At 42.3% G+C, this 135821-nt stretch overlaps 5 protein-coding genes, 2 long non-coding RNA genes and 2 pseudogenes across 24 annotated transcripts; 3 read left to right on the top strand and 6 right to left on the bottom strand.

Annotated features, from left to right (window-relative positions):
- Positions 1–16711: 16711 nt before the first annotated feature.
- On the bottom strand, positions 16712–24117 carry LOC139544165 (NLR family CARD domain-containing protein 3-like; annotated as a pseudogene).
- Positions 24118–33682: 9565 nt separating this feature from the next.
- On the top strand, positions 33683–50780 carry aplf (aprataxin and PNKP like factor). The gene is made up of 11 exons (XM_071388782.1): positions 33683–33789; positions 34570–34662; positions 37659–37730; positions 38632–38795; positions 40290–40494; positions 40726–40861; positions 42933–43135; positions 45342–45631; positions 46399–46530; positions 46953–47002; positions 48188–50780. The coding sequence occupies exons 2-11, from the start codon at positions 34570–34572 to the stop codon at positions 48370–48372; spliced, it is 1530 nt and encodes a 509-aa protein (XP_071244883.1). The 5' UTR covers positions 33683–33789; the 3' UTR covers positions 48373–50780.
- A 2588-nt stretch (positions 50781–53368) lies between these two features.
- Positions 53369–60816, bottom strand: LOC139541192 (prokineticin receptor 2-like; annotated as a pseudogene).
- Positions 60601–68153, bottom strand: LOC139567394 (U2 small nuclear ribonucleoprotein B''-like). 2 transcript variants are annotated; one of them, XM_071388771.1, is made up of 7 exons: positions 68020–68153; positions 67659–67745; positions 67304–67476; positions 66927–67061; positions 64183–64221; positions 61524–61612; positions 60601–60984 (listed from the first exon to the last, which is right to left on the bottom strand). In XM_071388771.1, the coding sequence occupies exons 1-7, from the start codon at positions 68090–68092 to the stop codon at positions 60825–60827; spliced, it is 756 nt and encodes a 251-aa protein (XP_071244872.1). In that variant the 5' UTR covers positions 68093–68153; the 3' UTR covers positions 60601–60824. The 2 variants fall into 2 exon arrangements, with proteins under 2 accessions (XP_071244872.1, XP_071244874.1); XM_071388773.1 differs by having other exon boundaries at positions 67908–68031.
- A 288-nt stretch (positions 68154–68441) lies between these two features.
- On the top strand, positions 68442–104017 carry LOC139567256 (kinesin-like protein KIF16B). 16 transcript variants are annotated; one of them, XM_071388733.1, is made up of 28 exons: positions 68442–68536; positions 69851–69920; positions 70387–70500; positions 71577–71693; positions 73703–73800; positions 74371–74480; positions 76008–76150; positions 76479–76647; positions 77025–77156; positions 78549–78724; positions 79135–79200; positions 79392–79451; positions 79630–79749; positions 79902–79953; positions 80092–80229; positions 81296–81378; positions 83390–83475; positions 84574–84606; positions 84941–84994; positions 86670–88034; positions 88620–88793; positions 94648–94753; positions 94976–95023; positions 95332–95382; positions 99391–99513; positions 99689–99778; positions 99884–99967; positions 101675–104017. In XM_071388733.1, exons 1-28 carry the CDS (start codon positions 68490–68492, stop codon positions 101843–101845), a joined length of 4080 nt encoding a protein of 1359 aa, XP_071244834.1. In that variant the 5' UTR covers positions 68442–68489; the 3' UTR covers positions 101846–104017. The 16 variants fall into 16 exon arrangements, with proteins under 16 accessions (XP_071244834.1, XP_071244830.1, XP_071244849.1 ...); XM_071388729.1 differs by having other exon boundaries at positions 99388–99513; XM_071388748.1 differs by lacking the exon at positions 94976–95023 and having other exon boundaries at positions 88620–88778.
- Positions 104018–106365: 2348 nt separating this feature from the next.
- Positions 106366–106889, bottom strand: LOC139567415 (uncharacterized). Its single transcript, XR_011673399.1, has 2 exons — positions 106780–106889; positions 106366–106455 (listed from the first exon to the last, which is right to left on the bottom strand). It is a non-coding gene; the product is annotated as an uncharacterized lncRNA (long non-coding RNA).
- A 5641-nt stretch (positions 106890–112530) lies between these two features.
- LOC139551159 (uncharacterized) lies at positions 112531–114823 on the bottom strand. Its single transcript, XR_011670212.1, has 4 exons — positions 114789–114823; positions 114561–114652; positions 114090–114137; positions 112531–113873 (listed from the first exon to the last, which is right to left on the bottom strand). It is a non-coding gene; the product is annotated as an uncharacterized lncRNA (long non-coding RNA).
- A 2244-nt stretch (positions 114824–117067) lies between these two features.
- LOC139544119 (ESF1 homolog) lies at positions 117068–129292 on the top strand. Of its 2 annotated transcripts, XM_071350897.1 has the most exons (15): positions 117130–117193; positions 118416–118449; positions 118560–119023; positions 122304–122635; positions 123922–124035; positions 124148–124257; positions 124422–124574; positions 124947–125061; positions 126661–126823; positions 127042–127206; positions 127443–127570; positions 127655–127745; positions 127865–127950; positions 128125–128271; positions 128626–129292. In XM_071350897.1, exons 3-15 carry the CDS (start codon positions 118585–118587, stop codon positions 128965–128967), a joined length of 2385 nt encoding a protein of 794 aa, XP_071206998.1. In that variant the 5' UTR covers positions 117130–117193; positions 118416–118449; positions 118560–118584; the 3' UTR covers positions 128968–129292. The 2 variants fall into 2 exon arrangements, with proteins under 2 accessions (XP_071207007.1, XP_071206998.1); XM_071350906.1 differs by lacking the exon at positions 118416–118449 and having other exon boundaries at positions 117068–117193.
- Positions 129293–129392: 100 nt separating this feature from the next.
- LOC139544149 (BTB/POZ domain-containing protein 3-like) lies at positions 129393–133148 on the bottom strand. Its single transcript, XM_071350951.1, has 5 exons — positions 133004–133148; positions 132402–132651; positions 132113–132203; positions 131712–131830; positions 129393–131368 (listed from the first exon to the last, which is right to left on the bottom strand). Exons 2-5 carry the CDS (start codon positions 132545–132547, stop codon positions 130336–130338), a joined length of 1389 nt encoding a protein of 462 aa, XP_071207052.1. The 5' UTR covers positions 132548–132651; positions 133004–133148; the 3' UTR covers positions 129393–130335.
- Between the last annotated feature and the right edge of the window lie 2673 nt (positions 133149–135821).

The raw sequence follows: 135821 nt of genomic DNA, 5'->3' as shown, positions 1-135821 counted from the left end.
CACAGTTTTTACTAGTTTAAAAAAAATCTGTACTGTTTTGTCTTTCACTTCTTTTCCTTGGTGCGAATAAATGAAACCTAAAACATGTAGGCTAATCATACGTTACGATGGGCAAGTGAAATGAAATTATAGGCCTATCCAACGGCTGCGGGAGGAATGAACAATGAAGCAGGGGTTTTATGCAAGTGCCTGTAGGAGGAGAGGCAACTCAACTCCATCTATCGGTCTTCAAGGATGGGAGGAATGAAGGATGCATATAGGTTATCCTAAAACAGGGACATCGTCTCCATTATAGACTATTTGTTTCAGCTTTACCACTAACTTAGGCTACCACCTGTTCATTTTATAGAGGCTTGTGGCTAGACCTGTTGGCTGTTAGGTTATAATAATGGAACGTCAAATGACTGTCTTAGATGGGGCTTTACCAAACCCCTGCCCCGTGGCTATGCAAGGTCCATGACAGGGGTTTGGGGGCAGCCCTTGAGCCGGATAGGAACGCGCAATCCTCCATGCAATCTGTGACCTACATTTACAAGATAATAAGCCTATGTTGGCTACTTCATTGGAAATCTTGATCACATGACATGGAAAACAACAACTTTTTGTGCAATATTAATTTACCATCCTTACAAACCACTTAATGTAAATGTACATTACTGTATTGTACATAGGCTGGCCATCTAGGTTTGTACCTGTTGACTTTCCATCCCCATGAAGAAAAACGATGCACAAAACAGTAAGGGAGAGCGAGGTAAGTTGTCACACGGGTAAGTTGTCGAACTGTTCATACCTCCAACACTAGAGGTGCTATCTCAAAAATCAAATAGCTACTTTGTGTGACTACATGTTCTATGGTCAACTTCCTGTTCACATGTAGTCAAGAGTCACTGCCCTCCGCTGAAAGGGGAACCCTCGTCACACTAGCCTGTGCTGTCTCAGCCACAGGGAATAGTATACCTCCATATTTTATATTCCCCCGTGTCAACTTCCGCGATCATTTCCTGATCAACGGGCCACCTCGTAAGCAAAGGAGAGGCAAATCCCTCTGGGTGGATGAAAGATGTGCACTTTGTTGACTTCCTGAAACATTTCGTTGAGCATACGAAGTGCTCAAAGGAGAAGCCCTGTTTACTCCTTTTGGACAAAACCACGAGTCTCATCTGTGCATTGATGGACTCAATTATGCCAAAGAAAATGGCATAATTATGCTGTCATTCCCACCCAATTGCTCTCATCGGCTTCAACTCTTAGACAGGTCTTTCTACGGGCCGCTAAAGAGGCACATCCACACCGCGTGTGATGCCTGGATGAGGAACAATTCTGGGAAGACAATGTCAATTTATGACATTCCTGGGATTGTGGCAGTCGCCTATCCTCTGGCTGCAACCCCCTTGAACATTCAGGTTGGCTTTAGGGTGCCTGGGGTACAACCTTACAACAGGGATGTATTTCTGGAAACCGAGAATGCGCCATCCTACGTTACAGATCGCCCCATTCAGAACCCAACACTACCAGGCCCCAGCACCAACCCTGCCCTGCCAGGCCCCAGCAACCTTCCAGCCCTGCCAGGCCCCAGCACCAACCTGCCAGGCCCCAGCACTATTCCAGCCCTGCCAGGCCCCAGCACCAACCTGCCAGGCTCCAGCACTATTCCAGCCCTGCCAGACCCAGCACCAACCTGCCAGGCTCCAGCACTATTCCAGCCCTGCCAGACCCAGCACCAACCTGCCAGGCTCCAGCAATTTTCCAGCCCTGCCAGACCCAGCACCAACCTGCCAGGCCCCAGCACCATTCCAGCCCTGCCTAGCACGAGCTCAGACACAGACCTGCCCAGTTCTTATGCTAGCACCAGCTCACCCTTGCCCAGCAATGCCATTGCTGACAGTGGACTACCAATTCCAGAGGACATCCGGCCATATCCAAAAGCTGGACCCCGAAAACCAGCTTGCAAAGGAAGAAAACGTCACAAAACTAACGGACACACCAGTGAAGCAGGCACTAGAAATGGAAAAGAATAAGGCACAATCTAGCAAAAAGCTGTTTCCGAAGAAAGAGAAGCAAGGGGGGAGGCAAAATCTGGATCTGCACAGAACAAGAAGGCAGCTGAAAAAATAAAAATTGTAGAAGAGTCATCATCAGATGAAGAGGAGTGCTTCTGCCTCGTCTGTGTGGAGCCATTTTCAAACAGCCTTCCAAAGGAGACTTGGATGAAGTGTGTGAGATGCAACAAATGGGCCCATGATGCTTGCACCTCAGGCCAGACAATTTATGTGTGCCAGAACTGTGACTCTGAAGATGAGTCTGATTAGTCAGATAAGGATGTACGTCGTATAGGCTGTTACAAAACTGTGCATTAGTGCGTTTAAGCACCACGTCTGTTTTGTTAAGACTAAACACTTAAGCAAGTTATCTGCAGCATTGCATTCCATTCCGATTCCAACAATTACCGTGGATCTATGTGCACGCCAGAGAACGTTCGAGTTCAAAGTTCAAAGTAAAGTGGTCGTGCCACTTACTTAATGTGTGCTCTGCCAGCATTATTGTTTTGATTGAAAGGCATGATTTGCAACTCCGTACTGAAATAATATATGAAGATGTAATGATACAAAATATGTGCCCAAGACTTCCTTCTTTCATTAAGTATGACATTTATACCATTGTGACGTATTGTGCCCAGTAAATGTTAGACGTGAAAAGTGTGACAACATACCTCGCTCTCCCCTAATTGTGCACATTGAGACATCAAGTCGTTTGTGATGGTGTGATGTGATGATGGTGGCTCAGTTGGCAGAGCATGGCGCTTGGGTTTGATTCCTACAGGGAAAAAGTGTGAACATGTATGCACTCACTACTGTAAATTGCTCTGGCTTAGCGTCTACTAAAATGGAAAGGGAATTAATAGACCATTTCAGTTTTCACATATAAGTTGCATTTGCAAAGTATTTCAAGAAACTGAAAAACAAATATCAAGCATTTATTTTATATTCCACCAGAATTATCAGACTCAAGTTGCAAATGCTGGTAAACATCCAAATACAGTTAGCACGCAAAAAATCACAAAAGTAGTGCACTAGGCCTTTACTAGTCCTGTATTAGCGGACCGATATGCTGTTGTTGTTGTTGCACCCCCTACTTTAATCTTGAAATATAAGTGCGACTTTCTTCTCCAAATTACATTTCGAGTTTATTCTCGACATATTTTCACTTTTTAAAGTACTACTCAAGTACACCACCTGGTGGTACTCTTCCATACATTAGTTATCACACTTACGTTAAAAAAAGCAGTGTCAAATATTGAATTTTGACTAACGTAGCTCTGCATTCATGGAAAATAACCTTGGCTTTGGCAATACATTTGCCATTCTAAGATTCCTATATAAGCTAATAACATTACTGGGATGGCCCCCTGATTCTCGTGAGGTATGGCTATGAAGATGTTGTGTATGGATTGTAGAAGTGTTATACCCGACTTCTGCATGAAAATCCTTATTTATTATACACAAAGTACCATGTAGTGAACATTACAATACAGTCCTAATAACAGTGTTGTGTACAAGTTTTTTCTGTAGGAGTCCAGTTTTGAAGAGCCGCAAACCGCCCAGCGGCACAGGCAGAGCTGCGGAAAGAATAGGACAGAAAGACCTTGAAAGGGCTGCCCGATTGACTGGACAAACTCGCGGGTGCAGCTGCGTGAATTGGAGGGACTCCTGCTCCTTACGACACACAACTGCTGCCATTTCACCACTGTAATATTCTATTTATTTATTACCAAGTATGTTTACATAACAGGTTAACACTTTGCATGACTACAATGTACTTTATTCTTCATTTGGATCCCAATTAGGAAAAATACTCCATTTGGTCATATCTTTGTAAGTGGTTTTTTTTCTTTTTCTGGGTGATATCAGTTCAGTACTTTATCAGAATGTTTCCCTTACACTGTGCTTTTGAAATTTTGAGGAAGATTACTGTCACGAACCGGCTCAAAGCCCGTAACAACAAAAGGAGACAACGTGGAGATAAGGAATAACAAAAATATAACTATTAACTGAGGTAACCTATATACACTTAACAATGGTGTGTGTAATCAATAGTGTACGTGAGCGGTTGCGTGCATAGATGTGATAATGAGGAGTGTTGAAAGATGCCAAAGCAAGCAAACAAACAAACCGGCCACAAAAATGCCACTACCAAAATCAAACAGTGTCTGCATGGAGAGAGTCCCCTCAATGAACGGGGAAGAGGTGTATTTATCCCGGGACACACCCGGGCCGAGGTGTGTCCCATTTCTCTGACGAACCTCCCGGTTCCGCCCACCGACATCCTAATAAGGAAAACAAAAACAAAGAGAACGAATTCGGCAGACAGAGTGGGAGGGTCGTCACAATTACAGAGACTAAATTATTCTTGATTATCTCCATAATAAAGCTACTCAACCTGATCTGTGTAATCGGACCGACTTGTTTTGTACTGTATTTACACTAGGGTAGTCCATCCGTCATTCTGGATATCTACCCACCTGTAGGTTTGCTAATTTGAAGTGTAAACCGTCAAGATCATAAATATTCAGGAAGAGAGAACAGTTTAGTAAATCACTCTAAAACCATTCCAAAAGTCCAATAATTATGGCTATATGCTAGATAAATGCACAAGTATTATTTCTCACACAAGTTTATTGTTGCCCATACAAACTTCCCTTATTTATACTGAACAAAAATATAAACGCAGCATGCATCAATTTCAAATATTTTACTCAGTAACAGTTCATATAAGGTAATCAGTCAAATGAAACAAACACATTAGGCCCTAATCTATGGATTTTCACATGACTGGTCAGGGGTGGGCATAGTCCCACACACTTGGCAGCCAGGTCCACTCACCGGGGAGCCAGGCCCAGACAATCAGAATTAGTTTTTCCCCACAAAAGGGCTTAATTATCCCCCCATCCCTCTCTTCGGACGATCCCGCAAGTGAAGAAGCCGGATGTGGAGGTCCTGGGGTGGTGTGGTTACACATGGTCTGCTGTTGTGAAGCCGGTTGAACATACTGCCAAATTCTTTAAAATGACATTGGAGGCAGCATATGGTAGAGAAATTTACATTCAATTCTCTGGCAACAGCTCTGGTGGACATGCCTGCAGTCAGCATGCCAATTGCACGCTCCCTCAAAACTTGAGACGTCTGTGGCATCATGTTGTGTGACAAAACTGAACATCTTAAAGTGGCCTTTTATTGTCCTCTGCACAAGGTGCACCTGTGTAATGATTATGCCGTTTAATCAGGTTCTTGATATGCCACACCTGTCAGGTGGATGGATTATCTTGGCAAAGGAGAAATGCTCACTAACAGGGGTGTAAACAAATTTGTGCACAACATTTTTGAAAAATACGCTTTTTGTGCATATGGAAAATTCGGGGATTTTTTATTTGAGCTCATGAAACATGGGACCAAGACTTTACATGTTGCATTTATATTTTTGTTCAGTATATAGTGCCTTCGGAAGGTATTCAGACCCCTTGACTTTTTCCACATTTTGTTAGGTTACAGCCTTATTCTAAAATGTATTAGATTGAAAATAGGTTCTTAGAAATGTTTGCTAATTTATAAAAAAAATATTAAAAATAACTATCATATTTACATAAATATTCAGACCCTTTACTCAGTACTTTATTGAAGCACCTTTGGCAGCTATTACAGCCTTGAGTCTTCTTGTGTATGATCCTACAAGCTTGGCACACCTGTATTTGGGGAGTTTCTCCCATTCTTCAGTGCAGATCCTATCAAGCTCTGTCAAGTAGGATGGGGAGCGTTGCTACACAGCTATTTTCAGGTCTCTCCACAGATGTTCGATCGGGTTCAAGTCTGGACTCTGTCCGGGCCACTAATGGACATTCAGAGACTTGTCCCGAAGCCACTCATGCGTTGTCTTGACTGTGTGCTTAGGGTTGATGTCCTGTTGGAAGGTGAACCTTCGCCCCAGTCTGAGGTCCGCAGTGCTCTGGAGCAGGTTTTCATCAAGGATCTCTCTGTACTTTGCTCCGTTCATCTTTGCCTCGATCCTGACTAGTCTCCCAGTCCCTGCCACTGAAAAATACCCCCACAGTATGATGCTGCCACCACCATGCTTCACCGTAGGGATGGTGCTAGGTTTCCTCCAGACGTGGCGCTTTGCATTCAGATCTTTGCCTCGACACAATCCTGTCTCCAAGCTCTACAGACAATTCCTTCAACCTCATGGCTTGGTTTTTGCTTTGACATGCACTGTCAACTGTGGGATTTTATATTGACAGGTGTGTGCCTTTCCAAATCACATCCAATCAATTGAATTTACCACAGGTGGACTCCAAGTTGTAGAAACATCTCAAGGATGATCAATGGAAACAGGATGCACCTGAGCTCAATTTCGAGTCTCATAGCAAAGGGTCTGAATACTTATACTCTACCCTGTCCTTCCTGAATATAGAATATCCAGGGACATTAAAGGCAGAAATGGAAGATTTCTTCAGCCATGTCCCAGAAAAAACGGAAAAAATCCATGAGGTTGAAGGAATTGTCCATAGAGTTCCGAGACAGGATTGTGTTGAGGCACAGACATAGGGAAGATCATTCATGTTCCACCATTCAGCAATGGTTTTGGTCTAGATGGCTAATTCGGGGGACTTTTCTCCACTTCTCCCAGAATTACATCCTCCATATCAGCCTTCTTTTCTGCATGTGTCCTAACTCCAGTCTGATGGGGAGCTTGGTACCCTGGGCCGCTTGGGTGCTTGTTGATTCCAGATCCTACCAACGGGACATTAAAAACTGTAATATCTTATGTTTCACCGAGTCGTGACTGAACGACGAAATTAAGAACATACAGCTGGCGGGTTATACACTCTATCAGCAGGATAGAACAGCAGCCTCTGGTAAGACACGGGGCAGGGGCCTATGCATATATGTAAACAACAGCTGGTGCACGATATCTAAGGAAGTCTCGAAGCTTTGCTCACCTGAGGTAGAGTATCTCATGATAAGCTGTAGACCACAGTATCTGCCAAGAGAGTGTTCATCTGTATTTTTCGTAGCTGTCTACATACAACCACAGACCAAAGCTGGCACTAAAACCTCACTCAATAAGCTGTATACCCCCGTAAGCAAACAGGGAAATGCTCATCCAGAGGCGGTGCTCCTAGTGGCCGGGGACTTTAATGCAGGGAAACTTACATCAGTTTTACCTAATTTCTATCAGCATGTTAAACGTGCAACCAGAGGGGGGGGAAATCTAGACCACCTTTACTCCACGCACAGAGATGCGTACAAAACTCTCCCTCGCCCTCCATTTAACCTGACCATAATTCTATCCTCCCGATTCCTGCTTACAAGAAAAAATTAAAGTAGGAAGCACCAGTGAGTCGGCTTATAAAAAAGTGGTCAGATGAAGCAGATGCTAAACTACAGGACTGTTTTGCTAGCACAGACTGGAATATGTTCTGCGATTCTTCCGATGGCATTGAGGAGTACACCACATCAGTCACTGGCTTTATCAATAAGTGCATCAAGGACGTCGTCCCCACAGTGACTGTATGTACATACCCCAACCAGAAGCCTTGGATTACAGGCAACATTCGCACTGACCTAAAGGGTAGAGCTGCCACTTTCAAGGAGCGGGACTCTAACCCAGAAGCTTATAAGAATTCCCACTATCCCGCCGAGCATTGGCGGAAATCCCAGGGGGGACGGGGGGACACACGACCCCCCCCCCCATCCTGGGAAAAATATGATTTGTCCCCCCCCAATATATATATTAATAGCGCTTTTTTAAGTTTCAAAAGATTGCGACCTCCCGCCCTTTGCCTCACAATGGTTTGATCCACTGCCCCCCCCCCCCTTTGCTATCGTCAGTTTATTCCAAGATCAGCGTGCAGCTGTAGTGCTTCGAAGTCCCTGTGATAAGGTTAGCGATAAACTGAACTCCAAACTGAACAGAACTACACTCTCTTCTACCATTGTCTTAAATATCTTTAATGGTCTCGTTGCAAAAGCTAAATTGTCGCTACGGGACTTTGAAGCACCTGTGTGCCGATCTTGGAGTAAACTGACGATAGCAAAGATTATAGCAAACACCACAGAAACGGAACTGGTGCTTGCTAGCTCAGCAAATTCAGCTATTGTGGAAAGCCAGCCAATATAAAACGAAAACATAAACTATATTCAAATTACAAAAGGTTGCAGCATACGTTGTGTAAATGGGGAACTCATACAGCTGTCAACCCTTGTCACTGCAATCCGTTTCACATTTGCTAGCTGACTAGCTAGCTACCTCGTCGATCGAAGCCCATTATAGAATGATAATAGATGATAGAAGCCCATCTCCTACTGTAAATAACCTGCACACTGTGTGTGTGTGTAGCCAGCCAGCCAGCCAGGTAGAAAAATGGCAGAAAAAATTAAAAAGATGGACATCAGAGCATTTTTCAATACACCAAAACGCTAAGTAAGAACCTTAGTAGCCTAATATCTCAAATACTAGTTGATAAAAATGTTCATAAGAAAGAAGTGAAATGCTAATGGGAATGTTTCATAATGATGTCATTAGGCAGAGCAGGCAACAGATGGCACACAGACAGCAGAGCTGGGGACAGATAGGCAGGGACAAACTGGCAGAGACAGGGAGTCTCAGGTAAGTTTGTTGAGTCTTTGTTTGGCAACATTATGAAAGGTTCTCTCTTTTTTGGACTTGTAAAATAGGGACATAATTAGACAATGCCATGGATACCCCCACTCTCAACTTAAACTGGTGACTGAACTAAGATTTTTTAAGGCAATGGTATTGCTGTTGTGATTAATTGTGTAGTTTTTGGTACCGGTAGTTAGGAGTATGGAAAACACCTTATTTATTTTCTAGGAGACAGACTGTGAGTCAGTGAGGGTGGTGAAAGGGAAAGAGCCGCGGAGAGAGACTTCAGAGGACAGTGTCACAGCCACGGCAGGACCAGGTGTCAACCTTGTTGCCAGCAGCACCAGTATAGGGGACAGTGGCACAGCATTGTCCAGTTAGCGCAGTGATGGCACAAAACCATATCAGCCACACCCACAATTTATAGAACCGCAAACTCTTGCCAACAGAGTGTTGACATTTCAAGAGAAATGGTTTCGTGATTTCCCCTGGCTACATTATAATCCATCAATAAAAGGAGTGTTGTGTTTTCACTGTAGCCAATGGTTTTCAAGCCAGCCATCTTTTGGCTAAAGAGCGGATGCTGCCTTCATTAGTGCAGGATTAAGGAACTGGAGAAAAGCCATTGAAAAATTCACCGCACATCAAAACTGCCAAACCCACCGCCACTTTGTAACTGTAATAGCACACCAACTAAATCCAATCAGTGCTCAGTTATCCAGCGCGTAAGGTCAACAGCAGGAGGACGCAAGGCATTTCTTGATTAAAATTGTTAGTTCAGTGAGGCATGTAGTAAGACAGGGACAAGCCTTTAGAGGCCACATGGATGACAGTGGGAATTTATACCAGCTTTTGAAACTTAGGGCAAAAGAGGATGATCCCATTTTACTGAAGTGGTTAACAGAGCATACCACAATGTACACAGGCCCCAAAGCAAAGAAAGAAATTCTGAACATCATGGCCAATACAGTCATTCGAGGCATTGCAGCTGAGATTAAGTCTCTTCCGATTGTACAATTTTCAGTAATTGTTGATGGTACTCAAGATGTCTCTGGTGCTGAACAGGAGAGTGTCTGCCTGCGTTATGTTGACCATGACTGCGTCCCTCACGGGGAGTTTATTGGGCTATACAGTGTGTCGGAGACAACAGGCAAAGGCATTGCGAAAGTGGCAACTGATGTGTTGTTGATTTGCCCATGTCTGGCTTACGTAGGCAGAGTTACGATGGTGTCTCGAACATGGCAGGAAAGTACACAGGTGCACAGGCAATTGTGAGGAGGCAGCAGCCATTAGCCTTCTATGTGCATTGTGTAAATCTGATTACACAGGCTGGCTGCTCAGCCTCCCCACTGATCCGGGTTTCCCTTTCTTGGGTCCATCAGTTAGGTGTCCTCTATGGCCAGTCAGGAAAGTTTAAGAGCATGTTTGAATCAATTGCCACGTCCAAAGATACACATCTGACCACCTTGAAACCCCTATGTCCAACAAGGTGGACTGTGCGGAAGAGCTGTGCTAGGGCAGTATGAGCGGGTACTAAGCAGCCTAGAGGAGATGGCAAAAAACTCATCCAAGACAGCTTCAACTGCCAGTGGCTTATTTGAGCACTTCATCAAAGGCAAGATAGTGTTGGGCCTCACACTTGCCTCTGCTGTTCTTGGAGAGCTTTGAATGCCTAAACATTTCACTGCAGAAGACAACTCAGACTGTCTCTGGTATGCAGGCTGCAGTCGAGTGTGTTTGATCATCTCTTAGGGGCAAGAGAAATTACGAAAGCTACCTTGCACTGTATGAGAAAGCAACAACATTGATTGACTCCATTGAGACACACTCAAGACAATTTGTTGGCAAAGCAGTGGATCACTATAGGGCAAAGTGTTGGATGGTGTGGAGGTTCAGTTTGGCGACCGTTTTGACCAGGACAGTCTAAACGTCCTGCAAAAGTTGGAAAAAGCGCTTCTCACGGGGAAGTTGGATTAGTCTCTAAATCAGTACCCTGAGCTGAACATAGATTCTCTTTCAGTGCAGTTGCCTCTCTTTCGCAACAAATACCCCTGTAGTAGCATTGGAGAGGCAGCAGAGGTCCTCAGGAAGCTTCCAGTGGAGGTGCGGGGGTTGACCAAGTTGAGATGCTGATCAGAATTGTGTTTGTGGTGCCAGTGTCTTCATGTGAGGCTGAGAGGAGTTTCAGTGCACTCCGCAGGTTAGAGACTTGGCTACGGGCTAGAATGGGCCAAGAGAGACTGAACGGCGTAGTTGTCTGTAATGTACATAAAGACAGGCTGGACAGTCTCAAGAGGGAAAATATCTGCCAGCAATTTGTTGGATCCATTGAAACCCGCAAACATGTTCGGTTCTTTTGTTCAGTAGTGTGTATAGCAGTGGTTTTCAACCTTTTTCGGGTACTGGAACCCCTGCATATTTTGAGGCAAGGCGGGCAAGGTTTTGTGCGGTCCTCAGGGACCTCCACCCCCTCTATATTATATGTAAAGTTACTGGAATCCTTGTGATACTGAATACGTTCATTACACTTTTTTATTTCACACTTTGCAATTACACCAGGTCCATGGAACCCTGTTTGAGAACCCCTGGTGTATAGTATGATATTTGTTCTTTTGTTTAGTAGTTTTCAGTTTTTAGTACATGACAGTACATTTACTAATTATTTATTTCATTTTATTTTATTTAAAATTGCATACTTTGTGTGACATACTTGTCCATAGCTGTTGTTTGAAGAGTTGAGACACTGACTGAACAATAAATAAGTATTTTAGAAAGATATTTTGGTTGATTTATTCGGGTTATTCATTGAAGTAGTTATTTCACTTTTAGAACTGTACTTATTTTGAGTTTTTTGTTCTTGTAAATCTATTGTATTAGACCCAGGCCAGTGGCACATATTTAATGACTATATAAATGTATCAGAAAAAGTAAAAAAAGGTCAATTCAATACTGAGGCCAACTTTGTGAGGGTTCTCAATGGAGATTCTTTTAGATGAGATCGCACCATGTTCATAATATTTACGAAAACTGCACCGATACACAGTGTACAGTACCATTGCCACCTACTGGCCTTTCTTGGTATTGCTGGTTGTAAATACATACTGGACTGATAAGGAACACTGCTATAAAATTATTATTAGTAGTATTATAACGATTTAAACATTTGAACAAGTTGGGACAACCCTTCAGTTAACTACCTATCAATTATCCAGTCGTAGTAATTATGGTTCCTCAATATACATTTAACATATTACAATGTAGGCTATGTGTTACAGCCCTACTTTTGGTGTCCCCCTCAGGAATTGCTCTTGAGAAAATGTAATGTACTTGTCCCCTCTAAAGTTGATATCAGATTTTCGCCCCTGCTCCGACAAACCATCAAACAGGCAACGCCTCAATACAGGACTAAGATCAAATCGTACTACACCGGCTCTGACGCTTGTCGGTTGTGGTAGGGCTGGCAAACTATTACAGACTACAAAGCGAAGCACAGCCGAGAGCTGCCCAGTGATACGAGCCTACCAGACGAGCTAAATAACTTCTATGCTCGCTTCGAGGCAAGTAACACTGAAACATGCATAAGAGCATCAGCTGTTCTGGACAACTGTGTGATCACTCTATCCGCAGCCGATGTGAGAAAGACCTTTAAACAGGTCAACATTCACAAGGCCACAGGGCCAGATGGATTACCAGGATGTGTACTCAGAGCATGCGCTGACCAACTGGCAAGTGTCTTCACTGACATTTTCAACCTCTCCCTGTCTGAGTCTGTAATACCAACATGTTTCAAGCAGACCACCATAGTCCCTGTGCCAAGAACACTAAGGTAACCTGCCTAAATGACTACCGACCCGTAGCACTCACATCTGTAGCCAAGAAATGTTTTGAAAGGCTCGTCATGGCTCACATCAATACCATTATCCCAGAAACCCTAGACCCACTCCAATTTGCATACCACACCAACAGATCCACAGATGATGCAATCTCTATTGCACTCCACACTGCCCTTTCACACCTGGAAAAAAGGAACACCTATGTGAGAATGCTATTCATTGACTACAGCTCAGCGTTCAACACCATAGTGCCCTCAAAGCTCATCACTAAGCTAAGGAACCTGGGACTAAACACTTCCCTTTTCAAATGGATCCTGGACTTCCTGACGGGCCACCCCCGGGTGGTAAGGGTAGGTAACAACACATCCGCCATGCTGATCCTCAACACGGAGGCCCCTCAGCGGTGCGTGCTCAGACCCTTCCTGTACTCCCTGTTCACTCATGACTGCACGGCCAGGCATGACTCCAACACCATCATTAAGTTTGCTGATGACACAACAGTGGTAGGCCTGATCACTGACAACGATGAGACAGCCTATAGGGAGGAGGTCAGAGAGCACGCCAACATTCTCATCGACGGGGCTGTGGTGGAGCAGGTTGAGAGCTTCAAGTCCCTTGGCGTCCACATCATCAACAAACTAACATGGTCCAAGCACACCAAGACAGTTGTGAAGAGGGCACGACGAAACCTATTCCCCCTCAGGAGACTGAAAAGATTTGGCATGGGTCCTCAGATCCTCATCGAGAGCATCCTGACGGGTTGCATCACTGCCTGGTATGGCAACTGCTCAGCCTCCGACCGCAAGGCACTATACAGAGTAGTGCGTATGGCCCAGTACATCACCGGGGCCAAGCTTCCTGCCATCCAGGACTTCTATACCAAGCAGTGTCAGAGGAAGGCCCTAAAAATTGTCAAAGACTCCAGCCACCCTTGTCATAGACTGTTCTCTTTGCTACTGCACGGCCATCGGTACCGGAGCGCCAAGTCTAGGTCCAAGAGGCTTCTAAACAGCTTCTACCCCCACGCCATAAGACTCCTGAACAGCTAATCAAATGGCTACCCAGACTATTTGCATTCCCCCCTCTATGCTGCTGCTACTCTCTGCCATTTTAATTGTAGTGTTTAAAGTAATTTGTTTAACATTGAAATGTATCAACAAGACTATTCAGCATTGTACAGTGAAGATACTTCTTACTCAAGAACTGATGGATGGTTGATCCTCAAATAGATATTTGCTGGATTCAGTGTTCTCCATCAAACAAAGCTTATTAGTTGTGCTGAACACTAGACAAAAGGAGATAACATAACAAAACAAAATATGGATAAATCTTACAACCTTACAGGCTGTCGGTTGATAAATTCAGACAAGTTACCACATAGATCATACATCCATCCATATAGATAGCATCAGAGTCTTCTTCAGGGAATATGTTTCAAATATATACCAGACATGGCTGCAGTAGTATTATTCTATCACGCATTCCAGTAATCAGTTATCTGGATACTGTGTGAGAGAGAGAGAGATACATTTTGGCCCCTCAGAGGCCGGAAGGGCGTACTGGCCCTTAAATCTTTGTCCTCTGTGTTTTCCTTGTGTTCCTGGGCCATTTGCCATCCAGTCACTGGCCTAGCACAAACCCCCGCAGCTCCCGCAAGGCAGGGGGGCCCACAAGTTTTGGGGCCCCCAACCGTCCAAAAAGGAAAGGGAAACTTTATTTTATAAGGGAAAATATTTGTTTTTTGAAATGTCTAAATACTTTCAATATTATTCATTTCCATGTCGGCTCTATGCCTGTAAATGCCCTTGTCCAGAGCAAAGGATCCAAATTCCAAACTCTCCAAAAAAGTGTTTACAATTCTAAAAATGGTCAATAATGGATATTAACTGAAAAATGATCGTATATAGTTTCATGCAATACCCCTCTGTGACTTAAAAAAAGAATATATTTATCTCAAAACTTTGATTCCTAAAAGATATGTACGGAGATTTGGTGAACTCCATCAGATTTGTCTAATGAGCAGGGTCAGCTATACCATAAGGACCCCTTGTTCATGTCCTCATTACATGTAGTGCAACAAGACAACTCATGGTCTGGAACGTTCTCTACTTTTGGTAGGTTTAAACAAACAATATTGGAGTCACCATGGTCATAACCATAAACGGTCAACTCTATCTGCCTGATAGATTAAAATAGAATATGCATTTTGGTTCAAATATGTCACATTTAATTAGGTTTTAGAGTCATAAAGCAACTGAGGAAAAACGAAATTTCTACTGTGTATACCACTCTGTAAAACACAAACTCAGTCAGATTTCTGTCTAATGTCAACTCCATCAGAGTGCTGAAAGATCTGATAGAATGGTTATGTTTTTAGTGTGATTTTTTAATTAATAATTTTCCATATTTCCATATAGTTTTTCCATATGTTTGTATTGAACTTTTATTTTTAGAAGCAAAAATATGTTTTGTGTATCTGTTATCAACTCCGTCAGCGGCTTGTCAACTCCGTCATCGATTGCTAACCCCCTTAATATCAATTTTTTCAAAAATATTGTAATCACTGTTCTGCAACATACGCTTAAACAATGAAAATATTTTCTGTTCTAGACCTAAGGGATAATGTTTGCTTTATAAATGTTGTTTTATGTTTAAATCTAGAAAAACATGCCAAAATGCTAACGACCAGGGCCGACATTATCAGCGGGCCTTAGGGGGCCTGGCCCACCATTACCATACCTCCTTGCCCGTCCAATAAAATATTGAAATATTGATCATTAAATTTGACTGAGACGCATCAATCTCAGTCATTGTCCCAAAGGCAGGCTACATTGGCAGGAAGGCAGGCTACAAGCTTAGGTCTGCATAATATGCCCATACAAATGCATTGGGCTTATTCTGGACAGATTTTGGCTAGAGTGAGCCTTCTCGCTTTGCCTCTTCCTGTCTGCTGAAACTATCACTGGAGAAAGCATCAGAGCAAGCGAAACAGCACCCCTCTGTCTCAGTATGTGTAGTAGACCATGTATCTGATTCTGCCTGGACAAAAAGAGTATGGCATGTTATACTATTTCTGGACAGACAGGATCAGATACAAAACAATTTGTATTACATATTTTCAGCCTCCTTAGGGGGAATAGGTGTTGTCATGCCCTCTTCACGACTGTCTTGGTGCTTGGACCATGATAGGTCCTTAGTGATGAGGACACCAAGGAACTTGAAGCTCTCGACCCGATCCACTACAGCCCCGTTGATGTGAATGGGGGCGTGCTCGGCCCTCCTTCTCCTGTAGTCCACGTTCAGCTTCTTTGTCTTGCTCACGTTGAGGGAGAGGTTGTTGTCCTGGCACCACACTGCTTGGTCTCTGACCTCCTCCCTATAGGCTGTCTCATCGCCGTTGGTGATCAGGCCTACCACCACCGTAATGATGGTGTTGGAGTCATGCGTGGCAACACAGTCGTGGGTGAACAGGGAGTACAGGAGGGAACTAAGCACGCACACCTGAGTGTCCCCCGTGTTGTTGCCTACCCTCACCACCTGGGGGCGGCCCGTCAAAAAGTACAGGATCCAGTTGCAGAGGAAGGTGTTCAGTCCCAGGATCCTTAGCTAGTGATGAGCTTGGAGGGAACTATGGTGTAGTCAATGAACAGCATTCTCACGCAGGTGTTCCTTTTGTCCAGGTGGGAAAGGGCAGTGTGGAGTGCAATAGAGATTGCGTCATCTGTGGATCTGTGTGCGAATTGGAGTGGGTCCAGGGTTTCTGGGATGATGGTGTTGATGTGAGCCATGACCAGCCTTTCAAAGCATTTCATGGCTCCAGATGTGAGTGCTACAGGGCGATAGTCATTTAGCAGTGGTGGAAAAAGTACTCAATTGTCATAGTTGATCAAAAGTCAAGATACGTTAATAGAAAATGACTCAGTTTCTACCTACAGGCCATAAGACTGTTGAACAGCTAACCCCTGGCTGTCTATCTGCACATACTGTAATTGTCATCTACCTGCACCTTTAGACTATTTGCACAGACAATCAAGTGGTGGAAAAGGTACCCAATTGTCATACTTGAGTAAAAGTATTTGGTTTTAAATAAACTTAAGTATCAAAAGTAAATGTAGTTACCTTGGCGTTTTTGGGCACCAGGACTATGCATCTAATAGGAGTTTGAACCCCTTGAGTTGGAGTTTGAACTCCTTGAAGAAGACTCCACTGGACACAGGAAACTATTTTACCTTACACAGGGACACTGAGGTGTTGCACTCAAGAAGCCAAAACCCTGCATAGAGGGGCTCAGTAAACGTGGTGTGGAATGTGTGGAGGTGGGTCAGTGTGTCAGAGGTGACACTGTAGAAGGACAGAGTGCCGGCCGGCCAGTCCAGATACACTCCTAGTTTGTGGGAGCCGGAGGAGGGGAAAGGTATGTCAGTGGCACTCTTATTGTGGGAGGCAGAGTAACTTTTATCAGAGCAGTGCAGACTCCAGGACTTGTCATTGGATCCAAGCACACCGTCATCATCCCCCTTGTTCCTGTCGATTCCTTTATATGTCATTCCCATGTAAGACCTAAAAGACCACTCTGCTTCCCAGTAACAGTGTCCAGACAGAGCCTCTCTACACAGCACCATTTCCCTTTGTTCAAATCTCTCTGGGTGATCAGGATACGGCTGCTCCTCCAACCATGTCACCTTTCTGTTCTCCTGGGACAGCGTGAGGAGTCTGTGTGCTGTGTTTGGGTCCAGTGTGAGCTCACAAGCATCTGGTGGGGATCAGGACACAATACGTATTTTACAAATCATCAAGAGGTATATTTTTAACTTCACTGTGCACCCTCTTACCTGCCGAGTGAAACTTCAGGGTGTGTCTCATTATTAGCATATGAACAGAAGAAGCATAGGAGAGAATCATACAAAACATTCCCAGTTGTAAACGGCATCAATGTTCATTGAAACTGTCCCTAATTTACATGCAGCACTGTCAAACATGCCACAAACACTGTATTCTGGAATACAGTTGTAATTCACAGCTTAGTGGTTAATTGGGGGAGTTCGCTGCAATGAGCTCACATTTTATTGTTGGGGCTCTTGCAGTGCTCTTGCAGTATGAGAGGTCCTTCGATGTAAGATATGACGACAAACCATAAATAACCAATGAAAATAGCCTCATCAATAAATGATGTAACGAAAGGTATGGGCTATGTGCTGCATGTAGTTTGATAGTTATAGTTATATCATGAACAAAACAAGAAAGATTGCCATGGCTCCTAAGCAATGTGTGTTAGGCTACACTACCGGTCAAAATGCCAAGAGTGATACGATCGTCGATGGAAGGATCGGACCAAGGTGCAGCGTGGTAGGCGTACATTTTTTATTTATTAAATGAACACCAAAAAAAAGAAAAAAAAAAAGAAAAAAGAAACGTAATGTCTAGTAGGGCTAAACAGCACAGTACCAAAAACAAGATCCCACAAACTACAGGTGGAAAAAGGCTGCCTAAGTATGATCCCCAATCAGAGACAATGATAGACAGCTGCCTCTGATTGGGAACCACCCGGCCAACAAAGAAATAGAAAACATAGATTGCCCACCCTAGTCACACCCTGACCTAACCAAATAGAGAATAAAAAGGATCTCTAAGGTCAGGGCGTGACAAAGAGTGTGCAAAGCTGTCATCAAGGCAAAGGGTGACTTTTTGAAGAATCTCAAATATAAAATATATTTAGATTTGTTTAACACTTTTTTGGTTAACCCATATGTGTTATTTCATAGTTTTGATATCTTCACTATTATTCTACAATGTAGAAAATAATCAAAACAAAGAAAAACCATTCAAACTTTTGACCGGTAGTGTACTTTGTAGTTACTGTGCTTCACTGTAAATATAATGTACTGCTTATAACCCATTGAGCTCTGAATTCTGCTTCCATAGAATGAGAGCCAACATTTGAGTCAACATGAAATACACACTTATTCTTCATTGCAGTCAACACTCACATTTTTAGGCCCAGGTTTGATCCTGCACTCTCCACCATTTTCCATACTGTAGAGATAGAATAATTGTTTTGAGTGACGCACATATGCACACGCCTACATAACGCATAACTCAGAACAAAGGTATCCTTTCTTAATATGGATTTATACTGTAGAAAAGGCCCATGGAGTTGGTGGAATAATCCTTTAATTCATGGCCACTTACTCAGCTGGGCCAGGGCGCTTTAATTAGGTCAGGTGGCAATGACCGACAGATCTCATCCACATAAAAGGAGGAAAACGGCATCGCCTGATCTCGCTGCTTTCTCTTCCTTAACTCCGTCTGCTTGAGAAGTTCTGTGCGTCCATGAATCCACGTAAGTCCACCGACTCTGTTACCTTTCATCTGAACTATCTGTTGCGATCGGGAGAGTGGGCCATCAGTTATTGTTTGTAGTTATTATCGCGGAGCGCGGCTTGGAGCGCACGCTTCAAACATATTGTGAATTGTAAATGATCGCGGCCATACGGATCCTCATAGGCCAATTATGCAATCGATATGGTTAATATGTAATTAAATTAATTACATGTACACATGAAGACAATTGAAAGGGTGAAATGAGAAACGTCATTGTTTGCTAACTGATCGACTTTGATATCAAACTAAAGGAGATTATAGATTGAATGACCATTCACTGTTTGTATTTATTTCATGATTTATGATAAATAGTTAAGAGCCTAAATGACTTACAGGTGATTACTATTGACTTCTTAATGAACTGGATTGTTGAATTCCCTAATTATGTTAATAATGAACGATTGTTATGATTTGATCTTTGTGATTATGAATTTGATTGTACTGTATACATGTTATTTTGTTTCCTTTGTTATGCAGCACAGACTACTCAGTAAATATACCACTATGGTTAAAGGAATTCCTGCCTCAGTCTCATCCATTCTTCTGTCACCTGACACGTGACCACCTGTTCACCTTCACTGTCAGTCATCCTACCTGTCCAGCTACCCACACAGATTCCACTAATCTTTCATATACAAACCCTCTACATACTTGAGTTTCTCCAGACTCAAGTGTGGATCCTCCAGTCCAGCAGAAAGCAGTCTCACTCCTGTGTCTCCTAGGTGATTGTAGCTCAGATCCAGCTCTCTCAGGTGTGAGGGGTTTGACCTCAGAGCTGTGTCGAGAGAAACACAGCCCTCATCTGTGATCAGGCAGCCTGACAGCCTGTAGAGTTGATCAATACTTCACACACTGCTACCATTTAGTAATACAGAAAATGGCAGAAGCATATGTTTTTTCACACGATATTCAACAAATACAGGAATACTGACCTTAGTGTTTCCAGTTTACAGTGTGGATTCTCTAGTCCAGCAGAGAGTAGCTTTACTCCTGAATCGTGCAGGTCATTGTCACTCAGGTCCAGCTCTCTCAGGTAAGAGGAGTTGAGAGCTGAGGCCAACACTTCACAGCATCCTTCTGAGAGCTTACAATGGTTCAGCCTAAATTATGTGTAAAAAAGAAAATCATAACAGCTTACAACAAAAACACTAACAAGACTGTTTAGTAGTACAGACTGGGAATTGTTCGGGGATTCATCCGATAGCATTGAGGAGTTTATCATATCAGTCACGGGCTTCATCAATAAGTGCATAGATGACGTCGTCCCCACAGCGACTATACGAACGTATCCAAACCAAAAACCATGTATTACAGGCAATATCTGTTCTGGGCTAAAGGCTAGAGCTACCGCTTACAAGGAATCAGACACGGACATGGACGCATACAAGAAAGCCCGCTACGATGAGACGTCAAACATGCAAAAGGACAATACAGGCTCCAACACTCTTCGAATGTGTCAGGGCTTGCAGACGATAACGGATTACAAACCCAGCCGTGAGATGCCCAGTGACGCAGAACTCCCAAACGAGCTAAATGCGTTTTATTCTCGCTTCAAGGAAAACAACACCCAAGTCTTGCACGAAAGCCCGTTGTTCCGGATGACCGTGTGATCTCTCTCCATGGCCGATGAAAGTAAAACAACAGGTAAACACTCGAAAGGCGGGCCAGATTGAATACCAGGGTGCATTCTCAGAGAATGCACAGACCAGCTGGTAAGTGCCTTCACGGACATTTTCAATCTATCCTTGTCCCAGTCTGTAATTCCAACATGTTTCAAGCTGACAACCATTGCCCCTGTTCCCAATAACTCCAAGGTAACCTTCCTAAATGACTATAAGGCTGGTCATGACACACATCAACACCATCATCCCAGACACCTACTCCAATTCGCATACCGCCCCAACAGATCAACAGATGACGCAATCTCAATTGCACTTCACACTGCCCTCTCCCACCTGGACAAGAGGGGGAATAACTATGTGAGAATGCTGTTCATAGACTACAGCTCAGCGTTCAACACCATTGTCCCCTCCCTGGGACTGAACACCTCCCTTTGCAACAGGATACTGGACTTTCTGACGGGCTGTCCCCAGGTGATGAGGGTAGGCAACAACACCTCGCCCTCGCTGACCCTCAACACTGGGCCCCTCAGGGGTGCGTGCTTAGTCAACTCCTGTACTCCCTGCTTACCCATGACTGCGTGGCCATCCACGACACCAACACAATCATCAAGTTTGCTGACGACACAACGGTGGTAAGCCTTATCACCAATGGCAATAAGACAGGCTACAGGGAGGAGGTCAGAGACTTGGCAGTGTGGTGCCAAGACATAAACCTCTCCCTCAACGTCAGTAAGACAAAGAAGCTGATTGTGGCTACAGGAGAAAAAGGGGAGAGCACGCCCCCCCCCACCCACATTGACAGGGCTGTAGTGGAGCGGGTTGAAAGCTTCAAGTTCCTTGCCATCCACACCACTAAGGAATCAACATGGTCCACAAACCCCCACACAGTCATGAAGAGGGCACTACAGCACCTCTTCCCTTTCAGGAGACTAAAAAGATTTGGACATGGGCCGTCAGATCCTCAAAAAATTATACAACTGCACCATCGAGAGCATCTTGACTAGCTGCATCACCGCTTGGTATGGAAAATGCACCACCCTTGACCACAAAGCGCTACAGAGGGTGTTGCAGATGGCCCAGTACATCACTGAGGCCAAGCTCCCTGCCATCCAGGACCTCTATATCAAGTGGTGTCAGAAGGCCCAAAAAAGACTTCAGCCACCCAAGCTATAGACAGTTCACTCTGTAGACAGTTCACTGCTTTACCCTGCCTTTTATGTACATATCTACCTCAAATACCGCGTACCGCTACACATTGATCTGGTACTGGTACTTCCTGTATATATCTCCACATTGATCTGGTACTGGTACTTCCTGTATATAGCTCCACATTGATCTGGTACTGGTACTCCCTGTACTCCCTGTATATAGCTCCACATTGATCTGGTACTGGTACTTCCTGTATATAGCTCCACATTGATCTGGGACTGGTACTCCCTGTATATAGCTCCACATTGATCTGATACTGGTACTCCCTGTATATAGCTCCACATTGATCTGGTACTGGTACTCCCTGTATATAGCTCCACATTGATCTGGTACTGGTACTCCCTGTATATAGCTTCATTCTTGTGTATTTTATTCCTCTAGTTACTATTTTTTTTTTACTCTGAATTATTGGGAAGGGCTCATGAGCTATCATTTCACAGTAAAGTCTACACCTGTTGTATTCGGTGAATGTGAGAAATAAAATGTTTGTTTGATTTAAATTAATAAAGTCAATTGAGAATAGTAGTGAATAAAACATTTTTTTGTAAAAAATAATATTTCTGTCGGATGATTAGTATTTAATTATCCAGGTACTTACCTCGCAGTTCTAGAAGCTTTGACCAATGGCAGCAGCTTCAGCAGACCTTCCTCTGATCTGGAGTATTTCTTGAGTTCAAACACATCCAAGTCCTCTTCTGACGTCAACAACACAAAGACCAGAGCTGACCACTGGGCAGGTGAGAGTTCTTCTCTGGAGAGTTTCCCTGAGCTCAGGTAGCTTTGGATCTCATCCACAAGAGAATAATCATTCAGTTCATTCAGACAATGGAACAGATTGATGCACCTCTCTGGAGAGGGATTCTCCCTGATCTTCTTCTTAATGTACTTGACTGTTTCGATGTTGCTCTGTGAACTGCTTCTTGTCTGTGTCAGTAGACCACGTAAACGATTCTGATTGGACTCCACTGATAGACCCAGAAGGAAACGGAGAAAAAAGGTCTAGGTGTCCAGTCTCACTCTGTAAGGCCTTATGCACCGCACACTTGTGGAAGGTGATGGCAGGTTTATATCTGAACATGATCTGCATTTTTCTGATGATGGATTGCTGTTTCGCCATGAGATTCACATTGTTGTTGTTGAATATGAGGAACACATATAAAGCAGCAAGAAACTCCTGAATACTCAGATGCACAAAGCAGTACACCTTCTCTTGATACAAACCAAAGTCCTCACAAAATATTTCTGTGCACACTCCTGAGTACACTGAGGCTTCTTTAATATCAATGCCACACTTCTTCAGGTCTGCTGCACAGAAAATAAGATGACCTTTCTCAAGCTGCCAAAAAGCCAATTTTCCTAGTGATAGTATGATCTTTGGATTCCAATGAGCATCTGTCTCACATTTCCCATAATACTTCACATTCATTTGTTTAGCCTGGACAACCACAAACTGTGTGTACATTTGAGTTAGGGTCTTTGGCATCTCTCTAATCTCTTCTTCACCCATTTTCTCTAGAACTGTAGCAGAAATCCAACAGAAGACTGGTATGTGGCACATGATGTAGATGCTCCTTGATGTCTTTATGTGTGAGATGACTCTGCTGGCCAGGTTCTCATCACTGATTCTCTTCCTGAAGTACTCTTCCTTCTGAGGATCATTGAACCCTCGTACCTCTGTCACCAGGTCAACATAGCTAGGAGGAATTTGAATAGATGCAGCAGGTCGAGAGGTTATCCACAGGCGGACAGAGGGAAGCAGATTTCCCTTGATGAGGTTCGTCAGCAGCACTTCAACAGAGGTTGACTCTGTGACATCATACTTACAATTCTTGCTCTGGAAGTCTAGAGTCATGTGAAACTCATCCAGACCATCAATGACAATCAGAACGTTGTACTTGCTCTCACTGTAATTTCCTGATCGTTTCAATGTCATAAAGGTGGTTGAGAAATTATTCTTCAATCGCTTTGGCATCTTCGATACATTCATAAAGAATATCTACCAAACTGTGTTTTTCCCCAGTCATTGAATTCAGCTTCCGAAAAGGGAGGGGAAAGATGAATTGGACATCCTGATTTGCTTCCCCTTCCAGCCAATCCAGAATGAACTTCTGCACAGATACTGTTTTTCCAATTCCAGCAACTCCTTTTGTTAACACAGTTCTGAGTTGGTTGTCTTGTATGGGTAAGGTCTTAAAAATGTTATTACATTTGATAGGCGACTCTGGTCGTTTCCTGGATGCCGTCTCGATCTGTCTCACCTCATGTTCGAGATTGACCTCTCCACTTCCACCCTCCGTGATGTAGAGCCTTGTGTAGATCTCATTGAGAAGTTTTGTAACGCCTTGCTTAGCCACTCCCTCAAATACACGTTGACAGTTCTTCCGCAGATTGGATTGTAGTTTTTGTTGGCACATCATAACATACCCATCTGAGAGACCTAGCAATGAATTCAAAATACGAGTTTCAAATCCAATACAACCAGTTTAAGACAAGAAGAAATACAAAAAAATACAAAATACATATTTACCAAGATTACCAAAACTAAAATTATTCAATTAATTCACTTTTATTTTGTCTCTTATTATTTACCATCTTCTGTAGAGTTTACAGGAGGGTTTGCTGTGGCAATAACAAGGCCTCCAGTCTCATTGCTGTTGGCTGGAGAAGCAGCCTGAGTTGTAGTTGTTTTCTCTGGCGCTTCCTCAACACCAACCTCTCCTAAAACAGAAAGAGTAAGGTTTCTATGCAGCACTCTAACAGAAACATAATCATGATAGATTATCTTCGCTGTCGGATGAAAACATGGTAACTCGTTATTTAAAAAAAAAATGTTTTAATTGAAAGCAGTAACGTTCACATGGATGCTGATGTTAACTGGACCATCAATATGGCAGCCAAGGAGTGCAGGGGAAATAACATGGGCTCCTGTCTGAGCACTGATGGTGGGATGGACAGAAGCTCCCTGATGTGAAATGGTAGATGTTCTCCCAGCATTTTCTTCCTGACCACTGGCATCTCATTAGGACAAAGAGGGGAGGGGATTTGACTGGTTAGCACCCTAACACCCTTTTCCTCTAATACATTAAGTTTGTCAAGAATGTTGTCTGACTATCAGTAAAAGACAGATGAATGTTGGCAAACATTTGTTATGATTAACTTTATGTGCAGAAATAATAGAACAATTCTGAATTACATTTTTTACAGTCTGTCATTAACTTCTCAGCTAGATTGTTGTGTTTCATCTTCCTCAGGATCTTCAGTGAGATATCCAGAGTGGTCACAAAGCTGTAGGTCTCCACCATCTTGTCCACAATGTCCTCTCACCCTCCACCATCTTGTCCACAATGTCCTCTCACCCTCTAACTGGCATTTTGGGATGGGAGAGAAGTCCAACTGGGAAATAAACCCATCAGGTTGCTTAAGGTACCATTTAAATGTCTTCAACACATCCTTATCCAGCTCTCAGTGGCCAGAAGCAGCTCTGCAGTAGATGTGGCCATTGTAGATCATGGAACACTAGGAAGGAGCAGACAAAAAATAGTGAGGCTTGCCTTAAAAGGGATGTGGCGCAGCAGTCTAAGGCACTTCAGACCCTGGTTCAATTCCAGGCTGTATCACAACTGTCCGTGATTCGGAGTCCCATAGGGCAGTGCAAAATTGGCCCAACGTTGTCCGGGATAGGCCGTCATTGTAAATAAGAATTTGTTCTTAACTGACTTGCCTAGTTAAATAAAGGATAAATATATATTTTTTAAATAAATAAAATAAATAGTCAATATATAGTCCGTTGCACAGTGGTGTAGGCACTCTCGGGTGTGGGAGAACTTTATTGTCGATAAAACATTTATTAATTTTTGTATTTTTATTGTCACATACACCGGATAGATCCAGTGAAATGTGTTGTTTTACAGGGTCAGCCACAGTAGTATGGCGCCTTTGGAGCAAATTAGGTTTAAGTGCCTTGCTCAAGGGCACATTAACAGATTTTTCACCTTGTCGGCTCGGGTATTGAACCAGCAACCTTTCGGTTACTGACCCAAAATGAACATTTGTATTTGATTTTGAAAGAAGAGGAGACAATCGGAACTTTTCTTCAACTTCTTTAATAACCTGTAGATTTAGGAGGAGGTCTGACGAGGTCAGATGTAAAAAATAAAAAATATATTATTTGCAGGGGGGTCGTACATTTTCCACATGTGATTATTCTTCGTTAGAACTGTATAAAAAGCAACACACACACACCAATAAAGCACTTTTCTTTCAATTAAATGTTGCTAAAAGTAATTGGGAAAGAAGTGGAGGGCACAGTGTGAGTTGAGGTGCAACCCAACATTTGTATCATCATTGTGTGTGTGTGTGTGTGTGGTCCATCCAACCATGATCCTCTTGGCTGTGTGTGTGTGCGTTTGTGTGAAAGATAAATACCTCTTCATTAGCTTATTAGTATCATTTTGTTACGTTACAGCCTTATTCTAAAATGGATTAAATAAAACATTTTCCTCATCAATCACAATACCCCATAATGACAAAGTACCTTATTTACATTATTCAGACCCTTTGCTATGAGACTCAAAATTGAGCTCAGGTTCATCCTGTTTCCATTGATCATCCTTGATGTTTCTACAACTGGATTGGAGTCCAACTGTGGTAAATTCAATTGATTGGACATGATTTGGAAAGGCACACACTTGTCTATATAAGGTCCCACAGTTGACGTTGCATGTCAGAGAAAACACCAAGCCATGAGGTCGAAGGAATTGTCCGTAGAGCTCCCAAACAGGATTGTGTCGAGGCACAGATCTGGGAAAAGGGTATCAAACAAGTTCTGCACCATTGAAGGTCCCCAAGAACACATTGGCCTCCATCATTCTTAAATGGAAGAAGTTTGGAACCACCAAGACTCTTCTTAGAGCTGGCTGTCCGGCCAAACTGAGAATTCGGGAGAGAAGGGCCTTGGACATGGAAGTGACCAAGAACCTGATGGACACTGACCGAGCTCCAGAGCTTCTCTGTGGAGATAGGAGAACCTTCCAAAAGGAAAATCATCTCTGCAGCACTCCACCAATCAGGCCTTTGTGGTAGAGCGGCCAGACGGAAGCCACTGCTCAGTAAAAGGCACATGACAGCCCGCTTGGAGTTTGCCAAAGGGCACCTAAAGACTTCTTTGGTCTGATGATACCAAGATTGAACTATTTGGCCTGAATGCCAAGCGTCACGTCTGGCGTAAACCTGGCACCATCTCCACGGTGAAGCATGGTGGTGGCAGCATCATGCTGTGAGGATGTTTTTCAGTGGCAGGTACTGTGAGACTAGTCAGGACCGAGGGAAAGATGAACGGAGCAATGTAGAGAGAGATCCTTGATAAAAACCTGCTCCAGAGCGCTCAGGACCTCAGTCTGGGTCGAAGGTTCACCTTCCAAAAGGACAACGACCCTAAGCACATAGCCTAGACAACGCAGGAGTGGCTTTGGGCCAAGTCCCTGAATGTCCTTGAGTGGCCCAGCCAGAGCCCGGACATGAACCCGGTCGAACATCTCTGGAGAGACTTGAAAATAGCTGTGCAGTGATGCTCTCCATCCAAACTGACAGAGTTTGAGAGGATCTACAGAGAAGAATGGGAGAAACTCCCCAAATACAGGTGTGCCAAGCTTGTAGCGTCATACCCAAGAAGACTCGAGGCTGTAATTGCTGCCTGCAAAGTAAAGGGTCTGAATACTTATGTAAATGTGATATTTCCAGTTTTTATATTTAAATTAGCAACAATTTCTAAAAACCTGTTTTTGCTTTGTCATTATGAGGGTATTGTGTGTAGATTGGTGAGGGGAAAAAACAATTTAATCCATTTTAGAATAAGGCTGTAACTTAACAAAATGTGGAAAAAGTCAAGGGGTCTGAGAACTTTCCGAATGCAGTGTACAGTTGAAGTCGGAGGTTTACATACATCTTAGCCAAATACATTTAAACTCAGTTTTTCACAATTCGTGACATTCAATCATAGTAACAATTACCTATCATAGGTCAGTTAGGATCACCACTTTATTTTAAGAATGTGAAATGTCAGAATAATAGTAGCGAATTATTTCTTTCAGCGTTTATTTCTTTCATCACATTCCCAGTGGGTCAGAAGTTTACATACAATCAATTAATATTTGGTAGCATTGCCTTTAAATTGTTTAACTTGGGTCAAATGTTTCGGGTAGCTTCCCACAATAAGTTGGGTGAATTTTGGCCCATTCCTCCTGACAGAGCTGGTGTAACTGAGTCAGGTTTGTAGGCCTCCTTGCTCGCATACGCTTTTTCAGTTCTGCCCACAAATTTTCTATAGGATTGAGGTCAGGGCTTTGTGATGGCCACTCCAATACCTTGACTTTGTTGTCCTTAAGCCATTTTGCCAGAACTTTGGAAGTACTTGGGGTCAATGTCCATTTGGAAGACCCATTTGTGACCAAGCTTTATCTTCCTGACTGATGTCTTGAGATGTTGCTTCAATATATCCACATCATTTTCCTGCTTCAGGATGCTATCTATTTTGTGAAGGGCACCAGCCCTCCTGCAGCAAAGCACCCCCACAACATGTTGCTGCCACCCCCGTACTTCACGGTTGGGATGGTGTTCTTCGGCTTGCAAGCCTCCCCCTTTTTCCTCCAAACATAACGATGGTCATTATGGCCAACCAGTTCTATTTTTGTTTCATCAGACCAGAGGACATTTCTCCAAAAAATACTATCTTTGTGCAGTTGCAAACCGTAGTCTGGCTCTTCTATGGCGGTTTTGGAGCAGTGGCTTCTTCCTTGCTGAGCGGCCTTTCAGGTTATGTCGATATAGGACTTGTTTTACTGTGGATATAGATACTTTTGTACCTGTTTCATCCAGCATCTTCACAAGGTCCTTTGCTGTTGTTCTGGGATTGATTTGCACTTTTCGCACCAAAGTACGTTCATCTCTAGGAGACAGAACGTGTCTCCTTCCTGAGCGGTATGACGGCTGTGTGGTCCCATGATGTTTATACTTGCATACTATTGTTTGTACAGATGAACATGGTACCTTCAGGCATTTGGAAATTGCTACCAAGGATGAACCAGACGTGTGGAGGTCTACAATTTATTTTCTGAGGTCTTGGCTGATTTATTTTGAGTTTCCCATGATGTCAAGCAAAGAGGCACTGAGTTTGAAGGTAAGCCTTGAAATACATCTACAGTAACACCTCCAATTGACTCAAATTATGTCAATTAGCCTATCAGAAGCTTCTAAAGCCATGACATAATTTTCTGGAATTTTCTAATCTGTTTAAAGGCACAGTCAACTTAGTGTATGTAAACTTCTGACCAACTGAAATTGTGATCCAGTGAATTATAAGTGAAATAATCTGTCTGTAAACAATTGTTGGAAAAATTACTTGTGTCATGCACAAAGTAGATGTCCTAACTGACTTGCCAAAACTATAGTTTGTTAACAAGTAATTTGTGGAGTGGTTGAAAAATGAGTTTTAATGACTCCAACCTAAGTGTATGTAAACTTCTGACTTCAACTGTATATAAAAATCAACCTTTAACAGTTTACAGGGTAAAAGGGTAAAGACATACATGAAACATACATATAGCATTACACACATTGAACAATGCACATTATATACAGGTTAGTTAGTTCAGCAGACTCTTGTCCATACATGTAACAATAGGCCTATGCAAAGAAAGCTCCACCTCTTGCATACTTTTGTTACATGTATAGTACCTTAAGAAAGCATTTATACCCGTTGACTTATTGCACATTTTTTCTCACCCATCTACACACCATAATAACGAAGTTAAAATATGTTTTTAGATAATGTTGCACATTTATTGAAAATGAAAAACAGAAATATCTAATTGACATAAGTATTAAACACCCCTGAATCAATACATGTTAGAATCGCTTTTGGCAGCGATTACAGCTTTGAGTCTTTCTGGGTAAGTCTCTAAGAGCTTTGCACATCTGGATTGTAAAATATTTGCACATTAGTCTTTTAAAAATTCTTCAAGCTGTCAAGATCGTTGTTGATCATTGCTAGACATCCATTTTCATGTCTTGCCATAGATTTTCAAGCCAATTTAAGTCAAAACTGTAAATAGGCCACTCAGGAACATTCAATGTTGTCTTGGTAAGGAACTCTAGTTTATTAAATGTTTTAGGTTATTGTCTTGCTGAAAGGTAGGGTAGCGGCAGGGTAGCCTAGTGGTTAGAGCGTTGGACTAGTAACTGAAAGGTTGCAAGTTCTAATCCCCAAGGTACAAATCTGTCGTTCTGAACAGGTAGTTAACCCACTGTTCCTAGGCCATCATTGAAAATAAGAATTTGTTCTTAACTGACTTGCCAAGTTAAATAAATGTCATTTGTCTGTTGGAAATCAGACTGAACCAGGTTTTCCTCAAGGACTTAGCTCTATTCCGTTTCCTTTTATTGTAAAAAAAAAACCTCCCTAGTCCTTGCCGATGATAAGCATACCCATAACATGATTCCACCTTGACATTACGGGGCATTGTGTGTAGGCCAGTGACACAATCTCAATTCAATCAGTTTTAAATTCAGGCTGTAACACAACAAAATGTGGAAAAAGTCAAAGGGTGTGAATACTTTTATATTTTATCATATCATCATATTTGAATATGTTTTATTATACTTTTATTGTGTAGCCTACTACTAGACATACAGTGGGGAGAACAAGTATTTGATACACTGGCAATTTTGCAGGTTTTCCTACTTACAAAACATGTAGAGGTCTGTAATTTTTTATCATAGGTACACTTCAACTGTGAGAGATGGAATCTAAAACGAAAATCCAGAAAATCACATTGTATGATTTTTAAGTAATTAATTTGCATTTTATTGCATGACATAAGTATTTGATCACCTACCAACCAGTAAGAATTCCGGCTCTCACAGACCTGTTAGTTTTTATTTAAGAAGCCCTCCTGTTCTCCACTCATTACCTGTATTAACTGCACCTGTTTGAACTCGTTACCTGTATAAAAGACACCTGTCCACACACTCAATCAAACAGACTCCAACCTCTCCACAATGGCCAAGACCAGAGAGCTGTGTAAGGACATCAGGGATAAATTGTAGACCTGCACAAGGCTGGGATGGGCTACAGGACAATAGGCAAGCAGCTTGGTGAGATAGCAACAACTGTTGGCGCAATTATTAGAAAATGGAAGAAGTTCAAGATGACAGTCAGTCACCCTCGGTCTGGGGCTCCATGCAAGATCTCACCTCGTGGGGCATCAATGATCATGAGGAAGGTGAGGGATCAGCCCAGAACTACACGGCAGGACCTAGTCAATGACCTGAAGAGAGCTGGGACCACAGTCTCAAAGAAAACCATTAGTAACACACTACGCCGTCATGGATTAAAATCCTGCAGCGCACGCGAGCTCCCCCTGCTCAAGCCAGCGCATGTCCATGCCCGTCTGAAGTTTGCCAATGACCATCTGGATGATCCAGAGGAGGAATGGGAGAAGGTCATGTGGTCTGATGAGACAAAAATAGAGCTTTTTGGTCTAAACTCCACTCGCCGTGTTTGGAGGAAGAAGAAGGATGAGTACAACCCCAAGAACACCATCCCAACCGTGAAGCATGGAGGTGGAAACATCATTCTTTGGGGATGCTTTTCTTCAAAGGGGACAGGACGACTGCACCGTATTGAGGGGAGGATGGATGGGGCCATGTATCGCGAGATCTTGGCCAACAACCTCCTTCCCTCAGTAAGAGCATTGAAGATGGGTCGTGGCTGGGTCTTCCAGCATGACAACGACCCGAAACACACAGCCAGGGCAACTAAGGAGTGGGTCCGTAAGAAGCATCTCAAGGTCCTGGAGTGGCCTAGCCAGTCTCCAGACCTGAACCCAATAGAAAATCTTTGAAGGGAGCTGAAAGTCCGTATTGCCCAGCGACAGCCCCGAAACCTGAAGGATCTGGAGAAGGTCTGTATGGAGGAGTGGGCCAAAATCCCTGCTGCAGTGTGTGCAAACCTGGTCAAGAACTACAGGAAACGTATGATCTCTGTAATTGCAAACAAAGGTTTCTGTACCAAATATTAAGTTCTGCTTTTCTGATGTATCAAATACTTATGTCATGCAATAAAATGCAAATTAATTACTTAAATCATACAATGTGATTTTCTGGATTTTTGGTTTAGATTCCGACTGGGAATTTTTTTATTTGAACGGTCATCCAACTCTGGTCTCTTTCTAGAGATTCGACTTTCCGACCTGAAGCTCACTGACGTCATGATTTGACCTCGTATTTTTCAGAGTTCCCAGTTGTTTTGAACGTGGCATAAGAAATTCAGAAATGTCTGAATCTACTACTGACACCACTCCTCTCAGGATCCCTCCCCCTTGACACATCTTCCTCTACTTTCTTCACTGCCTCAGCATATGACAACTTCTGCACTACTCTAACCCTGGAAACCTCAACCTGCCTCTCTCGCACGGGACAAGTATGATCCGCAGCCGCACGGGCACCCCTACAAAAGGCAATGGGCACCCCTACAATTAACATATACCGCTACTTCACCCAATGCTACACATTCCTTGCTCTCATGCATTTCTGCATACTTCTCACACCTAGGAACCTCCCTCCTACACACTGCTGCCACATGCCCATAAGCTTGACATGTGTAACAACATAATATATTCGGCACAAAAGCTCGTACAGGATAACTTATATATTCTAACATCACTTTGTCAGGCAAAGACTCAACATCAAAACTCAAAAGAACAGACAATGACTCTTCTGTTTCTCCACTCACGCCACCCTGTCTGCGTCGCACCAAACGACGAGCATCAAACACCGGGAATCTTCCCCTTCAATTGGTCAGCTTTCACATTTAACACTACCCCAGTAATCACTCCTTTCAATGGCTCCCTTCTTGAGAGCAATACAATTCACATCTCTCGCCCCCATTCATTTAACACGGAGTGCCTGCTCCCTCTGACCAGCAGAAACACAAACAATTATCATAAGACCACTTCTGGTTACCCTCACAGCACCCAACTCTGTTTTCACCCACCCTGAAACCACGAATGGATCAGCCAAAAGGCAAGGGTCCACTTTTTCCAAAAACCTCACTCCTACTGTCACAGACTCATCTTTATCCTGACCCTCGGTGCAAGCCTCGGGCACTTCACCACACCTACCACCTCCGATACTTTGCCCTCATCCGCTTCCATTTCTCCTCCAGTCTTCAACTCACTCTGCTTACACTTTCTACCATTCTTATTTAACAAACCATCTCCCTTTCCCCCGCCCTTTTACCAGACTCAAGCTCACCCTCTTCCTCCCTCGCTCTCTTAGACCTCCTCTGACCCCCTCCATATTCCAAGTAGAAGTCTCCTTATGATAATACTGCACTTCTCCTGATATACATCTTGTTCTTGCCTTGTAAAGGGGCGCCATTTAACCAGCTGTCAAATCTCCGTACAATCAGCACGAACCCCTCGAGATGTAGCGGTAAAACAGTGCATCCCACTTGTAAAGCAGCTACTTCGTCTTGATGTTCTTCTTCATCAATAGCTACCACAAAGCTTTTCCATTTCAAACAAGCACACTATCTTTCTCGCGGATTCCTCTATTCCAGAAAAGTGTGAAAAAACGATTGGGTGGTAGAGATACTATGCTACTAACCTCATGAATATGCATAGACAACTTCAACATATAACACATATGTTTTTTCTAAGTTTGTGGGATGTCAAGTGTCCTTCTTATATCACTACACTCCTAACAACTTAAGCATTACAAAACCTTTATTAGATCAAATAAACCTCACGTAGCAAATAAGTCATACTTTTTTTGTTGCGCAAAGTCGACATTCATTGACCGCCATACAAAAACTCCTTGCTTGCTGGGCGAAAAAACGCCACCTGCTGGAGGGAGAGAGGTTTCTCTTTTCCTCCCTGGTTACACTGGACTCTGGAGAGAGACGATCGTCGCTGAAGAGTGACGCAATCTGACGTGAGACAATGCGCTCTCTACATAACAGCCCGGAAGTTTCTGAAGAAATCCAATAAGTTTTCACGTTTTTCTCAGCACCAAGCTACCTAGAACAGGTAAAATAATGTTTATAAATCATTTCCCACTAAGCATACATATATACTCTAGCTGGTCAGTTAGTTAGCTAATTATCTGAGCTGCTATTCAGTAGAAACAAGCTCCAAGTTGGAAGTCCAGCAGAGAGGAAGAGGCGAAGCGAGAGGGTTTACTCCGCTCAAATTCTGTCCACGAAGTAATGCAGTTTTGTATGGCGGTCAATGAGGGTGTCAAATTTGGTTAACCAAACATGTAATTGCTGATTTGCTACGTGAGACTTATTTGATCGAATATAAGTTGTGTAATGTTTAGGTTGTTACGAATGCACTGGTATAAGTGGACGCGCATTTCGGCAAATTTGAAAAATAAAATATTTTTTGTCGGATGGCTAAAATGGTCTAACCTGATCTCGCCTCTCGTCTGCCTTCCATCTTTGAGGACATGAATTTCCATTGTTATAGCGGTCACGCTACTATCTTGTCAATATAATAGATCATCTTTGAGTCTAGAGTCCGTCAAACGCTTGTCAGTTTAATGAATTGGCTAACTAGCATTATGCTAGAAGAGAACATTTTGGAAAAACAAGTAGTTCAGCCAGCTAACTAAACATACATCCTCATTACAGCTGCCTTGTTTACCATGACAACACTTATTTTCAACTAGCTAACGAAACTAGCCTGTAGTGAACTCCACATTCATTCATAGCTACCAAAGGATGGTTTCCTACCACAGATGAAAGGGGATATTTATCATAGTCTTTGTTTATATCATGTTATTCTGACTGCAACACCCACCCGCAGATGGCGGGGTTCGATCTCGTGCCTGTAGATGGTGGCAGTCCAATACACCTGCCCGAGGGGGAGACACTGCTGGGAAGGGGTCCATTCCTTGGCGTAAGTAGCAGGCTTTAGTTGGAGACTAGTCTAGACTAGTAGTATGGAAAGCCGTTTTAACATAAATTAATAGCATTTTTTTTATCAATTATTGTATTTTTTTTTACATCGATAACTCGAATTTTACATGAATTCAATTATCGATATTCATCAAAAAATATATAAATTAATTTTTTTATATCAATAATTCCCCATAGCATTGCATTTTTGATATCAACACATCGTTTGAAATCAACAATTCAAATGTATATCCATAATTAATTTCTTTAGATAATTGAAATTGTTGATATAAAATTAAATTATTGATATAAAAATGATTTTTTTTATGTCCAAAATTGTTTTCAAATTCAAATAATTGATATCATACATCGATATAAATTATTATTATTTTTGCCTAATTATCATAACTAACACTGAAAACCAGTCGGCTTCGACTGAACACATTTTCCCTGAAATAATATAACATGCAGGTGGCAGAAGCCATAAATGCGCTGCACTGGTATTCTTTTAGGTGACTGTGTTAGATTCCCCCTGCAGACCAACTTGTCACCCCCCCAAACCCCCCCCCCCCTACATCGCTTGTAGGTGGCGGAAGATGCTAATGTGCAAGGCTAATAATCTTTTAGATGCAGTGAGTTTGAGTTCGATTCCCCCCTGCAGACAAACTTTTTTCCTCCACGAAAATACTATCCACTGCTGCTCTTCCAGCAGCAGAAGAGCCATGCTTAGGCCTACATAATGTGCATATTACTGTAGCGTCAGGGTCACAGCGTCCTGCACATCTTTGCTGCAATGCTCCTTCTAACTTGGAGAAATACCCAGTTGCGGTGTCTTCCTGTTGGGAGAAGAGAACCTATGTAGGAGCATGCAAATGTGATCCTGCCCCTATCAAGGTCATTATCATATACTTTTTATGTATTAAAATAAGTATTTATCAATCCAAAAATTCAAATGTATTGATATAAAAATGTAAATTATTGATATTAAAATTAAACAATTATTGATATAAAAAAATTTATGAACGGAGTATATCAAACAATAGGAACACTTTCCTAATATTGAGTTGCACCACCCCTTTTTGCCCTCAGAACACCCTCAATTTGTCAAGGCATGGACTCTACAAGGTGTCGAAAGCGTTCCACAGGGATGCTGGCCCATGTTGACTCCAATGCTTCCCACAGTTGTCAAGTTGGCTGGATGTCCTTTGGGTGGTGGACCATTCTTGATACACACGAGAAACTGTTGAGTGTGAAAAACCCAGCTGCGTTGCAGTTCTTGACACAAACCAGTGTGCCTGGCACCTACTACCATACCCTGTTCAAATGCACTTAAATATTTTGTCTTGCCCATTCACCCTCTGAATGGCACACATACACAATCCACGTGTCAATTGTCTCGAGGTTTAAAAATCATTATTTAACCTGTCTCCTCCCCTTCAACACTGATTTGAAGTGGATTTAACAAGTGACATCAATAAGGGATCATAGCTTTCACCTGGATTCATCTGGTCAGTCAGTCATGGAAAGAGCAGGTGTCCTTTATGTTTTGTACACTCAGTGTATGTTAAAAAAGCATTCCATGCTAGTAGAGTTAGCTACGTCTGTGTTCCCCAACCCTGGACCTGGAGCGCTAAAGATTCTTGGTGTATATTACTGGCCGGTACAGGAAAGCCCCATACAAACCGATGCCATATAATTTTTTTTTCAACTAACCTATTCTTAGCGATATTTTGTTCTCGTTTCGGTGAAAAAAGTAACTTACAAATGACAGTTTCCAGAAAATAACCAGATCATTGGTTATATCACATTATCTGGCATACAATCTGTAACTGGAGAGGTGTCAGGATGGTTCGTATGAGGCTAAAAGCAGGCATCCCCTGGCCTGTACCTCTCCAGAAGTAGAGTTGGTGACAATTGCTCTAGCTAATGCTTCATTGGTTTAATCTGCAATAAATGAATTATGACCTTTCCACTTTATGCAGGTAGACTTCCAAGCATTTAATTGCTCACCAAATGATTATTATTATGTATATTTTTTCATTTAACTAGGCAAGTCAGTTAAGAACACATTCTTATTTACAATGACGGCCTACCCGTCAATTTAGACAAATATCCTAACTAGAAACTTGGAGAAAAAAGAATATACTGAACTGTAACTTGTTATATCTCCTCTGTCTCTTATGGAAAGAAATTGATGTCAGTGGACGTTTAAAATCCCTAGCCATACAACATTACGTTCATGCATAATATACCTACAGTACATACAATTGTCTTTGCCCAGTCTGTACACAATTGACGATGGCAATTCTTGGGAATTTCCTAGTACTGTTTGACTTGGTTTTTATTCCGTTTCTGATTTCCTATTTGATTTCAGACTATAAAAAGCTGTAGAATATATATTTATATTATTTTGTACCTAAATTAAACACAATGGACTTCCATGAAAACAGAACATCTACCATGAGGCAAAGATGCAGCTGATTAGGCTACCTGATTATGAATATTGTGAAGTTAAAATATGCATTTCCTGGCTGATTTTTAGACTGCAATCAGATCAGTCTTGCAGTGTAATATATGTATTGAATTTGTAAAGAAAATGCTTTGATGTGAATTTTAATTAAAGATCAGTACTTAGGATAATCATTTGAATGTGAGTCACATATTATCAACATGCACTTGTAACCTTATTTCAGCAGGCCAAAACTTGTTTTTATTCTCAGGATTCAGGACCCTTTACTATGGAAGTGCCCTTCTTCATTTTGTATTGATTTGTATTGTCCGGACCTACTGCCTGCTGAGTGCCCGTTGTCTCTCAGGTCTGGGGCCGTATCAAGCATCTCAGAGTACGCTGATGTAGGATCTCCCTGTCCATATAATCTTCTTCATTAGGATCTAAAAGGCTAAACTGGTCCTTTTCAGCTCTCCTACTCTGAGATGCTTTAGATATTTTAAATACGGGGCCCTGATCTGTGAGTTTACGCTCTCTGTGTGTTTCAGGTCAGCGACAAAAGAGTCTCCAGACACCACTGCCTCCTTGAGAACCTGAATGGGCAGCTGCTCATCAAACCTGTAGGCTTAAGTAGAATTTATTCTTTATTCCGAGTAGACTATTCTCTCTCATCTAGGGCTCAAGTGCATGCTGACCCTATTAAGACAGCTAAATGACAAGGCGGTCTATTGTGCCAAAAACAACAATTCTTTGAAATCCGACATCAATAGTATGTTCAAGAAGGCCCCTCGGTAATCATCATGTTTTCTTTTTATGTTTTGGAAGGGTTCTTGAACCATTTGAGAACCTGTAGATTCTTACCCCAGGGTGACTGTCTTGTGTGGTCTTACCACACCTTACCTTTATTAGAAATTATTTTATTTAATAGTTTACTGAGTAAGGGAATAGGGCCCAACACTTATGATTTCAATTGTTTATTTTAGTTGTGCAGCAGATTCATTTTCAGTAACGTTTTGGTCTAAAACCCCTCAGGCTGCCTGTAAAAGGATAGAGATTCTCTCCATTTTGTCAAAGGTCACAGCCTGAGGATGTAGTAAGGGCTTTGGACCGCAACATTGCTGCAGATGAATTAAGGTTAAGAAAAAAACACGAGGAACATTTTGAATTCAAGTAGTTGCAACCTTCTCTTTCATCTAGTCAGCTTACTGAGAGTTTGGCAATTACCACTCAAGGGCAACACTTACACTACATTAAAGGGATAGTGACATTTTGGCAACTAACTAACTTTACTACTTAACCAGAGTCAGATGAACTTACCCTGAGTCAGTTTCTGTAGCAATTGCTGACTAGCGTTAGCATGCTAGCCCTTTAAAGTGAAGAGTGGTGTGAGAAAGACACTTATTTTAAAAGACCACTAATTGTTTACAGCCAGCTGTTGTGCGGATATAGCAAGTATATCCAACTGCACCTCATGGCCACCAATAACTCAAAGAATGCCATTCTTATTCTTTCCAATCCCAGACGCATGTGAACCCCTGCTTTTGTCAGTCCTCACTGGATGACCTCCCACAACCCCTGGACAGGAACCAGTGGCATGAACTTGGACAGGGAGACATCATCTCCCTTCTTCCTGGGAAGTACATCTACAAGGTGGTGGCTGTGGGTGGAGAAGATGTAACACCCAGGTATCTCTACTCCTCATCTCAACCACTGAAGTTTCCTCTCAAGGTCTAAATATCGAATTGGCTTAAACTTGAAACCAATAAACAATGAAATCTGAAAAATTATGACTGTTTCACACGTGCACAAAGAAGTAGCTTTTGAATTTGTTTTAAATATTTCTATACATACTTGCTTTTTTTGTACTACAAGCAGTACAATTTCTACAGGGCTAACAACCTCTAATGAATGCCTCTGTCTAATAATTATTGTTTGCAGTTTTGTATTTTACCTTTGTATGCTATAGTTAGCCAGTTCTCTTGGTAACCATGAGCGTTACAGCGCATAAAATGATCCTCAGTCTCCTCCATGCATTTTCACATTTCTAGTTAACCTGCATACAACAAAGTTCTACATATGTAGGATCTTAATTTGATCACCCTTTTGCAAGATAACTTTCCTGCAATCCAGGACATTTTTAACTTGCAGTGTATTTGAGGTTTAAAAGGCTTTAATGCAAAAAAATATTCTCAGAAAACGTATTTTCTCTATGAATTACATACTCACCTTATACGATGGGAGTCGTGATATCAAATCTATAGTCAACAAATATTGGCATATAAGACCATCTGATTCCTTTTTAAATTCAGCTTTTCAACATCACCCTCTTTTTACCTGTAAAGGTCTCATAATGTAGCTAACATCTTTGAAATCAAATCATGTATTACCTAGACTACTTAATATGTTTTTCGGGTCCATGCTTATGTATTCCTACTTACACCTCAGGTTTAAACCTTCTAGAGGTGTTCGCTTTTCCCATTGGGAAAACATGTCACAATTAGTCGCTATGGTGGCATGACATTACGTCTCCAGTAGTAAAATATTTTGTGGAGAATAATTAGTCGCTTAACATTGCTGCAGAAAAGGTCACACTAGTAGAGCAAGTTGTCTCCTGACTCCTTAATGAAGAGTTTTATATCTCCCCGTTTCTATGTTTCCTTTGTATACACGCAAACATTATCTATTTGCCGGTCAATATGCACGTTGTGATTTATGAACGGTTCGCATCCCCGTTGTGCATCCTGACCACCCTTAGACAGATTTGGAAAGATAAGGATTGTTCTCTGGCACTGGCATCAGACAATAGCTTAACTAATTGATTTGCAAATGACTACATTCATTTGTTCCTTTCATCTCCCAAAGACAGGCTAGACTGAGTGGACTGAATTGGAATAAATACCAGTGTCTTTTATCTCTTTCTATGTAAAACCAACACCCAAGCAACATTCAATTATGACATATTTTTGAAATGGTCGTCTTCTGTTTCTGAATTTTTACGTTTCAGTTTTTATTTTCATGTTTCATTTTTGTTTGAAGATTAGATCAAAAGGATCCTAACCAGACACTCGAGTCAATTTAGCTGCTGTCTACTGCCTACACTAAAGAAGGAACATGCATGACTCATGTAACCGGTGCAGAGAAGGTGCTCGTGTTTGCAACAAGTTGTCTCTCCCTTGCAGAAACAGTCAGGCTCTTCAAGATGAAGACGAGGCTGTTATTAAGTCTCCTCCTGCCTCCCCTGAACCAAGCGACGAACCTGCTTACCCCACTCGACAGGGCAAGGGGTGGACACCAAGCTCCCATGAACAACAATCTAGACTGGGAGGTAGTGTGGACCAGAAGGAGCCAGATGAACAGCTACCTAACCCACCTACCTCAAACCAGGTCAGGAAATCTGTAGTGTTAACAAAAGTTTTATCTTGAGATGTATCCTACTGTTGGCAATTTTCCTGGGATCCCACTACTGACACCAATTACGCTTCATATTCTGCTTCGGACACCAATTTCCCAGGGAATCCCACTCGTGACTACAATTAATATGTATATTTATAAATGTTTTCTGTGAATATGGTGGAACCAATAAACCCGGTTTGCGTTGTGGTTGTGTGCTCACAGACAGAAGCTGGGGTAGCTGAAGCAGAAAATGACAAGAACGAGCCGAAACTTGAACCAAAGAAAAGAGTGTTACCTGCTTGGATGACTGTACCCATTGTATCTCCCAAGAACCCCACCACCACCACCACCACCAAAGGTATCACTCCTATTTAGGGCTGTGACATAATGGAATTTTGGATTACAATTAATTGTCATGCATATGACGGCAATTAATGTTATAATTGTTATTATTACAAATTAAGACAAGATTCCTCATCAAATGAAGGATGCCAGGTTGAAGTGGATTGGCACATTTGACTATTGACACAAGGTTAGTGCATGAGAGAGACGGAATTTACCTAGGTTAACTGCTCTTGCTATTTCTGAATAGGTCTAACTAGTCAGAGACTTCCACCATTTTTTAATAGAAGATTGATATGTTTATTGCCCCACTGCGCTGGAAGCAGTAAGCTGTATCCACTGCTTCCGAGGAGCGTTATTGAACTGTAGTTCTATGTCATATGTGAAAAGAAAGCTGCAAAAGCACGAGAAATGGCGGATCTGTGCTCAAATCAATATGTTTGCTTGCAAAAAAAGAAAATCAAATGCATTAAGTTTACGAATAGTTGCTAGCGTTACAAGGCTCCATGTTAGGATTCCTCTGAGATCCAGTTCTTAAGAATCGAATCCTACTTAAATGAATAATAATATAAGGGGCTTACAACCCATTGTCTCAACAGGATGCACTGCATTGGTTTTAAACTTTTACTTATATTCAATAAAACTTGAGGCCAATTGCTTGTTACTTTACATATAGCCACCCTTTAACTACATGGAGTTAGGTGTGTAGGTGTGTGTGTAGGTGTGTAGGTGTGTGTGTGTGTACAAAAGGATGTATCAACACACAACTCTTACAAGGTCTTGTACAACAACATCAGAGGCCAAGCCATAGCCTATTCTATTGGCAATCACTACTCACTACAGTAGTTGATAAATGGAAAACTTGGGAATTTCTAATCTTGAGTCGGGAAGGGATCTTGAGAACTAGGCCTACATTAATTACCTCAACGGTCGCTGTCATGTGTAATTTTGTACGTCGACGAGTGGAACACTTCGAAACAACCTACCACTCTTGAAGATGTCAATATCCTCTTCGGCGTGCTGCCAAACCTTACTCTTTTGGATTAAGCCTTTGTTATTTACTCCTTAAAGTTCCCCTGAAAGTTTCAACTTCCTCATACTGACTCCCTCTGGAGTCTAGTGACCCATTTACCATGGTTGCATCCAAAATGGCACCCTATTCCCCATAGAGTGCACTACTTTTGACCATAGCCGATAGGGCTCTGGTCAAAAGTAGTGCACTCTGTAGGAAATAGGATGCCATTTGGGACGCTGACATGGTTTCCTTATGCTAATTTAGGCTACATAGTGCTGACGTTATAGTCAACAATGTCAAAAAGGTTATCCATTAGGCTTTAGATTTGTAAATGTAGCAGACAGTGGCTTGCTCTGATTATTGATAGCCAATGCCTCTGAGCAAGCCTTTTAACAGGGACCGTAAATCTATATTTTAGGTTACGTCAATCAGCGGTCGACGCCACAACCTTTTTCAGATACCTAATTTCCTATCTTGAACTTGATCTAGGATCAGTTTTCCCTGTTCATTCATAATGAAAAGGATTACATGGACAGGGGGGACCTTATCCTAGATCAGCACTCCTACTCTGAGACGCTTTGAGAATAGGTCTGGGCAATGAATGGCATTAAGTGAATAATTCAACTCCAGGGAGAAACTGAAACCAGGGTGGACACTGCAGCCACTGGGCCCAGTTTTTTATTTTTTATTATCTGAATTTTGCCTATCCGATAGGATTAAATGCATAAAAATAGAAGGAATAGAATGGGAGTCCCCATTCAAGTCAATGATTCGTCCTTTCTATTCATTATATTTCTACGCATTTAATCCTATCCAATAAGCAAAATCCAGATAGACAACTTTTGAAAAACTGGGCCCTGATGATCAGAGCTTCCCCATCTCTGCTGTTTTCATTGTGATTTGCACGTGGCAACTCCACTCATCGGCAGCCTGAATGGTGTCGCACGTTTTCACCTGCCTTTGAGAACATATATTTTCATTGTTATAGCAGTCACTCAACTATCTTGTCAATATAATAGATCATTTTTTACATGACAGTCGACCCGTTCACCCAGAATCGTCCTCGTTTTAGGATTTGGAAATCGAGGCAGAGGAACCGCAACCCCAACGACAAGCACCAACCAGGGCGCGGCCAAACGGGCCAGGTACACAGCGCCCTTGTCAGGGGAGGACGAGTCTGAACACAGCGAGGCAGAGCCAACACCCAGGAAGAGGGTGAGGAGGAAGAAGAGTGACGAGGATGAGGACAATGAGGAAGAGGTCCAGTCTACAACAGTTGAGTGTATACTAACTATTGTGTGTGTGTGTGTGTGTGAACATGTACTAAAGGATGTATCAACACACAACTCTTACAAGGTCTTGTACAACAACATCAGAGGCCAAGCCATAGCCTATTCTATTGGCAATCACTACTCACTACAGTAGTTGATAAATGGAAAACTTGGGAATTTCTAATCTTGAGTCGGGAAGGGATCTTGAGAACTAGGCCTACATTACCTCAACGGTCGCTGTCATGTGTAATTTTGTACGTCGACGAGTGGAACACTTCGAAACAACCTACCACTCTTGAAGATGTCCGTATCCTCTTCGGCGTGCTGCCAAATCTTACTCTTTTGGATTAAGCCTTTGTTATTTACTCCTTAAAGTTCCCCTGAAAGTTTCAACTTCCTCATACTGACTCCCTCTGGAGTCTAGTGACCCATTTACCATGGTTGCATCCAAAATGGCACCCTATTCCCCATAGAGTGCACTACTTTTGACCAGGGCCGATAGGGCTCTGGTCAAAAGTAGTGCACTCTGTAGGAAATAGGATGCCATTTGGGACGCAGACATGGTTTCCTAATGCTAATTTAAACTACATAGTGCTGACGTTATAGTCAACAATGTCAAAAAGGTTATCCATTAGGCTTTTGATTTGTAAATGTTGCAGACAGTGGCTTGCTCTGATTATTGATAGCCAATGCTATCTGTGTATACACACACGGTACCAGTCAAAGGTTTGGACACCTACTCGTTCAAGGGTTTTTCTTTATTTTTACTATTTTCTACATTGTAGAAGGAAAAGCAGCCAACAAGTGCTCAGCATATGTGGGAACTCCTTCAAGACAGTTGGAAAAACATTCCAGGTGAAGCTGGTTAACACTTTTGGTTAATACATGATTCCATATGTGTTATTTCATAGTTTTGATATCTTCACTATTATTCCTCAATGTAGAAAGTTGTATAAAAATAAAGAAAAACCCTTGAATGAGTAGGTGTGTCCAAACTTTTGACTGGTACTGTAGGTGCACAGGTTGAAAGAAATTTGAGTAATCAAGGTGACAGACAATGACACATTCAATACCGCCATGCACAATCTTGCCTGCATCTAGCTGATCTAGGGTGTAATCATTAGTACAACAGTTGCAAACGAGTTTCTTTTGGACAAATTCAGGAATGTTTATCTCCGTTTTGTTCCATTTGCTTCCGTTTAAGAAACGTTTTTCAACAGGATCTGCGCTATGAGTACACCCCTGATCACAATCAAACACAGTTCACTTTCATAGCAACCACATACAAACAGCATGATCCCTTTGATCGTTGGATAATTCCTTCTCGCATCTCTCCTCCTTTCACCTTTTCCCGTCGCTTGTGGACTTCAGTGCACAACACATCAGCTGCCTGTGACCAGCCGAGAGAACTTTTCCCAACCAAACCTTCATGTCATCATAACCGCCAAACGCTACGCACAGCCTACATCGTTGTCACCATATTAGCTAACGTCAAGTCAACATAGCTACTAAACTAACGGGTTAGTTAATCCTCTACAATCATCCAATAAAGTGTACAGTTAGCAAGCAGTTTAGCAGTTATACTGGTGGGCCCCGGTGGCAATAAATGAATGAAACTATAAGCATACCTTGACTTGTAAGAGTTTGTGTTAGATAGCCTCTCTCTTTGAGTCAACTACTCACCACATTTTATTCACTGCAGCACTAGCTAGCTGTAGCTTATACTTTCAGTACTAGATTAATTATCTATTCCGTTGATTGGGTAGACATGTCAGTTCATGTTGAAAGAGCTTTGATAGGTTGGAGGATGTCATCTGGAAGTTGTCATAATTACTGTATAAGTCTATGGAAGGGGGTGAGAACCACGAACCTCCTAGGTTTTGTATTGAAGTCAATGTACCCAGAGGAGGACGCAAACTAACTGTCCTCCGGCTACACGATGGAGCTACCCTACAGAGTGCTGTTGAGGCTACTGTAGACCTTTATTGCAAAACAGTGTGTTAATCAATTATTTGGTGACGTGAATATATTTAGTAGAGTTTTGTCTAAAAATAACTTTTAAAATGTTTAACTATTTACATTTTTCAGAAATATACTGAGGAGGATGGTCCTCCTCTGATGAGCCTCCACTGTTGTCTGTAATGTGCTGTATTGTGTTTGTGTGTTGTTGGTTAATGTACAGTTACAGTATATGGTATATCACTCCGCAGGCATTTAAAGCCAGGCAGCAGGTGAAGCCTAGTAAAGTAGAGGAGAGCGTGGAGTCGGACCACTTTGACGTGGAGGAGGACGATGGAGAGAAGAGAAGCGGAGGAGAAGCTTCCACAGCAAATGTCAGCAGCACTTCTACGAGCAGAGCGGAGGCCAGCGAGTCCGAGGACAGGGGGAGAGAGCCTCAGAAGGTCGGCAAGGGGCCTCAAGGGTCAGGTGACGTTTCAGGCCCCGCCCAGTCCAAAGCTCGGCTCAGGACGACCTGCCCCTATGGAAAGGGCTGTTACAGGTACATCCCCACATAACATTGTCTGAACAATAACTGTTGGAAATGTTTATTTAAGATAGTACTTGAAAAGACCTGCACGTCCGAGAACATGAATTTAGTCCGGCAAATGTTCCAACAAGTAATTTAATTCAAAGACTTGCCATATTTGATGGGTATTTTTATTTTATGTTGCTCCGGGTACTACAGATGAGATAAGTGCACTTGAGCTATTATGCATGTTACAAAACAAATGTATTCTGTTCAAATTGGTTCCACGGCAGCACTTTCTGATACCAAAGAACTGAACATGTGCAGTATGTTTTTCCCCCCAGATAGTTTATCTTATTTAAGGTTTTGTTTATTTTCAAACCACTGATAGTTAACAAACAACTACGTGAAGCATGGGATAAGCTACTGTATTCTCCAAGATGAGGGTGTGTCCCAAATGGCACCCTATTCCTTTTATAGTGCACTCCTTTTGACCAGGGACGATTATGGCTCTGGTCAAAAGTAGTGCACTGCATGTGTGTATATATAGGGAATAGGGTGCCATTTGGGACGTACACAAGGATTAGCTTAGATAGGGCCTCAGGGTCCAAAACTAAATGGCAGAGAGCAGGTTCAAATGTAGATTCTCTTTATTGAGGCAAAGGAAATGAGCAAAGAGAAAGTGCTAGCTCAAAAGCTAAATGTTCTTCAAAGAATACCAATCAAAATGGGATCGACCATAACATTTTAATAGCGAGCTTTCAATGATTTTCTTCTCAAAATTGTTATTTCTATCAAAGGAAAAACCCAGTCCACTTCCAAGAATGCAGTCACCCCGGCGACAGCGACTACGAGGACAGTTCCGCGAAAGACGAGGAGGAAGAGGAGGACACGGACCGACCTGAGTGTCCGTACGGCACAGACTGCTACAGGTAGGATGCACACCTCAATGTAGTCACCATTACAGGATAAAAGAGACTGGTAATCGTGTCTCAAGACCATTATTGGCAGGAAAAAAGTTGCCTAATAGCTTCTACAATTTCAACAGGAAAAGAGAATATAACCTATTTATTATAGCCAGATCTCCCCTGTAAAAGAGGTATTTTGACCTCAATGGAACTTTCTGGATACAGGAAGGTTAAATAAAAGAATAAGCCAGCAATCATAGGACTCGGATGACAGGAGAGTGTCTGACTGGACTCAATTTGTTGGCCTCCATTTTAACCATGAGCGGTTGACATCAGCGACCAAAAGGCTTGAACAAAAGGAGAGTCTGACATTTTAGCCTCATTGGCATTTGACAATACTAGTAGTTCTGGTAGTAAATCAACCATTTTCCCTGTTTTCTTTCCAGGAAAAACCCTCTCCACTGGAAGGAATACAAACACACCAAGAAGACTCGAGGTATGTTCATTTATATCTGAGAGAGAAAGACATGCTAACCTCTCACCACCCCCCCCAAATGTTTTTTTGGTTCCATTTTTGGTTCCTCTTCAATGCAGAATATAATCAGCCGTACATCAAATGAATCCAACTGGTATGCAGAGCAGAGAGGAAGCAGAGACATAAGAGAAACCTTTGATCTGAAGCAATGCTGTAAATGCCATGGATTGTGCAGATGCCCAACAATCTTATCTGGGCTATTGGATTGTTTGTTTTTATCTTTCCAGATTTAGTCAGACAGCGATGTGTATGCATATCAATACACTGTCGCACTAGTGAATCCATTGAACGAACCTATAATCCACATTCCCCTCCAGAGTTTAAAGAAGCAAAAACGATTAAACCAATTGCCCTCCATGTCTCTGATGTGACGTCAGCAGGATCTATAAACTCAATGAATAACATTGACTTTCTGAAAGGGAGGTGTGTAACTCAATTTGTATTGCCTCATCTTACAGACTCATAGTTATGATATTGGACATGACTAGACACTGATCTTGGGTCACTTTTGCGTTTTCCCCACTAATGGTTAAGGATATGGGAAGGGGATGCTAATCCAAGATTGGGTTGGGCAAGCTTTTTGGCTCGAGGGGCACATCGGGATTTCGAAATTCATTGGAGGGCCAAGCAGATTTTTTAAAAACGATTTGTTTGTCAAAATCCATTTCCATTTTTATTTATAATGCCCCACCACCATCAAACCTCATGCGGGCCATAGTTTGCCCACCCCTGTTCTAGATCATTACCAAGGGAAACTTCACTCCAGAGCGTAGGTCACAGGGTTGGGTAGGTTACTTTCTAAATGCAATCCATTCCAGTTACTAGTTACCTGGCAAATTGCTTTCAGTTACTTTTGGATTACTTTCCCCTTAAAAGGCATTAGAAGAAGACTTGTGGTCGGACTCGCTCAGGTGGAACAAACTTAAACTTGCGCCTTTTTTTCCATGCTGAATTGAATGATACCTATTTGAATCATGTTATGAGTGAATGTAATAAAATACCGTTAGCCGTGCTGTTTGTGTGCAACGTACCATAAAATATTGATAAAGACACAACCAATGTCTTGTGCTAGCATCAATGGAATTATACAGCACGTTAATAATACTAGAAATGGCTGTTAATATTGTTATACAATCCTTTCTGCAGCGCAAAAGCCGGTATCATACAACGACGATGATGATGAGTTTGGGGGCGATGACAGCTTCATCAATGATGAGAGCGAGGACATTGGTGAAGACTCTGACTATGAGCCACCTGACTCAGACGACAGTGGCAAGGAGGACCTCAAAACACTCACGAAAGAAGCCAAGGCCTTCACAAGGCCGAAATGAACTAGTGGCCTAAACTGGACTAATCTCCCCTTACCTGTTTTAAACTAAGCGTGCTATTTAAGCGGAGTATACCTTTTTTCCTCTATTCAAACACCCTTGGAATCCAGCAGGTCTACAATCTCGAATAATATTAGTCTCCCTGTGCTGGTAAAATACAGTCAGCAATTTACCCCATCAGTTGGGAAGAATCAATAACGGGATTCTTGACTGATTTGTGTATGAGGATGTCATATTGCTGACTTTACCTTTTTAAAAAGTGATTACATTTATGTGTGATACACAATGACACTTTCTTGGATTGTAATTAATCACAAGCATTTTTGAAGTGTAGGAATTCTTGATTATTGGTTTGTTTGAATAGTATGGACAAGCAGTTTTAAATTGTTTTTACTTCCTTTTAAAAATAATTTATCAGTGCCTTCAGAAAGTATTCACACCCCTTGACCTTTTTTTTCACATTTTGTTGTTACAAAGTGGGATTAAAATGTCATTTTTTAGTCAACAATCTACACAAAATGTTTTGTAATTTCAAAGAAAAATAATCAGTACATGTTAAACACCTTTGGGTGTGAATTGTTTTGGGTAAGTCTCTAAGAGCTTTGCACACCAGGATTGTGCAATATTTGCCTATTATTCTTTAAAAAATGATTCAAGCTCTGTCAAGTTCATTGTTGATCATTGCTAGATAGCCATTTTCAAGTCTTGTGAGATCTTGAAGCAGATTAAAGTAAAAACTGTAATTAGGCCACTCCGGAACATTCAATCGTCGTCTTTCTGAGCAGCTCCAGTGTAGATTTGGCATTGTGTTTTAGGTTATTGTCCTGCTGAAAGGTGAATTAGTCTCCCGGTGTCTGTTGGAAAGACAACTGAACTGTCACGTTCCTGACCTGTTTTCTGTTAGTTTTTGTATGTGTTAGTTGGTCAGGACGTGAGTTTGGGTGGGCAGTCTATGTTTTCTGTTTCTATGTTGGTTAATGGGTACCTAATATGGTTCTCAATTAGAGGCAGGTGGTTTTCATCTCCTCTGATTGAGAATCATATTAAGGTAGGTGTTGTCACATTGTTTGTCGTGGGTGGTTGTCTTCTGTGTTTGTTTGCACCATACGGGACTGTTTCGTTCGTTCATCGTTTTATGTAGTCATTTTTCCTGTTCGTGCGTTCTTCGTGTTATATGTAAGTTCGTATGTTCAGGTTTGTCTACATTCGTTTTGTTGTTTTGTAAGTATTCAAGTGAAGTTCGTGTTTTTCGTCTACACTTAAATAAATTCATTATGTCTAAATACAACGCTGCAGTTTGGTTCAATCTCTGCTCCTCCTCTTCGGATGAAGAGGAGGAGGAACGCCGTTACATGAACCAGGTTTTCCTCTAGGAATTTGCCTGTGCTTAGCTCTATTACGTTTATTTTTATCCTGAAAAACTCCCTAGTCCTTAAGATAATAAGTATATCCATAACATGATGCAGCCACCACCATGCTTGAAAATACGAAGAGTGGTACTCGGTGATGTGTTGAATTTGCCCCAAACATAACACTTTGTATTCAGGACAAAAGTTAGTTTCTTTGCCACATTATTCACAGTTTTACTTTAGTGTCTTTTTGCAAACAAGATGCATGTTTTGGAATAATTGTATTCTGTACAGGCCTTTTCCTTTTCACTCTTGTCATTTAGGTTAGTATTATGGAGTAACTACACTGTTTTAATGACCTCATGGTGAAATCCCTGAGGGGTTTCCTTCCTCTCCAGCAACTGAGTTAGGAAGGATGCCTGTATCTCTGTAATGACTGGGTGTATTGACCTAATGAATAACTTCGCCATGCTCAAAGGAATATTCAGCATCTGCTTTATTTGATTTTACCCATTTACCAATCGGTGGCCTTCTTTGCGAGGAATTGAGAAACTTCCCTAGTCTTTGTGCTTGAATCTGTGCTTGAAATTCACAGCTCAACTGAGGGATGTTACAGATGATTGTATGTGTGGGGTATGGAGATGGGCTAGTCATTCAAACCACTATTATGCAACTTATGTGATTTGCTAAGCAAATGTTTACTCCTGAACTTATTTAGGCTTGTTGTCACAGAGGTTGAATACTTATTGACTCAAACCATTTCAGCCATTTTTGTTTTCATTTGTAAAACATTCAGTAAAAATTAAAAATATATAAAAAAATGTTGACATTATGGGGTATTGTGTGTAGATCAGTGACACAAAATGTAGTTCTTTAATCCATTTAAAATCAGGCTGTAACACAACAAAATGTGGAAGAAGTCCAAGTGATGTGAATACTTTCTGAATGCATTATAAATACTGTATAATACCAGAAGTTGTGTTTAATTGATGAATTCATGATTTTTATACTCAATGCCAGTGTCATGTTTTTCTACAGTAAATATGCTTTTATAGAACAATATTCATTGTCTGTCTCAATGTAGAAAGATTTGTAAAAAATACACAAGATGGTAATGCAGTTTGAACATGTTTGTTGTATGCTGAATATTAGTTTCAATTTTCATGATCCTTCACTTGCTCACTGTAAAGCATTCTAAACCTGACACATTCACTTCCTTATTCATGGTTCCAATTACATTATCACCTCTGGGATCATGAGAACTCAGTGTAATACAGTGTTTAATTCTGTTGTTTTTTTTGTGAACAAATTTAGATTTATTTTGTCATCCAGTTTGACCTCCCATTTTGTAATCCAATCAACATGCATTAATTCATAAACAAAACACTGCCAGACGGCCTCATGTTTTTCACCGGGCAGTAGTTTTAATAACATCTCCCTCACAATTCATCCTCTTTTGTGGACAGCATAACAAAAACAGGTAAACACAGCTCCATACATTGTAAAAAAATATGTTCATAGATGTTCATAAGAAACAGGAAAATAGATAAAAAGTGAAAATACTGAAATTATCCTAATTGGCATGTTCTCTTTTCCCATTTTCTGGAACCTGCTGGAAAAACACAATGTGGAGGAAGGTTGTTTGATACCTATGACTAATTCGAGCCTAGAAGTGTTAAGGGTTCTGACTTGAATTACTGTAAATGTCAAGCGCATGTCTCATAGCAAGTACAAGCTAACTGGAGAAGACTCTCCTGTTGGTCTTGTAGCATAAGAGGCAAGGCAAAAACATTTATTTTTTAAAATACTTTTACAAATGTAAGTGCCCCCATGTATGGCGCTACCATATGACAACGTTAACAGCAATTTTGTAGAAGAGAAAGAAAAATTGGTAGGGTACAACAGTGGCACGTTTTGTATAATTGATTTACTCCTAAAATATGCTTTTGATTCAAGGTAGCAGTCAGAACTCAAAGTAGCCTGAGGATTTTCAACGCCAATATGAACCTGGTGGTTTCAATTTTTATTTCACGCTCTACTTGAACAGATTATAATTAGTGCATTTCTTTCAGCCATTTACTTGACATTACAGATGAAAACTGAGGAACTTTAATTGATAGCGAAAGAAGCAGTGACGATGTCACCAAAAAATCCTCATGTTTTTGAAGCTGATCTGGGACCAGCACCAAATTGCAGCGGTTATTTCCCCCCAATCTCACTCCTCCTGTCACATGCCAGGCTTTACAGTGTGACTCCTCTGATGGCCATTGTCAAATAAAATGTTATTTGTTACATGCAAAGAATACAATGTGAAATGCTTACTTGGGATTGTGCCAATTTGGTAGCTGGCTTGGTAAACTAATACTTTAATTATGGGATTATGTTCTTCGTTAATGGTGCACCACTACACTGTATTCTCCACTTGGTCTCATGATTACCTGCCATAAGAGCACTGTCGTGTAGGTGCTGGTGGGGAATGGCATGTTAGAAAATGTCAAAGTAAAGTAATGTGTCTGGATTTGTGAATGGAATGTTATTCAATCATGTGTTTTGAGAGTATGTATGGTTAAAATAAAGTGTCAAACAAGAAAGCACGTCTTAATTAATTGATTTAACCTAACTCTTAATTGTCTAGCTAGCCCCACGCCACAATTCTATTTTAGATTCTTCGATTCAATAAATCTGCTAATTTCTCTTGGATTATGAATTTTTTAAAGAAGAATTGAGAGCACCCTTGTTATTATTTAAAAACTATGTTGAATATTTCATATACACATGTGTATTAGAAATCACTATAAACTGATCAATTACTTATTGTAAGACATAGAGACTTGAAATAACCACCTAAATTAACCTGTTTAGTAACCTCCAGGATTTCATCAAATCAAGCCTCTTGAATAGAAAAATCCTTTCAAAGTCTAATGCCCTCCTCGTGAGGGATTCCACATTGTGAAGAAATTCTAATTCCATTCAACTTTCACGTTTTTTCAAAATGGCCTCCATGGTAGCAGTGACAATGTGAGGCGTTGTACTAGTATGAACTAAGTTATCAACATGGCAGGACAATGAATCAAATTCACATCAAAATCGCAATATTGAGATGTGCAATGTCCGTATCGCAGAAACATGCAATATTTTGAAACGCCACTCAGCTGCGTGTAACGTCCGTTTTTATAGTTTACTCCGTCATCTCTCTCTTGCGGCTGCTTCCCACATACAAAGCCCCGCCGCCTGTCACTCGAGCAGCGCAGTTCTTCCTCCTCGCTGTTAGATTCACTCTAAGGTTGCATGCTGTTCTGTTAGGTCAAATGCAGTTAACACATTGTTCCCAACAAGAACAATGCTGCTTTCCACTTTGCTTCTAAATGTAAACTGTATTTATATAATTCACCCAAGTGTTTTGATCTACTGTATATCGCAATATTTGGTCAGAAAAATCGCTATTCGATTTTTTTGCCTTCATCGTTCAGCCCTACTCTGTGTCAACAGTCTGGACCTCTTGTCCAATGCCAAACCGTTCCCTTGACTCAATCTTATATCTCACCCTTTTGGATCTTAAAGAATGGGAAAAGTGTGCAACATGCCAGAATACACTTGGCCTACTGGTGGTTCTACCTTTCGATAGTATCGATCGTCTCAGGATCAGGCCTCTATCTCAGGCGTGTGCACTCTACATCCTCTGTCGTGCGTAAAGACGAGGTGTGCTCATCCGCCGTCGTTCCGCTGCACATTTGACAGACTTCCAGAGCAGCCCGATCACTGTCCGCATGCACTTTGCGTTGTCGCGGACGCTCACGAAACACAGCGTGTTGATGACCCCGTTGCTCATGGCAGTGCACGCGATAATGTAGAAGGCCTCCAGGGAGTTTCTGTCCCTGGAGATCAGTGTGGGGTGGAAGTCCCGCACCAGTGTGAAGCCATAGTATGGCGCCCAGCAAAGCACGTAGGCAGCCAGCACCAGAATCAGCACCACCACCGTCCTCCTCGCCTGTGCAGCCACTTCCGGATCTGCTCTGTCTGGAAGCCAGGCACGCTCTTGAACCACAGCTCCCGCAAGATCCTGGCGTAGCACAGGGCCTTGACAGCCATGGGCCCGGCGAACTCCAGGGCGAAGATGAAGTAGGAGTGGTAGTAGAGCTGGTGATCCCACGGGCCAGATCTGGGCGCAGACGGTCTTGTGGCTCTGACTGGAGATGTGCGGGTATGTGGTCTCAGAAGCAAAGTACGCAGAGGGGATGGAGATGACGATGGGTACGATCCACACGCCCAGGATCAGGCCGTCTGGTACTTCATGCGAGGCTTCATAGGGTGGACGATGGCCATGTACCTGGGAACACAAGGAAAAGACAGACAATGCAAAGAAACCAGTTGGAAGGTTAGAGTTATGAGCGTCAAGGTGTTTTATGTCAAGCTTTATACCCGGGTCAAGCTTTTATACTCTTGCTTATATCATAGACAGTAATGGTTTGAGAATATTCCAAGATTTGAAATGCGTATACACATTACCAGGCAACTCCTTTTTCTATATTTACAACTTGAGTCAGCCTATGGAGTTCTTTGGGAAACCCAACTACCGAACCATCCAATGAGGGAATTTATAAATAAATTATCTGGGCTCCCGAAAGGACTCATGTCTATAATATATATATATATATATATATATATATTAAATTGGACTGACAAGCAACCCTAGTTGCTAGGGGGGATGGAGACATGTTGGATGGTTGGGGGAATGGGGTGGGAGTTGACTTTTTGGCTCTGTGGTATGATCATGGTGATCAATGCTTTGTATTTGCGTACTTAAAAAAAGAAAGTATTCTTTTTAAGTGGTAGCCATGGGTGGATGCGAGCTAACTATGAAATTATACAAATGTGTGTATTGTGCCCCCCCCCCCCACACACACACACACACACACACACACACACACACACAAGAAAATGACCAAATTAATAAAGATTTAGCACCCCCCAAAAAAAGTGTTTGACAAGAATTGATGATGATGCTATCAAAAACATGTTATATTCCAGTAATTTTGGAACACTTCTGCCGTTATTAATGCATGATAATTATGATTGAGGTATTCAGCTTACTCACTAGTTCATAAATGGTCTTTGTGAAAAACATCTGAGCTATAAATGAACATTTTTAGGCTACCATCTAGATAGATAGGCTACTGCATAGGCGATTAGCTCTCCCTTCACCCAAAGCTAGCCTACATTTGTAACTCTACCCAATTACATATTGTATCAACTATAGAAAGTTATAATAATAATAATAAATTACATTTGTTGAGCGATTTTCCTTTACAGACGTAAATCACAAAGCTCTTTACATTGAGAGTAACCATTAAAATCAAAAAGCTTTAATATAGGGCTAAATACACCAGAAATGAAAAGATAGCTAGCGGTCTAGTACTATACAAAATACAGAAAATAATAAGGGAGGTGACAAGGACAAAACAATATAACTTGAAAATAATGTACAAGACCAACAACAGATAGCACAACATAGATCACATTAAGCGAAAGCCATGAAGAAGTGTTTCTTGAGTTCAGACTTAAAGGCAGTGGTGGTCTGGGGCCTGTAGGGGTGGGGAGACACTGTTTTTAGGCGTGTCTTTGAGTGAACGTGAAGACTAATTGGGGCTGAGGAGTTCACTGAGGTATTGGGGACCAGAAGCATTAAAGGATTTGAAGACTAACAGGAGGATTTTGAAGTTGATTCTGAATTGGATGGGTAGCCAGTGGAGAGAGGCTAGAATGGGGGTGATGTGGGCAGATCTCCGGGTTCCTGTGAAGACCTTGGCAGCTCTGTTCTGCACAAGCTGCAGCCTGTGGATGCTGTTTTTTGGGGAGACTACCAAAGAAGGCATTTCAGTAATTGAGTCGGGAGAGTTAGTATGAACTTTAGCAAGCCAGTAATATTTGTCACAGCTCTAGCAAATGACATTTGTATCAATTCTACTCTTCGAACTTTTGAAGAAAATATCTACCTGAGGCTACCGTTTAGAATTTGGAGACAAACTGAAATTACATTCACACTCAAATTTGAATACAGATTATTGTAGGAAGTAACTCCAGAAATAGTTTGGTATTTGGTAGCCTAACTCTGCACACTGCCAACAGGAATGAAATATCAATATGACCGGGCAGGGCCAGCAGCAGTGTAGGAGGATATATGCAAATAACATAGGACTAGTAATTGTTCTATTATAATCAGATTGCCTTGTGACATAATGCTGCAGGCCAAACACTCTCATCTAAACAGGCTGAAATTCCAGCCTTTTTTTCTTCTTCAAATAGCTTAGACAGAAAGGGCATTATGATCATTTTCAGAATTTCAGAGTGTTATTTCGACCTCAGAGTGTGGAAATATAATTTAACAATATACACAGCTCTGGAAAAAATTGAGAACACTGCAAAATTATAATTTTCTCTGGTTTTACTATTTATAGGTAAGTGTTTGGGTAAAATGAACATTTATGTTTTATTCTATATACTACTGACATTTCTCCCAAATTCCAAATAAAAATATTGTCATTTAGAGCATTTGTTTGCAGAAAATAACTGGTCAAAAGAACAAAAATATATGCAGTGTTGTCAGAACTCAAATAATGCAAAGAAAATAAGTTCATATTCATTTTTAAACAACACAATACTAATGTTTTAACTTAGGAAGAGTTCAGATATCAATATTTGGAGGAATAACCCTGATTTTCAATCACAGCTTTTATGTGTCTTGGCATGCTCTCCACCAGTCTTTCACACTGATGTTGGGTGACTTTATGCCACTCCTGGCGCATAAATTCAAACAGCTCGGCTTTGTTTGATGGTTGTGACCATCCATCTTCCTCTTGATCACATTCCAGAGGTTTTCAATGGGGTTCAGGTCTGGAGATTGGGCTGGCCATGACAGGGTCTTGATTTGGTGGTCCTCCATCCACACTTTGATTGACCTGGCTGTGTGGCACAGAGCATTGTCCTGCTGGAAAAAACAATCCTCAGAGTTGGGGAACATTGTCAGAACAGAAGGAAGCAAGTTTTCTTCCAGGACAACCTTGTACGTGGCTTGATTCATGCGTCCTTCACAAAGACAAATCTGCCCGATTCCAGCCTTGCTGAAACACCCCCAGATCATCACCGATACTCCACCAAATTTCACAGTGGGTGCGAGACACTGTGGCTTGTAGGCCTCCCCAGGTCTCGCCCACGACAACAGTCCCCGGATCCACAACCTCCTTTATCAGAATATATAGATGTTATAGGTATAGAGGGTTAGATAATATACACTGAGTTTACAAAACATTAGGAACTCTTTACTCTTCCATGATATAGACTGACCAGGTGAAAGCTATAATCCCTTATTCATTTCAATCCACTTCAATCAGTGTAGATGAAGGGGAGGATTTTTAAGCCTTGAGACATGAATTGTGTATGTGTGCCATTCAGATTGTGAATGGGAAAGTACACCGGCACACCGGTTTGAGTGTGTCAAGAACTGCAACACTGCTGGGTTTTTAACGCTCACCAGTTTCTCACGTGTATCAAGAATGGTCCACCACCCATAGGTATTCCAGCCAACTGTGGGAAGCATTGGAGTCAACATGGACACCTTGTAGAGTCTATGCCCTTGAGGGCAAAAGGGTGTGCAACTCAATATTAGTTGGTGTTCCTAATGTTTCGTACACTCAGTGTAGGTATGTGTGGGAGGAAATCCAGAGTCCCTTAGTGGGGGAGTGTGTGTGTGGGACCCAAACCATCGGTCAGTGTGACTGCACCCTATCTTGACCTGCACTTTGAGCCAACAACTGAGTGTGTATGTTTGTGTGGTACCTGCCTGGTAAAATATCCTGACAGTAAAACATTGGGACACGTGTAGAGGACTAGCTTTGGGGAAATGGCTCTCTTTGATGCCAGTCAGTGCTAATATAGAGCAGAATATACACTGCTCAAAAAAATAAAGGGAACACTTAAACAACACAATGTAACTCCAAGTCAATCACACTTCTGTGAAATCAAACTGTCCACTTAGGAAGCAACACTGATTGACAATACATTTCACATGCTGTTGTGCAAATGGAATAGACAACAGGTGGAAATTATAGGCAATTAGCAAGACACCCCCAATAAAGGAGTGGTTCTGCAGGTGGTGACCACAGACCACTTCTCAGTTCCTATGCTTCCTGGCTGATGTTTTGGTCACTTTTGAATGCTGGCGGTGCTTTCACTCTAGTGGTAGCATGAGACGGAGTCTACAACCCACACAAGTGGCTCAGGTAGTGCAGCTCATCCAGGATGGCACATCAATGCGAGCTGTGGCAAGAAGGTTTGCTGTGTCTGTCAGCGTAGTGTCCAGAGCATGGAGGTGCTACCAGGAGACAGGCCAGTACATCAGGAGACGTGGAGGAGGCCGTAGGAGGGCAACAACCCAGCAGCAGGACCGCTACCTCCGCCTTTGTGCAAGGAGGAGCAGTAGGAGCACTGCCAGAGCCCTGCAAAATGACCTCCAGCAGGCCACAAATGTGCATGTGTCTGCTCAAACGGTCAGAAACAGACTCCATGAGGGTGGTATGAGGGCCCGACGTCCACAGGTGGGGGTTGTGCTTACAGCCCAACACCGTGCAGGACGTTTGGCATTTGCCAGAGAACACCAAGATTGGCAAATTCGCCACTGGCGCCCTGTGCTCTTCACAGATGAAAGCAGGTTCACACTGAGCACATGTGACAGACGTGACAGAGTCTGGAGACGCCGTGGGGAACGTTCTGCTGCCTGCGACATCCTCCAGCATGACCGGTTTGGCGGTGGGTCAGTCATGGTGTGGGGTGGCATTTCTTTGGGGGGCCGCACAGCCCTCCATGTGCACGCCAGAGGTAGCCTGACTGCCATTAGGTACCGAGATGAGATCCTCAGACCCCTTGTGAGACCATATGCTGGTGCGGTTGGCCCTGGGTTCCTCCTAATGCAAGACAATGCTAGACCTCATGTGGCTGGAGTGAGTCAGCAGTTCCTGCAAGAGGAAGGCATTGATGCTATGGACTGGCCCGCCCGTTCCCCAGACCTGAATCCAATTGAGCACATCTGGGACATCATGTGGCATGATGTTGCACCACAGACTGTCCAGGAGTTGGCGGATGCTTTAGTCCAGGTCTGGGAGGAGATCCCTCAGGAGACCATCCACCACCTCATCAGGAGCATGCCCAGGCGTTGTAGGGAGGTCATACAGGCACGTGGAGGCCACACACACTACTGAGCCTCATTTTGACTTGTTTTAAGGACATTACATCAAAGTTGGATCAGCCTGTAGTGTGGTTTTCCACTTTAATTTTGAGTGTGACTCCAAATCCAGACCTCCATGGGTTGATAAATTTGATTTCCATTGATCATTTTTGTGTGATTTTGTTGTCAGCACATTCAACTATGTAAAGAAAAAAGTATTTAATAAGAATATTTCATTCATTCAGATCTAGGATGTGTTATTTTAGTGTTCCCTTTATTTTTTTGAGCAGTGTAGTACTACAGCTCAAGCAGACCAGTTAGAAGTGGAGCAGATCAATATCCAGACACACGTCCTAAATGGCACACTATTACCCAAAAGTGCACTACTTTTGACTGGAGCCCTATGGGAATAGGGTGCCATTTGGGACATATAGTATCTTATCTTAAACCAGTTGGACCATTTACCAGAGATCCCCCCCCCCACCCAATGGAAAATGTGTCCTATCTTCACGAGACACTTTATCACAGCATGCGGTTATCAAAAGCAGTGAACATCTGGACTCGTCGTGACACCATCACATTTTATAAATCTTTGGGAGATAAATCTGTTTCTCATTTCACCCTTCTCTCTCTCCAATGCTCCAGGGAACATATACAACTTGATGACAAAGGTATAATTGTTCATTTGGAAATTGCTGAACCCATTGACTGCACAAGCTTTCATCAGACATCTGATCAATACGTTGTGTTCTGACTATATATTCGTAGACACTATTATTGATGTGCTTGTCAGTTGAGATGCTGAAGTATTACGAAGGCAGGCAGACAGTGCTAGATTAGATTGAACAGTCAATGAATGGTAGTGAATTTACTATTGTTGGGAATGCTGACCCAAGAGCTTTGTATTAACCTCCATTTCAAATTTAGGAAGTCAATCCAGACACTTTTAAGTATGGTTTTGGGCTAATGACTGCAGGAGAGCCCAGATGCTGAACCCAACAACAGAACTGGCAAGAGGGGTTTCTGAAGTTTATATTGAGCTGTAATAACTGTATTCAGGTCAATCTGACCATAAGTCATATAGCCGATGCTGGCACTAAGACCGCACTCAATGAGCTGCATACGGCCATAAGAAAACACCCATCCAGGGGCAGCGCTCCTAGTGGCCCTGGGACTTTAATGCAGGGAAACTTAAATCCGTTTTACCTCATTTCTACCAGCATGTGAAATGTGCAACCAGAGGGGGGGGGGGGGGGGAATGTGACCACCTTTACTCCATACACAGAGACGCGTACAAAGCTCTCCCTCCATTTGGCAAATCTGACCATAATTTTTACGTGACTGGGATGGAAACTATAACAATTTGCCCACTTGATCACAGGACCAATGATTAGCATCCCCAATGTGAATTTGCAAAGAAAACAATTTCACATTCATGTTTTCAGAGAGTAAGGATGTCATGACACTACATTTTTACATGTTATTGGGCTTGAATCTACAATCACCAACAGGATGAATATGTATGAACTTTCCAATTTGTAAGTCGCTCTGGATAAGAGCGTCTGCTAAATGACTTAAATGTAAATGTAAAATGTCCTTTTGGGGCCTTCAGGACCAGGGCTATACATTAGGAACATGTCAGAGGAAGCATCTGAGGCGCCACAGTTACACAAAAGTCCTTTATTACTGTGTCATATAAAATAGAGACGATGTTTAGAGGATTCTCTTCACACTACACCTCACAGTGACTGCACAGAAATCAGTCCAAAAAAACTAGGAAAACTCCTGGGAGATTCCACAGTCAAGGCATAAAAACGAAGGGGGAAAAATCAGGGGGTCCAACCCAGAGTCCAATATGTGTCCCCTGTCCAGTGACGTCATCGTGGGAACTACTTCTTGGCATAAGTGATCTTCATGGCGCATTGGGCCGTAATCCGGAAGCCCTGCAGTGCATCTTTGGCCACTCCCGCCTGGCCCTCGCTCTCAAACTCTACAAAGGAGATGTCGTGTTTGCCAGGGACGAGTCGCACCTCTTTGAAACCAGGGAATCTATGAGGGAAAAAATGAAATCATGGGTGCATTGAGAGAAAAGAAATGTTCAGAAATCAGAAATTTAATGAATAGAGCTGACGTGACCTCCCTTTTCTACATGGCAGACAAACAGGTTTGTTCTACACAATGCATTTCTATCTGAACGTTCTATAGTTTCGGACCCTCTTGAACAGAGCCCCAGTTGCCATGCTGCAAAATATAATATATCAAAAGGCTTCACCACCTGGCAATGGTGAAGTCTGAAATGTGAATGATATAGAGCAGAGGTTCTTAAACGTTTTCAGCTCGAGACCCAAATGAGAAATTGACCGTCCTCCTGTGACCCAAATCGCCCTCCATTATATCTCACAACCCACCGCTCTCACATGCCCAGGGCTCCTACCCATAGTTTAAGAAACACTGATATAAAGCTACTACTGTATATTTCACAAGTTAATGAGCCAGACTCAATAACAATTGCTGCCCAAGTTGAATGAATGCAAATCGGGCATCTAGGCTAGTTTACTCATTTGACAACAAGATCATTCAATACTCACTGATTGAACAGCATGGAGAGCATCATTTCATTAGTTTCCTCTGGCAGGTTATTAAGGAATAAAATGTAGTTGGGTGGATTGTCTGGAACCTAAAAAGACAAAAGAAATCAGTCTAATTGTCACATAAAACATTTTTTTTACAGCTTAGTCAATAAGCAGACCAGACTATCTGTAGCACTCCAACCGTTAATCCAAACAGGGCGCATCAAACAGTAAAATGTTCCTAAAATAGTGAGAGGAGAGATCTTTGCAAGAATACAAGGCATTGCAACATTGCGCTTATTAAAAGAGAGAGTCCATCAGCACTAGTGATTTAGTCAGTCACTCACAAGGGACATTTGCCGAGTAAACACAACCCCATATACATCTCAATGGAGTTGAGTTGTGATGAGTGTCGGCGGAGTGTACCCCCTATTACAGTCGGTATCGGTCGATACTCTAAATGCGAACCTTGTACCCGTGTTTCTCCTGTGTAACTATGTTCTATTCTTTGGATGCTGCAATCCGCCGTTTTTTTGGAAAACAGCATTATTTTACACCACCTCCGCCAAGGGGGCTGTTGTTTGTTAACGGAGAAGGAGCAGCCACATCATTGCACGGCTGATATTTTTTTGGGGGGGGGCAGGAGATGCAAAGAGTGCAATTTCTTATCAGAAACTATGGACTCCAACTCCCACTGACAACTCTATAACAATCAGGACAAGCACAGGTACACTGTTAGCATCAAATCATTTCTAGAAGCAACGCACAGTAGTGCATGTTTGAAGTCACCAACTTCATATTCTATTGGAAAACAGTGGATTACACAGAGCAATTTGACAGATGTCACAAAATGCTTTTTTTTATTTTTATCGTAAACTACAGATGGCAGCACCCAAAAAAAAGAACACAGGTGCAAGGTACAAATATTGACTGATACCGACTTGTAGTCGTAGGTACACTCGCAACGCCACTGAGATGTACAGTGGGGAGAACAAGTATTTGATACACTGACAATTTTGCAGGTTTTCCTACTTACAAAGCATGTAGAGGTCTGTAATTTTTATCATAGGTACACTTCAACTGTGAGAGAAGGAATCTAAAACAAAAATCCAGAAAATCACATTGTATGATTTTTAATTAATTAATTTGCATTTTATTGCATGACATAAGTATTTGATACATCAGAAAAGCAGAACTGAATATTTGGTACAGAAACCTTAGTTTGCAATTACAGAGATCATACGTTTCCTGTAGTTCTTGACCAGGTTTGCACACACTGCAGCAGAGATTTTGGCCCACTCCTCCATACAGACCTTCTCCAGATCCTTCAGGTTTCGGGGCTGTCGCTGGGCAATACGGACTTTCGGCTCCCTCCAAAGATTTTCTATTGGGTTCAGGTCTGGAGACTGGCTAGGCCACTCCAGGACCTTGAGATGCTTCTTACGGAGCCACTCCTTAGTTGCCCTGGCTGTGTGTTTCGGGTCGTTGTCATGCTGGAAGACCCAGCCACGACCCATCTTCAATGCTCTTACTGAGGGAAGGAGGTTGTTGGTCAAGATCTCGCGATACATGGCCCCATCCATCCTCCCTTCAATACGGTGCAGTCGTCCTGTCCCCTTTGCAGAAAAGCATCCCCAAAGAATGATGTTTCCACCTCCATGCTTCACGGTTGGGATGGTGTTCTTGGGGTTGTACTCATCCTTCTATTCCTCCAAACACGGCGAGTGGAGTTTAGAGCAAAAAGCTCTATTTTTGTCTCATCAGACCACATGACCTTCTCCCATTCCTCCTCTGGATCATCCAGATGGTCATTGGCAAACTTCAGACGGGCCTGGACATGCGCTGGCTTGAGCAGGGGGACCTTGCGTGCGCTGCAGGATTTTAATCCATGACGGCGTAGTGTGTTACTAATGGTTTTCTTTGAGACTGTGGTCCCAGCTCTCTTCAGGTCATTGACCAGGTCCTGCCGTGTAGTTCTGGGCTCATCCCTCACATTCCTCATGATCATTGATGCCCCACGAGGTGAGATCTTGCATGGAGCCCCAGACCGAGGGTGATTGACCGTCATCTTGAACTTCTTCCATTTTCTAATAATTGTGCCAACAGTTGTTGCCTTCTCACCAAGCTGCTTGGCTATTGTCCTGTAGCCCATCCCAGCCTTGTACAGGTCTACAATTTATCCCTGATGTCCTTACACAGCTCTCTGGTCTTGGCCATTGTGGAGAGGTTGGAGTCTGTTTGATTGAGTGTGTGGACAGGTGTCTTTTATACAGGTAACGAGTTCAAACAGGTGCAGTTAATACAGGTAATGAGTGGAGAACAGGAGGGCTTCTTAAAGAAAAACTAACAGGTCTGTGAGAGCCGGAATTCTTACTGGTTGGTAGGTGATCAAATACTTATGTCATGCAATAAAATGCAAATTAATTACTTAAAAATCATACAATGTGATTTTCTGGATTTTTGTTTTAGATTCCGTCTCTCACAGTTGAAGTGTACCTATGATAAAAATGACAGACCTCTACATGCTTTGTAAGTAGGAAAACCTGCAAAATCGGCAGTGTATCAAATACTTGTTCTCCCCACTGTATATGAAGCGGAGTTTACTCAGCAAAAGGGAAATGAACAAGTTCACTTAACATTCTAGGTTATTATACTTGATAGGGCTAGAAAGGCTTACCTGCATGGTTGTTGGAGCGTTGTTTGTGCTGGCTGATCCCTGTTAAGATAAAAGATAAACAACAACAAAAAATATGAAAATCGCGTTGGAGTAAAATGACTGACTACATTCAAAAGCGTACAGGATGGCATATAGGCTCTGGTCAAAAAGACTAACTATAATATATAGTATAGGGAATTGGATGCCATCTAGGAAGCATTCATATATAGCCTATGTGCCGATGCTGGCACTAAGACCGCACTCAATGAGCTGTATACGGCTACAAGCAAACAGGAAAACGCTCATCCAGAGGCGGCGCTCCTAGTGGCCCCGGGACTTTAATGCAGGGAAACTTAAATCCATTTTAACTGATTTCTACCAGCATGTTAAATGTGCAACCAGGGGAATAAACAACAAACTAGACCACCTTTACTCCACACACAGAGATGCGTACAAAGCTCTCACTCGCACTCCATTTGGCAAATTTGACCATAATTCTATCCTGATTCCTGCTTACAAGCAAAAACTCATACAAAAAGACCCATTGACTCTGTCTATAATAAAGTGGTCAGATGAAGCAGATGCTAAGCTACAGGACTGTTTTGCTAGCACAGACTGGAATATGTTCCGAGATTCTTCCGATGGCATTGAGGAGTACACCACATCAGTCACTGGCTTTATCAATAAGTGCATTGATGACGTCATCCCCACAGTGACTGTAGCGTATACCCCAACAAGAAGCCATGGATTACAGGCAACAGCCGCACTGAGATAAAGAGTAGAGCTGCTGCTTTCAAGGAGCGGGACTCTAACCCGGACGCATATAAGAAATCCCACTATGCCCTCCGGCGAACCATCAAATAGGCAAAGTGTCAACACAGGACTAAGATTGGATCATACTACACCGGCTCTGACGCTCGTCGGATGTGGCAGGGCTTGCAAACTATTACAGACTACAAAGGGAAGCAAAGCCGAGAGGTGCCCAGTGATACGAGCCTACCAGACGAGCTAAACGACTTCTATGCTCGCTTCGAGGCAAGCAACACTGAAACATGCATGAGAGCATCAGCTGTTCCGGACAACTGTGTGATCACGCACTCCGTAGCCGATGTGAGTAAGACCTTAAAACAGGTCAACATTCACAAGGCCGTAGGGCCAGATGGATTACCAGGACGTGTACTCTGAGCATGCACTGACCAACTGGTGTCTTCCCTGACATTTAACCTGTCCCTGACTGAGTTTGTAATACCAGCATGTTTCAAGTAGACCACCATAGTCCCTGTGCCCAAGAACACTAAGGTAACCTGTCTAAATGACTATTGACCGTAGCACTCACGTCTGTAACCATGAAGTCCTTTGAAAGGCTGGTCATGGCTCACATCAACACCATTATCCCACAAACCCTATAACCACTCCAATTTGCATACCACCCCAGCAGATCCACATGATGCAATCTCTATTGCACTCCACACTGCCATTTCCCACCAGGACAAAGGGAACACCTATGTGAGAATGCTATTCATTGACTACAGCTCAGCGTTCAACACCACAGTGCCCTCAAAAGCTCATCACTAAGCTAAGGACCCTGGGACTAAACACTTCCCTCTGCAACTGGATCCTGGACTTCATGACGGGCCGCCCCCGGGTGGTAAGGGTTGGTAACAACACATCCGCCACACTGATCCTCAACACTGGGGTCCCCCAAGGGGTGCGTGCTCAGTCCCCTCCTGTACTCCCTGTTCACCCATGCGTGCATGGCCAGGCTCGACTCCAACAGTGACAACAGTGGTAGGCCTGATCACCAACAACGATGAGACAGCCTATAGGGAGAAGGTTAGAGACCTGGCCGTGTGGTGCCAGGATAATAACCTCTCCTTCAACGTGATCAAGACAAAGTAGATGATTGTGTACTACAGGAAAAGGAGGACGAGCACACCCCCATTCTCATTGACAGGGCTGTAATGAAGCAGGTCGAGAGCTTCAAGTTCCTTGGTGTTCACATCAACAAACTATCATGGTCCAAACACACCAAGACAGTCGTAAAGAGGGCACGACAAAGCCTAAGGAGACTAAAAAGACTTGGCATGGGTCCTCAGATCCTCAAAAGGTTCTACAGCTGCACCATCGAGAGCATCCTGACTGGTTGCATCAGGGCCTGGTATGGCAACTGCTCGGCCTCCGACCGCAGGGCACTACAGAGGGTAGTGCGTACGGCCCAGTATATCACTGGGGACACGCTGCCATCCAGGACCTCTATACCAGACGGTCAGAGGAAGGCCTTTTTAAAATTGTCAAAGACTGCAGCCACCCTAGTCATAGACTGTTCGCCCTGCTACCGCACGGGAAGCGGTACCGGGACGCCAAGTCTAGGTCCAAAAGGCTTCTTAACAGCTTCTACCCCCAAGCCATAAGACTCTTGAACAGCTAATCAAATGGCTACCCTGACTATTTGCATTGCCCCCCTCCCCCTTTTACACTGCTGCTACTCTCTGTTTATTACCTCTACGTTACCTCAATTACCTCAACTAACCAGTGCCCTCGCACATTGACTCTGTACCGGTACCCCCTGTATATAGCCTTGCCACTGTTATTTTACTGATGCTCTTTAATTATTTGTTACTTTTATTTTTGACTTAACACTTATTTTTCTTAAAACTCATTGCTGGTTAAGGGCTTGTAAGTAAGCATTTCACTGTAAGTTCTACACCTGTTGTATTTGGCGCATGTGACAAATAACATTTGAAAATTTGATATACTAGTCTCACCAGTGCTGGTTTCTTGGCCACATTGGCCACTTGATCTTGAGCCTTCTTCTTCCTATCCTTCTTCTTGTCCTTGTCCCCAAATGTGCCTCTGATTTTGGAGATCACCTCAGAGTCTGTCTTAGCATACTGAATGCGCTGAAAACAAGAGACAAGTACAATCAGATGTATGCCAAGCACAGACCTGGGTCGTATTCACTAGAAACCAAATGGTAGAAAACAGACCGAAAAGCGGAGGAAGTGTCTGAAACTCACGTTTTCATTGCAAAATGTTTTGCTGCTACGGTGCAAAACGTTTTGCTCGTATACGGTAATGAATACCACCCTGTACTACTGCCATGTGTGAAAATGACATACACAACTACTAAGTAATAACTTACCATGGGCTTATTGTAGAAAGGAAATCCTTGAAGTTGACGCAGTGCATTCGTAGCTGATGCAAGCTCTTTGAACACCACAAAAGCCTGCCCTCTCATCTTCATGGTTTTCATGGCAACAATGTCCATGACTTGCCCAAACTGAGAGAACAGGGCATAGAGTGACCGCTTCAGTTCTAGAAGGCAACAACAACAAATGTTACTTCACTGTTGTTACTTATAGACTCATCGACAAAGACAAATACATCTATGTAAACTTACTACAGCTCCAGTACAGAGGATAAATTGCTATCTAGCTCTGAAGGAACGCTGTAGCTAGCTACATGATCTTGGAACAAAGATGCACTGTGATTCTTACCATCCTTCTTGATCTTATCATTTACATTATTGATGTAAATGGTGTGGTTTGGTCGAATATCCATGATTAACAACTGTCCCCTTTCACCTGGAACAACAACAAAACAAAAACATCGCAAACATTAGCTGGGTACTTTAGCTTGCTAGCTAGCTGTAGCTACTACTGGCTAGTTAGTACAGTAAATGAAACGGTGAGGCACGCTAACCGTGCCTTAGCTAGCTAGTTAACATTTCTAATAAGCTTCATCACCTCGAACTGATAGCTGGTGCTACTGACCAGACACATGTACAGATTAAACAGATCAACATTTATATGTCTGCAAACAAAACTGATTGCAGATAAACTGACTGTTTGAGCTCACCTCTCTCTACACACTTTCCAGAAAACACAGGAAGTAAATGTGCGCGCTGGTTCCTGGTTCTTCTTCGGTTCATCAAGAGTTCTCTACCGCCATCGTCTGTACAGGAGTGTAACTATTTTCCCCACGAATGTATTTTGTCCTCTCGGAGAACTCGTATCAGCTTTGTGATTTACTAGCTGATGACACTTTGTGAGTTGAGTTTGATTATTTTTCTGTGACGGTAATGATAGCAGGCTAATATAAAGTGCACGCTCAAGTCTCAGGAGGGAGCACAAGTAGCTAGCGCTCTTCTTTTGAAGGTAACATTGGCTCTGTGTGCAACCGGTCCGCAGGTACAGAGGGAACTGGACACAGACTCAAGATACTGAAACGCGCTTGCCACATTTATTTGTACTTAACACTATTTGGTTGTGTCTTTCAAGGACATCTGGATCTAGTAGCAGGTGAAGCAGACAGAAAGGGGATGTGCAATGGCATCGGTGCGGGTAGCTGTCCGGCTCAGGCCTATGAACAGACGGTAAGTAAAGCAAAAAAAACATGCTAAACAAACAAAAACGGCCAAATTGTGCTATTGTTGTTACTAATGGTTATAATGTTTCATTTTAAGAGAGGCGCCCGGCTGGACACTGATTCACTGTGATACATTGTAACCAGTTCAAACTTCTTACAGTTTAATGCACTCTAATTTGTCTGGCATCATATGACTGACCATGTTGCAGGAACACTGCTTCTTAATATATGTGTCATAACAAACACTGACGTTGCCACAACTGTCTCTTCCAAAATGTTAAGGGATACAGCATTTGGGATGTAAATGCCGACCACACTCAAAGGAACACGAGCCCACCACACACCCTCTTGCTAATCCACCAATAAGAACGGCTGGGTGTTGGCACGCAAACATTATTTTAGGTGGCAGACAGCTGGCGAGGTGACGGGTGAACAAGTTTAACTAACAAAACAAACATGAAGAGTAGGAACTAGAGTTACCATGGCTGTGTTGTGTCCGGTATTGGGAGTTAGTATTGGCACCCAGGGATTATGGGACGCCTTAATACTTTTCTGACAAACTATTTCCAACGGTAAATAGGATACATACATAGCTGCATGACAGAAGACAACCACCCTGCCACTTACTCTACACACCTATGTTAAATGTGGGTGTGTGAAATATGATGTACAGATGCCAAATAAGTAAGATGCACTATGCACCTGTAGAAAAACAAGGAAGGATTCTGAAGGAAGTAACCTTTCTCACATTTTTTTTTGACCAATTAGCCCAGAGTATAACCTTATCCAGTTGGCATCGTGTTGATGGTAATCTGTTCGGCAGCAGAAAGTACGGTTTTATTTCATTCCAGTATGTCTTACTGGAAAGGCCACTAATAATTAAAGCTTGAACTGAATACTTCCACAGAGGGACTAGGAAGAGTCGCACCAAGAAACATTTCCTCCAGACTTCTAGTGATCAATTAAGCAAATAAGAACTGAGAGGATTCGGTTGGGGCATTCTTCCCGACCCCAGACGGCCCCATCTTAGAGAGAATGTAGTCTTCTACAAAGATAACAATGCCCAACATTATAGATTAATTAGTCACAGTAAATTTGTTTACTATGTTGTCTTTTGTTGCTAATGTAACGGGTACCTTTTCTTGTTGGTCCAATTTGTGAATCACAAAGTACTGCAATTTGGTACAACCTGAAAGTAATAATTTTCTTACTCTGATGCTCCTTCTTGGTTCACTGTCTCTGTTGCGTCATGGTTTGGCTCAGAAAGGGAAGACTTAATTATTTGGAAGTATTAACCTGTTTTATGTTTTTATTTTTACAGGGAGAAGGATTTGACTGCCAAAAACATCATTGAAATAAAAGAGGACAAGACCACCATTACAAACTTGAGGGTAATTTTAAGTTTTAAACAGCCTTTCTACAATAATAATCAATTAACCCATAGCTAGGCCTGTATTTCTTTCTGTTTGGCAGATGTTTAGCATAAATTGAATATCAATTTTTAATACTAGTTCTATTTAATTATTTACTTATTTGGTCTTAACATATGATCAGTGAACATGCCTCGTGTCCGGGGCTCCTGAGTGTCGCAACGGTCTAAAGCACTACATCTCAGTGCTAGGGGCGTCACTACAGACCCTGGTTCGATTTCAGACTGTATCACAACCGGCTGTGATTGGGAGTCCCAAAGGGCGGCGCGCAATTGGCCGAGCGTCGTACAGATTAGGGTTCGGACGGGGTAGGCCGTCATTGTAAATAAGAATTTGTTCTTAATTGACTTGCCTAGTTAAATAAATACAATTGCACTCCGCTTTGTGTTTACAGTGTATTTCAGCCTATTTTGTTGTATTTCATTAGATACCAGATGGCATTACTGGCGATTCGATGAGGGAGAGAAAAAAGACCTTCACCTATGACTTCTCCTATGACTCCGCCGACAGTAAAAGCAACACCTTTGTCTCTCAAGAAAAGGTAAATGTCATATTTCGGTCTGAAAACGTGATCTGGACTAACACTTTCTGTTTTTTTAGTCCAAATCGGATTATAGTCAAAGCAGCTTACATTTGCCTCAGTTCAGGGGTCATTAAATGTTTTAAATTTGTAGGACATTTTTGTTATGGATGGAAGTTTATTGAGTCAAAACAGTTTGCTAATGTTCTGTTAGTCTAGTCCACATGTTGACTCACAAGCTTCAGACATAAGATATGACTTACTGTTGTGCAACAGTAATGCAAATCATTATATTTCATCATACAGGGGTCTAAGTAGATTTAATTTCTGGTACAGGACCTTCTCACATGCGCACATTTTTTTGGAGGCCTAAACAGAATTACTTAGAATAATGGAAAAAGACATCTGTAACAAAACAAAACACCATGAATGACATTCATGACATGTACTGAATGACATTCAGTGATTGTTTTTTGATCAGGCTTACACTTGTAGCCTGAATTGATGCGTCCACTGTCCACGTGCATCTCGGTCACCGCCACTCTTGTGTTATTGCCCAACCGCATCGCATTTTGGAGCGTATTCCACACGTTTTCAAGTCCGTTTGCTAATTTTTCATGTGGGTGACATGCGGTAACGATAAATAATATTGTAGTGGCCTACAGTTTTCTTGGAATCTTTGTTTTAATTATCGTGACAGGCTCATGTTCAACCGGTACAGCGTACCCCTTGGATCTTACCGGCTTACTTTCACCCCTGGCATCATGTCAGTGCAGTATCAACAGTAACACAGCCTATGAGTTAACTGTTATAAATGTGTTAAAATTATGGATGCATAAATTCCATATTTTTTAGTTTGTGTTGTATTGGCTAGTTTCTTTCTTTCACTGACTGCCTACAGTGAGATCTGTTTTAGCCAGTTAGATCTGGGGCCTGTTCAGGAGTTTGCAACTTTACGGACCATTCAGATCTAAATGTACTGTTTGAAACAAATGAGTCCCTGTCATTGTGAATCATATCAGCTACATTCCAATTTGCCAAAGCTCTGAACATTTCACCTTTTTGAACAAGCCCATGTTTGCCCTCTTCCTTTGTAGGTGTTCAAAGACCTGGGCTCAGATGTCCTCAAGGCTGCGTTCCAAGGCTATAACGCCTGCATCTTCGCCTACGGCCAGACCTGCTCGGGGAAGTCCTACACCATGATGGGAAATCCAGTGAGACTAACATTCCCTTTCTTGGCCTGTGTTCATAAAACATATCGGAGTAGGAGTGCTGATCTAGGATCAGGTCCTCCTTGTCTATATAATCTTATTCATAATTATCTAAAAAGCACTCCTACTCCCAAGTCAGACTGGGCTGTGTTCAGCAGGGCACAATGTTGTGGAATGTTTAAATATACAGTACCAATCAAAAGTTTGGACCACTACTCATTCCAGGGTTTTTCTTTATTTTTACTATTTTCTACATTGTAGAATAATAGTGAAAACATCAACTATGAAATAACACCTATGGAATCATGTAGTAACCAAAAAAGTGTTAAACAAATCAAAATATATTTTATATTTGAGATTCTTCAAAGTAGCCACCCTTCGCCTTGATGACAGCTTTGCACACTCTTGGCATTCTTTCAACCAGCTTCATAAGGAATGCATTTTAATTAACAGGTGTACCTTCTTAAGTTAATTTGTGGAATTCCTTTCCTTCATAATGAATTTGGGCCAATCAGTTGTGTTGTGACAAGGTAGGGGTGGTATACAGAGGAGCCCTATTTGGTAAAAACCAAGTCCATATTATGGCAAGAACAGCTCAAATGAGCAAAGAGAAACGACAGTCCATCATTACTTTAAGACACGAAGGTCAGTCAAGCCGGAAAATTTCAAGAACTTTGAAGGTTTCTTCAAGTACAGTCGCAAAATCCATCAAGCGCTATGATGAAACTGTCTCTCGTGTGGACCACCACAGGAAGGGAATACCCAGATCTGCTGCAGAGGATAAGTTCATTAGAGTTAACTGCACCTCAGATTGCAGCCCAAATAAATGCTTCAGAGTTCAAGTAACAGACACATCTCAACATCAACTGTTCCGAGGAGACTGCGTGAATCAGGCCTTCATGGTCGAATTGCTGCGAAGAAACCACTACTAAAGGACACCAATAAGAAGAGACTTGCTTGGGCCAGGAAACACGAGCAATGGACATTAGACTGGTGGAAATCTGTCCTTTGGTTTGATAAGTCCAAATTTGAGATTTTTGGTTCCAACTGCTGTGTCTTTGTGAGACGCAGAGTAGGTGAACTGATGATCTCCGCATGTGTATTTCCCACCGTGAAGCATGGAGGAGGTGGTGTGGGGGTGCTTTGCTGGTGAAACTGTCAGTGATTCTATTTAGAATTTAAGGCACACTTAACCAGCATGGCTACCACAGCATTCTGCAGCGATGCGCCATCCCATCTGGTTTGCGCTTAGTCCCACTATCATTTGTTTTTCAACACTATAATGACCCAAAGCACACCTCCAGGCTGTGTAAGGGCTATTTGACCAAGAAGGAGAGTGGTGAATCAGATGACCTGGCCTCCACAATCACCCGACTTCAACCCAATTGAGATGGTTTGGGATGAGTTGGACCGCAGAGTGAAGGAAAACCAGTCAACAAGTGCTCAGCATATGTGGGAACTTCTTCAAGACTGTTGAAAAGCATGTAGAAAAATAAAGAAAATCCCTTGAATGAGTAGGTGTGTCAACTTTTGACTGGTACTGCATAATGTACAACGATCATGCCTCTCTGACATGGAGATAAGGAATTGGGTCTACTTTGTTCATGACATTTCTGGAACTTTCCACATTTGCTTACTCAACGGGGCTGTTTTTGTTATCAGACTATTGGGACTTCAATCAGTCGTGGAGACCCTGAGCAAATATCACAGTAACGAACGAGGGCTCCGACAGTCCAGTTTTGCTTTCACAAGTCTTGGGGAAAGTGATTAGGGGAAAGTACAAAGTTCATAGTGTCAGTTTTCTCTGTGGACTCTTGTTTTGTAGAAAGACAAACGTGACATATTTAGAGTCTTTCCTGTAATGGATTATTTTTAAGAACTGTTCTGTAACATATCAACAGGTTTCCTCAGTCCAGTCGGCCACTGAACATGGTCAATCGTTGTCAGACTTATCGTGAACTTAACGTCTGCGTTTGATTAAGCGTTTGCTCTATGGATTTCTTTTTCATCAGGGAGATGCTGGTCTCATTCCACGGATATGTGAGGGTCTGTTCAGCCGGATTGCTGGGATGACTCGTTGGGATGAGGCCTCCTTCCGCACCGAGGTCAGGTAAGAAAACTGTGTCCATTGTCATACCCTGGAATTTTTGGAAGAATTCATTAAGAAGCTTAAAGGAATAAACAACTCAAACAATATTTTGGTATTTGTTGCATTAGTCCACTGTTGATACTGTCCCAAAATGTTGAGCATGTCAGCAATAAAGATTTCAATATTATATAACTTTCAAAACACGTTGTCACAGCTGGTGTGATGCGTTTTGCATCATATGATGCGAAACTCGTCATACACTGGCTGTATTTCTACCTGTTTGAACGGCAATAGGTCCAATACACATGAAAACATTAAATGACCCCGGGAATCAATAGAACATCGCTCAGAGATGCACAAAAACGATATAACATTCAAAATGGGTGAATCTTTCCTTTTCAATGGTGGCTCAATGAACACTTTTTAAATATAATAAAAAGTGATTGCACATGATCAATAGACGTTCCAGCAATTCGTACCTCATCCAAGAGATGACAAAAAGGGTCCCTTTAATAATAATTAATAATTGGTAGATGTCATCAGGCTAAACCTGACCTCTGAATGACCTCTTTATCCTCTCAATGTCATCAGCTACCTGGAGATCTACAATGAACGTGTCAGGGACCTGCTCAGGAGGAAGTCTACCCAAACCTACAACCTGAGGGTAAGGGAGCACCCAAAAGATGGACCCTACGTGGAAGGTAAGACAACATTATTCTTTTTGGATCATAATCAATACGGACATAAGGGACCTAATTTGGTCTTCCATACTGTATTTTCTCTATTCATTCTAAGACTGATCCCACACCTTTCTGTAAGGCAGAATGATGGCTCCCAAACTCATTATAACAGTGGATATCTCTGTATATGAACTCCCTGTGTTAATCCAATCTGACCCCAGACCTGTCTCAGCCAGAACGATGGCTCCCAAACTCATTAAAACTAGAGGTCGACCGATTTTATGATTTTTCAACGCCAATACCGATTATTGGAGGACCAAAAAAGCCGATACAGATTAATCGCCCAATTTTATTTATTTTTTATTATAATTTATTTTATTTTAATAATAATCACAACAATACTGAATTAACACTTTTTCATTTGAACTTAATATAATACATAAATAAAATCTATTTAGTCTCAAATAAATAATGAAACATGCTCAATTTGGTTTAAATAATGCAAACACAGTGTTGGAGAAGAAAGTAAAAGTGCAATATGTGCCATGTAAAAAAGCTGATGTTTAAGTTACTTTCTCAGAACATATGAAAGCTGGTGGTTCAATATTACCAGTTCTTCAATATTCCCAGATAAGAGGTTTTAGGTTGTAGTTTATTATAGGAATTATGACGCACCGACTATTTCTCTCTATACCATTTGTATTTCATATACCTTTGACTATTGGATGTTCTAATAGGCACTATAGTATTGCCAGCCTAATCTCAGGAGGTAATAGGCTTGAAGTCATAAACAGCGCTGTGCTTCAAGCATTGCTAAGAGCTGCTGGCAAACGCAGTAAAGTTTGAATTAAAGCTTACGAGCCTGCTGCTAATTCAGGCAAATTAGTTCACAACGAGCCAGACAGCCCAATCTGATGCATATACCCTGACACTGCGTGCAATGAACGCAAGAGAAGTGACACAATTTCCCTAGTTAATGTTGCCTGCTAACATACATTTTTAAAAACTAAATATGCAGGTTTAAAAAAATATATTTCTGTGTATTGATTTTAAGAAAGGCATTGATGTTTATGGTTAGGTACATTCGTGCAACGATTGTGCTTTTTTTCGCGAATGCGTTATTGTTAAATCATTACCCGTTTGGCAAAGTAGGCTGTCATTCAATGATAAATTAACAGGCAACGCATTGAGTGTATGCAATGCAGGACAAGCTAGTTAACTACACATGGTTGATGATATTACTAGGTTAACTAGTGATTATGTGAAGATTGATTGATTGTTTTTTATAAGATAAGTTTAATGCTAGCTAGCAACTTACCTTGGCTCCATGCTGTACTTGCGTAACAGGTGGTCAGCCTGCCACTCAATTTCCTCGTGGAATGCAATGTAATCGGCCATAATCGGTGTCCAAAAATGGAGTTTACCGATTGTTATGAAATCGGCCCTAATTAATCGGCCATGCTGATTAATCGGTTGACCTCTAATTAAAACAGTGGATGTCTGTCTCTCCATATTTTGAACTAATGTGTTAATCCAATCTGAACCCAGACCTGTCCAAGCACTTGGTGCAGAACTATCACGACGTGGACGAACTGATGGAGGCGGGCAACATCAACCGCACCACGGCCGCCACGGACATGAACGACACCAGCAGCCGCTCGCACGCCATCTTCACCATCAACTTCACCCAGGTGGGCCTCTAGGCGAGCTAATGCTACAGCTAATGCTGGGCTAGCTACCGCTACTCCAGGAATGCTCAACTCCAGTGCACAAGGGCCGCAGTGTAGTGGTCCTTGTTTGTTAGTTAGGGACTGATTCAGTTACCAAGTGAGTGGACTCCTAGCCAATCAATGCCATTAAAGGGGTTGCCACTAATAGTATCTGTGAGGCACTTAACCATTCTAGGAAAAATAGATGCATACACTGTAGAATGCACCCACAGTTTAAGTGCAGCGTTTCGACTCAAAGGTCTTCATCAGACTTCAGGGTTTTTTAACGCGTTTTCTCCTTCCTCCCCAGGCTAAGTTTGACACGGAGATGCCCTGCGAGACGATCAGTAAAATCCACCTGGTGGACTTGGCGGGCAGCGAGAGAGCGGACGCCACCGGTTCCACGGCAGTCCGGCTCAAGGAGGGCGGCAACATCAACAAGTCACTGGTCACCCTGGGCAACGTCATCTCCGCTCTAGGTGGGTAACTGTTATATCACTGTTATACCAACTGTAATATCAATGAGACAGCAGATATGAGGACATATTCATTCAAGTCTCATAATATTTTTTTGTATGGAATAAAAACCCTTACCTGGCAATGTCTTTTAGCTTGACTATGCAGGCCACAATGTTTTTCTCCTTACAATATTTGAACCCCAGTAGTGTTCCAATGTCTTACTGAGTATGCAGAGTTGTGAGTTTTCTTCTCTCTGTTGAGTTACCAATTGATCAGACCTGGATTCAAATACAACTTGAAATCTATCAAATACTTTGCGTGTTTGCTCTAGCCTGCCTGAAGTGCCAATTATTTTTCTTATTGATTGATCTGAAACCTTTTCCCTGTCTTGGTCCAGCGGACCTGAGCCAGGACGGAGTGAACACCAACCTGAAGAAGAAGCAGGTGTTTGTGCCTTACAGAGACTCTGTGCTAACGTGGCTCCTCAAAGACAGCCTGGGAGGCAACTCCAAGACCATCATGATCGCTAGTGAGTCCTTAATAATGCAAAATGTCTTGCATTTAATCAAATGTTTCCAATACTCCCCTTGAAAAGCCCCAGATACACCGGACTCTGAACCTTGGTGTTTACCTGTCCACTTCAGCATATAAGGGGAACCCTGGATTGTCATGAATATATCTATAGATCAGATCCTGAGCCAGCTATGCTTCTTACTGGGATAAAACAGCGCTGCGGCGCTGACTTTTCTGGACCCTTCTTCCCGACAGCTAAAGGTCCCGAAGGTTCTGCGCATGTGGGCGGGATCCTCTACTTTAAGCACAGTCTCTGCTTTACTCATAGAGAACAGGCTATTTATTAAACAAATGGTGCTCGTTTAATTAAGTTGGATCAAAGCTTAATCAATGTCTGCAAGATATCATCTAATAGGTTAGTATAACGTTACTTTAAGACCAAAAAAAACCTTTGAGATTTTCGCATGATTGTGCAAAATATCAAATTTTGGTATGTGGACAAAACTCAACAGCATGTTCCGCTAGACAAAAATATGTGCTTTGTTTTAAACTAAACACAGGTAGACTATCTTATAGTTTAACACCATCTGCTCAAAAATGTGCACATTTGCTATTTAACTGCAAGACCGGAGTAAGCACATTTGATATTTAATGCCACAGTTTTTGTGACAGAACCGTCCATAGTGTTGAAAATGCGATGGAAACATATTGAACTTTTAGATTTTTATTCGGTGCATGAAAACTTCAACGAAAAAGTGAATTTTATCCGCAACAAGTTTGTTTGGTGGAAACACGCCCCTGGTGTAAAGATTTGCATATTTTGTTATAGGATTTTAGAATATTCTCATTCAAATCTGTTGCCAATTGGATGGAAACCTAGCTACAGTCAACATGTTTTTACATGGCATTGTACATTTTAGCTGTATAGATTATGTATTTTGGATGTTTTCAGTGTATTTTCAACACGCTAAAATGACACAAAGTTAACTGATTTAACTCTGGCAGTCCTATCATGCGCAGAATGTGATTAGGCTCTTCAGCTCAGGGGAAAAGGGATCCAGGGGGGGCGGGATGGGGAGGTTACCTAGAGATCTGCAGTCTTTGCCATAAAACAATAGGGACCCCAATTGTTTTACAATTTTACCACAGCAGGAAGCATGAATGTGCTTTGCAGACATTTCTGGGTTCCTAGTCCAGTGTACTTGGTGCTAGAATTTGAGAACATGGCTTTCTAAATGCTTGTTAAGGCTGAGCTTTATGTATAAGACTCTTAAGTGTGGCGAGTGGCCATAAGCTAAATATCTGTGGTATGTTTGCAGTCAAAGATACAGCATTAGAACACGGCAAATGTAAAGTGTTTTGTAGTACGACAAAGGTTTCAAAGGTGTTTTGCTCTCGTTTGCTGCAGCCGTTTCACCTGCTGACGTCAACTACGGCGAGACGCTGAGCACTCTGCGCTACGCCAACCGCGCCAAGAACATCATCAACAAGCCCACGATCAACGAGGACTGCAACGTCAAGCTCATCCGAGAGCTCAGGGCTGAAATCGCCCGGCTGAAGACCCTTCTGGTCCAGGGAAACCAGGTGGAGGATTTGTCACACTGATCTGAATTGTTTTGTGTGTGTGTGTTGATGGTTTAGGGCATTGGAACTCAACTATCCTGTCCACTACAACGTTTTCTCTGTCCCTTCAAGTCTATTTATTTCATAAACAAAACAGCTCTACAATACACTGTTACAAGTTACGTAAAAACTGTTATTGTATGCAAATGGGTATAGCAAACATTTATTTTGTTAATTTATGGGCATATTTTTATAATGCATGACTAGTACATTATGTTTTATTGAAATTGAACATGTCCACCTTTCCAGCTACTGGCCTATGACTTTGTTGTGTTTTAAATGTCCCATCTAACTAGATCGCACTGATTTAGGGAGTATTGAGGTGTGATTCAATAATGTATTGATTGTTGGTTGGTTTTCATCCTTCTCAGATTGCACTACTGGATTCACCCACTGCTCTGAGCATGGAGGAGAAACTACACCAGAATGAAGCCAGAGTAAGGCCATGTGGATTGTTCCTTTTAGAGTAAAAATAAACACGATTACCCAAAATAAGCTATCGACACTTTGCAAGTGCGGTGTTCTATTCTTCAAATCCATAAACGAACAGGTCAAGCATTTTCAGCAAGTTAGTGATGTGATCTCATCTTTGATATTCCAACATTTTTTTCTGCTATTTCTGTCATAGGTGTTGGAGTTAACCAAGGAGTGGACTAACAAGTGGAATGAAACTCAGAACATTCTCAAGGTGAGTGGGTATATATTTGTATAAAATGTCTAATTCAATTTAGCTCACAGAAGCACTCTGGTTATATGCCTTTTTAGATTATAGTCAGCTGTGAAATTTAATTGACTTATAAGTCAGAAACCTCAATCAATTCATAATGATTGACAATATCTGTCTTCCATTGATCTCGTCTTTACAGGAAGAAACCCTTGCCCTGAGGAAAGAGGGAATCGGTGTCGTCCTTGATTCGGAGTTGCCTCATCTAATTGGTATTGACGACGACCTCCTAAGTACTGGCATCATCCTCTACCATCTAAAGGTCAGTCACAGTTGATTTTATTATTTTTTTGTTATTTTTACAAATAGTTTTTTTTTTCTCAGATTGCTTCACAAGTTAATTTGTCCTCCTATTAAACTTAAATAGAAGCTACATGGACTTGACATACTGTATCGCTTTCATTTTTGTTTCAGGAGGGCAGGACATATGTTGGTCGAGACGACGCGTCGACTGTTCAGGACATTGGTGAGTGGCCTCTGTTACATACTCTATCCGCTGTCATACTTTGCTACAAATCAGGACAAAGAAACAATTCATAATGAAACGTGCACGCGCGCTCACACACACACTGTCTTTCCCTCTCATTCGCTTTCTTCTCTGTAGTTCTCCATGGGCTGGACCTGGAGAGTGAACACTGCATGTTTGTGAACCAGACCGGCACCGTCACCCTGGTTCCACTCAATGGGGCCCAGTGCTCCGTGAATGGAGTGCAAGTGACCGAAGCCTCCACACTAAACCAAGGTATACGCTTTTGGTTGCACATTATTTTGATTGTCTGGATTTTCATAGGCTACTATCAACAAACTGTTGCTAAGCAACTGCTTGCTAAGGTTACGGTTAGGGTAAGTGTTAAGGTTAGGGTAAGTGTTAGGGTTAGTAAATACACTGAACAGAAATATGAACGCAACATTTAAAGTGTTGGTTTCATGAGCTAAAATAAGATTCCAGAAATGTTCCATATGCAAAGAAAAGTTTATTTATCTGAAATGTTTTCTACAAATTTGTTTACATCCCTGTTAGTGAGCATTTCTCATTTTCCAAGATAATCCATCCACCTGACAGGTGTGGCATATCAACAAGCTTATTAAATAGCATGGTCATTACAAAGGTGCACCTTGTGCTGAGGACAATAAAAGGCCACTCTAAAATGTGCAGTTTTGTCACACAACACAATGCCACCAATGTCTCAAGTTTTGAGGGAGTGTGTAATTGGCATGCTGACTGCAGGAATGTCCACCAGAGACTTGAATGTTAATTTCTCTAGCATATGCTGCCCACAATGTTATTTTAGAGGATTTGGCAGTATGTCTAACCGGCCTCACAACTGTGTATTGTTTCGTGTGGTTGAGCGGTTTGCTGATGTTAACTTTGTGAACAGAGTGCCCCATGGTGGGGATATGGTATGGACAACAAACACAATTGCATTTTATTGATGGTAATTTTAATGTACAGCGATACCATGACGAGATCCTGAGGCCCATTGTCGTGCCATTCATCCGCCGCCATCACATGTTTCAGCATAATGCACGGCCCCATGTCGCAAGGATCTGTACACAATTCCTGGAAGCTGAAAATGACACAGTTCTTTCATGGCCCGCATACTCACCAGACATGTCACAGATTGAGCATATTTGGGATGCTCTGGATCGACGTGTACGACAGTGTGTTCCCGGCAGCCAACACAATGATTGTTCTGTGAATGCCCAATCCCACATTTACTAATCTTTAGTCATTTTAGAAGTAGTGTATATATTTTTTTTTCCTTATTACCTTTATTCAATGTTTATTGTTCTATTGTGTTTGATAGGTGCTGTTATCCTACTGGGGAGAACCAACATGTTCCGTTTCAACCACCCTAAAGAGGCAGCTAAACTAAGGGAAAAGAGGAAGGTAAACACCAAAGGCTCTTTCTCTCAAAGGCCTTTTAAAGAAGCTTATTAGTTGTGGTATTTATCAGTTGTTGTTATTATTAGTATATGTGGATGATCTATGCTCCCCAAGGGTTTAAATCAAGTAAGCCATGACTAGAGGTCGACCGATTAATCGGAATGGCCGATTAATTAGGGCCGATTACAAGTTTTCATAACAATCGGTAATCGGCATTTTTGGATACCGATCATGGCCGATTACATTGCACTCCACGAGGCGACTGCGTGACAGGCTGACCACCTGTTATGCGAGTGCAGCAAGGAGCCAAGGTGAGATGCTAGCTAGCATTAAACGTATCTTATAAAAAACAATCAATCTTAACATAATCACTAGTTTATTACACATGGTTGACGATATTACTAGTTTATCTAGCTTGTCCTGCGTTGCATATAATCGATGCGGTGCCTGTTAATTTATCATTGAATCATAGCCTACTTCACCAAATGGGTGATTTAACAAGCGCTTTCACAAAAAAAGCACTGTCGTTGCACCAATGTGTACCTAACCATAAACATCAACGCCTTTCTTAAAATCAATACACAAGTATATATTTTTAAACCTGCATATTTAGTTAATATTGCCTGCTAACATGAATTTCTTTTAACGAGGGAAATTGTGTCACTTCTCCTGCGTCAGGGTATATGCAGCAGTTTGGGCCGCCTGGCTCTTTTGCGAACTGTGTGAAGACTATTTCTTCCTAACAAAGACAGCAAACTTCGCCAAACGGGGGATGATTTAACAAAAGTGCATTTACGAAAAAAGCACAATCGTTGCACGAATGTACCTAACCATAAACATCAATGCCTTTCTTAAAATCAATACACAAGTATATATTTTTAAACCTGCATATTTAGTTAAAAGAAATTCATGTTAGCAGGCAATATTAAACTAGGGAAATTGTGTCACTTCTCTTGCGTTCATTGAACGCAGTGTCAGGGTTTATGCAAAAGTTTGGGCCGCCTGGCTCGTTGCGAACAAATTTTACGTAATTATGACATAACATTGAAGGTTGTGCAATATTTAGACTTATGGATGGTTCCGTATTTCACTGAAAGAATAAACGTTTTGTTTTTGAAATGATAGTTTCCGGATTTGACCATATTAATGACCTAAGGCTCGTCTTTCTGTGTGTTATAATTAAGTCTATGATTTGATAGAGCAGTCTGACTGAGCGGTGGTAGGCAGCAGCAGGCTCGTAAGCATTCATTTCAAACAGCACTTTACTGCGTTTGCCAGCAGCTCTTCGCAATGCTTCAAGCATTGCGCTGTTTATGACTTCAAGCCTATCAACTCCCGAGATTAGGCTGGCAATACCAATAGTCTAAGGTATATGAAATACAAATGGTATAGAGAGAAATAGTCCTATAATAACTACAACCTAAAACTTCTTACCTGGGAATATTGAAGACTCATGTTAAAAGGAACCACATGTTCTCATATTCTGTGCAAGGAACTTAAATGTTAGATTTATTACATGGCACATATTGCACTTTTACTTTCTTCTCCAACACTTTGTTTTTGCATTATTTAAACCATATTGAACATGTTTCATTATTTATTTGAGACTAAATTGATTTTAGTGATGTATTATATTAAGTTAAAATGAAAGTGATCATTGTTCATTCAGAATTGTTATTATTACAAATATATATATAAATAAATAGGCCGATTTTAATCGGTATCCGCTTTTTTTGGTCCTCCAATAATCGGTATCGGCGTTGAAAAATCATAATCGGTCGACCTCTAGTCATGACTCGTATAGCTTATTACTCATGTAACCAAGCATTTCGCTGCACCTGCGATAACATCTGCAAATCTGTGTACGCGACCAATAAACTTTGATTTGAAATAACCATCTAGTGTAACGGCACGTTTACTGTAAGCCTTTTAGGATGCAGGCGACTTGACCAATGAGTCATCATGAGGTCAATGGTCATGTTGAACTTTGTTGTGTGTTGTAAATTTTTCCCAGAGTGGACTGCTCTCCTCTAGTCTGTCTATGACCGATCTCAACAAATCATGTGAGAACCTCTCCACAGTAATGCTCTACAACCCAGGGTGAGTGTACGTGGGTGTATGTATCACCTAATCCCAACTCGGCCTTTAGCCCCTACTGTCTATGCACTTGTGGAGATCTGAGAGGATTGGATAGCTGTAGGCAATATGGCGAAAACTCAAGAGGGCAAGGTGAAGCTATTCCCATATTGCTTATACTAATTTATTCCTCTCAGATCGCCAGAAGTGCATGGGGAGTATGCAGAAGGGGCTGGTTTGGGAATAGTCAAATGTATGCTCCAGCGCATGAATGATTCACCCCAACTCTCTCTGCGCAGTTCCCCCTGCCTCCTCAGGAGTTTGTAAGCGCTCCTTTTCCTACATTCGCTTATGTCCGTTGCTGCTCACCCGCGTAACCACTGACTGAAGCAGTGGATTGATTGTAAAAAAAAAAAATCTATAGATAAAAATGTGACACTTTCTTTGCTGAAATACAATGTTACAGTGCCCAGTCAAAGACATCAGTGTTGTGGTAGTTTTTATGACGATCTAGGCAGTTGGCACAGGTGTAGCTCAACATGGAAATGGGGAAAATATTTACTTTTGGATTGGAGGAGGTCTGTAACATTGCAACTGCTGTGACTCAAGCCTAAATCACGTGAGCTGGTAACGCTGCTCGTCACAAATGCCACATCACACAAACTGTATGGCCTTCATTGATTCTATTACTAACTCTCCAAAAATCTGTTGTGCCAGAGATTCATTTTGCTTGTACAGAACTGCCAGAGAATGCATTGGTTTTGTTGTTTTACAGCACCCCTTGTGGAGGAAGCACGTAGTCTTCTTTTCAGTTTTGTACAATACAACAAGTAATGCCATAGCTCTTACTCCTAATTTAGACCTAAACTGGATTTTTTTTTTAAACCTAGAACAACCAACTAGGTACCTGCTAGGTAGGTATGCACACATAGACAAAAAACAACTACGAAATTAGTAGGTCCAGAGCAACAATGGATATTCTGAGGAATACACAGCCAGTATTTAGTGAACGTTGGTAACGGTTATGGCTGTGTTTTAACTCCTTTGTGTAATTATTGCTCTCCATTGAGTCTAATTTTAAAAGTACAGTAACTAATGTATCTCTGAACCCTCCCTTGGCAGTCTCTTCACTGAAAAGGGGCCCATCTATCTCAGGTAGACCCGACCAGAGTGTTCAATGTTCACTGCTTTGTTGTAGCAATGCTCGTGAGACGTGACACATCTTTTTCACTTTGTCCTGACGCCACTGCTGGTTTTTTTAACATAAGCCGTCATCGTCTCGTCTTGTTTTTTGTTATGATTTTGCACGTCGCCCCGCTTGCTTCAATCACTGTTTTGTATGAAGCTCTTCAGTCATGCCAATTGCAGCCTTCATTTCTGTGATCATGCCGTGTCGTTGAGTAATACTCTAGTGTGTGTGTCTGTGTTTGAGTCCAGTCTCCTATCATTGTTTTTAAGGCAGCTAAATGCTATTGGTGTACTTGCCTAGGTTGGAAATTGAGAGGCAGCAACGGGAAGAGCTGGAGAAGCTGGAACACAAAAGGTGCGCGCGCACACACACACACGCATGCTCACATTTTGACTGTACAAAAAGTCCAATGTTGACTCACTAGTCACCTGCAATGCACCACATTGTAGGAACGGTGTGCTTTTTAAAAGCAAATATGCTGACATCACATGATTATTGGAGACTCTTATTGTTAGTCGTACAATACTAGTCATACAAAGAATGCCTTGTTTGCTATGTACAGTACCAGTCAAAAGTATGGACGCCTACTCATTCAAGGGTTTTTCTTTATTTTTACTATTGTCTACATTGTAGAATAATAGTGAAGACATCAAAACTAAGTAACACATGGAATCATGTAGTGAACAAACATATTTTAGATTCTTATAAGTAGCCACCCTTTGCCTTGACGACAACTTTGCACACTCTTGGCATTCTCTCAACCAGCTTCACCTGGAATGCTTTTATAACAGTCTTGAAGGAGTTCCAACATATGCTGAGCACTTGTTGGCTGCTTTTCCTTCACTCTGCGGTCCAACTCATCCCAAACCATCTCAATTGGGTTGAGGTCAGGTGATTGTGGAGACCAGGTCATCTGATGCAGCACTCCATCACTCTCCTTTGTCAAATAGCTCTTACACAGCCTGTAGGTGTGTTGGGTTATTGTCCTGTTGAAAAACAAATGATAGTTCCACTAAGCGCAAACCAGATGGCATGGTGTATCACTGCAGAATGCTGTGGTAGCCATGCTGGTTAAGTGTGCCTTGAATTCTAAATAAATCACTGACAATGTCACCAGCAAAGCACCCACACACCATCACACCTTCTCCATGCTTCACGGTGGCAACCACACATGCAAAGATCATGCCTACCTACTCTGTGTCTCACAAAGACACGGCGGTTGGAACCAAAAATCTAAGGACAGATTTCCACCGTTCTAATGTCCATTGATCATGTTTATTGGCCCAAGCAAGTCTCTTCTTATTATTGGTGTCCTTCATTGTTGAAATGCTCCACTACTAAAGGCCTGATTCACGCAGTCTCCTCTGAACAGTTGAGGTTGATATCTGTTTCTTGAACTCTGTGAAGCATTTATTTGGGCTGCAATTTCTGAGGCTAGTAACTCTAATGAATTTATCCTCTGCAGCAGAGGTAACTCTGGGTCTTCCTTTCCTGTGGCGGTCCTCATGAGTGCCTGATTCATCATAGCGCTTGATCATTTTTGCGACTGCACTTGAAGAAACTTTCAAAGTTCTTGACATTTTCCGGATTGACTGACCTTCATGTCTTAAAGTAATGATGGCCTGTCATTTCTCTTTGCTTATTTGAACTGTTCTTGCCATAATATGGACTTGTTCTTTTACCAAATAGGCCTATATCTTCTGTATACCCCCCTACCTTGTCACAACTGATTGGCTCAAATGCATTAAGAAGGAAAGAAATTCAAAAAATTTATTTTTAACAACACATACCTGTTAATTGAAATGCATTCCAGGTGACTGCCTCATGATGCTGGTTGAGATTATGCCCAGAGTGCAAAGCTGTCATCAAGGCAAAGGGTGGCTACATTTGAAGAATCTCCAATATAAAATATATTTTGATTTATATAAACACTTTTTGGTTACTACATGATTCCATGTGTGTGTTATGTCATAGTTTTAATGTCTTCACTATTATTCTAATGTATTATCTGTATTTGGTTGGGGTGCAGGAGGCTGATTAAGGAGATGGAAGACAGGCAGAAGTGTGAGAAGGCGGAGCTGGAGCGCCTGCAACAGGCGGTGGAGTCCCAGCGCAAGGAGTCTGATCAGGTGCAGCAGCGCATCCGCCACCAGGAGGAGACCCTCCGCTGCCGCAGCCAGGACATCGAGAGCCGCCTGCGCGACCTCTTGACTGAGAAGCAGCGCTTTGAGGAGGAGCGCCACCGTGAGACCAAGGAGCTGGAGCTACAGAGGCGCCAGCGGCTGAAGCAGCAGGAGGAGCACGAGGATGAGAAGCCACAGGACGAGGAGGCGCGCCGCCATAGCGAGGCGGCAGAGCGTGCCGAGCAGACAGAGATCTTCCGTGAGCTGGAACGGGTGAAGCGGGAGAACGAGCAGCATGCGGTGCGGCTGGAGGCGGAGAGGCGGAGGCTGGAGGAGGGCGAGCTGGAGCAGCTAGGCCTGGTTGGGCGCCTGGAAGAGCAGCTGAGGGAGCGCCACGAGGCGGCGGCTGCCCTGCTGACCCGCGAGGACACCCGGCGCCTGGACGAGGAGCGCCGTGCCTTGGCCGAGATCCGCGAGGCCCTGCTCTGCGCCAAGGAGGCCAGCGGGCGCTCCGACTGTGACGGACTGGGTGTGGAGGCCGGGCACGCTGCCCAGGTCCGTTACACGGACTTCAAGGCAGCACAGGTGGAGGAGCTGGGTCAGTTGGAGGAGGGGCTCCTGCAGCAGAGGAAGTGCCTGGAGAAGGAGGTGGCTTCAGAGCGCGCTGCCCTGGCCCTCCTGGTCCACGCCCACAAGGAGCGGCAGCGAAAGCTGCGCGAGACCCAGGAGAAGGGAGCGCAGGACGCCTCTGAACTCTCCCAGGAGGAGCAGCGGATGCACCAGGCCGAGCAGTGCCTCCTCTTCAAGGAGCGCCGGCTAGCCAGCCTAACCGACAGCCTCCTGCCGGCGGTGGCCGAGGAGAGGCAGAGGGCGGAGGAGCTGCTGAAACTCGGAACCTCCACTGGTGCTGACAGCATATCCAACATAGCCCTGGGACTAGACAACACCCTGTACCAGGTGGAGAAGGAACTTGAGGAGAAGGAGGAGCGCCTTACCTCACACTGCGCCAGTGCCGAGCAGCTTCAGCAGCTGCAGGAGACGTACGAGTTCACGGCCAACGTGGCGCGCCAGGAGGAGAAAGTGCGGCGCAAGGAGAAGGAGATCCTGGAGTCGCGGGAGAAGCAACAGCGTGAGGCCCTGGAGCAGGCGGTGGCGCGCCTGGAGAGAAGGCACTTAGCGCTGAGGCGCAGTGTCTCGCTGGCCCCCGAGAGTGAGGAATCCAGGCCCAAGGCCTCCATTCTGGAGCTCGCGCGGGAACTCGACCAGAAGAGGTGAGCACGCTTGTTATTTACTGTCACTACAGATAAATCTGTAGAATCAATGAATAGTAAAACATTTGTCCTTTTAGTGGAAGGTGTGTAGTAGACACATTGCTGTCTGTTAAGGTCATGTTTTAAGTATCCCTATATTTCTGTTATTACGGTGCTATCACTCTGTTATTAGTGCGCCTGCTCAGGAGTCTCATTGATGAACCTGGCCTGAGTGTAATGGCAGCCATGTATTGTGGTAATACGGTTGAGTAAACGTTGTTCAACTGGAACCTTGTCGTATTTGAGTTAACACTGTCCACATAATTATGGAAAATGTAGATAAGCTTATGTCAAAGTTTCAAGAGATGATGCGAGATGGTAAATGACTGTCATTGATGAGCGATGATGGTATTATCACATTGACCAATCTCTCCTGTTTTAAAATGGTGTTCCTCAATTGGTAATATGATTATGGACATGATAAATGAGTAACCCGCCTTTTTATCATGATATTGTGCTAATAGTTTTGTGGAATGAGCGTATTTATCATGACTCTTTGGGTTGATAGACACATGACAACTTTCCATTTTCTCTGCATGTCCTCAGGGTGGAGCGGGAGATCCATAAGCTGAGGCAGAGGATCAGTAAAACTGAGGGAAGTGGAAGGAGTCACACTGGGAGCGGCGATGAAAAGACCAGTCTCAGCACCCCCCCTGTCAGCCCAATCCAGAGCCTACCCCCAGTGCTTCCTATCGCAGATGACGGGTACAGTGCCTTAAAGTATTCACACCCCTTGACTTTTTCCACATTTTGTTGTTACAGCCTGAATTTAAAATAGATTTTTTTGTCACTGGCTTACACAAAATACCACATGGAAATATGTTTTTATTTTTTTTTTAACAAAAAAACTAAACAATAAAAAGCATAAATGTATTTAGTCAAGAAGTATTCAACCCCTTTGTTATGGCAAGTCTAAATTTAAATTTTTCTATTTATTTATTTATTTGACTAGACAAGTCAGTTAAGAACAAATTCTTATTTTCAATGACGGCCTAGGAACAGTGGGTTAACTGCCTTGTTCAGGGGCAGAACGACAGATATTTACCTTGTCAGCTCGGGGATTTGATCTTGCAACCTTTCGGCTACTAGTCCAACGCTCTAACCACTAGGCTACCTGCCAAGATGGCGTAGCAGTGCAGTCGTGTTTTGTTCGTCCTCTCGTGTATTTTTCGTCTTTTGTATATATTTCAATTTTATTTTCAATCTCTTTTCCATTTTATTTCAATTATACCTTCAGGTAACCTGCCTCACCCAATGTGATACGGAACCGCTATTATTTAAAAATGTTAGACCTTATAGCAAGAACCACCTAGCCATCAGAAGCTAACCAGCTAATTAGCTACAAGCTATTTAGTCATTGTTAGCCACTGCTAGCGGCCTTTACCTTCTACACAGATACCAGCCCTTTTTTTTTGCCTGGATAATACTCGCCAGCCTACCAGTATCGGACTGTCTCTCCACTACAATGCCGGATTCCTGGATTCCTGCCGTAATCCCTGGACCATTATTCCTGATCTTCACAGCTAGCTAGCACCACCGAGTTACCCAGTACCGAAGCTATCCCTGAGGCAATGGAGCCCCTAGTTCCACTCATCATACCTCTGATACCTCCTTTGTCCCACCTCCCACACATGCGGTAACCTCACGCATTATAGCCAGCATGTCCAGAGATACAACATCTCTTATCATCACTCAGTGCCTGGGCTTACCTCCGCTGTACCTGTACCTGCACCCCACCATACCCTTGTCTGCACATTATGCCCTGAATCTATTCTACCACGCCCAGAAATCTGCTCCTTTTATTCTTTGTCCCCAACGCTCTAGGCGACCAGTTTTGATAGCCTTTAGCCGTACCCTCATCCTACTCCTCCTCTGTTCCTCGGATGATGTGGAGGTTAACCCAGGCCCTGCGTGTCCCCAGGCACCCTCATTTGTTGACTTGTGATCATTTGTTGACTTGTGATCGAAAAAGCCTTGGTTTCATGCATGTTAACATCAGAAGCCTCCTCCCTAAGTTTGTTTTACTCACTGCTTTAGCACACTCCGCCAACCCTGATGCCGTGTCTGAATCCTGGCTTAGGAAGGCCACCAAAAATTCAGAGATTTCCATACCCAACTACAACATTTTCCGTCAAGATAGAACTGCCAAAGGGGGAGGAGTTGCAATCTACTGCAGAGATGGCCTGCAAAGTTCTGTCATACTTTCCAGGTCTATACCCAAACAGTTCGAACTTCTAATTTAAAAAATGAATCTCTCCAGAAATAAGTTTCTCACTGTTGCCGCCTGCTATCGACCCCCCCCCTCCGCTCCCAGCTGTGCCCTGGACACCATTTTTGTGAATTGATCACTCCCCATCTAGGTTGAGTTCGTTCTGTTAGGTGACCTAAACTGGGATATGCTTAACACACCGGCAGTCCTACAATCTAAGCTAGATGCCCTCAATCTCACACAAATCATCAAGGAACCCACCAGGTACAACCCTAAATCTGTAAACATGGGCACCCTCATAGACATTATCCTGACCAACTTGCCCTCCAAATACACCTCCGCTGTTTTCAATCAGGATCTTAGCGATCACTGCCTCATTGCCTGTATCCGCTATGGGTCCACGGTCAAACGACCACCCATCATCACTGTCAAAAGGCTCCCTAAAACACTTCTGCGAGCAGGCCTTTCTAATCGACCTGGCCCGGGTATCCTGGAAGGATATTGACCTCATCCCGTCAGTCGAGGATGCCTGGTTATTCTTTAAAAGTAATTTCCTCACCATCTTAGATAAGCATGCCCCGTTCAAAAAATGCAGAACTAAGAACAGATATAGCCTTTGGTTCACTCCAGACCTGACTGCCCTTGACCAGCACAAAAACACCCTGTGGCGGACTGTAATAGCATCGAATAGTCCCCGCGATATGCAACTTTTCAGGGAAGTCAGGAACCAATACACGCAGTCAGTCAGGAACGCAAAGGCTAGCTTTTTCAAGCAGAAATTTGCATCCTGTACCTCTAACTCCAAAAAGTTCTGGGACACTGTAAAGTCCATGGAGAACAAGAGCACCGCCTCCCAGCTGCCCACTGCACTGAGGCTAGGTAACACGGTCACCACCGATAAATCCATGATAATGGATCCCCGCAGCTACTCGCCCAAGCCTCCCCAGCTTCTCCTTCACCCAAATCCAGATAGCAGATGTTCTGAAAGAGCTGCAAAACCTGGACCCGTACAAATCAGCTGGGCTAGACAATCTGGACCCTCTCTTTCTAAAACTATCCGCCGCCATTGTTGCAACCCCTATTACCAGCCTGTTCAACCTCTCTTTCGTATCGTCCAAGATCCCTAAAGATTGGAAAGCTGCCGCGGTCATCCCCCTCTTCAAAGGCGGTGACACCTTAGACCCAAACTGTTACAGAGCTATATCCATCCTGCCCTGCCTATCTAAAGTCTTCGAAAGCCAAGTCAATAAACAGATCACTGACCATTTCGAATCCCACTGTACCATCTCCGCTGTGCAATCCGGTTTCCGAGCCGGTCACGGGTGCACCTCAGCCACGCTCAAGGTACTGAACGATATCATAACCGCCATCGATAAAAGACAGTACTGTGCAGCCGTCTTCATCGACCTGGCCAAGGCTTTCAACTCTGTCAATCACCATATTCTTATTGGCAGACTCAACAGCCTTGGTTTCTCAAATGACTGCGTCGCCTGGTTCACCAACTACTTCTCAGACAGAGTTCAGTGTGTCAAATCGGAGGGCATGTTGTTCGCACCTCTGGCTGTCTCTATGGGGGTGCCACAGTGTTCAATTCTCGGGCCGGCTCTTTTCTCTGTATATATCAATGATGTCGCTCTTGCTGCGGGTGATTCCCTGATCCACCTCTACGCAGACGACACCATTCTGTATACTTCTGGCCCTTCCTTGGACACTGCTAACTAACCTCCAAACGAGCTTCAATGCCATACAACACTCCTTCCGTGGCCTCCAACTGCTCTTAAACGTTAGTGAAACCAAATGCATGCTCTTCAACCATTCTGCCCGCACCCGCCCGCCCGACTAGCATCACCACCCTGGACGGTTCCGACCTAGAATATGTGGACAACTATAAATACCTAGGTGTCTGGTTATACTGTAAACTCTCCTTCCAGACTCATATTAAACATCTCCAATCCAAAATCAAATCTAGAATCGGCTTTCTATTTCGCAACAAAGCATCCTTCACTCACGCCGCCAAACTTACCCTAGGAAAACTGACTATCCTACCGATCCTCGACTTCGGTGATGTCATCTACAAAATAGCTTCCAATACTCTACTCAGCAAACTGGATGCAGTCTATCACAGTGCCATCCGTTTTGTTACCAAATCACCTTATACCACCCACCACTGCGACCTGTATGCTCTAGTCGGCTGGCCCTCGCTACATATTCGTCGCCAGACCCACTGGCTCCAGGTCATCTATAAGTCTATGCTAGGTAAAGCTCCGCCTTATCTCAGTTCACTGGTCACGATAACAACACCCACCCGTAGCACACGTTCCAGCAAGTATATCTCACTGATCATCCCCAAAACCAACACCTCATTTGGCCGCCTTTCCTTCCAGTTCTCTGCTGCCAGTGACTGGAACGAATTGCAAAAATCGCTGAAGTTGGAGACTTTTATTTCCCTCACCAACTTTAAACATCAGCTATCTGAGCAGCTAACCGATCGCTGCAGCTGTACTTAGTCCACCTTTAAATGGCCCACCCAATCTACATACCTCATCCCCATACTGTTTTATTTACTTTTCTGCTCTTTTGCACACCAGTATCTCTACTTGCACATCATCATCTGCTCATTTATCACCCCAGTGTTAATCTTCTAAATTGTAATTATTCGCTCCTATGGCCTATATTGCCTACCTCCTCATGCCTTTTGCACACACTGTATATAGACTTTTTTTTATTTTTTCTACTGTGTCATTGACTTGTTTATTGTGTTATTGGCTTGTTTATTGTTTATTCCATGTGTAACTCTGTGTTGTTGTCTGTGTCACACTGCTTTGCTTTATCTTGGCCAGGTCGCAGTTGTAAATGAGAACTTGTTCTCAACTAGCCTACCCGGTGAAATAAAAATAAATAAATAAATAAAACCAAAAAATGAATTCAGGAGTAAAAATTTGCTTAACAAGTCACATAATAAGTTGCATGTACTCACTCTGTGAGCAATAATAGTGATTAACAGGATTTTAAGGACTACCTTAACTGTACGTATGGGTACAGTTATCTGAATGGTCCCTCAGTCGAGCAGTGAATTTCAAATACAGATTCAACCACAATGACCAGGGAAGTTTTCCAATGCCTCGCAAAGAAGGGCACCTATTGGTAGATAAAAATGTAATAAAAAGCAGACATTGAATATCCCTTTTGAGCATGGGGAAGTTATTAATTATACTTTGGATGGTGTATCAATACACCCAGACATTACAAATATACAGGCGTCCTTCCTAACTCAGTTGCCGGAAAGGAAGGAAACCGCTCAGGGATTTTACCATGAGGCCAATGGTGACTTTTTAAAACAGGGTTTAATGGCTGAGTGGAAAGAAGTAAGTCTGTACAGAATAAAAAATATTCTAAAACATGCATTCTGTTTGCAACAAGACAGTAAAATAATACTGCAAAAAATGCGGCAAAGCAATTCACTTTTTGTCCTGAATACAAAGTGTTATGTTTTGCGGCAAGTCCAATGCAACACATTACTGAGTATCACTCTCCATATTTTTAAGCATAGTGGTGACCGCATCATGTTATGGGTATGCTTGTAATTGTTAAGGACTGGGGAGTTTTTCCAGGATAAAAAAGAAACGGAATCGAGCTAAGCACAGGCAAAATCCTAGAGGAAAGCCTGGTTCAGTCGGCTTTCCACCAAACACTGGGACAATAACCTTACCTTAGTTGCTTACCAAGAAGACAGTGCATGTTTCTGAGTGGCCGAGTTACAGTTTTGACCTAAATCTGCTTGAAAATCTATGGCAAGACCTGAAAATGGTTGTCTAGCAATGATCAACAACCAATTTGACAGAGCTTGAATAATTTTTATAAGAATAATGGGCAAATGTTCCACAATTCAGGTGTGGAAAGCTCTTAGAGAATTACCCAGAAAGACTCACAGCTGTAATTGTGACTCTAACATTTATTCACCCTGGGTTGAATACTTATCTAATCAAGAGATGTTTGTTTTTTTAAACTTTTTTTTCTTTTGTGCAAATGTTAGAATTTTTCTTTCACTTTGACATTTTGTGTAGACCGTTGACAAAAAAAAAAAGACAAATCAGTTTTAATCTCACTTTGTAACAACAAAATGTGGAGAATGTAAATGGGTGTGAATACTTTCTGAAGGAACTGTATGTGTCAAATCCTATGCAATATTCACAATGATTGCCAGAAACAGCACAGGCAAATTTGTTGTAGGTGGGGAATGATGAAATGTAGATGTCAAAGTAACTACCAGATGATCATATTGAAGATGCCCTATTTGTGGGCCCTAGGGTTGACCTGGCCAGTGTAGCTTTTGAGTGTCTAATAAGTTTCCTTATCAATTGACAGGATAAATGCATACATTGAGGAGGAGGTTAAGAGAAGGTTACAGAAGCTGAACCTCTTCAATGGTGACAAAAACATTGAGCTCTCACTGTCATCTGAATCTCTGCAGGTAAGCATCAGTGATACATTGTTTTGTTTGCATTCTCCGTACAGAGCATATGCAATATTAAGATGGTGATATTTCTCAATCTCAAGAATATATTATTGATGTTCAAACTCATAGTCTTAGTCACTGTAGCCTCCCATACAATCGGAGCTTAATAAAGAAACCCCCATTTGGAAATTGTGCCTTTGAAAAATAGCAATTATATGAAGTTCTTCAATCCTACAGGAGGACAAAGAAGTTAATGATTCTAGTTCTGTTAGATTAACAGATGAGGTAAGCCCAGGTCCTCGACACGGTATACAGAATGGCCTATAATCTGCATGCATTTCTGATCATTCTCGATAGAGGTTACATGGACCAATCACGTGGGATCTTTTTCCAACCTTTCTCTAATTATGTGGATGATGTTTTTCCTTGTTTGCTTTTCTTTTCCCCAATAGGAGATGAACTCTGCTGCCTGATGGCAAAGTTGTCCATATTCCGCAACATATGCAATTTTAGTTTGAGATGAATTTGACATTGCATTGTATCTTTTAGGAATTCTTTGTCGTTGCTTAGAGGTGTGGTCTTATTCATTACAGGATGACAACAAGCGGCAAAACCCTGTCAACCCTAGGAAATTGAAATATGAGGTAAGACTTGAGTATTTTCTTTTTTTGTGTGTTGGAGATGAAGAAACTAACCAGACATTTTTAAACAATAATTTAACTTGAGTGGCAGTCATGCTGAATCTTCACTAACCACCACACCAGTTATGGGAAAATACATGCCGCTTGTAAAATGAGCTTTAGGGAACAAATTTGTATCTGATCAACTATATAAGATTCCTAAACCAATAACCTTTTTAAAGACCTTTATAAAGAATTGGCAAAAAGTTAAGAATATAGCTGTTTATGGGGATATTGACTAGAAACATCCACACAATCACAAAGAAGCAGGAAATTGGATAAAATACTGAATTGGCTAAAGGAAACCAGTCACTGACCGAGGAGGCCGACCTAAGTGTAGAACAGAATAAGGATACATGTCCAGCCAAACAGGGTTGATATCTGGTTTTGTAAGAAAATGACAAGATTGCATGGAAGCCTGGGATGTGTAATTTTGTGTTCATGCTGCATAACAATCATCAATCACTTTTTAATTCTGTTTTGAATTGTAATCTTTTGCTCATCTGCTATTTATTTCAATCACAACTGGATCTTTACACTTGGTGGAGGAAGAACTTAATTTACTGGGGTGAGAATGAATACTTGAAAGACTATATAATTCAGAGCTGTGATCTCTGGTTTGAAGTTATAGTCATGGAATCCCCCCCCCCCCCTTGTCCACACAGAAAGACTCCATGCCCTTGCTGTGGCGTAGCTTCCTGTATGTCCCAGGACTTGAGACGAGCACTCACCTGGAAGGGCATACAACAAGTTCAGAAGAAGAAGGTGGCAAAGACCACTCGGAGTTAGATAAAATTGGCAACCCAGAAGGGGAAACCAAAGTCTTGGCACAGAAGGGCATGATGCCTTATAAAGAGGGTGAAAAAGCAAAATGGTGGCAGATGGGAGTGAAGGGGAAGGTTGACCAAGCTGAGAGCGAGAACAATGGCTGTGATTTTAAAACCAAGGACTGGGGATTTAGGTCTACAAACACCATAGTCAGTGAGGATGGAAGTAACAGCCAATGTAGCCCAGATGAGGGAGTAACCAATTTTAGTTGCTACATTGTTGACAAGACCAAAAGTCTATCATATTCTCAGTCCAGAGAAACCAGAACAGAAAACCCAGTGTTACACGGACTCACACAGTTTGGCTCTGTGGAAGCTACCAAAGACCAAGTTCAGAACACAAGCAAGACAAGTAACGACACTGCAACTGTGATCAACTCTGAAGTCCCCATACTGAGACAAAGTTCAAAGAGACAAATCGCCATCAAGGGCTACTTTGGTCTCAACAAGATCCCTAAAGCGTCTGTAAATGGGCAGGTGCAGAGGAATCTGGTAACTTCTGAACCGGATCGACTAACCAACGAACTGGGAGCCAAACAGAGTTATGTCCTTGGATACTTGGCAGGCAAGCTGTCTGGAGTTTACAACGACGCTGGACGATATCTGCAGAGTACACGGGATATCATTCGGCAGGTTCGAGCAGGAGAGACTTCAGCATTGACTACTACATTCTCTCAGTACATGACCTTAGTTACAAAAGATCTTCCATTTGTTCAGAAAAAGCCGCCTGCCCCTTCAATGAAACCCGACTCAAGGCAGAATAAAGTTCATTTTGCCAATTTGACAGGCAATTGCCTTTTCAATGTACCCGAGAATGGTCATGTGTCTGCAATTTCGGACATTTCATTATGGCCTAAAGGCTCTGTGACAACATACAAAGACGGGAAGCCTGTAGTTTATTGTCAGACGCTCGTGCAGTTTCCCATCTGCCTTTCGGAATTACAGTCTCTTCCACTTCAGAAGATTCTCATTCGTTTGTACTGTGTGACGCCCAAAATCGCTGCCTCTTCCCACCACCTTTTGGGTATCTACTGGCTAAGTGTTGCCAATTGCAAACAGCCTACACCACAACCAAGTTGCTTACTGTTATCTGAAACCGACCTCTATGCAGTCTCCGCTGGTACTGGTTTAGGTAACTACCAACCTTTGGTAGTTTTTCAGCACTTCAGTCTCTTGCACATCAAGGAGATCCAAGTGAGCTTTGCTGGGCAGCATGTACGACTCCTGGGCTCCACTGAAGACACCATCTTGGTCATCTTCACCCACAGCAAAGAGCTTACCCAGGAGCTATGCTGTACCCTGCTGAAAATCATTGCCCCGGCAGAGGTTCAGGAAGGCCCAGGAGCCCACCCCTTGCTTCGTGGAGACCTCTCACGCCTCTCTCTGGACTGGAGGTCCCACGTTCCAGACCTCCTGCTGGATTGTGGCCTCTGTGTTACCTCACGCTTTAAGAGGATCATGGCTGACCTGCTCTACATCCTGCACGGCAACATGGAAGGACCCAACAAGCCCTCCTTGGCTAACGTACACCTTCTTCTCTACACTTCCATCAAGGTGGAAAACTATTCCACCTCGCGCCAAGATGTCCTTTGTCAGTTCTTTCTCACAGACAACCACATAGGCTTGGTGCAAGAGGATGCTGTGTTCCACCCGGTACCTCGAGGCTCAACTCTGGTTCCCATCCAACCCCAGTTTCAGGGAGTGGAGCTGCGCAGACGCTCAGACATCCGATGTGTGCTTGTGAGACACAGCGATCGATGTATGGTGCTTGACATCGCATTCTCCACGACTCACAAAGGGCAGATTGAGACCAAAAGAAAGACCAGGAAAGGCGTAGCCATTGTCCCTCTACCTTCTGATTGCAGGCCCCCAGCTGATTCCTGGAAATTAACTTTCAGCTCTACCTCAGATGCAGCAATCCTAATCAATCATCTGTCAACCTGATTTTAAGGCTGTGCTTAAAGGTCATAAAAGGATGTAATGCTAATAGGTAATAAAAGGAAAGGAGTTTAACTGCCACTGCAGGCCTGAAGTGTAATGACCGTGCCGTCCTGCTGAACTCTTGTTTTCTGTCAGCGTTGCACTTGAGCAAGAAAGCCATGGTGAGTTGGCTAGCCAGCTACATTCAGTATTGTCAGCCAACTGCAGTTATGAGTATAATAATCAGCTAGCTAGACTGATGACATTAGTGTTTGCATACTATAAGAGTTTAGCAACATTATAGTAAATATTTCACTTGTAAATCCTATTTTGTTTGAGCATGACGGCACCGTCCTACCACTTCCGATGTGTATTTGACCGTTTAAATGATTTGTTTGATTAGTTGAAAATTATATTTAAAAAAACAACATAATTATTGTAACATGGGAACCATGCCTTTTGTAATTGTTAATGTACGTCCACAATGTCAATGTAACATTTTATTGAAACGTATCTACAGGATCCTCATGAACATTGTGTTATAAGAAAATACATGTCCATATTATGAATATAGATCAAATACTAAAATGTCAAGGTCTAACTCCAATGGCTGCTATTGATTTTAATGTATTTTATAGTATATTTGAATGCTTCTCTTAACATACTGCCACTGTGGTGGTACACCTTAATGAAATTGTTGTCACTTTAAGAACAGTTTTACTCACAAACCTAATTGTTTTGTATTGGTGTAGTTAATTAATTGGATATTTCATAGATTTTCTTCTCCACTACAGGGAATAGGGTGATCTTTTGTTTAGTCAGCTTAGCTCTCTTTCTCTGTTCTTACATGAATGCTCACATCAATCATTTATGGCTGGTGAAATCGTTTTCTTCAATATGTTTGTGTATACGTTTATGCATATCAATCATATGGTAATGTACAATATGATTTTGAGGAATATGTGTGAAAAGTAACATGACGAATGTCTGACGTACAATATGACTTGTGACTATGATCATCGCAGTAATGTTAATAAAATATGTTTAATTGTTTTAACAAAAAAATAAAGATGGTGTTCTGTATAAGCCTTTGTGTTGCCTGGTGGTATCTAGCTGTTCTGTTTCGTACCTGTTCACTGTTGTCATATAAATAAGACTCCACCTTCCTGTCCATGTTTCGCTCTCTCCCAATTTCCTTTTGTTCCACCCATGTCTTTCCCAGCAGCGATTTGTCTCTGTCCCTCTTGGGACCAACTCCGGCTGCCTAAAGGACCCCGTTAGAATTAGCATTCCTCGCTACGTTCTCAGAGGGCAAGGGAAAGATGAGCACTTTGAGTTTGAAATTAAGGTGAGCTTCTCTTGTTAAGTATCTCTCAAGATCCAGGATCATCACTTTGCTGTCTCTGGTCTTGCGTACATGTCTGACAGGTCCATGTCTTACTACTTACTTAGTGCTCCATTTTAGAATTCTGCCGTTATTCAATGAGTTAGTTGTACTCAGTATTATTTTCCTCTCTCTTTAGATCACTGTAATGGATGAAACGTGGACCGTCTTCAGGAGATACAGCCGCTTTCGGGAAATGCACAAAACTCTCAAGATGAAATACCCCGAGGTAAAAGACTGATGAACTAGGAATTACCACATACAACATGTCCTCCCCTATTGGAGATACTCGTAGTATAATTGATGCGATCTTAATGACCTTCTTCCATACCAGCTTGCAGCTTTAGAATTCCCTCCCAAAAAACTCTTTGGAAACCGAGATGAGCGAATGGTTGCAGAGCGGCAGAGTCACTTGGAGGTGGGTGCTGGCATTGACACATACTATTGCGTTTCTTAACAGTAGTATAATTAAGTTGTAATGACTGACAGGGTTATCGAAATCTGTCAATCAGTGACAAAAGTCTGAAGGTTTGTCATTCTCATCCATCAGTTCAGATACCTAATTTTTCCTTGACATACATTTTAAAGTAGTCACCAAACTGTCAATCGCAAGGCATTCCTAGTCGATCAGCAAACATTTCTGTAGAAAAGCCAATGATAAAGCCTTACGCTCCAATTTTTTGTTTTTATTATTCTTGCGCTGTTGGCGGTAGGTGCACTTGATTCAGAAGCTCTGCGCGCTGGGTAGGAAAAGTGTTTCCATTTTTGAACCATTTAGTTTGTATGAAGGGACAAACTCTGCCTATCCTGCAGACCAAGAGAGCTAAATCAAGTGTGCCTACTGCGCTGGCCAAACGGATAGCTCAAATCACCGTGCCTACAGCTTCCACGAACCCACAGCAAAGTTTGATACTAGCCTAGGTGAGAGTTCATAACTTTTAAAACCCTGACCAAAGCGAGACCGTCAAAGATGCAGCAAATAGCTGATGCGTTTGAGTGAGTTCATGTTTAAGGTTTTATTTAACACTTTTACTAAACTTAAAAAGCGTTTCTCCCTACTTCTACTCGCGCTACAACCACCACTGCAGCTGCAATGAATGTATCGACAGGCCTGTGTTTTTATTATTAGCAGCTCGTCGTGTTTTGTTGTTGTTGATGTTTTTCGCCCCTTTCTCTAAATCAAATCAAATCAAATTTTATTAGTCACATACACATGGTTAGCAGATGTTAATGCGAGTGTAGCGAAATGCTTGTGCTTCTAGTTCCGACAATCTAGTCATAAGAACGACGTGAATTTGTGCATGAGCCAGAAATAATGTAGTGCGACTTGAGTTTCGCCATTAGGTGGAAGACTGTCCCCTCTCTCTCTGGTCACTCTCCCCGAGGAAAGGAGAGAGCAGGGAACTTGAGAGGCAGACCCTCTGCTGCTCTCTCCCTCCACTGAAACTGACCATCAGATGCAGGTACCATCAGTACAGTAAGAAACAAAAGCTAATTTGTTGCAAATTATTTCAATTCATGCTCAGCTGTGCCTTGCAAGTGATACAACAACTGATCTATTTTTTTTTATTTTTTTTTTATCCGTTATTTTCCCAGGTAAGTTGACTGAGAACACGTTCTCATTTGCAGCAACGACCTGGGTAATAGTTACAGGGGAGAAGAGGGGGATGAATGAGCCAATTGTAAACTGTTATTGTTATTAAGGCTTAAGTTTTGAAATATAATATAGTCTGAAGGCCAAACATAGTGAAATATGTTGTAATAATGTATTGGGCCTACTGCACAAACCTCATTAATGTTGCATAGGCTTACATTATTTTAAGTCGTGTTTAAAAAAAATAATAATAATCTGAGCGCTAGATCTCTGTTTGCTTTTTGACTACGAAAAGGTTGGTGACCACTGATTTTTAAAGTGTGTTTGAACTGTAGATTGCACTGTAGGAATGATTATTATATTGATTGATATCCATTGTATGGATAAGAAGAAATATTGTCCTATGGTTGGATGACTAAGCAGGAGATAAATGCTCCATGCTACTGTCATTGCTCATTCACACCCTACTAATCTATAGTATTCTCTCTTACTTGTAGTCATACCTCACTCTTCTCCGTTTGCTCCTCCCAGAAATATCTGAAAAACTTCTTCAGGGTTATGATGTCGCCGACCTCGGGCTCTCCACTCCGCACTGATTCGGACTCTGAGGGTGGTCTGCAGCTGTCCAAGTACACCATCTGTGACTTCTCCCCCTTCTTCAAGAAGGGCGTCTTTGACTACAGCAGCCATGGAACTGGTTGAAGACATTTTAGATGAGGACAGATTGGAGCTAGCCTTGCCCCAGATCATTTTGTACTGTTTTGCCATTTCCTATTGTCATGCATTGACCATTGGAGTTGGCGAGATGGCGCAAACAGATCTGTGACCAGGCTACGATGGAGCAGCTTTAATCCCAAAACCAAAGTGTGCAGTGCCTTCGCAGGTCGCAGTCTAGGTATTGACCTCAGTACAACCAAGTTATCAGAGGCACTAAGGAACAGATATCTAACTTACTACTCACCTTACTACCTTTTTTCTTCTAGATCTCCTTTCCTACTCACTCTCCTCCTTTCCTACTCACTCTCCTTCCTTTCTTGTGGAAATGGTACTTCTTTATGAGGACCAAACACATGAGAAATGGTCTTATCTTATAAGTCAAGTAAGTAATGTAATGACAACCGGTGTAGAATATTTGATATTACAGTGACACAAAATGGTTCTAAAGCGGGCCTTGCTGAAAGGTAATGCAACCGCTGCCAATCTTGAAGACATAGCAAAGTCATGGCAGCAGTGACTTGCTAAGTCATCTACTCTGTTCTCTTCCTGTTCACCACAGTTTACTCAGAATTAATGTTTTGAAGGGAGGCTTTACAAAAAAACTATTTTTATGCAGCTATAATTTTGATGGCAACTCTAGTTTCTACCATTTCTGGTGATATGCAATTGAGACTGACATGTGCTGTAACTATGGGAACTGACCAGGAAGGCATTACTCTTCACTACATGTAGTGTTGATAAGGGTGGCCTGTTTCTGTACTGTAAGGGGATGTTTAGTGTTTTATAACTTTAATGTTAGATGGTTCCTCATCATAAAAGTAGACTAACCCAACCATGGGTTACATTTCTTCTAGCCCATAAATTACTTTAAAGATTAGAAAGCAAAAAACGGAACTTCCCCTTTTAATGTTGATACCAATTTCTCATTATTACACAATGTATCAATTGTAAATAGTCTGAGGAGAGGAACTTTTGAGTGCGATAACAAGGACTCGTGATCACTCCCAGTTTAGGTGAAATGTTAACTAGTCATTTTGGTGAGCTGTCGAAGTAATAGTCTTTGACTTCACCTTTTAATGGTAGGTACTACAGTTAATAAAAAAATAAGTCAAGCTGATGTCACATATGGCATTGGTGCAGGTTGAATCATAGTATTCAGGATTGTGATAATAATCATTGAACTAATGGTGGCACAGAATAGTCTCTCGAGACTTCACCTTTCAACACTTAATTGTGAATTTTTGGGCCTAGGCAGTTGGTGTGCCTACTGGTCGTGAAAGCTGTTGCTACAGTGTTGCTCTCCATGTTTCCAGATGGCTAATAGAATTACGCTTTTGTCGACTGTATGTCTTCCGATTTACACACTTAATACAGTCACTGCTGTTGATTCAACACTTCAGAAACACTTTAATAACTGTACTATACTGTAGGTGCTAATACTTGAGTTGTGGATGTCAAACAAAGTTTACTTGTGGTTAGACTTAGTACGTCTTTTGTAAATCTAACAAATTATAATTATTTCTTTAAGTAATAAAGGTGGTACAAATATACTACAGTTTCACATTAAATGTATAGTGCAAAAAACTTGAATCGCTCCCTTTGTGAACCATATTGTATACATATAATGTATATTTGAATGTTTATGTGCATAGTTTTCTAAATGAAGTGCTTGTACACACAATGTAAACTCTATTGGCATTGAATGTCATAAAAGGGATTGTATATTATAACTGCTATTGTTGATTTCAGTTGGAGATGATTTAGCTTTGATATGTTAATGATGTAAGAAGAGTATCACTTTGCTTTACTGGTGTCCATTTTGAGACTCCTCCAAGTTGAAGGATTGAAAGTCGGTCATATGTAAGTACTGTAGTATAAACGTTTTGTTTTATATACATTTTTTTGAACTGGAATATAATTAGAATTATATTGATTTTCAGAACTGACAGCTCATTTGTGTATTTATGTTCTGTAAAAACACTTGGCTATCTGCAAAATAATTTACAGCAAGAAACTGATTAGCTGTACCATTTTATTGAAGTTGTAACTGACACATTTACAAAATCAATACATTTGATAAAACTTCTGCAATATATTTTGCTGCGGCATTGTGTGTTTATAACATGGATGCAACTTGATTAAAAATGATGGACAGTTTATGACCTCTTGAATATCTTACAGGAGTAATACACTTACTGGTGTAATACACAGCAAGCATATCAAACAATTTCTTGTGTAACTCATGTTCAAATGGGTGTAATATTTTAAATACTTTGAATTAGGAATTACGGTGCATTTGGAAAGTATTCTGACCCATTGACTTTTTCCCCACATTTTATGTTACAGCCGTATTATAAAATGGATTGAATTGTCTCTCCCCCCCCCATCCCCCCCCCCCCCACCCACCCACAGCTACACAACAAAATACCCCATAATGACAAAGCAAAACCAGGTTTTTAGAAAATTTAGCAAATGTATTAAAAATTCATAACTGAAATAACATTTAACATTTACATAAGTATTCACTCTGGCTAGACCACTCAAGGACATTCAGAGACTTGTACCGAAGCCACTCGTGCGTTGTCTTGGCTGTGTGCTTAGGGTCGTTGTCCTGTTGGAAGGCGAACCTTCACCCAAGTCTGAGGTCCTAAGAACTCTGGAGCAGGTTTTCAAGGATCTCTGTACTTTGCTTCGTTCATCTTTCCCTCAATCCTGACTAGTATCCCAGTCCCTACCGCTGAAAAACATCCCCACAGCATGATGCTGCCACCACCATGCTTCACCGTACGAATGGTGCCAGGTTTCCTCTAGAAGTGACGCTTGGCATTCAGGCCAAAGAGTTCAATCTTGGTTTCATCAGACCAGAGAATCTTGTTTCTCATGTCTTTAGGTACCTTTTGGCAAAGTCCAAGCGGGCTGTCATGTGCCTTTTACTGAGGAGTGGCTTTCGTCTGGCCACTCTACCATAAAGGCCTGGTTGTCCTTCTGGAATTTTCTCCCATCTCCACAGAGGAACTCTAGAGCTCTGTCAGAATAACCATCGGGTTCTTGGTCACCTCCCTGACCAAGGCCCTTCTCCCCCGATTGCTCAGTTTGGCCCGGCGGCCAGCTCTAGGAAGAGTCTTGGTGGTTCAAAACTTCTTCCATTTAACAATGCTGCAGTAATTTTTTGGTACCCTTCCCCAGATCTGTGCCTCGACACAATCGGGTGGCAGGAAGCCTCGTGGTTAGAGCGTTGGACTAGTAACCGAAAGGTTGCAAGATCGAATCCCTAAGCTGACAAGGTGAAAATCTGTCATTCTGCCCCTGAACAAGGCAGTTAACCCACTGTTCCTAGGCCGTCATTGAAAATAAGAATTGGTTCTTAACTGACTTGCCTAGTTAAATAAAGGTTAAAAAAAATAAAACATTTAATCCTATCTCTGTGTTCTACGGACAATTCCTTCGACCTCAGTGCTTGGTTTTTTGCTCTGACTTGCACTGTAAACTGTGGGACCTTTTTATATTTCTAAAAACCTGTTTTCACTTTGGTATTGTGTGTGTAAAATGTTATCAATTTTAGAATAAGGCTGTAACGTAACAAAATGTGGAAAAGTCAAGTGGTCTGAATACTTTGCGAATGCACTGTATTTTGGCAATGTGATTGTGTGTATATACAATAATTGTGTATACTATTCCTACATTAAAAGCTAAGCAATTCACTGACCATCCCAGTTAGATCGTGAAAAAGGAACTTCTCATTTAAGGTGACATACATACTCCAGTATTCCCGAGGCAAAACAAGTTCACACACCCATCAAGGCTACTGGATGGAAAAATACACATATCAAATAGCCTTGTGAAGAAACAAAGTGATGTCTTAATGATTCAGAGGAACTTGCAAAGACTCGTCATGATCACTTCCTGTAGATTGTATTGCCAAGGAGTTTATGCTCTCACTGTTGTGACTTCAGTTTGCGGAATATGGAGCATGACATAAGGGGATTCACTTTGTTTAGGAGTACCTTCACCCTTCGTTCCTGGAACACCTGCCAGGTGATATATACACTCACTCTGAACCTGAGTGCTGTGTTCTGCTCTCGGCCTGGCCCCATGATCCTTTATGACAGCATAGATGTGGTCGTCTGCAATGTTCTTGCCTTCCGCTTCAGCCCTTACTGCTCTTCTTTTTGAGGAATATCTCCAGATGAAGATGCTCATTAACAGAAGCACCCCAAAACCAGAACCTACACCAACCAACACTTGCTTAGTATTATTGTGTGTAGTTTTTGGTCTCTCTCCAGAACAGTTGGTTCTTGGGACACTCTTGCCATTGTCTGATGTCACTCTTAGATATACTGTGGGTTGCATATTGCAGAAGTAGGTCCCAGAGTCTGAGGCTTTCAAACCTACTATAACCAATGACTTGCCTATTATTGAGCCATAATGGTTGCCTGGATCGAAAATGTGCTTTCTGTCTTCGACTCCATCTTCAAAAGTGACAATGTCTACTGTCTTACAATCTATTTCTCTGCTCCATGTTACGTAACTTCCCACAGGGGGATTACAGCTCAAGGTTACTGTTTTTTTCTCAGGCATTGTCTTTTGGGATAACCCTGTCATAAGAAACATCAATAAAGGGTTAGGATCCACACCTCAAGATGCTATATTTTTTTTTACCCTGTATCTAACCCTATACTAGTCCATTCTTTCAGATAATTGAGTAGGAAAATATGAATGTTGCTGCCTATGATGGTCAATGAAATCATAAGCAAGACTGAGCGTCGATCAGACTAGACTGAGGTTAAAATAGACTGAATAGTTGTGTACAGTTTTTCCCATTAGCCAACAAAGCTCATGATACTACCACAGGTGCACACCTTGTCCAGATCTTTAAAGCACAAATACAATGATTTGGACACATTTTACAATGTACTTACCAGCGCAGTTATTGCAGATATACCCAAAGATTAGAAAGTTAAGATAAATGAACATCTTTGCTCTGTAAATTGTCTGGCTGACTGGGAGGTAAGGTCTGACCTGAGTCACATTTCTGTTCATATGAGGAACTTCTGATTATTACTAAAGCTTGGGCGTGTGCATGTGTTTGTACATACACAATTAGTTTTATAAAATTCATAATACTGTATATAATACGGTCCATCATTCAACATACTATATTAGAGATACAATCATTGTATTTTAACGCGTTTTAATGGTAATTTCTCAAGATTGACCACTGCATATTTTTCATGATAAGTACATACGTTACATTATGAAATGTTTATTTACACAAAGACAAAATTATGATAATTAAAAGACAAAATAAATGTACATGTGCAGGAGACATAAAAAACAAGAGGCTTGTAAAGCACCTCCCCCTTTCAAATCTAAATGTTTAAAAAAAAAGACAACATACTTTATTTATCCATTATAAAAATCAAGTTTACATTTAGTACAGGATATGAGAACAATGTAATGATAAAATAAAACTGACATTTTGTCAGTCACCACAAGTTCAGATGTGTGAATCCAGCTATGAAATAAAGAGTCCACTGTCCAAAATAAAATGGAAATTATATATTATTGCAATGCAGTTATACAAGAAGTAAAAACTATATCAAGGCATAAACATAGGGGGATAATGTGCAATTTGTGCATGAATAGGAACCTCTAGAATTACAGTGCATTCGGAAAGTATTCAGACCCCTCGACTTTTTCCACATTTTGTTACGTTACTTATTCTAAAATTGATTCAATTGTTTTTTCCCATCAATCTACACACAATACCCCATAAGAAAAAGCAAAAACAGGTTTTTAGACATTATTTGCAAATGTATTAAAAATAAAAAACTGATCACATTCACATAAGTAATTTAGACCCTTTACTCAGTACTTTGTTGAAGCACCGTTGGCAGCAATTACAACCTCGAGTCTTCTTGGGTATGACGCTACAAGCTTGGCACTCCTGTATTTGGACATTCAGAGACTTGTCCCGAAGCCACTCCTGCGTTGTCTTGACTGTGTGCTTAGGGTCGTTGTCCTGTTGGAAGGTGAACCTTCACCCAAGTCTGAGGTCCTGAGCACTCTGGAGCAGGTTTTCAAGGATCTCTCTGTTCTTTGCTTCGTGCATCTTTCCCTCGATCCTGACTAGTCTCCCAGTCCCTACCGCTGAAAACATCCCCACAGCATGATTATGCCACCACCATGCTTCACCGTACGAATGGTGCCAGGTTTCCTCTAGAAGTGACGGCATTCAGGCCAAAGAGTTTGGCATTCAGGCCAAAGAGTTCAATCTTGGTTTCATCAGACCAGAAAATCTTGTTCCTCATGGTCTGAGAGTCCTTTAGGTGGCTTTTGGAAAACTCCAAGCAGGCTGTCATGTGCCTTTTACTAAGGAGTGGCTTCCGTCTGGCCACTCTACCATAAAGGCCTAATTGGTGGAGTGCTGCAGAGATGGTTGGCCTTCTGGAAGGTTCTCCCATCTCCACAGAGGAACTCTGGAGCTCTGTCAGAGTGACCATCTGATTCTTGGTCTCCTCCCTGTAGATAGATACAGTGAATTCAGAGAGTATTCAGACACATTTTGTTACGTCACAGCCTTATTCTAAAGTTGATTAAATAATGTTTTCCCCTCATCAAAGTACAGAGAGATCCTTGATGAAACTGCTCCAAAGCGCTCAGGGCCTCGGAAGGTGAACCTTCACCCCAGTCTAACAGGACAAGACCCTAAGCACACAGCCAAGACAACGCAGGAGTGGCTTCGGGACAAGTCTGAATGTCCATGAGTGGCCCAGCCAGAGCTCGGACTTAAACCAGATCGAACATCTCTTGATAGACCTGAAAATAGCTGTGCAGCGACGCTCCCCATCCAACCTGACAGAGCTTGAGAAGATCTGCAGAGAAGAATTGGAGAAACTCCCCAAATACAGGTGCGCCAAGCTTGTAGCATCATACTCAAGAAGACTCACGGCTGTAATCGCTGACAAAGGTGCTTCGACAAAGTACTGAGTAAAGGGTCTGAATACTTATGTAAATGTGATATATCCGTTTTTATTTTTAATACATTTGCAAACATTTCTACAAACCTGTTTTTGCTTTGTCATTATGGGGTATGGTGTGTAGATTGAGGGGGAAAAGGGATTTAATCCATTTGAGAATACTGCTGTAATTTAACAGTGGGAAAAAATCAAGGTCTGAATACTTTCCGAATGCACTGTACTATTAGTACAAGAAAAGATCATTTGGATGCTGCACATATCAAGTTTAAAAAATGCCACAACATTTTTACAATTTAGCACACAATATTGACAGACAAGTAGTTAACTTGTGTGTAACCTTTGCTTGTTTTTTTTCATATATTCTAACAGAAACAAGGGATTATGTAACGTCCTGACCAGAGTTATTATGTGTTTTGCTTGTTTAGTGTTGGTCAGGACGTGAGCTGGGTGGGAATTCTATGTTGTGTGTCTAGTTTGTCTGTTTCTATGTCCAGCCTAATATGGTTCTCAATCAGAGGCAGATGGTAATCGTTGTCCCTGATTGAGAATCATATATAGGAGGCTTGTTTTGTGTTGGGATTTTGTGGGTGTTTGTTTCCTGTCTCTGTGTTTGTACTCTGCACCAGATAGGACTGTCTCGGCTTTCACGTTTGTTATTTTGTTATTTGTTAATGTTCACAGTTTATATTATTATTAAACATGTTGAACAATAACCGCGCTGCATTTTGGTCCTCTCCTTCATCCCAGGAAGAAAGCCGTTACAGATTATTAATTTATACAACAACTGACAATCTTGAAATTGATGACCTCGCTGTAGAGCCCTAAACTCACGTGGTCAAACTCATGGCCCCATCTCGATGTCTTCAATAGTAGTTTCACCAATGGCTGCAGCTCTCCTTTTTGACCAATATATCAGAAAGAAGACAATCATTGTCATTCACAAGAACTCCAAAACCATTGACTAAAGCAACACACACATTCCAACTGGCTATGGGAGGTTGTTGGTCTTCTATTTTCTACATGTATTTGTTCTGCTTTGTACATACATATTGGTTCCACTCTGTGGTGGGTTAGGTTGGGACCTCTTTTGCAGATTTGTATGTAACTCTTAGATCTGCCGTTGGTTGCCTATTGCAGTAGTATGTACCAGTCTGGGGTTTTCACTCTTAACTATAACCAATGCCTTTGTCTGTTGTTGAACCATGTTTGCCTGGATCAGAAATGTATTTGACGTAGACTTCATCTTGAACAGTGAGAATGTCGACCTTCTTTCCATCTATTTCTCTGCTCGCCACCGGGTGATTCCAGCTCAGGGTAGCTGCATTCCTCTCAGGCACTGTCTGCTTGATTATCTCTGTCATAAGGAACATGAATTAAGAATGACTTCTATATCTCGAGTCTAGATCTGAGGATACCACAATAGATGGTGGACAATTGTGTAGTTTACTCCAAATACTGAGCTCATGATAACACCGCAGCTTAATACTTTCACGCACCAGAACGTCAAAGAAAGATATTGCTTTTGAACACATCAAAATGTACTTACCAGAATAGGCACTGCAGAAATACCCAAAGACGAGAAAGTGTATACAAATGAACATCTCTGCTCAGTAAATTGGCTGTGTAATGTCTGACTGACAAACATGTTTGGGGAGTAACCGATTACAAAAAACTTGTTAACGACTAAAATACTGATTACAGATACAGTGGGGCAAAAAAGTATTTAGTCAGCCACCAATTGTGCAAGTTCTCCCACTTAAAAAGATGAGAGAGGCCTGTAATTTTCATCATAGGTACACTTCAACTATGACAGACAAAATGAGAAAAACAAATCCAGAAAATCACATTGTAGGATTTTTAATGAATTTATTTGCAAATTATGGTGGAAAATAAGTATTTGGTCAATAACAAAAGTTTATCTCAATACTTTGTTATATACCCTTTGTTGGCAATGACAGAGGTCAAACGTTTTCTGTAAGTCTTCACAAGGTTTTCACACACTGTTGCTGGTATTTTGGCCCATTCCTCCATGCAGATCTCCTCTAGAGCAGTAATGTTTTGGGGCTGTTGCTGGGCAACACGGACTTTCAACTCCCTCCAAAGATTTTCTATGGGGTTGAGATCTGGAGACTGGCTAGGCCACTCCAGGACCTTGAAATGCTTCTTGTTACGCCTAACAAGTCCTCAACTGGCAGCTTCATTAAATAGTACCTGCAAAACGCCAGTCTCAACGTCAACGGTGAAGAGGCGACTCCGGGATGCTGGCCCTCTAGGCAGAGTTGCAAAGAAAAAGCCAAATCTCAGACTGACCAATACAAATAAAATATTAAGATGGGCAAAAGAACACAGACACTGGACAGAGGAACTCTGCCTAGAAGGCCAGCATCCCGGAGTCGCCTCTTCACTGTTGACGTTGAGACTGGCGGGTACTATTTTGCGGGTACTATTTAATGAAGCTGCCAGTTGAGGATTGTGAGGAGTCTGTTTCTCAAACTAGACACTCTATTGTACATCTGTGTATGTGTGTGTTAAATGTGTTCAAATCCCCTTATTTTACAAAACTCATCTCCCCTTGTGCACTTTTCCAACACTCTCCTACATCTACAACTTCTGCTTGAACATCTCATTCCAAAATCATGGCCATTAATATGGAGTTGGTCCCCCCCTTTGCTGCTATAACAACCTCCACTCTTCTGGGAAGGCTTTCCACTAGATGTTGGGTACTCGCTTCCATTCAGCCACAAAAGCATTGGCGAAGTCAGGCACTGATGTTGGGCGATTAGACCTGGCTCACAGTCGGTGTTCCAATTCATCCCAAAGGTGGTTGAGGTCAGGGCTTTGTGCAGGCCAGTACTTCCACACCGATTGACAAATAATTGCTCTATGGACCTTGCTTTGTGCTTGGGCACATTGTGATACTGAAACAGGAAAGGGCATTCCCCAAACTGTTGACACAAAGTTGTAAAGACAGAATCATCTAGAATGTCACTGTATGCTGTAGTGTTAAGGTTTCCCTTCACTGGAACTAACGGGCCTAGCCCGAACCATGAAAAACAGCCCCAGACCATTATTCCTCCTCCACCAAACTTTACACTTTGCACTATGCTTTGGGGCAGGTGGCGTTCTTCTGGCATCTGCCAAACCCAGATTCGCCCGTCGGACTGCAAGATAAGATGGTGAAGCGTGATTCATCACTACAGAGAACGCGTTTCAATTGCTCCAGTCCAATGGCGGTGAGCGCTTATGCACTCGGCGGTACCATTTTGTGAGCTTGTGTGGCCTACTGTACTACTTCGCGGCTGAGCCGTTGTTGCTCCGAGGCATTTCCACTTCACAATAACAGCACTTACAGTTGACCGAGGCAGCTCTAGCAGGGCAGAAATGTGACAAACTGACTTGTTGGAAAGGTGGCATCCTATGACGGTGCCAGATTGAAAGTCACAGAGCTCTTCAGTACGGGCCATTCTACTGCCTATGTTTTTCTATGGAGATTGCATTGCGTGTGCTCGATTTTATACACCTGTCAGCAACGGGTGTGGCTGAAAAAGCCTAATGCACTAATTTGAAGGGGTGTCCACATACTTTTGTAGTATATATATACACACACACACACACACACAGTGCATTCGGAAAGTATTCAGATCCCTTACCTTTTGACACATTTTGTTACGTTACAACCTTATTCTCAAATGTATCTTTTTTTTAATTTTTAAATTACAAATTTTCATCACTATACACACACTACCCCATAATGACAAAGCAAAAACAGGTTTTAATACATTTTTGTACATTATACATAAACTGAAATTCCTTATTTACATAAGTATTCAGACCCTTTGCGATGAGACTCAAAATTGCATCATGTTTCCATTGATTATCCTTGAGATGTTTCGACAACTTTATTGGAGTCCACCTGTCGTAAATTCAAATGATTGGACATGATTTGGAAAACAACTTCATGAGGTTGAAGGAATTGTCCATAGAGCTCCGAGACATGATTGTTTCGAGGCACAGATCTGGGGAAGGGTACCAAAACATTTCTGCAGCATTGAAGGTCCCCAAGAACACATTAGCCTCCATCATTCTTAAATAGAAGAAGTTTGGAACCACCAAGACTCTTCCTAGAGCTGGCTGGCCAGCTAAACTGAGAAATCTGGGGAGAAGGGCCTTGGTCAGGGAGGTGACCAAGAACCCGATTGTCACTCAGACAGAGCTCCAGAGTTCCTCTGTGGAGATGGGAGAACCTTCCAGAAGGACAACCATCTCCGCAGCACTCCACCAATCAGGCCTTTATGGTAGAGTGGCCAGACGGAAGCCACTCCTCAGTAAAAGGCACATGGCAGCTCGCTTGGAGTTTGCCAAACCAAGATTGAACTCTTTGGCCTGCATGCCAAGCATCACTTCTGGAGGAAACCTGGCACCATCCCTACGGTGACGCATGGTAGTGGCAGCAACCCTTCCCTTTCACCCCCCTTCCCGCTCGAACTCAGCCAGCTGCAGGGAGCAGCGCAGCTTGTACAGGGTCTCCGCGCCCACCATGGCACCGATGAACACCTCATCTGGCTTCAGGACCTGGTTGACCTTTGGGAAAGGAGAGGGATTAGAATGAGAGCACAGCGATACAGACTGAAAAACCGGGATTGTTTTAATCCGGGATCCTGTGTAATTATGTTATAAGAAGGTAACATATTTGTAAAAACAGCCTGCAAAAGGCAATAGACAAAGTACTGATGTAAAAAATCATATGAGGCTGTCAGTTATCTGTCTCAAGGCACCAGGGAGATAATTGATCCAGTGTAGGCTAAACAGGAGAAACATACAGTACTAGATAATTGCGTGCTGCAACCAAGCCATACAAAACCCTGGGAAATATGACATGGAGGGCTCAAATCGAAAATTATGTCAGCAACATCTACAGGGCCAAATCACCTCAAGCTGCTGACCACCAGATCAAATGTATTTTCTTTAAAGGGCAGAAACTCTTAATCGGCCATGACACAGCGGGTAGGGATCTCACTTTCTCTTGTGTTTCTCTGAGGAGCGAGAAGAGCGTTAGATCATCCAGAAAAAAACAGAAGTCCCTCCATAACATGATTTTACAGACAATTCTATCAATCTATTGATCTATAATTAGTGGTCTCTGCTCATAAACACAATCATTCCAACTAGGCTATGGATGTTCTAACAGAATTACATATTAGAATTCCTATTAGTAATTTAAAAGGATTTAAGGAGAAGATTTAACTCACCAAAGACTTTTCTGAGATGTCAATTAAGAAGAGCTCCTCAACTACTTCCTGAAAAGAAAAGCACAATTCAATATTCAGCCATACATAGTGAGTTAACGTTTTCCCTATCTTAAAGGGGCAATTTGCAGTTACTACATCCATTTTTGGACTTATAAATGAATATGTACCCATTGATTATTGACAAATACAGCTAATAAATGCCTCATAAGCTTAGTTCAACTGTTGTACCCCATCAGAACCCAAAACATTTCTGAGCTTATTTTACTCCAATGTTAGTCAAAAAAGTAAATGTAAACAAACTCTATATAGCCTCAAAACATGGTTAAAACTATAATTTCGATATCATGGATATATTTCAGTCATAGCTCTGTCTATGAATTTGAGAGTGGTTACATTTCTCCAGCCTCATCCCTCAATTTTGAACGAAACAGGGGCGGGGAATGCTTTGTTATTGTTTAAAATGCTGCCCACCTGTTTATGAGCAACCATTGAAGGCTACCTCGTACAAATACTCAGCAATGTGACTTTTCCCACAGCCAATGTCCAATGCCAAAGGAAATGTCCTGTGAAAATAAGTCCAAAATGTCTGCAAAATACACACCCTCACAAGCACAGATATAAACTTGAATTTCAACAACAGTGCCATGAATGTGACAATTTTCAGACTATGTCCATGCATCACAACTTCTGTTGCCTTACCTTGCAATGTCATAGACCCTGTCTGCAACTCTGCTTCCAAACTGCACATGAATATGAACAGTACCAGAACACACACATTTTCTTGGATAAAAGAGAGCTAGGACGGGACAAACTATCTCATACAAATACAGCTACAGTATACCTCATCTCTTTAGATAGTCATATTTGTCACTGTCTTGTAGTGATGCAGCCCATTTCTTCTGTCTCCTCGTCATAGTCGTGTCAAATACATTCATTGTACCTCCAGCCCTGCCTGACAACTGGATCTGTATTTCGGTCCATTGAAAACACCGAATTTTGGAAGAAGACAACTCTATCACCGGTGGAAACCTTGAATGAGCTGTCATGACATTTCTTTGTGAATGAGCTGCATCATGTTATTGAGGGACCAGACATCTAAAGCTGCCTATTTTCAAGACTCTCCGGCAGACACAACTACCATTGAGAAAATGACTACCTATTGCATTGTTCATTTTTACAAATTGTTTACAGACTAACGAGCTAATTACAGTAATACGTAGCAAACCATTGCACAACATTTTTTTTTTTAAATTAATATTCCAGTCATCCACATTGAATGACCTCGCCACAGTGGACAAACAGAAAATATGGAACTTATTTCTTCCTCGGTTGATAGAAAATGTGGAACTGGATTTAAGTCTGTCCACTAGTTTTACATCCTCTTCTTGTTGTAAAGGCTACTGCATATGGTACTGATTTCATTTTAAAGCTTTAATGATACATGTATAATGCTAAAAACATATATATATATATTTTTTTTTTATTAACAACAAATCAATACAGAAAGTACATAAGGGAACACAAGTATATATAGATTATATATGATGGACAATCGAGCTAGGGGGTACAAATATCACATTACAATTACAAGGGACATACATTTGTGTATATGAAATTTGGCCAAAAGAATAATGAAATTAATTACATAAAAATGTTTCAGCTTATTTTTAACGTATGTAAAGAATCCAAGCAGTACATCTCTCCACAATAGTGTAAAATCTTCATAAATGTGTTCAATTATAAATCTACTGATGTCTTGCCACAGTTTTCTTACATGTATACAATGCCAAAAAAGATGCAACACTGTTTCTGGGTGGTCATTACAAAAGGAGCAATTTGAATTTATGTTTTCCTTAAACTTCTTCATATAGTGGTTGGCAGGATAATATTTATGAATAATTTTAAAGGAAACCTCCTTAATTTTGGCAACATCCAAACTTTTTTCCAACAGATATTATCAATAAATCCATCCCAATAAGGCATGACATAAGGTATAGATACAACATCCTGCTGAAACAAGGTTCGTATCGCTCTGTTGTTGAATGGGCCAAAAGAGAAACAAATCTTTCCTACTGATGAGTCAACAGGGTCAATAGAAGGTAGGCTCTGAGGGTCAGGTCTTGACACGTTCCTGAATAACAGAGCAACACCTGAGGGAATGGCGTCTAAAACAATTGCAAAATCTTTAGGTGTTACAGGGACCTTGTAAAGAGATAAGAATTCCTTATAACTGAGTAAAAGACCCTCTGCATTTACCAGTTGGCTCACCAATAGGATATTATTTCGGAACCAATATTCTAAAAACAAAGAAGTATTTTTATACAATATATCCCGATTATTCCATATATAATATCTGTGTGGAGAAAAATTGTGTTTATAAATTAAGGACCATGACAAGAAAACCTGCCGATGAAATGCAGAAAGTTTCACTGGAATTTTGTCAATATTATAATTGCACAACAACATGAAGTTAAGGCCACCAAAAGTAGAGAAGACATGATGAGGAATAAAATTCCAGATAGAAGTGGGTCTTCTTAGGAATTGTTTTATCCAATTGATCTTAAAAGTATTATTTAAAGTAGTAAAGTCCAGAAAATTCAGTCCACCATTCTCATAAGTGTTCATTACAACAGTTTTCCTAATGTAATGGGTACGGTTTCTCCAAAGAAAGTTGAAAAGCATCTGGTCTATCTCCTTGCTTATTTTACTGTCAAGATATAAAGATAGAGCGCCATATGTTAGTCTAGAGATACCTTCGGCCTTGGTTATTAGGACTCTACCTTTTAAAGATAAGTCCCTCTGTAGCCATTGATTTAGCTTCTTCTGGGTATTTTTAATAAGAGGGTTAAAATTTAGTAAGCCGCTAGACTTCTGATCCTTTGTAATGGTTATGCCTAAATATGTAAGTTCTTCTTTTATGTATAATGTTAAATGTATGTATTGAATTTGAATACATTATGTATTGAATATGGACTGAATTGTGGTTTTGTACTGCCTGGCTTGCCGTATGCGAAAAGGGGTGGGACAAGAAAAAGGTCACGGAAGTGGTGAATGCTGGGAGAACACGTGGATATCGGTACAATTTCACTGGAGAAGTTGTTTTGGTAAGTCTCTATTCACCAAAATACTTTTGCACTCTTTATCTCTGCCAATTATTTCCCAGTTTACACTTTGAATTGTGTTCTTTATGCTAACTGCAGCTCTTGGAATGGCCCTTCTCAAGTGTTGTTTTTGTGTCTGACTCGTGTGTCTGACTTATGTATCAAAAGTGTTAGCTTGCTTGTAAGCTATGCAATAAAACACTCACTTGTTAGAATAGTATGCACCCAGGGTATTGCATTGTGGTGCAGTGTACCTACTAGGACTAATAGACAGTGGGAACAGTGGGAATTAGCTTATGTAATTGTGAGCTTACCTAGCTAGCTAACTACCTAGCTCGGGTGCCCATAGAGAAGGATAGAGGCCTCTAGTGGCCAAAAGGTCATTTTTAGCATGGGAAGCGCCATTGAGGGCTTCCACCATTTTAATTTAGTCAACTGGGTGGGACTTCCAACTTCATTGGCTGATCCCTCCTGATGATCCGGTCTGAGTCATGTCCAACCTGGTCATTAGAAGGGATCAGCCAACCGTGAAGAAGAAAATGGACTACTTTAAAGTTGAGATGGCCTCTGGCGCTGTCACAGATGCTATAATGTAGCGTGTTCACTTGCTGCTGTACAATGTAGAAAATTAGGCAATTCAAGAGGGTGCTATGAAATGAATGTCAAAATGTGGTTTTCTTTGCCCTTTGTCATCATAAATTACATAGCATGAATCATTATGGCAACTGCTCGGCCTCTACAGAGGGTAGTGCGTACGGCCCAGTACATCACCGGGGCCAAGCTTCCTGCCATCCAAGACCTCTATACCGTGCAGTGTCAGACAAAGGCCCTAAAAATTGTCAGACTCCAGCCACCCTAGTCATAGACTGTTCTCTCTGCTACCGCATGGCAAGCATTACCGGAGCGCCACGTCTAGGTCCAAGAGGCTCTTAAATAGCTTCTACCCCAAGCCATAAGACTCCTGAACAGCTAATCAAATGGTTACCCAGACTATTTGCATTGCCCCCCCTCCCCCTCCCTCTTCTATGCTGCTGCTACTCTCTGTTATTATCTATGCATAGTCACTTTAATAATTTTACCTACATGTACATTATACCTCAATTACCTCGACACCTATGCCCCCACACATTGACTCTGTACCGGGACCCCCTGTATATAGCCCAGCTATTGTTATTTACTGCTGCTCTTTAATCATTTGTTATTCTTATCGCTTGTTTTTTTTTAGGTATTTTCTTAACTGCATTGTTGGTTAAAGGCTTGTAAGTAAGCATTTCATTGTAAGGTCTACACCTGTTCTATTCGGCGCATGTGACAAATATATAATTTGATGTAATAACTTCCATTGACAAACTGTCTGTCCTCTTTATAGATACTGCTTCGACGACTTAGCCATCATGGCTTCCAAAAAAGACCAAAGCGGCGATGACCGCTTCCAAAAAGTGAAAAAGGACCCACGCTTCTGGGAAATGCCAGAGAAAGAGCACAAAATCAAGATTGACAAGCGCTTCCAGTCCATGTTCCACGACGATCGCTTCAAGCTCAAGTACACGGTCGACAAACGCGGCCGACCCGTCAACCACACCTCCTCCGAGGACCTGAAACGTTTCTACAATCTCTCTGACTCTGAGGAGGAAAAGGAGGATGGAAAGGATAAAGAGGAGGAGGAGGAGGAGAAGAAGAAAAAGACAAAAGCAAAGTTGGGCTCTGTGGAGGGAGAGGATAAGGTAGTGGATGAGCCTAAAAAGCCTCTGAAGAAAGGAAAAGCTTCACAGTCCATAAAGAGTGGACCTAAAGGAGACCAGCCTATCAGAGGAGTCAGACTGTGTGAGGAGGGTAAGTAGAAGAGGGGACCTTATTGTATGACCTTATGACCCATAACATGCATTACACCTCAGGGCCCCTGCTAAAGCAAATACGTTAAAAACAAATGTTTCAAGTTTTGTCACGTGCACAAGTACAGTGAAATGCCTTTTTTTGAAAGCTCTTTCCCAACAATGCAGTAATCAATATCAGTAGTACTATAAAGTAAAGTAGAACAAAAACACACGAGAAATAGAAATAAGAGTACAAGTAAGTAAGTAAGCTATATACAGGGTCAGTTGCAGGGTCAGTGCCAATAACATATTTACAATGTGCAGGGGTAGATATAGAGCCCTTTCTGTGTTTACAAACATTGCCGTACAAGGGCGATTCGCGCAAGTTGGTGGCAGAACAAGGGGGGGTTCTTATAGAACACCAGCAAAAAATATATATACTTACATGTTGCTTATGCATGCATTTCACACTACTTTTGGATTGTTATTGGAGTTTAAGGCTCGTATGAATGTCCTGCTAATATAATGTTTGTGTCATCATCGCAAATCAACTGCATTATACTTAAAATTCACTTGGCTAGCTGTTGCTACAGGCTATATTAATGAGCGTTAGCATTCTAGCGAACAACTGCTGCATCCCTGCCGGGGCGGCAGGGTATCCTAGTGGTTAGAGCGTTGGACTAGTAACCGAAAGGTTGCAAGTTCAAATCCCCGAGCTGACAAGGTACAAATCTGTCGTTCTGCCCCTGAACAGGCAGTTAACCCACTGTTCCTAGGCCGTCATTGAAAATAAGAATTTGTTCTTAACTGACTTGCCTAGTTAAATAAAGGTAAAAAAAAAAAAAAAGATTCCCAAATTAGTTCTTTTGCAAAGATCACGACCAAATATAATCTTAGTGACTGTTCAAGCAACAATCAAAACATGGTAAGCGTATGAGAACCTCCAAAAGGTTATTTTGTTAAGTAAGAAAAACGTAAATCTAAGCTAAGTTGAATGGGTGCAGATGGCGATGGCTTTCCAACTGCCGCCAAGAGTCGTGTGCATCTGTACGTGACGTCAATGTGTCGTGTACTGGAAAAGGGTCTATGTATAGGTATAAGGTGACTAGGCATCAGGATATATGATAAACAAAGTAGCAGCAGTGTATTTGATGAATGTATGTGAGTAAATGAAGTGTGTGTTGGAGTGTGAGTATTTAAAGTCTTGTGAGTGTGCATAGTCAGTACCAAAAATTATGAAACATTGGGCAATGAGTTGGATTGAAGACATAAAGATATAGCTCTAGAGATGATGACAGTTTTACTCAGTTTGCTCAGTCCTAGCAAAGCTGCTACTGCAGCCAAGTGGAGACTTTATACAGTGCAGTCGGAAAGTATTCACACCCCTTCCCCTTTTCCACATTTTGTTACGTTGCAGCCTTATTCTAAAATGGATTAAATCAAAATGAAAAAATCCTCATCAATCTACACACAATACCCCATAATGACAAAGTGGAAACAGGTTTTCAGAAGTTGTTTCAAATATATACAGTTGAAGTCGGAAGTTTCCATACACTTAGGTTGGGGTCATTAAAACTTGTTTTTCAACCACTACACAAATTTCTTGTTAACAAACTATAGTTTTGGCAAGTCTGTTAGGACCTCTACTTTGTGCATGACACTTGTAACTTTTCCAACAATTGTTTACAGACAGATTATTTCACTTATAATTCACTCTATCACAATTCCAGTGGGTCAGAAGTTTACATACACTAAGTTGACTGTGCCTTTAAACAGCTTGGACAATTCCAGAAAATGATGTCATGGCTTTAGAAGCTTCTGATAGGCTAATTGACATGACATTGACATAATTTGAGTCAATTGGAGGTGTACTTGTAGATGTATTTCAAGGCCTACCTTCAAACTCAGTGCCTCTTTGCTTGACATCATGGGAAAATAAAAAGAAATCAGCCAAGACCTCAGAAGAAAGAATGGAGACCTCCACAAGTCTAGTACATCCTTGGGAGCAATTTCCAAATGCCTGAAAGTACCACGTTCATCTGTACAAACAATAGTAAGCAAGTATAAACACCATGGGACCACCCATCCGTCATACTGCTTAGGAAGGAGACGCGTTCTGTCTCCTAGAGATGAACGTACTTTGGTGCGGTAAGTGCAAATCAATCCCAGAACAACAGCAAAGGACCTTGTGAAGATGCTGAAGGAAACGGGTACAAAAGTATCTATATCCACAGTAAAACGAGTCCTATATCAACATAACCTGAAAGGCCGCTCAGCAAGGAAGAAGCCACTGCTCCAAAACCGCAATTAAAAAGCCAGACTACGGTTTGCAACTGCACATGGGGACAAAGATCGTACTTTTTGGAGAAATGTCCTCTGGTCTGATGAAACAAAAATAGGACTGTTTGGCCATAATGACCATCGTTATGTTTGGAGAAGAAAGGGGGAGCCCTGCAAGCCGAAGATCACCATCCCAACCGTGAAGCACGGGGAAGGCAGCATCATGTTGTGGGGGTGCTTTGCTGTATACGGGACTGGTGCACTTTACAAAATAGATGGCATCATGAGGAAAGGAAAATTATGTGGATATATTGAAGCAACATCTCAAGAAATCAGTCAGGAAGTTAAAGCTTGTTCGCAAATGGATCTTCCAAATGGACAATGACCCCAAGCATACTTCCAAAGTTGGGGCAAAATGGCTTAAGGACAACAAAGTCAAGGTATCGGAGTGGCCATCACAAAGCCCTGACCTCAATCCCATAGAAAATTTGTGGGCAGAACTGAAAAAGCGTGTGCGAGCAAGGAGGCCTACAAACCTGACTCAGTTACACCAGCTCTGTCAGGAGGAATGGGCCAAAATTCACCCAACTTATTGTGGGAGGCTTGTGGAAGGCTACCCAACACGTTTGACCCAAATTAAACAATTTAAAGGCAATGCTACCAAATACTAATTGAGTGTATGTAAACTTCTGACCCACTGGGAATGTGATGAAAGAAATAAAAGCTGAAATAAATCATTCTCTCTACTATTATTCTGACATTTCACATTCTTAAAATAAAGTGGTGATCCTAAACTTGCCTAAGACAGGGAATTTTTTACTTGGATTAAATGTCAGGAATTGTGAAACTGAGTTTAAATGTATTTGGCTAAGGTGTATGTAAACTTCCGACTTCAACTGTATATATTTAAAAAAGAAACACTTTTATATATATATATATATATATGGTCATTGTATATACATATACATGCTCATTGTTTTGAAGTTTGTTGCTGCAATCAATACATCCTGTTTTTACAGGTGACGAAGATGACAAGGTGCCTCACGTTGAGGGGGACGAGGACGATGTGGACCAGGCGGCCAGCATCTCAGACGGCAGTGAGGAAGACGATGACGAGGATGAAGCAGATGTGGAGAGTGACGTGGAGAGCGGCTCCGAGGACGAGTCCGGTTCAGAGTCAGATGAGGACAGTGACAGCAGCGGGTCTGATCTGGCCAGGGGGAAAGGCAATGTGGAGACCAGCTCGGACGAGGACGACGATGATGACGTGGAGGCCATCATGAAACGTGAGGAGGAGGAGATCCAGCACGACTGGGGCGAGCTGTGCAAGGACGTGACGCGGAGTGAGGAGGTGAGGAGGTCTAAGGCTGTGTCTCAATTGTCCAGAGGGACTTCCTCTTCTCATCAGATCTTCAATGCCATACAGCACTCCTTCCGTGGCCTCCAACTGCTCTTAAACGCTAGTAAAACCAAATGCATGCTTTTCAACCGTTCGCTGCCTGCACCCGCCCGCCCGACTAGCATCACCACCCTGGACGGTTCCGACCGAGAATATGTGGACATCTATAAATACCTAGGTGTCTGGCTAGACTGTAAACTCTCCTTCCAGACTCATATTAAACATCTCCAATCCAAAATCAAATCAAGAATCGGCTTTCTATTTCGCAACAAAGCCTCCATCACTCACGCCGCCACACTCACCCTAGTAAAACTGACTATCCTACCGATCCTCGACTTCGGCGATGTCATCTACAAAATAGCTTCCAATACTCTACTCAGCAAACTAGATGCAGTTTATCACAGTGCCATCCGTTTTGTTACTAAAACACCTTATACCACCCACCACTGCGACCTGTATGCTCTAGTCGGCTGGCCCTCGCTACATATTCGTCGCCAGACCCACTGGCTCCAGTTCATCTATAAGTCCATGCTAGGTAAAGCTCCTCATCTCAGTTCACTGGTCACGATATCAACACCCACCCGTAGCACGCGCTCCAGCAGGTATATCTCACTGATCATCTCAAAAGCCAACACCTCATTTGGCCGCCTGTCCTTCCAGTTCTCTGCTGCCTGTGACTGGAACGAACTGCAAAAATCGCTGAAGTTGGAGACTTTTATTTCCCTCACCAACTTTAAACATCTGCTATCTGAGCAGCTAACCGATCGCTGCAGCTGTACATAGTCCATCTGTAAACAACCCACCCAATTTACCTACCTCATCCCCTTACTGTTTTTATTTATCTATTTTTCTGCTCTTTTGCACACCAGTATCTCTACTTGCTCATGATCATCTGATGATTTATCACTCCAGTGTTAATCTGCTAAATTGTAATTATTCGCTCCTATGGCCTATTTATTGCCTACCTCATGCCTTTTGCACACAATGTATATAGACTCATTTTGGTTTTTTTCCTACTGTGTTATTGACTTGTTTATTGTTTACTCCATGTGTAACTCTGTGATGTTGTCTGTTCACACTGCTATGTTTTATCTTGGCCAGGTCGCAGTTGTAAATGAGAACTTGTTCTCAACTAGCCTACCTGGTTAAATAAAGGTGGGGGGAAAAAATCCTTTCGTCATCTAAAATGACATAAGAAATTGCATGTTCCAATTATTATTTATTTTTTACTACAACAGGTAACACAAAGGCTGGCCGTGTGTAACATGGATTGGGACCGGATGAAAGCCAAGGACCTGCTGGCTCTGTTTAACTCCTTCAAGCCTAAAGGAGGGGTTGTGCTCTCTGTGAAGGTAAGGCTACATTAATTTGCCTGCTGGCTGTCACTCAAATCTGATGGATGTGACACTGCTTCACCAGACCAAGTCACAAATATTGTGTATGTTTAACACTGTGTTTGTTTAGATCTACCCCTCAGAGTTTGGGAAGGAGCGGGTTCAGCAGGAACAGACCCAGGGTCCCCTGGAGCTGATGGCCCTGCCGGAGGATCCGGACAAAGACACAGAGGAGGAGATGTATGATATAGCTACCCCATTCACACATCCCTATCCTCCCTGTATTGTTCAATCAGAAATGAACCAGAGATAAAATGTAGTGGTCCTAACAAATCAAAGATAGGCAGTGAAATAGTTTCTATGAAAAGTGAATTGGTATTCATTTATGTGTTTGTGTATTGCAGGATTTACAGAGAGAAGATGCGGGACTACCAATTCAAGCGGCTAAAGTACTACTATGCGGTGGTGGAGTGCGACTCGCTTGACACAGCTGCTAAAATCTACCAGGAGTGTGATGGCTTTGAGTACGAGAGCAGCTGCTCCATCCTGGACCTGCGGTGAGGGAATAGACAGACACTCATTTATACTGAAGTGTACACTGGAGGAAAATGTTTTCAATGAAAGTGTAATAGAATGTACTGTATAACTTGATAACGTAAAGCATGGTAATGAAGCTGTCCTCAAAAGAGAGGTGGTACACAACATCTTATCAGTACATAGAATAACATAATGACACACATAGTGATGAATCTCATCCTTGCTTAATATATTACCAGTATATCATCGTACATCAAGGTATTGCACTTGTACATGCTAACTACTTATTAGCATGATACCATTATCTGTGCTGCTGGTTCATTCTAAACATTAGGATGTCGCTAAACTCCCATGCTAAATGTTGTGGTGGTCCCTCTCTTCCGTGGGAACAGGTTTATCCCTGATGATGTGACGTTTGACGAGGAGCCAAAGGACTTAGCCACAGACGTGGACCTGTCTGCCTACATCCCCAAGCTCTTCACCTCCACAGCAGCAGCCACGTCAAAGGTTAGACACACTCCGTCTAATAATCTCTTATGGTCAAAGAATAATATTTTCTCCATGGTCGGTCCCAGGCTTACCACCTGTGGAGCGATGGTCCTGCAGTACACTGAACAAAAATATAAACGCAACATGCAACAATTTCAAAGATTTTACGGAGTTACACTTCATATAAGGAAATCAGTCAATTTAAATAAATACATTTGGCCCTCATCTATGGATTTCACATGACTGGGAATACAGATATGCATCTGTTGGTAACAGATACCTTAAATAAAAGTAGTGGTGTGGATCAGAAAACCAGTCAGTATCTGGTTTGACTGTCATTTGCCTCATGGAGTGCGACACATCTACTTCGCATAGAGTTGATCAGGCTGTTGATTGTAGCCTGTGGAATGTTGTCCCACTCCTCTTCAATAGCTGTGCGAAGTTACTGGATATTGGCGGGAACTGGAACACATTGTCGTACACGTCGATCCAGAGCATCCCAAACATGCTCGATAGGTGACATGTCTGGTGAGTATGCAGGTCATGGAAGAACTGGGAGATTTTCAGCTTCCAGGAATTGTGTACAGATCCTTGCGACATGGGGCCGTGCATTATCATGCTGAAACGTGAGGTCATGGCGGCGGATGAATGGCACGACAATGGGCCTCAGGATCTCGTCACGGTATCTCTGTGTATTCAAATTACCATCTATAAAATGCAATTGTGTTCATTGTCCGTAGCTTATGCCTGCCCATACCATAGCCCCACTGCCGCCATGGGGCACTCTGTTCACAACGTTGACATCAGTAAACCGCTCGCCCACACGACGCCATCAGCCCGGTACAGTTGAAACCGGTATTAATCCGTGAACACACTTCTCCAGCGTGCCAGTGGCCATCGAAGGTGAGCATTTGCCTACTGAAGTCAGTTACGATGCCGAACTGCAGTTAGGTCAAGACCCTGGTGAGGATGATGAGCACGCAGATGAGCTTACCTGAGACAGTTTCTGACAGTTTGTGCAGAAATGATTTGTTTGTGCAAACCCATAGTTTCATCAGCTGTCCGAGTTGCTGGTTTTAGAAAGTCCTGCAGGTGAAGAAGACGGATGTCAATTATCTGGCAACAGCTCTACAAGAAGACCAAGGCCACCCAATTGCACGCTCCCTCAACTTGAGACTAAACTTGTTTGACAATTTTTTGTGTGGCCTTTTATTGTCCCCAGCACAAGGTGCACCTGTGTAATGAGCATGCTGTTTATTCAGCTTCTTGATATGTCACACCTGTCAGGTGGATGGATTATCTTGGCAAAGTAGAAATGATCACTAACAAGGATATAATTTGTGCCTAAAATTTTTGTGAATTAAGTTTTTGTGCATATGGAACATTTTTGGGAAATCTTTCATTTCAGCTCATGAAACATGGGACACTTTACATGTTGTGTTTTTTTTAAATGTTTTTGTTCAGAATAAATATGAGTTCAGATTTAAATTTTTTGCTGAATATTTGCATCTCGTCCATTTCCCTCTAGTCCTATCATCTTCTTTAGTTGAGAAAGGACTCTGTGGTTATATTTCAGGTTGTTTACATTTATGACTTATTGTGTGTTTTCCACCCCAGGTGGAGTTGACCTGGGACGAGACAGACCATGAGCGTGTCACTGCCATGAACAGGAAGTTCAACAAGGACGAGCTGCTGCAGATGGATTTCAACGCCTACCTGGCCTCCTCCAGCGATGATGAGGATGGAGTGGAGATGGAGAAGGAAGAGGAGCTTCCAGAGGGTAAGAACAACACTTGAAGTGATTTTGATTAGCTTTTATAAGATACCTTTCAAACCTGTATACTCGAAGGACAAACCTCACTTTAAGGTTATTATTCTTTGTGCTGGTAGATTATTGCCAACGGGGACAAATTACTGTAATTTTAGAGGAGAGATGTTATTTTATGTATATTGCATATGTTTGTTGCGTTGACTTTTATTTCGCCTTTGGTCACCTAGTTAAACAGCCAGAAGAGGCCAGCAAGGAGGTGGAGAAGGTCAGGAAAGGGAAGCAGAGCAGCGGCAAGCAGATAGAGAAATACAGAGAGATGCTGAAGAGCATCCAGGAGAAAGACAAGAAGAAGGAGGACAAGGGCATGGAGATGGAGATCACATGGGTGCCAGGTAGGGACAAAAAAAATCCCGTGTCAGAGACTTTTTCATTGTCAGTAGTGCAACTTTTCATTATGTCAGTGTGACCTTTCCCCATATGTCAGATAATGCAACTTTTTGTTGTCGGACAGTGTGACTTTTCCCATATGTCGGAATAGTGTGACTTTGACCTGTCAGTAAAAATTGCATTTAGTTGGCACAACCAACCACTAAGCAGTCTCATAATTACACTCCCATCCTCATCTCAGGACTGAAGGAGACAACTGAACAGTTGGTGAAGGAGAAGCTAGAAGGAAAGGACAAGCTGACACCCTGGGAAGAGTTCATTGAGAAGAAGAAGGACAAGAAAAAGCAGAAGAAGACCAAAGGAAAGCAGGTGAGATCACTAGATTAAAGAAGGTTGTTAAATATCTCTCACACATGGTATTGGAGGGTGACAGACTTTTTTTCTTTCCTTCAGGAATCGGATGATTCGGACCTCAGTGGCGATGAGCTTCCTGCAGACGTTGACTTTGATGACCCGTTCTTTGCTGAAGAGCTTGGTTCTACGGGTGAGTCGCGCCGTGAATCATAATCAGTTGCCACATTTACTCGAGTGCACCGGTAAAATGAATCACAATGTGCACAATGCATGATTTGACCATGACTTTTTTTCTTCCTAATCTCCCAGATCTGAAAAAGAAAGCAAAGAGCAAGAAAAACAAAAAGGTGGAGGAGAGGACACCTGAAGAGAAGGAGGAGTTGGAGAAACAAAAGGTAGGTGTCAGTGACGTGGAGTTGAAAGCACTCGTATACACTAATGCAATGGACTTAATACCGTTACTGGTATTCAGAACGTTGCACATTACATTTTGTGAGCAGATATTCTTGACACGGTTCGTGAGTAAGCTAATCAAAAGTAACCCATTTTATTTCTCCATAAACCCACAGGCTGAGATGGCCCTGCTCATGGACGACGACGACAAGCACAAACACTTCAACTACGACAAGATCGTAGAGGAGCAGAACCTGACCAAAAAGAAGAGGAAGAAGCTTCTGAAGAAGGACAACACGAGCCTGGAGGAGGACAACTTCCAGGTCGGAGCAGCATTTTGGTTTCTTTTCATGGCAAAGAAATAGTACTCAACGGGCAGTATTTTGAAGTGTTTTTATTTTATTTTTTCATCGTTTCCCATTGACATCAATTAATGATTTCGGAAAGTCTCAAATCAGAAGCTTCATGAATACACTTATTGATAGGGGAGTGTAGGTTACATTTCCTGGAATAAGGTGGAATTGGTACACATTCAACTTTGCCAAAGTTCATTAACATTAATTAAGGACCCATTTTCTGTTGCCTTAAGATGCACAATTTGTTTTACTGTCGAGGCTTTTTTGTAGACTTCAATGAAATCTCAACCCCCCCCCCCCCAATCTCTTCTCTCTTGACAGGTGGATGTGAAGGACCCTCGTTTCCAGGCCATGTTCACCTCCCACCTCTACAACCTGGACCCGTCCGACCCGGGCTACAAGAAGACCAAGGCCACCCAGAGCATCCAGGTCGAGAAGCAGCGCCGCAGGGAGGAGCGCCAGCGCGACCAGGACGAGGCGCTCAAGAGCTCACAGGCCCCGCCCGCACAGGAAGTGGGAGCAAAGAAACAGGAAACAGATGCCAGTGGCCAGGCGGTGGCTGAAACCACCAAGAAAATGGACCCCGGACTGTCCATGCTCATCAAGTCTATTAAGAACAAAACAGAGCAGTTTCAAGCACGGAAGAAACAGAAGACCATGTAGGTCTTTTTAACTGGACTATTTAGGACTACGTTTCTGGGTGAAAAGCTATGGACTCTTAACCAGTAGCTATGTGCAGCGGCCTTACGCTACACTATCCCTTTGTGATGAAAATACTGTTGGCGTGTGTGAGGCCTGAGATAAAAGCCTTGCCCACTTTTATTGTGAACTATCACTCTACAAAAGAGGCCTAATCAGGAACATGAAGTTAGAATATTTTGTGTATTTGAATGTGAAAATATGCTAATTAACATTGAGACACTTGTATAAACCATGTTCTGAGGGACTGCCAACAGTACATGGTGGTTTGATAAATCTCTGAATAGTATTTTTTTTTACTCTTGATTTACATTATACAAACCTGCTCTATGGCCCCAGTCTGAGCCCTTTTAAAATACTTATTTTATATAAAAAGACACTTCACACAATTTTATAGAACTGGTTAATTGTATTTTCTATATGCAACAACAGTACACATTCATAGGTCCATTGATACTGCCAAACTCACAGCACGGCAACATTCTCATTGGAATCTCATTATTCAACAATTCATAATGATTCATAAATATTAAAAAAATCATGTTTTATTTATTTTTGCCCTAAATTAGTGTAAGCATGATACAAAAAGGCTGTCCTGTTTGAAAAGAGGACCAATAGTAGTGCAAAAAAAAGTTAGCAACATACTCAATCTTAAACCTCAGCACAGGTTTACATTGCCTTTTTGTTGTCTATTCTCAGTTGTATTAATCTCACAGAAAACCCAAGGGGATACTTGGATTGAGAGGTAACAATATTAACAATACAAAATCTTAGAAATTGCACCATCAAATGTTTAAACTATTTATCAAGTTACAAAGTACAAAAATATTTGATTATACATTAAGTATCCTCTATATCAATGGCGAGTTTCTTGCACAGGTTGAAATATTTTGTTTTGAAGTTGTAGTGTTTTCTTAAAAAAAAAAAAAGTAATGTTTGAAGTTTAAAAAAAGATTATTTTTTAACCTGCAACACACTAATAATCTTGTTAAATGAGAACTGTGCTTCATAAACAGTAGAACAAAAATGTGTGAACAGTGTTAAATGTGTTAGGACCAACCCTTAACAAATGCCTATCCTTCATTTATAAGAAAATATTTGGTCACTGCAACCCAGTTAAGTCAAAATACAGTCACACTAGGTCTGACATACTCATAAGGCAATTGAATAGTGAACTAAATAACCACCACAATAAATTGGATATGTTTGTTTTTTCCAAACCAGGTATATTTTAAAGCCATATTTAAAAGCTGATGCTTTCTGAACAGCCGGAGGGGTGCATTTACTGTGGCAGTAAAGATGGAGGGTTACGTTTCCCTTACGTTCGACAGCTCAAGCGTAAAAGATGAGCTCAGGGATTTGCCCCCCCTGCACACCTGTCCCGTTGGTGCTGTCTGAGGAGCACTGGAACTGGAAGGTGACCTTGCCACACTGCACCTCAGTCATCCCCTCCTGGCCAAAGTAGCTGAGCTCGTTGCCGTCCAGTACGACGCTGGCCGTGTAGAATGTGTCGGGCTCGATCTGCACAGGGTATTCAAACCACACTGGGAATGTGCTGCTGGAGCCATCCGAAAAGTACTTGATGAGGCTCTGGCCCAGCGGCACACCCTGCGTCTTGAGTTCAATCTTGGCGCTGTACTCTGCTGAGCCACAGCTGGAGCCGTACAGGCCGAAGCCGGCGATGAACACTCGCTTGTCCACGGCGAACTGGATGCTGTCGCAGCGGCCCCGGTAGCGCCACTGGTTACTCCGGTAGGCGCACGACTGGAAGCGGTGGCAGCGCTGCGGCGCCAGGCCCTTGCGCAGCTTGCTGGCAAACAGCAGCTCAGGCTTCTTGGCGGCCGTGTACCACAGGAAGATGTCGTTGGTCTCGTTGAGCGTCAGCACGCCCGACTGTGCCGCAATGTTGGCGAAGTCATCCAGCGTCATGGTGGGAATGCGGATCAGGTAGATGGCCTTGCCCAGCGCCAGCCGTTTGTTCTCAATGGTGGGCGTCAGGTCCTGGCGCTGGCATTCGGCCTCGGCCCAGCTCAATGCCGCCTCGAACACCACCATCTCCTTGGCATTGAGCGTCTCGCGGCGCAGGATACTCTCCAGGGTCACTGAGTCGATGTCTGTGAAGCCCTCGGAGCGCAGCGCCAGCTCGGCTTGGGCGTCGATCACCTCCCAGCAGCGCTGCGTCAGGTCGGGCTCCTCAAACAGGCAGCTCTGGGAGAGCAGAACGCAAGCATTCTTGGCGCTCAGGCTCGTCTCCAGGAAGTTGACGCATGCCCGAGCTAGGTGGGGCACGATGTACTTCTTGGCGGCATAGAGCGTAGCCAGGACAGTGTCAGCACACAGGTCGATCTCGTCACAGTAGATGTACCTGCCAGACCAGAGTAGGGAGAGTCAGATTAGAGCTCGACAAGTTCACTTCAACTTCTCATTTATGGGAAGGCTAACTTTATAATTTCACATACCATTGCATTGTCAGCTGAATATTCAAAGGAACACATTCTAACCTGAATACGGCCAAGTAAAACTTTTCATCTGGGAAAAAAACTTGATGGTCCCATCACTCAGTCAGAGGCATTTTTCCTTTATAGCTTACTTGCAAATACCACGAATCAGCCTACATTTCAAATGAACTAAGGTCGCCCTCATTCTGAAATGTACAATGAACACTGGGACTGCATCTAATGAGATGTCAGGAGGCGCCGGCCACGTACTTCAGCATGGCTAGGAACGAGGGAGGCTCCACATCAGGGATACGGATCTCTTCCTTGTCCTCTGCCAGTTCACCGTAAAACATGGCGTGGAACACATTACTCCCCACAGCCAGCACATACTGAGGGACAACATGGAAGATATGGAGTCACATGAGAAAAGGAAGAGAAGCAAAGAGGGAGGAAGTTATGGTGGGAGGATGTATGAGGGATAGAAGGTGGAGAGACTATACATTTACACATATATAAATGTAGATATTTGCAAAAGGATTTGGCATAAAGAGGCTGGTGTGGAGACATTGAATTGAATTTTATTTAACATTTTGACTCATCTGTCTGTACATGTTTTGTCTTGCTCAGTGAAGTACTCACATATGTTGGACAGGTTTAAAGGGCTTGATTACCTTGTGCCCAGGTACTCGCTGAGTCCCTCCTGGGGGGCCAACAACAAAGTGAACATCTGCCATCAACTCATTGTTGAACATGACTGAATTCCTGTGAAAGCATGAGTCATATGATTAATAAACCGTGTCCATGGCATCACATTCAGACTTCAGTATCTGCATGTAAGAGCTAGTAGACCCAAGAAATGTGTTTTCTTTGGTCATTTTAAATCTATTAAAATGTACACATCGTCTCCCCTCAAAAGGCAGTAGAATCCCAGTTTAACTACTCCTTACTGGGGTCACCTACCGCTCTCGGATGGTAGGATAGAGCCCTTGCCAGTTACAGCTGTGAATGGTGTTGTTATTCAGGTTCTGCTGCTGGTATTGCTGCACAGCTGTTTTGGTTGAGGATGCTGGGGCCAGCTTCTTGGTGGGAAAGAGCTCTGCAGCCATCTTCACCCCACTATTTCTTGTTAGGGTGATGTCATGGCAGGCGTGAGGCTGCGATTGTTGGGCCAATCTTTTAAATTGCCTTTATTTGACGATCGTGGCTGACACTGGAAAGGACAAAAAAAATGCTAGCCACGGCAACAAAAACAAAGTTCTAACGTTAGCTAGCTACTGTAGCTGGCTAATGTTAGCTAGCGTAAAATAGTTCGCAATGTAGTCAAACAATACATGCAAAAATACACACGATAAACATCTAACGTTATCTAGCTAGATTCTAGAGCGTTGTTTAAATCGTCGCTTAATTTTAGACGTATTAGCTAACGTTAGATATCTACCTGTAGCCAGTTTGCTAACGCTAGCTGACTGCGGTCAAGACTGGCCAGATGTGATACAGGAAGTGGCTAATGAACGCTTGTTTTTTGAATTTGGCAAAACTGAGAAAGGTATCTATCCTCTTACCTGCTGCATTTGACGTCTAGTAGCTATCACCAATCGTAAAGTGCGCGCCCGACGATTATATGAAACGTTTCCACATCCAAATAGCTTGCTACACAACTCGAGTGTACACAATACACATCTGCCAGGCACTATTGTTTAGGTGTCATACAAGTTCATACCACTACGAGTTAAGGAGGGTCGTACTTTTGTTTTTGTAGAACGCTGAACATGAACCCTTTCAAAACGCTTGTTCATTTTTGTGACATTGATAAAGAAGAAAAATATTCACGCAGATTGTCACTGAGATATATTTGTGTAGGTCAAATCAAATCAAATTTTATTTGTCACATACACATGGTTAGCAGATGTTAATGCGAGTGTAGCGAAATGCTTGTGCTTCTAGTTCCGACAATGCAGTAATAACCAACAAGTGATCTAACCTAACAATTCCTCAACTACTACCTTATACACACAAGTGTAAAGGGATAAAGAATATGTACATAAAGATATATGAATGAGTGATGGTACAGAACGGCATAGGCAAGATGCAGTAGATGGTATAGTGTACAGTCTATACATATGAGATGAGTAATGTAGGGTATGTAAACATAAAGTGGCTAGTGATACATGTATTACATAAAGATGGCAAGATGCAGTGGATGATATACAGTACAGTATATACATATACATATGAGATGAGTAATATAGGGTATGTAAACATTATATTAAGTGGCATTGTTTAAAGTGGCTAGTGATACATTTTTACATAATCTCCATCAATTCCCATTATTAAAATGGCTGGAGTTGAGTCAGTATGTTGGCAGCGGCCACTAAATGTTAGTGGTGGCTGTTTAACAGTCTGATGGCCTTGAGATAGAAGCTGTTTTTCAGTCTCTCGGTCCCTGCTTTGATGCACCTGTACTGACCTCGCCTTCTGGATGATAGCGGGGTGAACAGGCAGTGGCTCGGGTGGTTGTTGTCCTTGATGATCTTTATGGCCTTCCTGTGACATCGGGTGGTGTAGGTGTCCTGGAGGGCAGGTAGTTTGCCCCCGGTGATGCGTTGTGCAGACCTCACTACCCTCTGGAGAGCCTTACGGTTGTGGGCGGAGCAGTTGCCGTACCAGGCGGTGATACAGCCCGACAGAATGCTCTCGATTGTGCATCTGTAGAAGTTTGTGAGTGCTTTTGGTGACAAGCCAAATTTCTTCAGCCTCCTGAGGTTGAAGAGGCGCTGCTGCGCCTTCTTCACAACGCTGTCTGTGTGGGTGGACCAATTCAGTTTGTCCGTGATGTGTACACCGAGGAACTTAAAACTTTCCACCTTCTCCACTACTGTCCCGTCGATGTGGATAGGGGGGTGCTCCCTCTGCTGTTTCCTGAAGTCCACAATCATCTCCTTTGTTTTGTTGACGTTGAGTGTGAGGTTATTTTCCTGACACCACACTCCGAGGGCCCTCACCTCCTCCCTGTAGGCCGTCTCGTCGTTGTTGGTAATCAAGCCTACCACTGTAGTGTCATCCGCAAACTTGATGATTGAGTTGGAGGCGTGCATGGCCACGCAGTCGTGGGTGAACAGGGAGTACAGGAGAGGGCTCAGAACGCACCCTTGTGGGGCCCCAGTGTTGAGGATCAGCGGGGTGGAGATGTTGTTACCTACCCTCACCACCTGGGGGCGGCCCGTCAGGAAGTCCAGGACCCAGTTGCACAGGGCGGGGACGAGACCCAGGGTCTCGAACTTGATGACGAGTTTGGAGGGTACTATGGTGTTAAATGCTGAGCTGTAGTCGATGAACAACATTCTCACATAGGTATTCCTCTTGTCCAGATGGTTTAGGGCAGTGTGCAGTGTGGTTGCGATTGCGTCGTCTGTGGACCTATTGGGTCGGTAAGCAAATTGGAGTGGGTCTAGGGTGTCAGGTAGGGTGGAGGTGATATGGTCCTTGACTAGTCTCTCAAAGCACTTCATGATGACGGAAGTGAGTGCTACGGGGCGGTAGTCGTTTAGCTCAGTTACCTTAGCTTTCTTGGGAACAGGAATAAAGGTGGCCCTCTTGAAGCATGTGGGAACAGCAGACTGGGATAAGGATTGATTGAATATGTCCTTAAACACACCAGCCAGCTGCGCACAGCCAGTCTGCGCACACAGTGTGTGTGAGTGTTTCTACTGCCCCAGCCCAGTGTTGTCACGTTAGTACTCCGTCTCGAGACCACGTATTGACCGTCTCGGTGTCATTGACATTTGTACTCGGTCTCGGACAGTGAGAACTTATCATTTCTTCCCGAGACAAGCGGAGTAAAAAAACGAATAATTACCGGTTTCCATTCAGTCAGCGCATAAAATCCCTTCGCTAGGCCAAATATATACACTCCTTTCTTGAAACATGAATATGTTATTAAGAGCCTTTATATATATTATAGGCATGATTGCGCAGTGACGAACCTATAGGCCTTCATTGTGTGACAGGTTCGAGATTCTGGAAGGACAGCAACCGTAATACCAGCGCACTCATGTAGGAGAGTGCACTTTTTGTAAAACACAGGGCCAGTGGTGTAGGGGAGGGTATACGCAGGGTATACGCAACGTATGTATACCAATTTGTTTTGTCAGTGGTCATTGCTTATATTAATTTCTTAATCCCTATTGATGCGTATCAAAGTAGTGTAGTGGAGTTATACGATTTATCAATTATGTAGTACAATAGAGACATTATGCACAAAATAGCCTACACAATCGCAAAGTACGTGAAATATATTCACATTCGCACCGCACCTCCTGAGTTGGAAAATCTTGTGCAATACACCGACGCATGTCATGTATTCAAGATCCTAAATGGCCT

Source organism: Salvelinus alpinus, chromosome 2, assembly GCF_045679555.1.
Source record: "Salvelinus alpinus chromosome 2, SLU_Salpinus.1, whole genome shotgun sequence".
In the NCBI taxonomy this organism is placed as follows: domain Eukaryota; kingdom Metazoa; phylum Chordata; class Actinopteri; order Salmoniformes; family Salmonidae; genus Salvelinus; species Salvelinus alpinus.
Note: the sequence above shows the minus strand (reverse complement) of the source record. Positions and strands in the feature narration are given on the sequence as shown.

Coding starts and splice junctions, on each gene's coding strand:
- aplf (XM_071388782.1), top strand. CDS start 34,570: ATGGCGGGGTTCGATCTCGTGCCTGTAGATGGTGGCAGTCCAATACAC. Junction 37,731..38,631: donor GGCAGCTGCTCATCAAACCT/GTAGGCTTAAGT, acceptor TTCCAATCCCAG/ACGCATGTGAACCCCTGCTT. Junction 38,796..40,289: donor GGAGAAGATGTAACACCCAG/GTATCTCTACTC, acceptor TCTCCCTTGCAG/AAACAGTCAGGCTCTTCAAG.
- LOC139567394 (XM_071388771.1), bottom strand. CDS start 68,092: ATGAACCGAAGAAGAACCAGGAACCAGCGCGCACATTTACTTCCTGTG. Junction 67,746..68,019: donor TGGAAAGTGTGTAGAGAGAG/GTGAGCTCAAAC, acceptor TTGTTGTTCCAG/GTGAAAGGGGACAGTTGTTA. Junction 67,477..67,658: donor TGATAAGATCAAGAAGGATG/GTAAGAATCACA, acceptor GTTGCCTTCTAG/AACTGAAGCGGTCACTCTAT.
- LOC139567256 (XM_071388705.1), top strand. CDS start 68,490: ATGGCATCGGTGCGGGTAGCTGTCCGGCTCAGGCCTATGAACAGACG. Junction 73,801..74,370: donor TCCTTCCGCACCGAGGTCAG/GTAAGAAAACTG, acceptor CAATGTCATCAG/CTACCTGGAGATCTACAATG. Junction 79,452..79,629: donor AAACTCAGAACATTCTCAAG/GTGAGTGGGTAT, acceptor TCGTCTTTACAG/GAAGAAACCCTTGCCCTGAG.
- LOC139544119 (XM_071350906.1), top strand. CDS start 118,585: ATGGCTTCCAAAAAAGACCAAAGCGGCGATGACCGCTTCCAAAAAGTG. Junction 124,036..124,147: donor GGGTTGTGCTCTCTGTGAAG/GTAAGGCTACAT, acceptor GTGTTTGTTTAG/ATCTACCCCTCAGAGTTTGG. Junction 127,571..127,654: donor AGAAGACCAAAGGAAAGCAG/GTGAGATCACTA, acceptor TCTTTCCTTCAG/GAATCGGATGATTCGGACCT.
- LOC139544149 (XM_071350951.1), bottom strand. CDS start 132,547: ATGGCTGCAGAGCTCTTTCCCACCAAGAAGCTGGCCCCAGCATCCTCA. Junction 132,204..132,401: donor TATCCTACCATCCGAGAGCG/GTAGGTGACCCC, acceptor ATGCTTTCACAG/GAATTCAGTCATGTTCAACA. Junction 131,369..131,711: donor TCGTTCCTAGCCATGCTGAA/GTACGTGGCCGG, acceptor CTGGTCTGGCAG/GTACATCTACTGTGACGAGA.